This window comes from Octopus sinensis, unplaced genomic scaffold, assembly GCF_006345805.1.
Source record: "Octopus sinensis unplaced genomic scaffold, ASM634580v1 Contig10970, whole genome shotgun sequence".
NCBI classification, from domain to species: domain Eukaryota; kingdom Metazoa; phylum Mollusca; class Cephalopoda; order Octopoda; family Octopodidae; genus Octopus; species Octopus sinensis.
The window spans coordinates 243,136-348,093 of NW_021832232.1; the positions used below are offsets into that span (position 1 = coordinate 243,136).

A 104,958-nucleotide genomic window follows, 5' to 3' on the forward strand; every position below is an offset into this window, starting at 1 on the left:
TATATTTTCGTAAATTCATGATTAATAAAATCATATTTATCCACCGGGTCCATATTTTCAAGATATTTACCATTTGATCATAATTATCAATTTCAAACAGTTTGTCTTTCGAGTTGATTTTCACATTCGATCCATTTTGAATGTCCGAAACATTTGTAATGTTTGTCGTTACTTTTTTCCAGGCAAAATATGTAAAAAGAAGACCGTCTTTTAAGGTTATTTTTTATGAGCTTCTAGTGGATTTTCTCCATTTTCGATTTTTTCTAACATAAACTCAAATTTAGTTTATTAAAATGTCCTTTGAAGGATCTAATGATTCCCTGATCCATTGGTTGTAGAATTGTTGAGTCTCGAAGGTAGGTAACGACTCTAAATCAGCGTAAAGTTTATGGGATGGGCATCGATCCACAACTAAAGAATTTTTTCGTTTTTTTAAATTCCTATCCCATGTTAAAAGCCATTCTTTAAAACTTTTAAAGCAGCCAGGTTCTGGAACTTTCCAATCATAATTGGAATTTTTTTTGTCTGTCCCAGTCTATTTGAGCATAGTAACAAAGAAAATCTAAAAATAAATAAAAATTAAACCGTCTTTAAGGATTTTATGTCCATATCGAACCTTCTGACAACACTTTTTGAAGGGATAGATTTGTAAAAAATCCCAGTTTCATCAGCGTTTAAATGTTTTCAGCATTATATGTTGAATCTTTGCAGAGATCAGAAGTAAATGCATCAATTTCTTGTTTCTGATCACTTTTATATAAAAAATAGTTTAACCAAAAAAATATTTTTAAAAATTAATGGCGAGAAAATAAAATTTTCAAAATTTACTAGAAATTTATAATTTTTTTTGAAAATATTGGCGAGCCCCAGAGGTTTTACTGTATGAGTAATTTTTCTAATTAAATAAAAAATAAGTGGTTATATTGGAAAAAAACCTTACAATGAAACATATTTAAAATATTATATATTACTCCTGAACATTTCCTCACGACAACTGTCCATTTAACCCCTGAACACATGTATACTACCCTACCTTAAATGGGCTCACAGATTACACAGAAATATAAACTTTAAGTCGAAAAATTAAGCTCAATGGAGCAACGTAACAAATATGTCATTTATTTGTCTTCGATGCAGTTTCTCTATCTACATAAAGCTTGACCAATTTCTTCTGCAGATGATTTAAAGGGAAATCTTCATAAATTTTACTGCCAATCACACTGAACATATTGACCAAACAATATACAGTCGTCATCCTCATCATACTCTGCTCGTGTGAAAAAGTCTACAAATCTACTGAACAAACTCACTTGAGTCAGATTATCGACAAATGACGGCATTGAGTTGTACAATATGTCCACACTGCATTCTCTTACAAGCTATTAGTAATACAACAACAAACAGACAACCAAAGACAAGAACTTTAACGCCGAATAACAGAGAGGGTATGGACTGGTCTTTATCATATCAAAGAAAAATTCCAACAACACTAATTTCGGACCATCCTTCACGATTTTCGCAATGCAAGGACATTTTGGCATTGTCTTAAATTATACATATTATAATACTTTTGTCCGATTTTCAGGGGAATAGTAGCGAATGAGCACACCAACCACGTTCAACAAAATAACATCTTCAAAAAAACAAAAAAAGTTGTCCATAAAGTATAAAAGGGTGTCCAAAGCCGTGGAATTTAACAATTCCTTTAATTATAACCAAGTAAATTTAACCTCGTAGGTATCAGATAAAATTTTCAACAAAACAAACAAAATCGAGTCAAAGTCAGACGACCTGATCTCCGAAACGTGATATTCCTTAATAGCCTTCAACAGACGCACAAGCTGAGGACCGGCTGGACAATCTTCAATTTCATGCACCAAATCTCTAATACTCCCAACTAAATATCGATATTTAACAGTTAAACACAACCTTCGTGAATCATGTTCGTACTACCGTTACCACTTCGACTGAAAGCTGAAAAATTATCACTACCTATGAGAAAATTCAATAATATCATTCACATCCGTGTTGACCTCAATGATCGGAATTGATGCGGCACTAAAAGCAACATTGACAATTTTCTAAACACATGTTAATAAACTAGACAAACCAAATTGTCCGATGACATAGTTTCTACCAATTCGACAAACTCCTTTCTAAACTTGGAATATAATTCAGTTATTAGAGTGAATCCCGACTCCCTGACTTTCATCGAAGAGGAGGACGACACATTCTCGAAAACCGCATCCAGAATAGCGACAAACTGACTATTTTTCAGAAGCAGACTATCATAGTCGAATTCCAAAAGGACAGGCAGATAGTCAATGATGGGCAACAGAATCTCGAATTATAACAAGCTAAAATACAAGAGTGGAGTTCATTAAAAAACGATCCTGCATCAGTTGGTACACAGCTGTAATAAGATTTGAAATTGGAAATATTTTTCTAATTTTTAGTCATACAACGACTACAGTGTCAAGTCAATGAGAGATTTCACATTCTTTTGAACAGAAGACAATAATTTGGATCCTGATTTTAAAAAAAGCTGTTGGAGCAGTCCTGGTGCCAGTGTCGGGTCCAACCTATCCTTGAAAGTAGTCATTATTTGTCGACATGAGGTTAGGCATACGGAAATGTTCTGACATATATAACGACTTATCACCATTTCCGGATCCTGAATCATTTTGATGGCCTGCTTCATCATCAATTCAAGTTGAACATCCCTAAAAATGAATTTAAATAAGCTATTACGTAATATCGACTTCATTTTCAATTGCTTTTTCCAGAAGCGAGAGCCCGGTTCGACGGTCAGTGGAATTCTTGCTCATAATAAGGGAAATAATATGACTTATATCCTTTATATACACATAAACAGGCATCACCACGTTTATGCAGCTATTAGACCCTCCACCATCATATGATGAATCAATGTTCTCTTTCAAACTCTAAGATAAAAACCAGTCAATAAACTCGATCAAATCTGAAAGCCCTGGTCCTCGATGTACTCCTCCTTCCTAAAACGGTCGATTAATACAAATAACAGACTTTCGGACATTGGAGTCTTTAAAAAGTCGTTGGAAATTAATGAAATGTCGGAAATACTCGACGCACGACTGGCAGCCTTCTTTTGAGAGCCAATCGATCTTCCAAGAATTTGACTCTTCAATCCAACACGTGGAATGCGTCTGTCCACGCTTATGGAACGATTGAAGTCAGTTGTTCCCCCCACAACTTGTTCCAATAGTTTTTCCCGATCTACTTCAACTGGAAATGATGTGAAATTCTCAAAATCAGCTTTCAATGCCTTTTGTTTGCTGAAATCGAGTTTTGAATAAATAAACGACGCCTTTGCTGGGAAATACGCAGAGAAAACCCAAAAAGTACTAAAAATCGAATTTGCTTAGCAAACTTTCTACTAAATGTCCTCGACAAACTGTCGGAGTCTGCTATTCCCTTCTCGATGGATGTTTGTAATATAATCACGTTTTTTTCGAGTAACTGACTCGGCCATGTCTTCATAATATTGCAAATAAATTCATAGGAATGCCTATAATAAGATTTCAGAAAAACTTTCGAATCAAAATAGATTTGTCGTCATGTGCACTAATAATACTCGGGATTATCCTCGAGGACTTGACATTCTATGAAATGACAGAAAATAAGTATACATTGATTATATAACTCATACAGACTACACACGAAGTCATTACCACTTTGGCACTGTTCTGAATGTTGTGAAGAATGGTCGGGATTAGCATTTCTGCCATGTTTACAAATTTATTCGTCAATTTGGTCGACAGAAAACTACAATTCTCAGTAAAGTAAATACGATATTGTGATTGCAGACTCCCTCACAACTTGTGATCGCAAATCAGCCAGACCCGCCTTTAGTGATATTGCCCACGAACGGAATGAGGATGCCTCGAACAGAGAACTTGCTTCTTGGAAATGATTCTCCACCAAATAACGAATTTGCTTGAGCTTTAATAATTTTAAAAATGCACGAACAGCGACAGTCCTGTCATTCCAGTCGCGATTGCTGTTTCCAATCAATACACGAATTTTATTCAGTTTTTCAGCAAGATCTTTAGACCCGGAGAACTTTTCAATAAAAAACAAATAATTTAAACATTGAAAGACACTTGATCCTTGAATGCCTCAAAAAACATTTCTTCAGTGACAACTCCGGCTATTAAAATTAAAATAAGTCCAAACCTTCTGTATTCTGAGGCTGTCGAGATTTGACTGGTATATTAACCTGTCGAACACATTTCTGTACGTTTGATCTGACAGAACTAGACGGTTCTTTGGATTGTTCATTTCTGACTTTTGATTTATCAAAAAGTTTGTTCATTTGAGATATTCTGACACAATCAATCACAAATCGTACTTTTCAGAAGACAGACACGCCTGTTTGTTTATCAGACTACGAATTCGAGGACCGCCGAGCTCATAGCAGTTGATCAAAACCCCCTTGGCTTCTTCTTGTGTCTACAATTGTCGTTTCTCAACAAAATACATTGAGAGACGAATCAGAAAGCAAAGTACAAATAGATGGAATGCACTTTGTGGTAAGATAGTCTTCAAATCCATATCTAATTATAAAATAAAAAAATAAACCTGGAAATTATTTCTTTAATGATGATTAAAGACTGATGCCGTATACTCACAAGACGATGAGTAAGACCAACATCAAGCATGCCGACAACAAACTAATTTCACTTAACAAAAACCAATCGAATTATCGAATCAGCAGCTGTTACTACCTTTTGGCCAGAAATGACTGACATTTTCAAAATGAGATCTCTTAAACTATTCTGAACACACGTTCTCTGATCGCCCAGTTTTTCGATAGCAATGGTTACAACTGAACATACAAAAAGTAAATAAAAACCACTAAAGACGTATGGTTTAAAGTTGTTTTTCATTCTTTCTGAGAACAACATGAGAATTTCAATTCCTTTTAAAGCGATTTTGTAATTTCCAGACCGAAGCCACCCAATAACTCCGTCAATGAGCATTTTTAAGTTTTCACATGAAAGTGAGCATGTCTCGTTGTTAAGGTGATTTACAAGTCTGGTGCCGACAGCCACACGTGCGTTGATATCAGTGGAACAGACATCCGAGAGGAAGACATCAAGCGACATGGTAAACCTTAAAAATAGAATGTGTGATTGTATTTATATGACAATAAACATCACAAACCGACAAGGATAAAAAACAATATTTTATTGAAATATTATTTACATTATTGTTAAATCTATTTAATATATAATAAGTAATTAAGGAGTAAAATAATTTAATTAGAAGACAACAAACCAATATGATAATAAACCGACTAATAAACTATTTCTTCATATTAATAATTTGAATAAATTTAATATAATTTTTATTTATAAAAGAATGTAATCATTTCATCCGAAACCACAAAAAATATACAAAACAAGTTACATAGATCGGCAAAAAAGAGCATAAAATATACAATATTTAAAGCCAAGTTTATTAGTAGCCCTATATCCACAATTTTCTCTGATTACCCAAAAACAATGCAAAATGCAAACTTCCACGATGAAAAGGATCATTTTGGACGCATTTGCCCTACAAGTCTGAGATCACTTATTTAATTGTCCTTCTTGTTCTTTCTATTATATGATTAGTATGTTTAGTTTGTGTTATTTGAATAACCGTAATATAATCAAGTAAACTTAATCTTTTTGTTTTCAATAATATACTTACTTCATATACTTCACAGTATGTATAAACATATTGCAGTCACAGTTTAAAAACGTAATTCGGATTATTAAGTAGATTCCATAAAATAGATTTAAAATCACTAGTAAGAACCAAACAATCTTCAATGCCGATTTCTCCCCCCGACTCAAGAAATTGAAGAAATTTTGTGGTCCACGAAAAACAAACTTTGAGTTAACAAGAAAACATTAAAGAATGACATCACAACCTAATTTTTATTCACACTCAGTATGAATAACTACCAATAAACTATTCTTGCACAAACTAAGAAATTGTTAACTAAATTATATTCAATCAAAAGGCCTCCAGTCCAATTTATCGCGATGTTCAACAAAGTGATAACATTCAAGTTTGTCACCAACTTGGAAATTAAAATCCCCCGCCACCCTCAGACCGCACTCATCTCCCCTTTCAACAACACTCACGTCGACTCTTTGCTTTTTCAACGACGAGAACTCGCCGTCATGAACAACTGATCTTTTTCCAGATTCTCCTTCTCTCCAAACTCTCAATTTTGACTTACGTTCCAAAACTCCGTTGGAAACACGACATCCAGCAATTGGCACTCTTTTCCCCCCAATTCCATACATAAAAACTTGAATTACAACAGCCTCGCCTGTTTTTTATATATAAATGTAAACCTAAAGTCGTTGCCACCTGTTTTGGAGGCAGACTGTCCTCAATTTGTTTTACAAGTGAATCCACGAGATGATAAATCACGTGATGTTCTTCAATTGACACGTTCACATTTTCAAGATATCGCCGAGCAGAGGGCTCGACAAGAGAATTGAATACAAAAATACTTCCTGGAAACTTGGTTTGATAAAAACCTTTAAAAAATTCGCAGGTTTCAACATCTCGGACAGTTAAACTGCCGACTTGACAACTAATCACTTTCAACTCACATTTCTCGCTTTTATAACTCGACAAAATTTTTTCGACTGCTTCACAAGACCCCATCGTATCACCTTATGCACAATTTTAACAAATAATTCAACAAACATCGAATCAAAGCACAGAACTGTGTTTCTGAAGATTGTCCTTCTTTCATAGTTTTTTCAGGTTTTTGAACTTTTCTGGAAGACTGAAAATTCAGTGGAAAATATAAAACTTTTCTTTTGTCAGTGAAAGTCAATTTGTCGCCTGCTTGTGGGATTTGATCCCGAAATCCAGAAATTTGAACTGGCATGCTGACTGTGGCCATTTTTATTGAATTTCCATGTTCGTCAAAAATATTTCTGATCCTTCCATGAGCCCCGGAAGAACTCATTACCTGGTCTCCCAATTTCAAAGAGTCACTCATTACAATCACAGAGGCCACTTTACTTTCAATTAATCAGTTTAATAACCCATAAATTGGCAAAATTGTCGACTCCAAAACCGCCGCACAAACATCATTTTCAAACTTTTGTTTGCATGTCATCGAAGTAATTGCTTCTAGTAGTTTGTCGATATTCATATTCTATTTTCGGGGTACTAGAAATACTTTTTTAGCTGAAATTTCTACACATTTTACTTTCCCGCCAAAATCCTCGACTATGACATCATTTAAAAACAATTGTTCTTTTGTTTCCGATATATTGGCATTTCGGACATCAATTTTATTCAGTGCAACAATCATTGGGACTAAAATAAATCAACTTAAAACCTCCTGCCGATTTTATATGAGTTAATGATTCGAGTGTTTGTGGCATAACTCCGTCATTAACGGCCACTACAAGCACAACAAGGTCAGTCAGTGTGGCCCCCCGAGATCTCATCGAAGAGAATGCAGCATGTCCCGGAGTGTCGATAAACGTGATAAACCTACCGTCCCCTACATCAACTAAAAAATAAAATATTTAAATAAAAACCTCGAAATGCTCCAATTTTTTGTGTGATGCCCCCAAATTCTCCCTCAGCCAGATTGGATTTCCGTAAAGTGTCTAACAACGTGGTTTTTCCGTGGTCTACATGTCCCATAATGGTGACAATTGGGGGACGTGATGAGGGAGAACTGCTTAGTGATAAAAGAGCTTTATTCATTAAGAACGTGGGTATTCTGAAGCGAGTCAACATGAAATAAAGATAATTAATTTAATTTAATGTTAAAAAAGTAGTATTTTATTTATATAATTTTATTTAGAATAAAGGAAAAAAAGGAGCGAAATATATTCTAGTTCTTGTTCTGTACACATGCAAAATTCAACATCTTTACAATATAACGTTCAAGACCTGTTTCTTAGCAATCCATTGTACTTATAAGGAAATAAAATTTAAAGAAGAAAGTCTCTACGTAGTGAATACAGCCAACCCACTCAGTCAAGTTCACAAATGTTTGAATCCCAGTCTCAGCCAGCCCAAATAGCCCAGCCAAACATGATTCCAAAGTTATGTGAACTTCAGTACACAATCGAACACAAATTTGAGAATATCCAGAACCTGCTGGACAGTTTATTCGTTAAGAATTCACAGATAGGCCTAAAAAGAACAAATGAGGAGCTTATTCAGTCAAATCAAGCACTTTCTATGAGATTCGACAGTTTTCAGGAAGTAGTACTCGCTCTAAGAGAGAATATTGTGCCAAATAACTCTCCGACTAAGCCCTCTAAGTCCCCTTCTCCTACAGAGTCACTAGAAATGGAGGAACTTCGAAATAGAATTGACATACTACAAGAAAAAATGACTCAAATGACTAAAAAACGCGATAAAATTAAGTAGCCTGACCACCTTTCTTATTTCTAGGAAAAAACGTAAAAATAAAAACAAATTTACAGAATTATCGACTTTGTTTTCCCAAATGAACGATAATTTTACTAATTGTCTAAACATTTTAATTTCCAAGACAGCGATTCCTCCTAACAACGCAGATCGAGCAAATTCTGTGTCTCAAAATGTACAAAACATATCCGAGAACTCAGCATATAAAAATATGGAGGTTAAAAAAGAGACTCAAAATACAATTCAAGTCTCAAAGGATCCTTTTGACTATGAAATCGGCAATGAAGGGACTTCTCAGACATATTCCATGACTGTGGATGTTGAGAGTAGTGTCACTGAGAGGAGAAGTAATTGTCTAATGTGCAAAAAAAGGAGAGGACGGGGTACAGGGTTATTTTATACTTTTTTGATAGAAATAGTCTATTCGCAAAAAACTTGGGACATGACAAACCGAAAAGAAATATTGAGTTTAGTGACCAAGTTATAAAGTATCTCCACTCATAATACGTTTTGAATAAATTCTGAGTTTTTATGCCAATTTGTAGACAACATTCTGACTGATCTTTATTTTAGAGAATATGCCTATTAGATTAACGATCCCTGATTTATAATAATATCTAATTAATAGTTATTTCCAATATTTTAAGTCGATATTATGTCATTGATTATTATTCTATTTAAATAAAAAATAACCGCAAATATAATTCCTCATCATAAAAATGATAAATTATAATACATAATTAAAATATTAAATTATATAAAATAAAAATGGATTAACGTTTTAGTGAATTTAGTGTAACATTAGTGACGTGTCATGATGAGAGATGCTGATGAATTTAAACTGTGGATTGTCCAAAGACTGTCTGAAATAGAGTATATATATAAATATATATAACATTAAAGATGCAAAGGAGATCCCATAAGTATTGCTATATATACAGTCGCAATCCTCGGGAAATCTAAAGACGACCCAAACATCCGAAACAGCTGCATTTCCTACCTACAAGAATTCCTCGGATCAAGTGAAAATTCCTTAATTTATACCAATAAAAGACACAGAAAGATTCATAGACGACCTCCTACAAGTCTACAGCACTGCAGAATTCAATTCCAGCACAGAAGATGACCCTTCCCCTCGAATTCCCTCCTCCATCGAGGCAATCGACCACGTACTCTCCCCACTAACCCCTCTAGTCCTCTCGAAGAAGTCCAGAAAACACGTAAAACATTAAAAAACCTTTAAATTCAGTAGGAAGGGAAGAAGGTCATTTCACCCACCAAGAAGGGACCGGTCGAGTTCGATGGAATCAGGCAGTTCAGTGGAGGGTATAAATATGGGTGTTATTTCAGATCGGAGACAGTCTCGGGCACATTATTCGAGGGATGATTACAGAGACAGACAGAATAAGGGATCGATGCCCATTCAGTCTATCGACAGCTCTCGACATTCCAACCACTTTTACCGCAGAGATCGACACAATTTTAGACATGGAATGAGAAAACATGTCGTTGGGCCTCAAATTGGAATCGATCCTTCTGTGGTTACTGCTATGAAAAAAACTTTTGAGAGTTTTTTTGATTTTTAATAAATTTAGACAACACAACTGCACAGTCCTCTTCTGAAAATTTTATAAATTCTCAAAATTCGGGGCCTGTTTTGAGAGATCGGTCATTTGTGCAGAGACAACGTGCACCACAACGTTTCCACGTGTTGTTCTGTAATTTGTAAGCAGATTTTCCCGCCAATTCGTTATTGATTAATAATATTCCCGCACATATTAACACAATTGGGTTCCTTAACGAACATTATGCTGACTTTGGAAAAATAGAAAATATTCAAGTTTTTATTAATTTTGAATTTCAGTTGAATTATGGCGGGAAACCTGACAGTGCTTTGGTTTCGTTTGCAACTGCCGAGGACGCCCAGAACGCACTGCAGTCGTCCAATTCAGTGTTTAGTGATGGATCAGTCAATGTCTCACTGCTAAAGAATCAGTCCTCTGTTTATATATTTGTGTTATAACAAAGGGAATAAAACGAAAAAGAACAGTGGTGTCTTTTCCGCCACGGTCAAAGCTGTCATTGAACAACGAGGCTCGCAGAAAAACCGATCTGGTCAACTCAAGATTGGTTTTTAAATTACGTAATTTAAAGGCTGAAAAAAATACTGAGAAAGGGAGTGACAAGTTGGAACGATTGAATGAACTGTTTGTTCTCAAGACAAATCTGTTGAATCGGGTAGAGAGTCAGCTTAAGGTATCCCAGTGGCTAATTATGTTAGTCGTTGAATGACATTGAAAGCAGTGGAGTTGCCATTCCTGACACAGATCGTGCAGAAATAGAACAAGTCGTTCATTGGGTGCTTATTTGGTAGATGAAAGACACTTTTCTACGCCAGAAGGACAGTCTCAGTCAAGAACTGCTTACAATCGACAATAAGCGGAAGGAACTTCAAAAAATCCCCAATCCTTCTCAAGACTTGACTCCTGAGAAAGTGGAATGTTTGTTTGTTAGATTTGTAGTTGCGTGTGTTACTTTTATCCGTGGAATTGTCGTTGCTTAATCCTAAGTGTCCGTCCCGTGTACATTTAGTGAGGAAACGACAACAAATTCTTGGAAAGGTTGTGTTTATTTGTAATTTAATGAAGATGGGGACTCCGGATAATTCATTCGAAAGGACAGTTCCCCGATTGGTGACACGAGTCATCCATACGTCTACAAATGAACGTTACGAGGTCGACAAGAGGTGCAGAATATTGACGATCAGACTCAATATTTCGATCGATCTCAATCAGCTTTGTGATATCTTTAGAGTTATTGGTTTTGTGCAAGTTGTAGGAGAGACTGTTTGCGGAGAGTGTGCATGTAGTCGACGAGGAGTATATAAATGCGACTTACTCCTCGCATTCGAAGGCTGATAGGGTTGTCTGGGTGTTTTGATAATTAGGTGCTTTCTATCATTAACAGTTTTACAACCCAACCTTTGGTGGCGGACTGGGCAGATCAATGTAGTTTGTGTATTTCACTTAATTAGTAGCCAAGTGTGATGTCAACGCTGATGGGGATAATTGATTCGACTAGTTTTGGTTTATTAGTGTATTTTACTTTCAATCACTTTCTTATTTTGGCATATCTTTTTTGTATTTTATATTAATAAAGTTTTAATTTTATGTTTTTTATACAGATTGAATTTTATCGTGATTATAGTTTAGTCATTCTCACCGTATATCAGAGGTTTCCAAGCTTTTTTTTACGCGCCTCCCTTAGAGAAAAAGTACAATCTTGCGCCTCCCTTTATATTCCATAATATAATACAATTATTATTTTATCAAAAACAATTTTTAAAACAAAAAGTTAATGAGATAATTTTTTTTCCATCTTGGCGCAAAGTTTTTCAAATCTTGGTGTCATCGCAGAGAGTGCTACTCTTAGCTCATTAGTCACTACTAAACGAGTTCGATATTTAGATTTAATTGCAGCTAGTGCAGAAAATCCAGTTTCGCATAAATATGAAGTAGCAAATGGCAACAAAACTTTCATTGCTTTATTCGACAAAATTCATATTCCGTCTTACATTCAACCAAAAAGAAATTAGCGGTTCTCTCTCAAATTTTTGTTTCAATAATGTATCGCATGACAATTCTATCAATTTTTCTTTTTCAAAAGTTGTCAATGCAAATTGATTATCTTCTTCATCAATAAATGGATTCTGTATCCATTCGAACATTTTACAGTCGAGATCTTTAAAATAGGGAGCAAAATGCTTCAACAAACAATCCAAATGTTCAGCAAATATGTCTTTGTTTGCTTCAATGTTCACTATGGCGCTACGCATTGATTATATTCCAATCATTTTGATTTTTTGAACCATCGTCAAAATCTTTATTATTCGTGAATTTTCTTTTGCAACCACTCAAGAATTTATTCATGTGTTAAAATTATTTAATTGTCTAATAAATTAAATAAATTTTTGAAAAAATATAATTTTTAAATTAATAACTCTTATTATCGGAATATAGTCACGTTTTTTACATAGATATAATTTTCTAAAAAATGTTTCTGAAATACTTTTCGCGCCTCCCTTGACACGAGTCAACGCCTCCCTAGGGAGGCGCGCCTCCCCATTTGGAAACCTCTGCCGTATATGATTTACGTCTTGATAAATTTATGCAAAATGCAGCCCAGTAAAATCCTATAGTACAGACTATTTAGAGGACTACAATATGCAGATCGTTCTGAATGATATCAACGTATATACGTGCATCTCCAATTCGAATTAAATTATTTTTGATGCTTTATTTTTCAATACGTTCATATAATTTGGTTTGATTTTAATTTTTGCCTTAATTATTTCTGGCATCCCACAACCAAAGCATGCGTGCCCTCAAAACATTCGGTTTTCATCAAGAAATTCAAGCCGCTCAAAAACTCTTCAATTCTTGCCCTGCTTATAATAAGCGGTTGTCAAATTCGTTCCAAAAACGCTTTTAACGCCTCCTGGAGAGACTGAATTATTGAGAGCTCCATTCATGAGATAACTGAGATTGCACAATTTTTCTTTTGGTAGAAAGTGTGCTGATCTGACTTGGTCATCGAATAAACATTGCGCTAATCCCTGTCTCCACAGCTTCTGTTTCACTGCGAATGTCAACAAAACTGAGATCCTAAATGTTAATAAACTTTTAGTTTATCAATTACTAAACTGGCAAAGAATTTCTTCAAGTTGTTCTCTCAGCTCCGAAGCAACCCGAAGTAACCTTCAAAGACGCCCACTTTTCTTAACTCACGACAGACCTATTGGACTAAATTCACAATTTTGCTGAATAGTTGCCTACACATTCTAAAGTCCTTTATACTTATCGTTTCTTTATTCCGTGATTTTTTATAGTATTAAAGTGGAAAAAAAACTTTTATAAATACTGACAAGAAGTTCAATCTAAATATTGGATTTACTTTGATCTAATATTTGTTGACTTCAGTGTTGTAAGAAAGCAAATTTTCATAAGAATGACGGTTATGTTAGGTGCTAAAATAGAGAATCAAATCCCACTTGAAGAATAATCTTATGAGAAATTTCGCCGGGACCCTTTTTTGGCACAAATGAATTTAATTTCTTTTTCTATTCTAATGCTATAAATCTTTTTATTCTAAGACACTTTTTCTACTTTAGAAAATAATTATTTCGTTTTGTGATTCCAAATTAAACAATATTTTTCAAAGTTATTTTTATTAAGCAATTGTTAATCGCTGAATTGTGTTGGCATCTAGACGAATGCATATTTTTAAATTACTTTAAATTCCACCAATTAATTTCTTAGCATATTAACTGATGGATAACTCCGAATAGTGTGACCATTCAATTGTATGACCCTTTTTTTAAAAATATATTCATTTAATTTATTTTCGTAAATTCGAACTAATAATTTCTTTTATTTCAATGTTATAATTTTGAAATTTATTAATTCAGCAGGTTTCTCAAAATCAACTGAAAATTTCCACTTTTCTTAGCATGATGTATATGAAAGTTTGTCGTGTTATGTCAGTTTTGTTGAGAAAATAAATTGATTTTATTAATTGCCTATGTTTTGATATGATTGTACGACTAAATAGTGTGACCAATCATATAATATGTCACAGGCGCTACGGTTACCGAATTCTCGAATTTAATATTTTAAGATTTTTTTATACAAATTCAACCTAAATTTTCTTAGTTATTATATTTACAATTAACAAATATATAATTTTGATATTTTTAAGAGGCGCACCATTTGATAATTTTTAAATAGATAATTTAACGCGTCCCGACGAGCTACTCATCCCATTGTGACTACATATCACCTGTCAATCTATCATAATGCCTCTCATGGTGACTGTCAAAATTAATTGCATTGGTTTTTAATCAATAAAAAATTTATTAAAATTAAGCGTCTATTTTTTTCTACTCGATTCATATGAATTTTGTCTTGATCTGATATATATAAAATAAACCACTAGTCGATTGTATGACAAAATTTAAATATTTTCAGCTGGTTCTCCATATGGAGATTCAAATCTGTTTAGTTACGGTGAAGGATTTGTTCCATAATCCTTTAAAACCCGAACCTTTGAATTATTCACTAAACATACTTCATTCCCAGTTGAAAAATCGTATTTCGAATAATGAACATTCATTTTTTATTCATCCGTTTAAAATAAGATGAATTTAAATTTGGCAGAGAAAAATTTAATTCAAAATCATTATCATCCAAGTTTTCTAGCATACTTTGTACAAAATTTACCTAAAACATCTAAAATATTTTCTACATTCAAATCCTCAGAAAATAGGGAATAAAAATCATCCAAACTCTCACTTTCTTAAAATTTAAAAAAATTGAAAAACTTTTATAATCACGAATGACTATGTTTATGCCAGTAACTTCTATAAACTTTTCAAGTAGTGTTTTGTTTATTGAAGAATAAATAATTGTTTCGTAGACTACCAAGTTTTTTTAAAACAATAAGGACGTGAAAAGATAGCTAAGCTAATTACTGGCGTCACGAGACACCCGGCCAGCCTCGCGAATGGCGAAGCCGTTCCCTCGGATCACAGCAATCGACAGACGTTCCAGGAGCCAAGAATACTCTCTTGGATCGCGACTAGTCCTTGAAATCCGTCGGCCGAGCGAGCGAAGGAAGCGGAGTGTCTTGGGGCCGAAAATCCCGGAGGACTCCACGGCAATTGGAGTAAAGAACAGCGAGTTGGAAAGATGGCCGTACTTGAGAATCTTTCGGTCCTCGGCCTGCCTCGAAGCGTGCCCAGGATTGGCGGCGGACTGAGCGAGATTTCCAAGCGAGAACGTGTCCGAACAGGTAGAATCCCAAATAAGGGATTTCCCATGCTCGTATGGGAAGGTGGACATGCCGTCTGGGCGTTTGCCATCCCCTCTATCCAATCCAACAGGTTCAAGGATTGACGGGATGCCAGCTGAAGCGAGGGCTCTCTGTATGATCGAGTTGAGTTCACTGTGACGGGGGGCGCGACCAGCACTTCGCCGGCATGCGAGGGGGTGCAAACCGTACTCGTCAACAGTTCCCCCACAGCGGCATTTGTGCGACTGGCAGATTTTCAGCTCGACGCGGAGGGAAATTGCCATTCTCAGGCATTCCTTGTCCACCAGGTTCCCGATGGAAGGGAGAGCCTTCAACCAAACACCGCTGCCTTCGCAGCGACCTGCACGGAGGCAAGCGACGCGGTGTTGATTGGAGACAGCGATCAGGTCTTCGTATATTTTCCGACAGGAAATTTCATCCCATTGGCGCTGGATAGATGTGGAATCAGGTATACACGGGCCAAACCGAGCTTCCCACCGACCACAGGCAGCAGAGTAATCTTCAGACAATTTGCGTTCGGGAAGGTTTCTGAGAACGATGTCTGAGAGAATACGTGAAGCAGAGCGAGCGGAAAGGAAGGCTGGGAGGGCAAGATCGGAATAAGATCTCATGCCCAGGCCGCCCCAGCGCACCGGTAGAGATGCCTGAGACCAACCCGGATCGTCAAAGGCCAGATTACATAGCGAGCTCGTACCGAGCCTGAGGATATTATCCAGATTTGACAGAAGGTCGTCTCTTTTGAAACAGGGAGCACACCTTAATGTGTAAAGGACCTTAGGCATGGAAAAGTAATTCCGCAGTAGGAAGAAAGCTACATGAGGCTCGATGTCTTTGAGCTTCTCGATCATTTTGGAAATATTAGAGATTTTGCAAGACAACGTGTCTTCAAGGGCAGAAGGACCCATGGGAGCACCGAGAATCATCAAATTGGACTTGTCGGTGACTTGGACGTCAGAAAGGATATTTTGGCACGTGGAAGTTGCAACAGTGAATGTATTTGGGTTAAGATTGATGTTCACCACTTCGGATTTGTTGTCGTTTATAGAAAGGCCAATGGCCGAGAGGGAAGGAATAATGAAACGGAGGTCGTCAAAAACAACATCGGGAGGGCCACAAATGGTCGCATCATCAAGGTACCAAATGTTAATTGGGGAACGGACAGAGTGGGCAATATTATTAACGCCCAAGGCGAAAAGAACAGGGCCCAGGGGGTCACCCTGGTAAACATTATTTATTAAATAATTGTTTTATATATGAAAGTGCTTCGCCTAATAAATTGGATCCAGTTGTAGTTGATTCACTCATGAGCTTTGAAAGATTTCATGTCAAAGTTAAAGTCTGTTGGAATTCGTGTTAAAGTTTGCTTGGAATCTTTCAGTATCGGAAATCTAGGTTTAATTTTGTACTTCAAGTGGAATAGAAAACTTACAAATTATGCATTCTTTTGCAACTCGATCTATAATTTTCCATTTTAATGTAAAATAAGAGTGTAAACATTCATGTTGCAGTTTACGAATTCCAGAATAGCTATTTCGATAAATAGAATCTTCTATAGTTTGCATTTCACTTTCATTATCCATGCAGATAACTAGTTTGTGCTTTGAATAGATCGATATTCTGTGATATTTTCTACAAAACGTATTATTATATATAAAGAAAAGCATTTTATAGAAGGCATGTTGAAAATTCAGAAATAGCGTTAAAAAATATTAAATAGTCCCACACGTGTAACTCATGATAAAAACCACATTAATAATGACATCTGACCTTATGATTTGTTGATAAGTGAAATGTAGCCAGCACGGGAGGCGACATAATTGAACATGCGTATTCTATAAAGTTTTGTTGATGCCTCGCTGTTTTGTCAAAATTGTCAAAGAATATGATGATATAGTTAAAATATTGGAAGAGCAGGGGATCACTGGAATATCTAAACAAAAAATACAAATTAAGAGATATTTTTTTGTTAAACGCGAAATCATCAGGGAAGTAGTGTCGGAATGTGATATATGTCGATTTGCGACACCACAAAAAATAGTTGATTCTGAAAACCACATAATAGTTCAGGGATGGCAAAGATTTTCAGCCGATGTGCCAAAATTAGAAATTTACAATTTTAGGTGTACCCAATTACCTTAAAAAGCAAATTAAAAATTTACAAAGGGGACTAAAACGGATTGCATTTAAAGAATCATTGACTAAATAATTTTAATTATTTATCTTCTTCAAAAAAACCATTTATTTAGGTAAAAAGTGTAATCATTAATTTAATTAGTTAATCAATTTCTCAAGCTTCCTTTGACAAAATTCACTTCTGAAAATAGAGATTCACAGGCATACGTCGATGAAAAAATTATTATTATCGCGATCGTTAATTTTTTTAAACAGCAAAATTTATCAGGAATGGAATTCCATACTGTCAGTATTTCGTCTTGTGAGGTCTTTTCATGTGAAACTGATAATTGATCATTTTCAATTATTTCCAAAGTATTTCTCAAATCAACAAATTTTTGTTTCCAAATAGAACTGTAATGTAGATCTATTAGCTGCATTTCCAGATCTTAAAAATTTATCCATTCTAGAATCTTCAAATTAAGTTTATTAAATCTGAATATATTATAAATTTGGATGTTTGAGAAAATGGTTTGAATTCAACAAATCTCGAAGAAAATTCATGAATTATTGACTGAATTAACGATGAAAATTCAAAAATTTGTTTAGGTAGATCTATTTTTTATGGAAAGTTAATATAATTTTAGGAATTTTTTAGTATTTTAAAAATATTTAAAATTGTTGAAAAGTACGTCAAGGTTAAGAACAACGACTTTGGCCTCAAATGCCTGAATTGAATCAATCGCGTGATATATTAATTTATTACCACCTTGCAAATCTAGTTCAATTTATTTAAATGGCACGTAAAATCTGCAAAAAATGTTAGTTTAAGGATCCATCCAAGGTCCATTAATTGTGGATACTTATCACTTACTTTTTCACTATGTAAAAATATTTGCACTTCATCCAAACACTGGACAAATCGTTCAAGAACTTTTCCACAGCTCAACATATTTATAAAAAACCCATATGTACAGAATTTACTTCATTTAATAATGTCTGAATTTTTTTTATGTAAGGACCGAGCAGATATGAAGTTAATTATTTTTATGACAACGATTGTAATGTGCTCGAATCCAGATTTTGCACATAAAACCTGAAGGTTGTAAGAAAAAACAATGAATGATGTAATGAAATCCAAGAACTGGATGCCCGACGTGCCATGTAACTAAGCTGACAAAACCATTATTCTTTCAATCATACTGGGTGGAACCATCTGTGGTTATTGATACTATTTTTGAAATATCTATCCTTTTCTCTGTGATCGAATTTACAACTGTGTTAAAAATATCGACTCCTTTATTAGTTGTTGCTAATGCTGGCAAACACAATAATTGTTCCATAATAGTATTCACGGCGCAATATCTGACAAAATTGCTAGGCGTGACAATCCAGATATGTCAGTACTTTCGTCAACACAAAGGGAAATGAAATCACAAGACTTAATATCTTTACTTTGTTAAATAGAGATATTTTCACTCATCACCAAAATTTTTTCCTTTACCGTGTTTCGTGAGAGGGAAATATTTTTTATTTTTTCTATAATTTTTGGATTTTCTTTGAATAAGAATGGTGCACATTTTATTCACGCTTCTTTTATATATTCACCATCAGAAAAAAGCTTCCCATGCTTCGCAATAACATGAGAAATAACATAACTAGCACTGATTGAATCAGATTGACCGTTAACAAGTGTTCTGAGTGATTCTGATTGTTGAGAGTTCTTTTTAACTGAGATGCAAGTGTTTCTTTTTGTTCATCCTTAGTTTTCTCAGATTATGATTTGTGAATATTTTAAAAATGGCGTTTTATTTAAGATGTTCGGCAAGCAATTTAGCCGGAGCACAACACACATAAAGCTTTGTCGCCTAAAAATAAAAAATTAATATTAACCTCTGTTCAGCAACCTATATTTTTTAATCCATGAATTTTGAAATGCTCTATTTGGGAAAACCTCTATTTTTGGGGTAGTTTGAAAAAGATAATTTTGTTGTCAGACTGCAGAATTTTTGGTGGACCATAGGAAAGAAATATAGTTTTCAATGATTCCGAAACTGTAACTGCTTCTTTATTTTCTATTTATTTGGCAAAGAAAAATTTTGACATTCATAAGATGTTTATAGGAATCATTTATATCTGAATAAAACGAAAGATCGACTAAATCAACTTGATAGATAAAAATAAACTATGGAATGAACCGTTATCGAGGTTAGCACACCTATCATTAGATTTAATATTACCTCCAGAATTTACGAAATTTTTTAAGAAAACGAAATTTTTTTAGTCCTGAAAAATCTTCTGGTATTGTATTATTTATTAAAAAATTAAGAATATTCTTATTCTCCTGATCATCCTTTACAATGTTGGCAAATCTCATTCGGATAATACAGTCGGACCTCGGTTTGAGCCACATGGTGGCTCATAAACCGAGGTTGTATCATAAACCGAGGTTGTATCATAAACCGAGGTTCGCTAATAATCCTAATTAACAGTACTTTAAGTAAAAAATAGTTCACAAGAAACAGATAGAAACAGTTCATAAGTTATACTTTTTTGAAATAATGCGTAATCTTTTCTCCAAAACAATTTTTATCCCGTAAATTAATCATTATTTTTTTCCTTAGGGAGTAGAAATCATTTAATAATTCTGGAGAAAGTTTTCATATATTTTCCTCCATATTATTAATAAGAGTCAGTGGATCTATGATGTCTGTTGATTCAGGCCCATTATAAAAATTTATTTCGCTTTCAAGCAATTCTTCGACAGACTTCGTTCACCATCTCTGTCACGTCCGTATGAATCTTCGAATTGATATTTATTGTTTCCTCCCATCTACACTCAAAAATTTTTTTCCAACAATTTTGAATTTGATTTGAAGTTACATTGGCCCAGGCTTCAGAAATTAGTTGCATCACATTCCGTAAATTGAGACTTTTAATTGCTTCCAAAAAATTGCTTCTATTTTCACAAATGCATCCAAATTCGATAAGTAAATTACTGTAATCTGTCTTCAGTGCTTTAATTATGCCCATATCCAATGGCTGAACTAACGATGTAGTGTTTTTAGGTAAATATAAAAATTCATTAAAAACCCAGCTTTTAAAAATTTCAGTTGTCATCCACGAATTTTTGAAGCCAACCATTAGACGATTTGAAATTATTCAATGATAATTTTGAAGCGACCATCGACCCAATTTTCTTAATGGTCGGTCCAGATAAGGGAACTTTTTCAAGTCACAATTTGTGAAAAATTTCGAAAACTTTAAGATCGAGATTTTTAAGCTTTTCAGAATCACTAGTTTGCTCGGATAAATCAGAATAAATAGTTCCATTATCAAGAAAAGGGAAATCTTTTTTATACGTGAAATTGTAGCCCTGCTAGCGTTGAAAATTTCCGCAATTCTTCGCTCTGAAAGCTGGTTCCGTTTAATATATTGGGCTATTTCGAGTTTTTTTTCGTGATCAATTTTCATTTTAGGCATCTAGAAAACATAGAACAGTGGAAAATACTTCAACAAAGATAACAACGTGACAAAGAAAAAATTCTTTAAAATAAACGATAAAATATATAAAATAAAAATAACTATATTACAAAATATTTAGTTTATAGCAACTTTTAGATGGCTCATAACGAGGTCTATTTTTAATTGATTTTTACAAACCCCTTAGGAAAAAAGCAGTTTCAAAAAACGTGGCTCAAAAATAGAGTTTGTATCATAAAGCGAGTATGGATCATACCCGAGGTCTGGCTCATAACGAGGTCCGACTGTATTATCTTAAAGTGCGAAATCATCTTTAATATTGAGTTGATAATTGTCGAGAGCTTAATTCAACGTTAAATCCAAGGTCACAGCGTTTCACTTTAGGCACGCGTTTCATTTATGACGCGTGACAATTAATAACTTCGGTCGACGGATTTCAAGGACAAGCCACAATCCAAGAGAGTATTCTTGGCTCCTGGAACGTCTGTCTATTGCTGTGATCTGAGGGAACAGCTTCGCCATTCGCGAGGCTGGCCGGGTGTCTCGTGAGGCCATTAATTAGCTTAGCTATCTATTTTCTTTGATGGTTGATGTTATACCAAAAAAAATTAATAACTATCGGCAACAGATTTCTAGTTCAACTTTTTTAGTTGACAGTGAGAAAGAAAATTTTGACACGATAATTGCTGACGTAATTGCTGAAAATGAAGAAGAAAATGATGATGAGACAATATATGACCAAACTGAATGCAAATGTTCACACTTGCACACGATAACAGGAATGAATAACCTTGAAGAGAATATTCACCGTTAGTTTCCTGATGCGTTAAAAGACTATTACAATTTCAGAAAAATATTGGGCATATATATGAAGAAATCTGCAACAGGAAACAAAATAACAGATTATTTTCGTGTAATAGAATAAAAAAAATTTTTCTACTTAAAAATACTCTAATTATCAATAAAATTAGTGAAAACATGTTTAAATGTTCTTTAAAATACTTTACTTATTTATAAATTAATGAAAATATACTAAAACTATTAAAATGTTTATAAAAATGAAGAAAATTTCAGACCTCCATTTTTGGGAAAACTTCCATTTTTGGGGCAATTTTTCAAAATTGATGCCCCAAATGGAGGTTATACTGTACCATTTAATAAAACAAAATGTTAAAATTATTAAAAAGAATTAATCCATACTTCATATGGTGTGTGAAGAGATGGTGCGGTTGCTGGCACGGGTACGGCCATCTACTATATGAATCGGTTGAAGATCAAAAATTTGAAAATAGAAAACGAAACCACCTGTGAATTTGTGTCTCTCGAGTTATTATGTGGATAAGAGTGGATTCTGATCGGGGGAATGTACTCTAAGAAATTAGTTGAAAACAAAAACTCAATTGCTGATTTCTTCAAACGCAATTAATTTGTACTGATTGCTTAAGATCTAAACTCTAAATGCCTATCTTTTGGCTATCAAAAAAAAATCGAGATGGAAAAATCCTGCAGACTGTATCCGATCAAGTTTGTTTTGACGTTTGGACAACGGAAAAACCAAATCATTTTTCATGCCATGGAGATGATTTCTTAGCGCTGTTCTTAACTTCACCCTCATTAAAGCTCTTATGTCAACTCCCGAGGATAATCGAAGACATCGGCAGTGATCATGCCCCCAGATGATGACTATAATGCTGTATCTAACATTAATGGAGGATATCTTTTAGCACTATAGAACCGCAAAAACGGACTGGGCCTTCTATGAACTATTCATTTCTTCTAAACTTGGAAACTCCTGTTTGGCAGTTGAGGAGAATGAAGATGCAATAGAAAGAACAGATGACTACATTAGAAGCCTGTTGAGCAGCTTTTTGAAGAAGTACTCTGAAAAAATCTACTCAAAACAGAAAATCCCAAATACTTCCGGGGTCTACGAAAAAATATTGTGCTTAAAAAATAGACTTATGTCAAAGCTTAAAAGATGCTTGGATCTCCTAGACCAGTGGTTCTCAAACTGGGGTACGTGTACCCCTGGGAGTCAATAGTAGAATACGAGATCTATCCGAAAACATAAAAGAACAAGTTATTTTCTGGTTAATTATTATTTCATTACTGAAATAAAAAGTGCTGCCAAAATATCACAAAATCGGATTTTATATAATCGATTTTTTGTTTTTGTTTCCGACTAAATATCTCTGTAAACAAGGATTTTTATTGTTGTTTAGTTTAAAATCAGTTCATCTTGCAAGGCTGAGTGTTGTTCATGATATTCGGGTGTGTCTTTCGTCAAAGGATCCAGAAATCGATTGATTAGTGGTTGATAAACAAAACCATCCATCTCATTAATTAAATAAGTTTTTTCCTTAATTTGTTTAAAAATCGATAAGGGGTGCGCGAAAAATTATTTAGCTGGCAAGGGGTACGCAAGGCAAAAAAGTTTGAGAACCACCCAAAGCCTCCTTGAGTAAAATACACAAGCAGATTGAAACGTTACTTAATTAGTGAGTCTGAGACCCAAGAAGCAATAAGGGCAGCCAAAAATGCGGCCTCAAAATATGACAAGATTCCAATGGCCTGTTTTAAGCATGCACCGAATTGTCTGATGTCTCTGCTTACAAACCTCTTCAATTCCAGCCTTCAGAGAGGATATGTTCAAAAGTCATACAAAACCGAAGTTCGAATGGTTCGAAAACTTAAGAAACCTAAAGAAGAAGCCTCGAGCTATAGGCCTATAAGCCTAATTTGGTCTACATCAAAGATAATGAAAAATATCATCTATATGGCTAGTACTGCATATATAAAAAAATCGCTGACTCTCTCACGATCAGTGGAATTTTCGCCGGGCCGTTCATGTGCTGACTGCATCTATTGACTGAATTCAATAGTATCTAAGGCAAGAGATTCTGGCTTATCGACCAGTATTGTGTGTTTGGATGTGTCGAAGGCTTTTGACAGTGTTTGTCATTCCTTCTAACTGGAAAATCTTGAAAATTAATGCAGAAACTCTTGGATGGTTAGCGAGTTTTTTTTGAATGGGAGAATCTCCTTTGTCAAATATGTTGGTCAAGATTGAAAAGCCATTCTCCGAAAAAGAGGAGTATCTCAAGGCTCAGTTCTCAGCCCATTATTGTTTAACGTGTACATGGCAGACTTTCCAAAACGTGTGTGCATCTCGACAAATGTGCTTATTTATGCTAGTGACGTTATTATTACGGCGTGAAAATAAGACTAGTGAGGTGACCATAATTCCGGATTTTAAGATCTTCAGCGTGATTAGAAGCGAAGCCTGGGTTGACGGTCGACATGGCTAGGTTCCCGTTGGAGAATGTGTCACAGCAGGTAGAATCCCATATAAGGCATTTTCCCTGCTCAAAGGGGAATGTAGTTAAGCCGTCAGGGCGTTTGCGTCACCTCTGTCCAAACCGATAGGTTCGAGGACACACGGCACCCCGGAGGCTTCGAGGAATCTCTTCACAATGTCATTCAGTTCACTATGGCAAGGCGCACGGCCTGCACTACGGAAGCAGGAAAGGGGATGACGAGAGGATTATAATTTTATTTCCTAATTGGATCAACGGGAACTGTAGTTGACGACGACAAAAAAGATTCAAGATTGAATTCTATTTTTGTTAGTCTTTAAAGTCTTCAGAGATTTGAAAGATTTGATTTTTCAACCTAAAAAACAAAATTCATTCATTTCCCCGTAATATCGACATCTTAAAATGTCAGGCTTCAATTAGAACATCGGGAAATCGATTTTTATTTACAGGGCGATGCTGATTATTTGTAACTAAGATTATAAAAGGTCTTTGGCTTTTTTTCTAAATCCGGGAAATCAGATAAAATCATTGTTTTCATGTTAAGTGAGTGAAAGTGCAGACTACCTATATAAGCTTAACTCAACAAAATAAAATCTAATGAAAATGAAGACTTTTCTTTTCGTCCGAGCATAAGAATGTGCCTAAATAATACTATACCATTTCCTATACTAAATGGGATTAACGTCAAACAAAGTGGGATTAACGTCAAACAAAGTGGGATTAAGGTCAAACTATGTGGGATTAAGGTCAAACAAAGTGGGATTAACGTCAAACAAAGTGGGATTAAGGTCAAACTATGTGGGATTAAGGTCAAACAAAGTGGGATTAACGTCAAACAAAGTGGGATTAAGGTCAAACTATGTGGGATTAACGTCAAACTAAATGGGATTAAGGTCAAACTATGTGGGATTAACGTCAAACTAAGTGGATTACGTTTATTATAAATATACCATTTACAACTCTATTTTGCATGTACGAAATTTAATTTGCGGTCAGTAAACTCATTTCTGCAAGTAAGAAATGATTTTTGCGGTTAAGAAAGTCATTTTGCAATCAAGAAAATTAATTTGCGGTCATGAAAATCGGTTTTGCAAGTGGGAAATTATATTATATTTCGACGCAGCAAATAAAAATGCCACGTAAATCATTGGAAGAGAAAAATCAAATGCATAGAAATAAAATACATTTAATTTCAGCTGCAGAATCAGGTGGAGATTGGAAAAAAACAGCACTTGAACTCAATATCCCGAGAACAACGAGAACAATATAATTGGATGCATCTCAAATCTAGGACTCATTTACTGTAAAATCCGAAGGGGAGCTTTTAAAAAAGAGCAGATATGGTTAACATAAAATTTTAAAAAAAGAATTTTTGGTGTTAAATCCCACATAGTTTGACCTTAATCCCACTTTGTTTGACGTTAATCCCACATAGTTTGACCTTAATCCCACTTTGTTTGACGTTAATCCCACATAGTTTGACCTTAATCCCACTTTGTTTGATGTTAATCCCACATAGTTTGACCTTAATCCCACTTTGTTTGACCTTAATCCCACTTTGTTTGACGTTAATCCCACATAGTTTGACCTTAATTTCACTTTGTTTGACGTTAATCCCATTTAGTATAGGAAATGGTATAGTCACCTAGTATTTCTTAAAAATTATCTTATTTGTTCCAAATTAAAGGCTACAAAAGACTAATTAAGAATCTATTTCCAATTTCTATAAAAAAAGTTCTGCAATTGAGATATTATTTCTATACAAGACTCTAATTTCTTGGTTGTTACAAAATGTAATTTAAAACTCAAAGTTAATTTTATTTATAATCATTCTGGCAGTCTCGACTGGTCTTTTATTATCATTTTATCTACAAGAGTATCACTCAAGTAGAATATATTTCTCGTTAAGTCAGTGAATCTCAGATGTTAAATGTGTGATAAAAACATCACTCATTTCGGCGATATAAATATGTCTGAAAAAATTTTTCTATGATTTGTCAATAATTACCTTAAAAGCGTATTCTCAAATGAATCAAAAAAATCGAATTATCAGAAAAATTCTGATCAGAAAAAATGTCATTAGAATGTCATTTATACATTGAGTAATGCAGAAAAGATTTTTATTTCCTGTTGGACAAACCAGCTATCTCCCTTCCATTTAAAAATTAAGTCGAATAAATCCAGATATTAATTAGGTCTTCAAAATATCTATGGGTTTAAGAAAAGTTTTTATTATTTCTTGACCACAAAGTGAAATATCGCAGATTAAAAATGTTGGTAAATCTAGATATTAAAAAATCTTTAACAAATCTATGGATTTAGAATTTCTCACCAAAGCTTAGTCCTTTTTTATCAAATTTAAAATCTGGAAGAAGAACTTAGTACAGAATTTAGAAAAGCAAATAGAATTAGTCCTGAATTGAAAAAACCAAAAGTGATTTAAAAACTAATTAATCGACTTCCTGGATAGTTGGTCCGGAATTATCACCAGATGGCGCAGGACCTGAACCATTACCAGAGAATCCACCAGGGAAACCGCCAGGCATGCCACCAGGCATTCCTCCTGGAGCTCCACCTTGTTGATACATAGCTGTCATAATAGGAGTTGCCACATCTTGCAATTCTTTCATAATGCTTTCAAGTTCCTCAATATTAGAATTAGAATGATTGAGAGTGTCCAGTTTGGAGAGAGTGGACGTACATGAACTCTCAAGTTTTTCACGGTCAGAAGAAGGAATCTTGTCTTTGTTCTTATCATCGGCTATTGTCTGTTTATAGCTGAAACACAATCCTTCAATTTCGTTCTTCTTGGTTACGAAATTTCTAATCCTCTCGTCATCCTCTTTGAATTTTTCAGATTCGTTGACCATTCTCTCGATTTCTTCTTTACTCAGACGTCCCTGTTCATTTGCAATGGTAACTTTATTTTCTTTTCCAGTTCCTTTATCCATTGCGGATACGTTGAGAATTCCATTTGCGTCAATATCAAATGTGACTTCAATTTGAGGAACGCCTCGAGGCGCAGGGGGAATCCCACTGAGTTCGAATTTTCCAAGAGCATTATTATCCTTGGTCATTGACCGCTCTCCTTCAAACACTTGAATTAACACTCCTGGCTGATTGTCTGCATAGGTTGTGAATGTCTGAGTCTGCTTCGTTGGGATGGAAACATTTCTTTTTATCAACGGAGTCATTACTCCACCAGCAGTTTCAATTCCAAGAGAAAGTGGTGCAACATCCAAAAGCAAAAGCTTCTGAACATCTTCGTTCTGTTCGCCCCCCAAAACAGCGCCCTGGACAGCTACAACTATACCACATCTCTATTACCAGCTCCAAATGCAACAGCTTCATCAGGGTTAATTGATTTGTTCAGTGCCTTATTATTAAAGAACTGAGCAAGCATTGTCTGTATTTTGGGTATTCTGGTCGACCCTCCAACAAGGATAACTTCGTTGATTTTGGATTTGTCCAATTTGGCATCAGCAAGTGCCGACTCCACTGGCTTGAGAGTCATTTTAAACAAAGAATCGCAAAGACTTTCAAATCGAGCCTTGGTGATCGTTGTGTTATAATCCTTTCCATCAGCCAATGAATCAATCTCAATCGAGGCCTAAAATATGTATCCACAACACACACCGTCGTGCTATTCGACAATGTTCTCTTTGCTCGTTCACAGGCAGTCCTCAGTCTTCGGAGAGCCCTCTTATTTTTGGAAATATCGACAGATTGCCTCGTTTGGAACTCATTGACACAATATTCGACCATTTTATTGTCAAAATCTTCGCCACCCAAATGAGTATTTCCATTTGTGGACTTTACTTCGAAAATTCCATCTTCAATAGTCAAAATCGAAACATCAAATGTTCCACCGCCAAGGTCAAATATCAGCACATTTTCTTCTCCACTTATCTTCTTATCCAACCCATAGGCAATTGCAGCCGCAGTTGGCTCGTTGATAATTCTGAGCACATTCAACCCAGCAATCGATCCAGCATCCTTAGTGGCCGTTCTTTGTGCATCATTGAAGTAAGCCGGCACAGTAACAACTGCACTGGTCACTTTGTACCCCAGAAAAGACTCAGCGGTTTGTTTCATTAATCCCAAAACTGCGGAAGAAACTTCTTCAGGGGTTATAGACTGCTGTTGTCCTTTGTAAACGACATTTATTTTGCATCCTCCGCTGCTGCTGCGGACCACTTTGAAGGGGAAATTTTTTATGTCGGACTGCACGTAAGAATCATCAAAAGGTCGGCCAATAAGTCTTTTAGCATCATAAATTGTGTTTTCGGGATTTACAGCACACTGGCTTTTGGCTGGGTCACCAATCAGTCGTTCTGATTCGTTAAAGGCGACATATGAAGGGGTTGTTCTGTTTCCTTGATCATTGGCAATGATTTCCACTTTGCCATTGATAAAGGCACCAACACAGCTGTAGGTTGTACCGAGGTCAATTCCAATTACTTTTCCAGTAGAAGTCTATTATGGATTAAAATTAAAGAAAGTGACATACCATTAACAAGTATTGCGATATTAAATTGCCGTAACGCTTTTAAAGGAAACGTTGTAGAGAATGTGCTGGAAAAATCGAGTATGAATTTATTAGTTATCGATTTAAGGTTTTCCATTGTCAAACATTAAATATATATTTATAATATTTAATTAATATAAAAAATTTATAATTTTCTAATCTCTGTAAATAATTTAACCTAAAATTAAAAATACTTCCTATAATTTAGGCTTTTAAACCAATTTTAAATAAGAACCTAACATGGAGTATACCACTGGTAAAATCCCATGGAAAATTACGGAAAGTAAAAGTGCCTTCTGAATAAATTTTTGATATTTGTATCCTTTAGATTTAGTGTTCATAAAAAATTGATAAAGAATGTGGAAATTCTGAGAATTTTCTATGTGAAACGAGTCGAAAATATTTTATTCTTTGCAACCTTATTCATTCTGTGTATAATAATATAGAATAGACTGGTTACAAAACATAGCTATAGTTATTTAAGATAGCTGGGTGTAAATAATTCTCTATATACAGTCAACTATTCTTAAAAAGACTAGAAAATATGCTCGCCGTATATCTATTCAACAAGAAACGGCAAATTGCATCTTTTCTGAGTTCAGAGAATTAGTGTGGAGTGCCACCTCTTGGTTATCCCGAAGATTTAGGACTTAGTTACATAGTTAAATAGTTTAAAAGCCCAGATGAAGTTACGTTCTTCCCTTTCCGAAAGAGTAAATGTCTAGAATGGGACTGTCCATGTACCGACACTTTCTCCTGTCCAATCTTGATAACTTACCTCTCTGTGTGTACTAAAGACCTCATGAGATCAAATGGCTGTATCGGCGAGGGAACAGCTAAACAATTCTATTTCTTATTATTGATAGAGTTTTGTGAAAATATAAACTCAAATTTCCCTTTGGCTCGTTCGGATGGAAAGTAGGTCACAGGCGTGATGTGACTTTCTCAAGACAATTTGAGGACAAATATTTTTAAAATTCCTTAAAATTCGCCCATTTTATAGATTTAGATTACCATAGTAATTTTATCGGTTTTTTACGAAATTTAATTAACTAATTAAATTACAATGATGACACGTGGATAACCACGTGAGTGGTTTTATTGTTTATTTCGAGGGACTATTTAATGAATAGTATTCGACTGTTTTGCCAATAAAATTGTATGTCTGTTTTTTAGTTTATTATAATTTTTTTATTATTTAGAATTAATTTTTAATTTAAAAATTTCGGTTTGGTGTGTTATTTATACATTTTTTCATAACCTAAGTTTACCTTGATTCATAACATTCTCATTTAGCTCATAGTAATGTCAGATGAAATAATATATCTGGGAACAGAATATACACCAAAATCTAACGAAACAAAAGTTCAATCATCAATCGACACTCCCACTGTTATTACAAATAAGCCTGAAACCATTCCTGAGTCAAATATTGGCCCAATGCAACGACTATATGCGCGTATTGTATCCGCAATTGGGGATATAAACAACGACTTACTGCCATCATATGCAGGAAGCAGAACCGCGATGGATCGTTTGAGACGAAATATTGGCCAAGCACGTGCTCTTTGCAAAGAAGGAATTGGAAAAGTGGAAGTTTTAAAAAGAAAATGATTCCATTTTTGTCTATTTCGTAAATCTAAATATCCTTTCTTACTTTTTCATAATTTTCATGAATATTTAATTCATGGAAGATTTAATTAAATAAAAAATGAATGTAAATTTTTTTAAATAATTTAATTGTTTACACCAGCGGTTCTCAACCGGGAGTCGCTTCGGGGGTCAAATCAGCCCAGATCGATCGTAGGGGGTCGAAACCAAATTTTCATAAGAAATCTTTTTCTCATCCAAAAATAATTTGACTATAGTAAAAATAGAAAATCCAGTATTATCAGTTTCCAAATATTTGACGAAAAATAAATCTTCTGTAAGAATAGCATGATCGTCAAAATATCTTAAAAAGTAAGCATTTAACAAGATTAACCTGACATATCTTATTAGAATTGATTGGTCTATCTAAATGTTTTCTTCTAAGATGATCCAACAATTTGGACGGTTTCATTGCATCATTTGATAATGATTTATTACACAATAAGCAGTGTGGTCCATTATCAAAGGAATTTTTTATAAATTTAAATGCCAACGTCTTGTGGTTCACGCTGAGGTTATATTTTCCAATTTTATTTTATAGGTGCGATGGTTATCAAAGGGAAATGCATTAGAACGATTTTTAATATTATTTGACACAATGGTGAATTTTCTAACTTCTGAGGGTGACAAAAATTTAGCAGATTTAATTGTATTGAAAAGAAAGAAATTATTTATTTGACGTGGATTTTTGGAAAATTTAATGAAATTTCATTAGAACTTCAGGGAAAGTATGTGACGTTAATAGATTGTAAAAGAATTATTCAAATATTTTTCAAAAAATAAAGTTGTATAAATATAACTTGGAAAAAAAATTATTATAATATTCCCTAATTCCAATCAATTTATCAAACATTTGATGAAGATATTAACAACTTTTTGCAACATTTATTAAGTATAAAAAAGATTTGATTCTTCAATTCCAAGATATTCTTGAATTAGAAATACCATCTTGGATGATTAATCCTTTTTTATCGAAGCCAGAAGAAGAAAAAAATATATTAAAGAGGAATTACAGTACGACCCCGGTTTGGGGCAGACCCCATGGGTGGGGCACCCTCGGGTTTTGGGGCACCCCCGCTTTTAGGGGCAGTTTTTGAAAACAGTAAATTTTTCATTCTATTATTTATTTTTGATGACCCCGGTTTGGGGCACTTATTTAATTTATTTAATTACAAAATGTTAGTTTATTTATTAATTATTAATTAATACTATTATTTCACGTGTTTATTTTGACTTTAGTATGGTTCGTAAAAAGAATTCAAAGATTAATTATGAAACAAAAATTAAAATCGCTAAAGATATAAAACATGGTCAATTTTCAGAAAGAGATCTTGCTAAAAAGTATAAAACGAGCAAAGGTATCTTTTTTAACTAATTATTAATTACAGGTACTATTTCTCGCATTAAACAAAATTTTGTTTATTATTTTGACGCGGGATTAACTGAATCCGATAGAATCAAGGAATCACATGATCCAAATAATGAATTAGATAGATTAGTTTTTGAAACTTTTCTACGTCTGAGAGATGAATTTCTTCCAATTTCTGGAACTATCTTAAAACTGATTGCAAAAAAATTATCTAAAAAGATAAATTATGAATCATTTAAGGCAGGCATTCTCAACCTTTTTTTGTTCATCGCCCCCTTAGATATTTTGTCGCCCCCCTTTGAAATGTTATCGCCCCCTTGTCCACCTACAATTTAAAAATTTTTTGGCATTGTCCCTTAATTGGTTGTTTTTTGTACATAACTCAAAAATCAAAATATAAAATTATAAATCAAATGTAAAAAATTGAATTTTTATTAAAAATTATTAGTGAGACCCTTGATATTGATGTTTACTCGCTAAATATTCTATGTCGGGTTTAATTCTGCTCAACTTTAGGCGTATATCGCCTCTATAACACACTTCCAGTCTATTTTTTTCACATTGTGTATTATGATTGACAAAACTAAATCCACTTTTAACCAAATAAGTGGTAGGGAATGTCAATAGTACATTACTCATTTCCTTCCATAAATTTGGAAATTTCATTTGTAGATCTTTTGATTGCCAAAATTTAGAGATACCATCCTGTTGAAATCTGTGAATATATTCTTCATTATATTTAAATTCAATTATCTCTTCTTGGATTGTTTCGTTCATATCTTCTGGCACACATGAAAACGGATCAATCATCCATGCTTCAAATTCCAAATCAAACAAATCTTTGAATCTAAGAGATATATCCGCTTCTAGTTCCGTCAAATGTTGACAATATGTCAAAATATTGTTTTGACTAAAATATTTACTTATCTCAGATAGTTGTGAAATGTTTCCAAACTGATTTTAGAAAAATTATGTCGATAAAGCAATAATTTTTTTCAAATGTTTTCATTATTCTTTTGCAATCAATCATGTTGACAAAATTTCATTAAATTTTGAGTCTAAATTATTAGGCTTGCCATTAAAAATATTCTAATTAAATAATTTTTAATAAATATAAATTTTATTTTTTATTAAATATATTATCGCCCCCTGTACAAAATTATCGCCCCCTTGTACAAAATTTTCGCCCCTAGGGGGCGATTCGCCCCCGGTTGAGAACACCTGATTTAAGGCATCAAATGGATGGCTAGACCGGTTCAAGAAAAGACACGAGTTGCTATTTAAAACTATAAGTGGAGAAAAGAATTCATCTGACCTTTCTACGGTTTCCAATTTTTTTGCTGATTATGACAACTGTTTGGAAACTGTAGGAAGTGAAAATATTTTTAACTGTGATGAAACAGCTTTATACATAAAGCGAACGCCGTCGAAATCTTTTGTTCAATTTAATGACAAATGCAATGGAATTAAAATGAGCAAAGAGAAAGTTACCCTTCTCCTTTGTTGTAATGCACTTGGTGAAAAGTTAAAACCTCTATTAATTGGAAAATTCAAATCTCCTAGGTGTTTAAAAAATTTTAACGCTGAGGATCACGGAGTACTATATGCTGCATCAAAAAATTCGTGGATGACTAGTGATATTTTTGGGAAATGGTTATGGAAAGTAAATCAAGATATGATCAATGAAAAGAGAAAAATTGTCTTAATACTGGATAATGCGAGCTGTCACAGAAATACAGAATATTCCAATGTTTATTTACTTTTTCTTCCCAAAAATACGACCGCTTTAATTCAACCCCTAGATATGGGAATAATAAAATCCTTCAAGTCCCTCTATTTCAATAAACTGATTGATTTTACTCTTATATTTGAAAAAGAACAGCTTTCTGATTTGAATTTGAATAATGTCAATCTTAGACAAGTCATTACAGTTGTCGGGGAGGCATGGAAAATGATGTCAGAGACAACGATAATTAATTGCTGGCAGAAAATAAATGAAAACAGATCAAAAATTTCGGATAATGTACAGTTGGACGAAGAATTAATAGATGACGTGATTTCAGATGTTATTTCAATGGATTCGACAGATATTATTGAGGACAAAATTACTTATGATGGATATGAATCTAAAAAATCATCAATTAAAGAAATCATAAACATCGTGAATTCTCTAGAAGATAATATTTTCAGTACATGTCCACAATTTTTGAAAATCTACTACGAATTTAGAAAAAAACCTATCAGGAGAACTGAAAAAAAACCAATTCGGTGAGAAAATTACTGATTACTTTTAATAGTATTTTTGTTGGATTTATTAAAATTTTTAAATTTTATTAAGAAAGGACTATGTTAGAATTTTTATTAATATTAAATAATTTTAATTTATAGTCTAAAATGCAATAAAAATCTATTGAGGAGAAAATAAAAGCAAAAAATCTTTACCCTCGCATTTTGGGGCACCCCCGCTTTTTGGGGCACTATGATAAAAATGCTGCCCCAAACCGGGGTCGTACTGTAATTACTTTAAAATTCAATCCAGAATTAAAACTATTATAAAATTATTCCGTCGAATCTACACACCCGCTGCGCAATGCGTCCTGGAGATTCAAACACTTCTCCTGACATTACCTTATGGTCCCCAAACATTGCACTTGACACCAAATGGACAGTCGTGTACGACCTACCAACGACCCACAATCCTATTCTAATCAAAATAAATCATCTCCCTGCAAAGAAGAGAATTATAAAGACCTACATTAATTACAAACGTAGGAAATGGGACTCCTTCAGGAATGACACTGAGCGTATATTTAGTAATTTTTCTTGCTCCTTCTTTCGATCATTTGATGCTGCTGTTGCTTTCTTTACTAATACACTTCATTCTGCTGACAAAAGATTTATTCCCCGCGGTTTCATCCAAAATCACGGCCTCCCAAATCGACGACATACATAAATGGAAATGCGGAATATCTAGCAGAAATCAACAAACAAATCGACGAATTAATCAAAAAACATAAAAATGAAGAATGGAATGATTTTATCACATCTATATCCCCACATACTGGATCCCGTGTTTTCTGGAGAACCCTCAGAAAAATTCATAAAAGGCAAGCATGCCCTCTCTCACATGCCACCGGTATTTCGTCTAAAAAATCTGTCCTATTTTTTCGGGATCAAGCCAACATCTTAATTTGTCATTATGCAAAAATTAGTCACCTTCCTACCCCAAAGGATCTCCGTTTCATAAGAAAATTTCATTATAATTCCAATGTCGATTCTACACACTTTATTAACATCCCAGAATCACTTACCAAGCAGCTTGTTGTTAACTCGCAAAATTCTAACTCCAGAGGTCCGGATGGTCTTGACATCCACTATCTAAAAAATCTGGGTCCAAATGGCTTTCTGGCTCTGACTAATTTAATCGAATACTCGATCAACCATGGTTTGGTTCCAATGCTTTGAAAAAAATCTATCATCATCCCTATTCCAAAACCAAATCGAGATACCTCTGACCCTTCTTCTTTTCGACCTATCTCTTTGATTTCAGTGGTTTCAAAAATAACAGAACGGGTAGTACTGAGCATCACAAAACCTTTCCTCCCATTTGCTAAATCTCAACACGGCTTTCGTTCTTTGCATTCCACTTCCACCCATCTTTCAAGACTGACACAATTCATTGCGGATGGGTTTAACAATCATAATCCTCCTCAAAGAACAGTTATCGCATTCAGTTATCCCAGAAGAGAATTCACGACTTGGTAGATACGAAGGCAATCAGATGTCTTGGAATAAACAAGCTTCTGGGATGCATTCCGCCACCAATAAACAACAACGAATCCTCTCTCTCAAGAGAACCCCGAGTGAACTTGGCCCGTCTCCGCTGTGGCCATCATATTGGGCTACGCAATTATCGTCGAAGAATAGGCCTTGCTGAATCCACGCATTCCCACTCTCTCGATGACCTTTTCTCGTGTCGAGGCCCACCTTCTGCTTCCTCAAAACACCGGATCGCGATCGGGGATCTTTGGGAGCGTCCGACATTGACAAGTTCGTTCTTGTTAGCCACCGGTTTCCTTCAATTGAAGAGGCCGGGGTAAATAAATAAATATTCCGTCGAACAAAAAACCGAAAAAACAAGGAAAGATCGTTAAAATTGAGATTAAACATTTGACATATAGGACACACTTCTTGATTTTCTTCTTAATATTCGATCTTTTCCGACCAAGTTTTTCTTTGATGCGCTTGTCCTCCGTATTTAAATATTGTAGCCAAATAGATTTTTGTTTCTTCACAAGGAGCGATATCTCAGTTGTTCCATTTGGTGATGTGGTAACCATTTCTGTGTCCATGAACTGTTTCTCCGCTGCTCCTCGTATTGATTCTTGGATTTGTCCCCAGAGTTTGGGAAATGGTTGATTTGTTTCCACACTTCCTAAATTCGTATCAAGACATTTCCTATAGTTATCTCCCTTTTGTTGTATTGAGAGTCCATTTAAGTCGAGTTTTCTCTTCCTAAGGATATCCTGACTCCCTTTGATATTTGTTTTGTTTAGATGTTTATTCAGTGATATTCTTGCAGTGACCATTTTGTGGTCACTGTCAATGTTTGACCCACCATATGACCTTGCATCAGTGAAAAGAGCTTTGTCTTTAGATCGACAGATTATAAACAATTAATGGCTTCTTTATTTTTGTTTATTTTCAATGATTTAGTCAAATCTTGGTACTTTTTTGCTAATCGCAATACGAATGTCATGTTCAGGATTCGAGCGATTTCTGTATTTAGTTTTAATTGCCAAAAGAGAACTGAATCCTGACTCGCATAAGTATGTCGTTGCAAATGGAATACCTTTTGAGATAATTTTGGATACATTTTCACTACTGAACTCCAAAACTACTCCACTTTACAATTGTGAAACTCTATTTTAAGTGCTTTGTTTGTTCGAAGATCAATCAGATCTTCTTTTAGTTCATGATCATCTGACAGAATTTTCAGAAAATGGACTCAAAATCCATTCATCCGTATTATTTAGATCTGTTCCGTTCCGAAATATACCTCAAAAGACGTGAACAATACTTCTAAATGAGATATAAATTTCTTTACGAAAAATGGGATTCATTGAATTGTCGACCACCTTTTCTCAGGTTGGGAAATTCGTGAGATTGTATGTTTCTATTTGCCGACGCCAAAGAGATAATTTATTTTTGAATGCAACCATTTTTCGTGGCATTTGAGGATGGTAACATCTGTACATTGAAGAGATCATCTTAAATTATTCATGTGAGTAAAAATGTCGGTCAAATAAGCCAGCATCTGAATAAATTCGTGGGATTCCAAATATTGCAATAATTCATGATTATATTTATGAAGAAATAATTTTAATTCTTCGTTTGACTCAAAGATGCGGGGTAAGGCCTGACATTGGTAAAGTCAGCGAATTTCGGTATGAAATAATAAAATAGAATGATTGTTGCAAGATCACTGCAAATTGTTTTAAAAATTCAATGGTTCATAGCACGACCTCTTATCCAGTTAATAATTTTTACAGTGGTGTCAAGTACATTTTTCAACAATTGGGGAAGAATTTTAACAGCTAATACATAGCAATGAAGAAAACAATGCTTAATCCTTATGTTCGGGATTTCATTGTTTAGTAACCCAGCAAAACCGGACATATTTCCCAGCATTTCTGGAGCACCGTCTGTACAAATAGACCCTATTGTCTGGATATTAAAATCTTGTTTCATAAAAAAATCTTTAACAATGTTAAAGACATCTATTCCTTTCGTGGTTATTTTTAATTCTTCACAAACCAAAAAATCTTCTTTCAATGCACTATCATGAAAATACCTCACTAGTGCAATAAGTCCAAGTAGTTTTGTGTCTTGCAGGGTGCATGAATGCAGTGTTGCAAGTGAATAGACCGTTTGCCTGACAAAAATCGACAAGTAATGTTCCTGCCACGTTCCTTATTCCCCTCCCGTGTTTTCCCATGAAGGTTTCATCTGGGTTTCTTCGTAATCCCACTTTGGCGTTAAGGTCGCCAGCAATGATAGTTATTGACGAGTAAACAAGTTCAGAATAAGCTTCAGACAGGCAAGAGTAGAACAAGTCTATCTTAGTGGGGTCTTTTTTCAATCCATCCACTGTGGGGTGCGTATACGTTTATAATGGATAGTAAGTTTTTAGATGGGCAAAGCTTATTCGTGCTGATCTGATTGGAAAGAGCATGTGCTATGCTCAAAAACAATAAAAACCCAGGACCAGACGGACTAGGACCAGAGCTACTCAAGTATGGAAGTGAAAACCTAAATGTCTCATTGCGGACCTCTTCAACGGAATGTTTAAAACAAACAACCATTTACCCCATGGGCGAGGGATACTGGTCTCTGTCCAAAAACCGAACAAAGCTAAAGGAAAAGTGGAGAATCTGAGGCCAGTAATTCTTATGAATATCATACGGAAAGTTCTTGTAATCATTACGCTAGAAAGAATAAAACCTCGCACCGAACTATTTATATCCGCTTTTAAACAGCGGATTTCGGGAAGGAAGATCGACTTCTGACATCGTGTGGACCCATAGATGGTTCAAAAATGCGACATACATTCTTGGCATTGATATGTCAAGAGCTTTTGACTCGATTAATCGTCAGAAATTAATGAAAGTCCTCGCAGGATTCCTTAATGAATCTTCTATCCGGATGATCAGGGCACTTTTATCAGAAACCTATCTATCGGTCAGGGTACGAGACAAGTGCTCTAAACCATTTGAAACAACATCTGGAACACCTCAAGGGGACCCGTTATCTCCTATACTGTTTGTCATATATCTGGAAGCTGCATTGAAAGAACTAAAATCATACTATGAAGGAAAGATCAATTTGGTGGCATACGCGGATGACGTGGATTTTATTTCTTCCGACAGGGATGCTCTGGAAAACCTACTGGAGGTGATGCCAAATAGACTTGCTGAGTGGTTTCTTAATGTAAATGTGGAGAAAACAAAATTTACTGAACTAGCAAGACAGAAGTCTAAGCTGAACGAACATTGGAGAAAAGTAAAGAAACTCGGATCTCTATTGGGAGACGAACAAGACGTGATTATGCAAAAACACATGCAAACAGTGCACTACGCAGCTTAAAGGAAAATTGGTTAAAACGCAAAGAACTCAGCACAAAAAGACGGATACGACCATAAAATTCACTAGTGAAGCCTATACTCCTATATAACGCCGGAACTTGGGGACTTTCCGCTACAGACAATGACAACCTAGACTCTTTCCATAGAGATCACCTCCGACGTACTCTAGCCTTCAAGTGGCATTCAAGGCTGAGTAGCAAAACAGTTAATGCCAGAACATCAAGCAAACCAATCACGCTCGAAATTACCGAATGCAGATGAAGGCTGTTTGGACACATTCTAAAAATGGATTTAATTGCACCGACAAACGCCGCTATGGAGGACTATTTCGAAGCTGAGGGCCATCGTTTCCGTGGGCGACCAAGAAATACTCTCCCGGGTACGCTGAATAGAGACCTAAAGAGGGCTGGTAAAGAATTGAAGGACGGGGACGATCTCGATGCACTACGGGACGTGCCTGGCGAATCGCCAAACTGTTCCCTGGATAACGGCGATCGAAAACCGCTGAAAAAGCCAGTTCACCTCCCAAGGATCGTGAGTGCGTATTGAGATTTTGGCCCCGAGCTTGCGAAGGAACTTTTCAGTCTTTGGACCAAGAGCACCCGACGTCTCCACCACTATCGGCATCACGAAAAACTCGTCCGAAAGGGCAGAATATTTTAATAGCTTTAAATCTTAGCCTTCTTAGCAGCAGATTTAGCCTCCAGACCACACGGAATTAGATGTGAGACAGAAAAAGTATCCCACCAGGTTGCATCCCATACGAGGTCTTTTCCGCCCTCAAAAGGGAAAAGGTTCATCCCGTCAGGACGGTTCGAGGACCGAAGGAAATCCCGCCGAGTCGAGAGCCCTCTGTATGATATCATTCATAGCAGAGTGCCTCGGAAAACGTCCGGCACTCCTCCTGCACGATAAAGGATGCAGACCGAAAGAGTCAACAGTGCAGCCACAGCGACACACGTTCGGGACGCATTGCCTTAGTCCGAGGCGCAAAGAGATTCCGATCCTTACCGATTCATCGTAGAGGAGAGTGCCAGATTGGTCGTTCGGGAATGCACAAAGCCAAGCTCCACTAGCCGGGAATGCTGCCGAAAGAAGGCAAGCCCATTCAGTCTAATCTACTACCACCAACAAAATTGTGGAAATCCGAGTTGACAAAAACCTTCAATGCTATCCCGAATAATAAGTTTGACAAGGTGAGGATAAGTTCACAGAAGTGTCTCAAAAAGTCGAAATAGAAAAGTTCCACAAATATGACCTGCGGCAAATAAACTAGAGGCGATTCACCGAGCGAAAGTGAAAATCATAAATGTCGTTATGACCTGAGACGGAATAGTATCAAAATTTTTCAAAAAAATTGGAGGCGCTCTAAGTGGAAGACAAGGTGAATGCATATATCAAGACACTGTTGTTGCGAAAAATCATAGATAGAATGCAAGACAAGGCGAGACACTGGTTATCGATATGCGTTGAGAGAATGGTCACTGAATCTAGATAGCGCGTCGACATGGATCTGCCTATCCATGCTATGAATGTAGGACCTAAGAGAATGAGGTTAACGTAAAGAAATACATCAAATTACCAAATACCAAATTATTTTTATGTTTATTGTAATCGCATCCGATCGAATTCTTTTTTTTTTAAAACTATTTTTTCGTTACAAAATTAAATGTAAGATAAAAGTAAAAGAAAATTCCTAACCTCTCAATATTTAAAAAGAGACTTAAGGCGGAAAATAATTTTTGAAATAAAAAAGGCTCCATTGGGGATCGAACCCAAGACCTTCTGTTTACTAGACAGACGCTCTACCACTGAGCCATGGAGCCTACAAATGAGGTTAGTTCTATCGAAACTAATAACTGTGAGAAAAGAAATTATTGATTAAAATCTATTAAATCAACTGATTTAAACATTGAATATTAATGATGAGATGGATGTCAACGAATATGTTTCCGTGGACCGTTATGCTAAAACATACTGTCATATTGAAGAAGACCAGATATTGTCTACACTTCGAAGAATTAATGACAGTAATGAAGAAGACATAAAAGAAGACTTTACTAAAGAAACCTTCTGAAAATGAAATGGCTAATGCGTTCGAAGTTATACTGCGCGGGATCGAGTTTACTTTAGGGAGTTCAACAGGGCAATCCACTAGGTCCCCTTCTCTTTGCCTTGGAATTATAGCTCGGTTGGTTTCTTCCGAAATGAATATTTGGTATCTGGACGATGCCACTATTGGCGGCTCCCCAGAGACGATTTTCAAAGACGCTTTATCGTTAGCACCTGCGCTTCTGAGGATTGGAATGGAGATTAACCCCACCAAATCCGAATTAGTCAGTCTCAACCTTCCTGATAAACGCCTTGACGACCTATCATCGTCCCTCCGCACTGGTCTTGGCCAAGTGCGCACGACTGATGTAAATGATCTCCGGATCCTCGGATCCCCCATCTTGCCGACCGCTATTAAGAGTGATCTTCTTACTAAACATTCGACGCTAACTGGTTTGCTGGACCGCCTCACGTTTTTGGACAACCACGTCGGAGAAGGAGAACTCCTCACTTACGGAGAAGTTCCAATTCCTTCTATTCGCGGTTGAGACTTCCGGTTCCTTGGACAGTAAGCAATCAGCTTTGTTCAGGAGATCGGGTCCCGCATGTCTGCTCTCACAGGCGACGCCCGCGAATCAAGATGGTTTTTCGAGCGGATATCCCTTGCGATAGTACGCTCTAATTCAGCGGTTCTCAACCGTGGTCCCCGGGGACCACTAGTGGTCCCCAGAAAATTTTTAGTGGTCCCCAGGAATTTTCGAAAAATAAAAATATATTAAAGTTAAAACTAATTTTACAATTAAGTATAAATCAAAAACATTGAAATTAATCAAGCGGTTCTCAATCGTGGTCCCCAGAAAATTTTTAGTGGTCCCCAGGAATTTTCGAAAAATAACAATATAAAGAATTCCCCATTTTTAGTAAAACTGCATTGGAATCAATACTTGTATTCCCCACTACTTATCACTGTGAAATGGCGATGTCGTGTCTGACTTTTCTAAAAACAAAATATAGAAATAGACTACGGGTACAAGATGATATGCGAGTAGCTTTGTCGAACATAGAGCCTGATATAAGTAAAATTATTCTGAGCAAACAAGATCAGAAATCTCACTAAATTACTATTAAATTTTCTGTTATTTTCATAATGTTCATGTTATTTTTATAATAAATATTCGAACATGTCTAAACCTGGCCCTGACGAGGCCAAAAATTGTGCGCTAATACCAAAAAATGTTTATTTTATTTAAGGTGGTCCCCACAAAATTTTATAGTGCAAAAGTGGTCCCCAGTCTAAAAAAGGTTGAGAACCGCTGCTCTAATTTTTTCTCTATTGCGTCGGCTTCCCGTCCATGAAGCTTTCGAACACTTGACCGAATTCTTTTTTCTTAATAAACAAAAAAAACTATTATGGAGTTTTAATAAAATGTCACGCGCCATAAATGAAACGTGAAGTGAAACGTTGTGACCTTGAATTTAATCTCCAATTAAGCTCTTGACAATTATCAATCCTCTGGAGACGCGATGGCTCCTCCAGAACGTGTCACAAGCAATAGTGAGGGGAAACAGGACCGCCATCAGTTCTTCTTCTTTACATACAACTGTACAAAAATCTCTATAATCATTGATGAATGTCATGAATATGAATCATTGATGAATGTCATGATCTTATGAATGTCATAGATATTTATTCAAAATTTTGCTTTGCTAAAAATAGAAAATAAAGAAACAGTTACAGTTTCGATCAGACTCTTTCAAAGGATCTCATTGGCCATCATGCGCGGGAATTGCCAGTCGATCCGCTGCGCATTTTAACCCTTTTCACTTTCTCTATTTAAAAATTGTTCCGGAATCATTGAAAATGAATCATTGAAACTATATTTCTTTCCTATGGTCCACCAAAAATTTTTCAGTCTGACAACGGAACAGAATTTGTTAATTCAAAAATAACATGATTATGTGAAGAATTAAAAATAATTCATAAAAGGGGACGTCCAAGACATCCAAAATTACAGGGACAAGTGGAGCGTTGCAATCAAACAATTTGCAGATGGATTCAAAAAGAACTCACCGACAAACAGAAAAAATAAGTGGATATTTTAGAAAAAATTGTATATCAGTAAAATATTTCAATTCATTCTTATATAAATATGTCACCGTTTATGGCTTTTTTCCGAACAAGAGGATACAACATTTCTTATTTTAATGATGATGAATTAATTGAAGAACATGAAAATCAAAATATCATAAATGACAAATATCTTGAAAGAATGGAAAGAAATTCTTCAAAAACATTGAAAGAAATTGCAATTGGAAATAATGTTTTGCTGAAAAAAGATTTTGATACAAATCAATGGACGAAGAAGCAAAAATTAGAATATTTTTATCATCGACAAATCTTTACTGTTGTTAACTCTTGGTCCAGATTCAGAAAACTTTTTAATATATGATAGTCATAGAAGAAACGATAGAATTTTAATATTTAGTACCAATACTAATTTAACGTTATTGGCAAATTCCAAAACATGGTATATGGATGGAAATTTCTCTTTGACACCATGAATATTCAAGCAAATATATTTTATCAGAATTGAGTTCAATTCCAGTCCAATTACAGCTATTTATGGAATATTATCTTCTAAATCAAGAAAAATTTACGAAGAATTTTTTGAGACTATTCAAAATGCAATTCATAATTTGAATTTGGAATTTTGTCTTAAAACTATTATGGCAGACTTTGAAGATTCGGTATTTCGAGACTTGCAGTATTTGGGAGACGAATACTAGAGGATGTTATTATGTCGCGAGCGCTGCGAGCGACCCGCAGCGAGCGATCACTCAATTTCTAGATGCGATCAATCAACAAATTCATAAATTGACAAACCGGAGCTGGTATTTGGGTTTAAATATATTCGATTACAAATTAAAATCGATGCCAAAGCAGAATGTGCTTTAAAACCGATTTCATAAATAAAAATAATATTTAAGATTATATTGATATTTTAAATAATGAGAAAAAATCTAAATGCTTCATAATTTATTAAAATGTCAAAACAAGAATCTTCTAAGGAGCAAGCCTGTCTGCACAGTTCATTTGTGATTAGAAGACTAATTTTAGAGATTGAAACGAGAATAGCAATGAGATCTGTCAAATTATTACCCCCCTCACAACCTAAACCAAATTAGCGTTCAGTATTCATTGATTTTACTTTTATATTAGGTCTACTAATATATTATTTTATGGGATTCAATGGAAAACTTAAGTTATTTCAATTTTAATTTTAAATCATGTTAAAATTTTAAATAATTTAATAAATATATTGTTGATGACAGGCTTGTTAGGCGTCAAAATCGCTCTCAGCGCTCGATCGCTCGCAGCGCTCGCGACATATTATCATCTAAGGCAGTCAACTTGAGAAAAATTCAAGAATTGCATTTAGTAAAAGAATATAAAGAAAATATTAACTTCAACATTTTTTGCGCTATGATCGAGGCTCTTGCGTTTTTGCACATTCAAGATATGGAAGAAGGAATAGAATTCCTAATAAATATTATACCAAAAATGTTCCAGATTCAAAATATATAGTAGATTATTTTGATCGAACATATGTTCGTGGATATTATCGTTGCTTCAATAAACAAGAAAACCCTATAGCTGTTAGAATACAGCACATTTCTCCATTGTTCCCTCCAATTTTATGAAATGTGTATGAAGCCACGCTCAATAATGACCAAAGAACAAACAACTATTGTGAAGGATGAAACAATAAATTATACAATTTGACGGGCTATCGTCATCCATCGATATGGAATATTATATCGTCTTTTCAAAAAGAAGAAAAAATGACGAAAAATATTATTGACCAGAATTCCATAAGAAAAAAAATTACGAAAAGAAAAAACAAAAGTACTATCAATCGACAAAAAAGCTGTTAAATATATGTCTGGATAGCCAGGACAGAAAAAACAGTAGGAGAAACCTTAAAAGCAATTGCATGGAATATTAAATATTCTTTTGATTCAAATTAAATAATCCTTTCATTCACGTTTAATAAAAATCTTTTTTAAATATTTTTGTAAAATTTATGTGATTTATTTTCAGGAAGAAATGAAACAGAATAGATAAAATATTTGGTTTTTTTTCGCCGCAATATAGAGAGGTTTAAATGTATATTATGATGATTCACAAGCGTCAGTAATTTTTTGGCAAAATATCAAAGTGAAAGAGACTTATTCAAAATTGTGGAACCAAATAGCACAATTGCTACATAAAATTGTAAATTAAGAACGAAACAGATTGGATGTGTCTATTAAAGGAGATATTCGTTTAAAAAAACACAAATAGAGCCAGATATCGAATCTTTGGTCAAAAAACATCAGTCCCATTTGTATTTAATTGTTATTTATTATAGATTTATGCTAAAATACTAACTTAACATTGAGTTTCGCGTCGGCTTTCTGCCCATGAAGCTTTTATTAATTAACTTGTAGTTATTTACTTTGTTGTTTGATTAAAAAGTTTAATTTCAAAAAAAAACATTGAGTTTTCTCATTGAGTTTTGTTTGATTTGATTATTAATAATGAATTCATTTTAGATTGTTAGTTAACTAATTAAAAAATTTTTTAAGGGGGTCGACAAATAAAACAAAATGAGAACCCCTGGTTTACACGAAAAACGTATCCGAAAAACCGAAGTATTTTGTCAGTTTTGTATCTTCAGCCTTCTTTGCGGCGGATTTAGCCTTCTGAGCACACGAAGTTGGGTGTGAGGCGGAAAATGTATCCCAGTAGACTATAGTTCATTCCATTTGTCAAATTTGATAGTCCTCAAATTCCTGTTCATACTCCGAACATTAACTAAACTTTCGAAATATTAAATTTCCACTGCTTTCAGATTATCTTAGAACTTGATTGGCCGTTAGGAATCCGTAATCCAAAAGATCACGAGTCCTATTTGAGAATTCCAATCTATCGAGACACATTCATTCCGTGTTATTAGGTCTTCTAATACATCAAAATATCTGCCCCCCGGACATGCAAGTTATCATCATGGCTCATACTTGACTTTAAAACACAAACAAAGAACAAAATTGTGTCCAAATTAAAAACAACGAGAGTCACTTTTGCTAACCAATCATGTGGATCTGTAATTAACCCACATCAACCTAAGAAAAATAAACAAGAGAATAAAAGAAATGAGCAATAAGTTCAAGACAGTCTTCTATAATACATCCACATCTTTGTTGTGATTCGATGACTGTGTCTACCAATAAACACACAACTCGACCGTTTTCCCGACCTGCCTCCACTCGACGATCGACGCCTTCTACCAATCACAAACAAAATTAACTTTGAATGACTGGGTGAACGTTTCCTATGTTTACTGTGCTTGTGAATTGGACTGGAATTACTCGGGGAATTGGAATCTACAAATCATCACCACAATTCACGTTCAGAATTTGAATTTGCCAGAGAAAAATCAGACGGTTTCTTATAAATTGCGATTTTAGAATGAGTGACGCTATTTTGGTGACAAAGACAAGACAAACCTGATCGGGAGACCTTCGAATATTACTTTGTTGTAACTAAGAGCCAGCGGAACAGAAGATTGGTGGAGATATTCCACAAGAGCACTCACTTGAGGCTTCTCTTGGAATTTAACATAGAAAATGTCTCCAGCCCTTATAAAAAACTGCAAAAACAAATCCCGATCGACCTTTTCGATAAAAAACGGAATTTACAAACCGGGACTTTAAAATTGGACACACGGACAGTCCTCCGTATTTCCTCCACCACGGAAGTGTCGGTGAGGGCGGAGAGAGTTGGATATTCAGGGAGTCTAAGTTTGACAAGTTGTGGGTCATGGGTCTTCACCAAGGATATTGAATCACCTGTTTTTATCACCTGAAAATCAATGAGGTAAAAATACAGTGTTTTTGACAAAGTTGGGCCAACGGGCGGTTGGATCGACCAAAGTTGCGAGTTTGAAGGCATCTTGTTCGGTGGGGATCGAATCTTGGTTAGAGGGGGGATATACTGTCAGCCATGAGGTTAATCCGCATAGAGTGGTCGTAAAGAATTGTTTTGGTCAGTCGGAGAGCCATCACAGCCTCAGATTCGTCCATGAACTTTACATAGGCAACTTTGAAGGCTTGTTTTTTGGTTGGTCTAACAGAATATTTAAAGTAACAGAAAATACTTTTCTGGATATATTTTTATTCTGGATACTCTTCCTATGTAAGAAAAAAATGATCTTAGTTGGTCTTTATCGACCAGTGGTGATACATTTGATACCTGCACAAGCCTTGAGTTCCCCATAACCTTAATAATTATTCAAATAATTATATTTTTTTAATATTAAAATATTTTATTTTTAAAAACTTCAAAAATGACTAGAATTTTTGTTTCTAAAAATGAGGAAACTTTAACACTTTTTTAAAGTGTTAAAAGGAACTGATTTTTTATTGCTTTTAAATGCAGTAAAATTATTTTTTAAGCAGCTTAAACTGTTTAGTCGACAAAATAATTTAATCCTTGTTATTGGCCATAAACAGCGGACAACTCCGAACTTATTTTATAAAACAAATTTACTTTTTGTAGATTTTTAAGTTTTAATTGGTCCCAACATCAAAAATATGATTTATTCGATTCTTATATCAAATGATCGTGCCTAGACCGTTTGCAGACAGTGGAAGTGGAGAAAAGGAGGAAGTATGACCTCCTTGCAAACGAGCTAGGACTGGTCACTAAATACCACAGGTGGTACTTAAGACAGCTGGGTGTAGATAAGTCTCTACATGCTTATATTCAGTCAACTGTTCTTAAGAGGACTCTGGAGAGTGTCTTGTTTGATGCTCGCCGATCCAGCCTTTTCCTGACGTTTAGTCCGCAAGGGGCTAGACTGCATCTTCTCGAAGGTCTACATTGCCAAAGAGGAGGAGGAAGAAGAGGAGGAAGTGCGTGGAGTGCAATCCTCTGCTCACTTCGAAGGCTCAGATAATTTATTTATTTGAAAAGTCCAGATAAAATTGATTTTTAACTATTTCGTCTGCTTTCAGTCAATTCTCCTCCTCTTCGAGCCCAAACAAATGTCTTCGACGGGTACATTTATCCATTTTACAGGGCAGGCCACCTTTGTGGCTGTTTTCGAGTCCGATTTAATTGCATGCTTTCCAATGGAAGGAGTTTATACTCCGGGCGCATGCTTCTCTTGATCACGATCGATTGAATATATATAAGCTCGCGTAGATTCCTGGACTTGTAAGGAGTTCTGGTCGTGTTTGAGGATTTGGATGTTATTCTATCCCACGTAATAACCAAAGGTACGACATTCACCTTTGCATAATAAAGGCTAATATCAAATGATAGTAATGATCGAACAATTTCTTTATTTTTATTTATTTATTAGGACCAAAAACATCTTCATAACCATAATTAACTATTTCAGGTGATCCCAGCCTCTTTTAGAAATAATTTCTTTAATATTAAAAGATATTAAGGAACTAAATATTTATATTTGTAATATCAATCGTTCAAAAAATAGTAAATAGATTCAAATTTAAATTCTTAAAAAGTTTGATGAAAACGAACATGAAATTTTTCAAGTCGGTAATTTTTAAATTATCTTTACAAAGGCCGAAAATCATATATAGCGAATATTTCAAAGAATTTATTAGCTAATCATAAAAATTAATTTTAAAATGTTCATTTTTATAAATTCTGACGCAAATGCGAGCTGGAAAATTGCTTAAAAATAAATATGAAAAATAGTTACCAAAAAAAGATTTCTTTCTGAATAGGAAGGGTATAGGCTTTTTATATTATTTATTAAAATGAAAATAACGGTTTTTTGTTATTTTTTTCTCAAAAATCTCACCAATTGCTAAGTCAAAAAATTTCTTAATATAGAATTACATTCATTTCCTAAAATAGAAAATTGTATATAAACAATAAAACAAATGTCCTGCAATTAATTGGCAATGGGTATGTCTATTTTATGGTAACCAGCCATATAGATATTAACCACCAGTTTTCCGAATTAACAATCTCCGAAAAATCCAGTTGAGAAGATGCAGCTAATATTTAGATAGTTTCAAAAAACAGCAAATCGTACAAACTCTTTTTCCATATAATTCCACCATGAACGGAGATTTATCGTTTAATGTCGGCGAAAGATTTATAATTGAATTTGCCAGGTATGTCTTCCATTAAAAAATTGCTTCAGTGAAGATAAAAATTGGATATTCGTTACACGAGAAGGAACAGAAGAGTGGGGATATATTCCCTCAAACTACGTAGAATTAGTTAATGAATCCGAAATTAACGAGTTTTTTATTTCCAACTTATTAAATTTAGTTATTTTATTAATAGCAGCAGAATGGAAGTAGAAATGAGGCTCCTTTTTGCCAAAGAAGGCGTTCCGGGGACATTTGTCATAAGACCTTCTTCAGGTGGGGAGTTGAGCCTCTCCATGTTGGGACCTAACATGGCCGTCAAACATTTTAAAATTTATACTGCTTACAACAAAGAAGTCAATAATTATTACATTAAAGAAAATGAAATTTTTCCTTCAATAGAATCTCTGGTCAATAATTATAAAAGTTTTTTTTTAATTTTTAATACCAGTTTTTGGAAATCTTGGATGTCCGCTTAGTACACCATTGAAAAAATGTGCCCCTTCCATTTGCTCACAAGATTTAATAATTCCTTACAACCAATTATCCGAAAGAAGAGAAATTGGCGAGGGATACTTTGGGAAAGTTTATGTGGGTATTCAAAGTGAATATTATTTTAGCCAAATGGAAGAACGGACTTGTGGCACTCAAGATGATTAAACCCGAAAAAATAAACGATCGCGAGTTTATGGAAGAGGCTAAAATTCTTCACGGACTGAATCATAAAAACCTCATAAAAATGCTTGGTCTCAGCTTCAATAACAATAAAACTATATTGGTTATGGAGTTTATGAGAAGAGGACACGTTGGAAGGGTAATCCGGAGAGATAAAGGAAAAACCATCAAAGTCAATATGTTAGCACATATGGCTCTACAAGTTGATTTCTGTAGCCAAAATAATATCTTTGTTAGGTCGCAAGTGGAATGCACTACATTTCACAGCAGAATTTGGTTCATAGAGATTTAAGAGCTGACAACGTTCTGATAAACGACGAATGGATTTGTAAAATCGCCGATTTCGGATTGGCCATCAAAGCAAATTTTAACGTTTCTGATAGACAAGGTTCAATTTGATAAAATTTTTTCAGATTCAAAATTTCCTGTCAAATGGACTGCAATAGAAGCTATAAAGCGAAAGATTTTTTCTTCCAGTTCTGATGTTTGGTCTTATGGGGTCTTTTTATGGGAACTGTCTACTTTTGGAGAGGAACCCTATTCAGGTATTTAAGCAGTTTATACCCATGTTAGGAATGAAGGGAAATGAAGTTATTTCATTTGTGACGTCGGGGAAACGACTCGTCATGCCTAAAAAAACACCAATTCAAATCCCTTCGGAATGGTATGACGACGTCATGATCAAATGCTGGCATCCCGACCCTAAAAAAAGAATTTCTTTCAAAAATATTTATACATATTTTAGCAGATGGATAAGGAGATCTTATACTATTTATAGTCTATGATGAATATTTTCTTTAATAAATATACAATAATTTCTTTAATCACTATTTTACACGACAAAAGACCTATAAACCTACAAATGAGTTTTGTAAATTTCGTTTTTTAAATTTATCGCAAGTTGCAGGTTGGGCAAGTCGCAGTTTTTGAAGCTCAGGCAACTCCGAGTGGTTCGGATCTGAGAGATTAGTCTAAAAAATAGTGAAAAAGGATTAGCCGATATGTGTTATTAATGACCGAATCAATGGGGACTGGTTCAGATAAGCAAGCTCGCTAGCAAAAGAAGAGATCCACAACTGAGTGATTTCAGAGCCTATTTTAATGGAGGCCTCAATAATTCTGTCTTTCCTTACGGTAATAGAACCGTTTTACGGTCGAGTTTGACAGCGACATATGAAAAAGTATGACAAAAGTTGAAGAATTTTTCAACGGATTGAAGTGATGCCTCCCACCAATAGCCAAATTCTAAAACTATGTGATGAGAAGTGTGTTTTTCGAGAACACATATGGTTTGAGAACGCTCTGATTTGAAGACACTGGAAATATTTCCCGATAGCAAAAATTGAAATAAAGAAATAAATGGAGATGCTGGGAATCGAACCCAGGACCTTCAGCATGCAAAGCAGACGTCATACCATTAGACCACATCCCCGAATTTTTTAATAAAGGAATATCTGGATGTACAAAACTTTATAATAAAACGTAAATGGTTTAAAGCAGTGTGATTTTTTAAGGTAGCCCAATGTCTAACAATTCAATTAATAACACGCACAAATAAATTAACAAGATTTCCACTGTCTCTATCACTACTCTAGCAAAACTACAGACGAAGTAAAATCAACGTGGAAAACTCGGACTGTTGAGTTTCTATCCTATTGAGCTTAGACTAGGTTGGCATTTTAAAAGGACATTCGTGATATAGTAATAGGCGTTCAGATAGAATAGAAATGTATAATATCATGAAAGCCCAAAAACTCGCCATATTTGAAAAAATCAAAATAAAAAGATTTTTCTGTCTTGGCAGCAAAGACCGGGGACCTTTGTTTTGCAGGGGTATTCTTTAGTAAACTCTATTTAGCACATTTATAGCAGTGCAAAGGTGGTAGGAAATTTCAAGCAACTATACCTTTTCAAGTTCAATATGGGAATTTCCAAATTCAATATGGGATTTCCAAGTTCAAAGTGGAATTTTCCAAATTCAATATGGGATTTCCAAGTTCAAAATGGGATTTTCCAAATTCAATATGGGATTTCCAAGTTCAAAGTGGGATTTTCCAAATTCAATATGAGATTTCCAAGTTCAAAATGGGATTTTCCAAATTCAATATGGGATTTCCAAGTTAATTTTAAAATATTTGAAAAAAAATTATGACTCATTTATATCAAACGAAAAAATTAAATTCGATTGGATTTAACATTGGACTGTAAGGTGCAAGTCGAAGTATTTTGTTTTCTGTGAATTCAGTTTCTTCAAGTGGTAATATTTATTTGGAGTAAAAAGATAGAATTATGTTTATGGTGGATATGTAGCCTGGCGGATTGCCAAACTGTTTCCCCGGATAATAGCGATCGAGAGCCGTTGCATTAGCCAGTTCGCCTCCCGAGGATCATGTGTGCGCATTGAGATTTTGGCTCCGAGCTTGCGAAGGAACTTTTCAGTTTCTTCAAGTATTTTTTCAATGTCTGTATGACATGGAGCATTGTCAATTATTAAAACTACTGAACTTAGATAAACTTCATATGCTTTTTTAAAGCATGCTTTAATCCAATCATACACAGTTTGTTTATTAAAGGATCCTCTTCGTATTTCAAAGTGTATTACCCCTTTTGTACCGATGCAACCGATAACATGAATGTTAGCTCCTTTAGATGAAGCTGCACGTGTATTACATCGCTGCCCCTTTTTCGACCTCCCTTGTTTTCTTGATATGTGTAAATTAAAGTTGGATTCGTTCATAAAAAGAATCGGAATTTCCATTGCTTGATAACCAAGCAGCTTTTCACAAAATCTTTTGCGCTTCTCTTTGTTCTGCATTGAGTTGCTTTTTTCAGGTTCGAATCTTGTGTTTTTTATGGTATACATAAGCGAATCAAGATGCAGGCGAACGCACTCACCTGACACTTTTATTCCGTACTTATCTTGGATCTCTGCAGCCAATTGTTTGCAAGTAATTTTCGGATTTGACTCGACCATTTCTTGCATATAATCTCGTACGGTATTCCGAGAGAACATGCAACTTGATTCCAATCCCCATCATTTTCGTAAACGGTCAACAAATTTTTTCTTTTTTCAGCTAATTCTTTCTTTTTATTAACGTACATTTTGTAATGTAAGGCGATTTTAAATTAATAAATGAATTCAATAACCGACTTGAAAATCCTTGAACTTGGAAATCCCATATTGAATTTGGAAAATCCCACTTTGAACTTGGAAAGGTATAGATACAGTGAAGAAAAATAAAAACTGAACAAGCATTTTCTCACGAATTTACTATTTATTAAATCAGCAAAACCACGCTAAAAACAGAGCAAACGTCACGTGATCCCGATGCACTATGAAACAATATCTAAAAATAACTTCTACTGATTTAAAACATTAAATAAAGTATTGTTTATTTTTTTGTTTTTCTAAAAAATATTATATTTATACGGTTTTTCATTCATTGATAATTCAGAACCCACAAAAACTGAACAAATTTATTTACTGTCTAGTATGTCCTCCATTAGCTCTAATTACATCTAGTATTCGGCCTGGCATGCTATTAATAAGACTTTTTGCGTATTCTATTTTGAGTTCATTCTAAATGGATGATATTTCTGCAAATAAATGTTCCTTTTTCAAAAATTCTCTTCCTTTGATTTTTTCTTTAATAAAGACCCAAATATTCTCTATAGGGTTTAAATCTGGGATTTGTGCAGGTCATGGTAGCAATTCGATATTATTTACTTGAAAAAAGTGCCTTTCTATTGCCGAAATATGTTTCTGATCATTGTCTTTTTGGTAACTAGGATCTTTAAGTTCGATTTTGTTCAGATATGAGATAATATTATTTGTTAATATGTTAACATACAAACCTCCACCGATTAGAATAAAATTTACAAATTCAGCATAGTTCAATTATTTAAATTTTCGATCTAATATTCATAAAAATTTTCATTAATTCATTTAGAGGCTATTTTCGTGCAGGATGAAATGCAACAGTACCCTCTTTTTTCCTAATATTTTTTATTATTCAAAAATAATTTTTTAAATAGATAACCGAATGAGGAAAAACGAGGCTGAAGAAAAAACGGTCAGCTTAAGGTAATTAATTAAATCTTTTTTGTGTGTCGCTTTTTTGGCTGCTGCTACTCTGCCTGCCCCATCTCCGCCTGTCCCATTTCTGCCTGCCCCATTTCCGCCAGTGGTTTGTCTAATCAAGGTCACTAAGCTAAATCTCCGGACTATAAAGGTCTTAAGCATTATCTTAATTGGCTGTTAAAAAAATTAGACAGGTTGTTGCCGTGGCGGCAGAGATTTTTTTTTTTATACTATTTTACAAATTTTTAAAGTTTTTTTTGTTTTTTTTATTTTTTGTTTTTAAATTATTTATTTTATTTGTTTTTTTATTTTTTTTGTTATTTCTAAAAATTCAACAGGATTGAATTTTTAAACTCCTTAGATCTCTCTGGAATGCCGAATCATCTTTTAAGTTAAGATAGGCGTTCCAGTGGTTTTATTACGAAATCTTGCGCCACCTAAATTATGCAGCGGAACGAGGTTAGTTATCAAAAATTTGATGGCTACGTAATAGAGGCGACGATATTACAGGTAAGTATAGAGGTGAGGATGTTTATATTCCACGAATTCCGATAATTTCTGATGAATTACCATTTAGATTTAAAAGGCTGCAATTTCCTTTGAGGATGAGTTTTGCAATGACAATAAACAAGGCCCAGGGACAGTCATTAAAGGTAGTTGGGTTATTTTTAGAGAGTGAGTGCTTTTCACATGGACAGCTGTATGTGGGATGCTCGAGGGTAGGCAGAAGAGAAAATTTATTCATATATGCCAAGGAAGGACGGACGACAAACATCGTTTATCAACAGGCGATAGAATAGGGTTACATTAAACCAGGTAGTTTTATACATCTACATAAACTTATAGTTGTTTGATGAAACAGGCCCTCCGCAGGAGCTAGGTCGCGGTGAGCGAAGCGAGCTGCCGAGCTAGTTGTGCATAAATGAAGATGTATACTCTTCACTATTTTGGTGTGTCTTTGCCTACAGGAGATTTGTCGCTTAACGGTTTATCTTATTGTTTGTTGATCTCTGTTTAATGAAGCACCAAAAATCGTTGAGAAAAATTAGATATGACCATCAAAACACTCTTTTGGTTTTAAATTATTTTAATAAGAATCAGTTAAAAATGCTGAAATCGTCTGGAATCCATCCTTGTTTGGAATGACCAATCACATCAATAGCCTCTTTGACTTTATCAAATATTTCCAAATAACAAGATCCACTCACAACAGCTATAAATAATATTACAAAAAATTTAAAACTCGTAAAAAGCCTACAAGATTTCTCTTCTATTCCTTTCATTTTTTCATACAATTCAATATGCTTAGATCTTTTGCAATTTGTATATATTGCACTAATTTTGTAGAAATACTTCGTTATAACCTGGTATTTTCGATTGATGTCAGCTTTACGAAAATAACAATCGGATGAATTCCCAGAGAGATCAAACGATAGACTGAGCTCGGATTCAAATCAAGTAAACAATACGTTCCCTACAAAAAAATATATTATTTTAGAATAATAAACCGGTTTTGTAGTTCTCAAACTGATTTCATTGAAGGTGGTTCCATAAAGGTTGTCTTTGTATACTCCGATCTCTACGAATTCTCCTTCTCTAAACATTTCCAAAATTTTCTTTTTTGATAAAAAATAAAATGATTTTCCTTCTATTTCATTTGGTCTTGGATTACGACTTGTGGCTAAAGAATTATAAAATAAAAAATATTACATAAAACTGCTGTTGTGTACTTTTCTGGGTTTTCTTTGGTCAAATCATTTGTTATTTTTTCATATTCAACTCCCATTATGTAAACAGGTCGTGAGTAATTGACTATAAATATAAAATTGTTTCTTACATGTAGTGAGTACGGTAGCGTGGTATGAGGGTATGACGTAATCAAGAAAAGTGTCAAATGACGACTCTTTGTTTGTCTTTGATTCTTTTGATCTTAGAGAATAAAACATATTTGTACGAGTAGCGTTTCCTAAGCTCTAAAAATAAACAATAATAATTAACATTGTATCCTTTTAAAGTATTAAATTGAAAATCAACTTTTCTAAATCGATTTAAATATATTTTTTCGACTCTAAAAAGTAATAAAATTTAAAACCTCGATTTACTTGGAATTAATCCGGCATTGGATACTTGTTCCCTTGAAGAATGGGATATTTTTATTGCTTGCCACCAGTCGGCGTCACCCACGTTAATCACAAATAAAATATCTCCACAAATAAATGAAAGTCCAGCGCCTGGAATTCTTGGTTCTGATTCAGAGGAGAATGAAAATTCTGCCTTCATATATGTGGAGGATTTGTCTGTTGTCTTTATAGTTAAACATGGATTCTCATATTTTTTTAGTGTTTGAAAGACTTCAAATTCTAAAATTAACTTTAAGAATATACCTTCGGGCTCATGTCTCACATAAAAAATTGTTGGCTCAGACACATTTTTAAGGATTTTTGCGACTTGGGAATGCATTAAATTGGTAAGATTGTACTCATTGACCTAAAAATACATCTTTTACTATGTTCCATACTTTTACTATTTTATCACCACTCTGAATTTGTCCATTTGTATCAGCGGAACCCCCGGGAACAATATAGGAAACAAAAATTCCAGCGTGTTTGTCAGTTCCTCCGATAAAAGAAAAACCAAAAATTCCTGTGCTCGAACGTTCAAGCACTATTTCTCGTATATGAGATTGTCTAAATAATTTAAAATAATTAAAATTGTTGTCTTTGTTACTCTAAATACTAATTTAACAAATATTTATAATAAATTTAGAATTAAGTATACCCCAAATCAGTTATTTCAGTCATTTGTATATAACTAATAAGAAAGTCTTAAAAAAATATTTTCTCGCCAGTTTAATAAATAAAAAAGAATAATACCAAATTTGGATTTTAATCGCCAAGAAAATTTAGGAAATTAAATACAATTTCCAATGTAAGTTTATTTTTCTAAGATTTTATTTTTCTTTTGATCAAAATAAATAAGAGTGGTAAAAAATAATTTTAATGCAGGTTAAAAAAAGCTGGCAATAGCACTCAGCCTGGCAAGACTCTATTCAGTAGGTATCGAAAGCGGGACTTGTATCTCCCGACCTCTATTTGATTTAAGCGACCCAACAAAAAAGTTGTTAACCAACGTTTCAGAGTTGTTGGAATGTCATTCATGGGAATTTTATTACTTAAACATGTCTCATAGTGCGATCAAAGGCGAGAACTGAAAATCGGGCTTTGATACGATCCAGAATCAACTTTGATGGATTTGTGTTTATAGATGAGATACGACTTTCCCAAAAAAATTTGAGATTCAAGTTCAGTTCCATCGACCTTAAGCATGAATGTCGTGTGTGTCTACTGATGTGTTCATTTCCACATTTCCGGTTGTAGGCATGACATCGGGACTTTTTTGAACAGTTTTTTGATTTTTGTGCTGAGGATAATTTTTTCTACCAAATAAATACAAAGAAATTTAACTTTAAAAGTGTCGTTGATTGACTTTGCTTTTGCAAAAGTGAGTTTTTGCTCGAGTTGGTTGACAAGTCTACGAACCTCCGAGTACATAAAGTGGAGCAAATAGGTCATGGAACGGTTATCTTTTTTAATTTGACATTTTTTATAATGATTACTATTTTTGATTGCTTTTATAACTTTTATTATGAAATTGTGTATTCTTTTAACCTATTTTTATTAATTATTTCATGAATTTCCAATAAATATCATTAAAACTGCACTTTAATTGAAAAATGTCAAATTTTATGTAGAAAAAAGTGATGGGACCGTAATTTTTTTAATAGTAACATTTTCATAAATCCGTAATTTCAATAAAATTGATTAATAGATTCTGATTTGTATAAATAAACTTTCATTTTTCGCTCATTATTAAAATTATAATGCCGACAAGAAAAGTGCATTCTTTGGATCTAAAACAACGAGTTTTAACGGCCTACCAAAAAGGTACAGTTATGGAAAGATTTCCAAATTGCTGATATTACTAAAAGGAACTGTTTCAAAATATTATTATTCAATGGGAACAAAACGGAACTGTCATTAATCGACCAAGATCAGGTGCTCCGAAGAAAATAACTCGACGTTCTTGCACATTAATGAATAGAATAGTCGATACAAAACCAAGAATTACTTGAAAAGAATTGGCTAATGATTTAAAGAATACATGAACATTAATATCCCTTCCTACAATTACTTCTACACTACGCAATGAAAGTATTAATAAACAAAGGCCACGTCGTGTTCCGTTATTAAAGAAAATACACATTTCTGAAGAATTACATATGCCAAATATCTTTTAAATAAAGAAAATGAATTCATAAATAATATTTTATGGTCGAATGAATCAAAAATACAATTCTTCGGACTAAACCACACGCCTTCAATTTGGCCCAATTAGGCGTATAACCAAAAATGCAGTATACCCACCATTAAGCACAGGGGAAGAATTATCTGTGGGGCTGTTTTTCATCAACAGGGGTCGATGAATTATTTGTGATAAATGGAATAATGAAATCGCTCAAATATTGTGAAATCCTGGAAGAATGCATGTTTCGTTCGATCGCTAAATTAAATTTAACACAACAATGAACATCCAACATGACAACTACCCAAAACATAAGTCAAAAATGACTCTTGAATGGTTACTAAGGAAAAAATAAATGTTTTGGAATGGCCAAGTCAATCACCAAACCTCAATCTAATCGAACATTTATGGAAAATTTAAAAAATGAAAGTTGGTTTAAGGAAACCAAAAAAAATTCACGAATTGAAAACAATTTGCGATGGAGAATAGGAAAATATTACTCCATTTAAATGTCAGAAGGTTATTCATTCTTACAAAAAAGATTGGAATCAGTACTACTAGCAAAAGCGAATACAGCTGAATATTAATTTGATTTCGTTCCATGACTTTTTTATGTTATTTATGTTTCAAAAAGTGAATTTTATTATCATCTTTATTGTATAATTAATAAATTATTTTAAACTGAGGCGGCTTTGATTTGTTTTTGTTGTTGTGTGTATATTTCATAGTATATATAAAAAATAGGAAATTGACTCAACGAAAGGTCAAAATACATGGAATTTGAACAACTTTGTAAATCCTTATGCAACAAAATTGTCAAAAAACATGATGGTCTCTATTTTAGTTAACAACGCTTTTAGGATCAGAACAGAGCCTTATAAAATTCAGCCTTGGCCATCTCATGCAGTAAGCATACATTATATCAGTCACAATTCATTAAATTCCTTTATAAAAATAGAAATCGCAATTCTGATTTTGAAAGAGTCGACGAAATGAGAATTGTTGACCTTTTAAGGAAACAAAATGGACCAGGACGGCAAATCACTCGACTCTTTGAACTATTGAGACGAATTCGCCAATCGAGGAATGATTCGGGAAGATTTGTCGCCTTTATTTACCACTTACTCAAAAAATGTGGTTTCCCTTCCCACAAACACACACTTTCCCTCCAAAACTCTCAAAATTCTGTCTCGGGAAACAGGATTCTCCCGGTCGGACGACAGATTGTCCCAAAAACTAGCAGTTGTGTGGAAATGATCATTTAGTGGTCGAAAAGTACAGACAGGAACAAGATTTCGTAATCAGCGACGCCTTAAACCTAATCCAGGACATTGATTTGGGGTACAGCCCTGCAGAGAAGGAATTTGGGTTAAATTAGGTGTAGTTGTCCCAGCCATTGGCAGACCGGGCCTCCAGACTGAGGGAAATTGGCTGGCTGTTCGGCAAAGTGGAGGCAATGTCGGGCAATCGAGAGGAATCAGGCACTCCATACTTAGTTATGAAGGTTATTTGACTGGCTTAGTTGAGTAGGCATTCCAATACTCCCTCAAACAAGAGCTTGTGGATTATTATGGACTTGTATCGACAATGGCTTCACATATAAACCAACAAATATCACAAAAGAATGTCACACAAAGTCTGAGTTTGACTCGAATTGAGGTGTCCTTCTACGATATGAAAAAGACATTGAAAGCACTGGGAATGATCAGTGAGAGTTGTCTGGGTGGGGAGTGTGTCTGACTCCACTAGACAAGAAGGGGGGAGAACTGATATCCCACATCTACCAATATTGGTCGTGTAGTGGTGATCCCTTCATTCGGGAGTTGGTGGAGAGATTGCTTAGACTGACTTTGGAACCACTGATGCGCTTCATTCTTACTTTCGTGCAATCTGGTGTCATTCACGACCCTTATTTAGAGGTTTGTGCTCTCCTTTTGTTTTTATAGTTTTTTGTGTCGTTGAATCCCGGAGTCGGGGACCACGAGATTTGGACATACAAATATATAATTCGCAAGTCAATGATTCCGACCTTTCTGAGCATTAAACAAGCAGAAATGGTAAAGTGGACTGAACTAGCATAGATTTTGTCGATTGGTCGTTGTGTCGCATTTCTGGGCTATATCGAGGACCCCACGTTGGTCAAGTCCTCACAATTCATTCAACTCACCTCCAAATTATTCTCAGACGGTACAATCACAATATTATTTCAATCAGGCTATTTTATGTACTCAGACAACGAGGAATTTGAACTAAGACTGTTCAAAATACACAAAATGGCGAATAGCCACGTTTTGAAGGCCTTTTCGAGGATTCATCGCTTTGTGGAACACATAAGTGCGATCCGCCGATACCTGCTGCTCTCACAAGGGGACTTTGTTCGGCATTTGATGGATTTGCTGGAGTTGTTTTGTGATTGGTAGGGTTTAGACCTGAACTGAGCAAGTCTGCCAGTCTCCAGCAAAGACACACACTCAATTCAATTCTCGACTCAGCAATCAGGAGTACAAGTGCCCAATATGAGTCCGATTGTGTAATCGAGAGACTTTCTGTTCGACTTCTTCAGCTGGCCAATGATGAGGTCGGCTGGGATGTCTTTACCCTAAACTATGAGCTCCCTCTGGCTCTGAACACTGTTGATTGATGTGTGCTGAGGTGTAGGTGATAGGACATGACGCAATGCTGATGTATTTGCGTGCTTTTAACTTTCTGTGGAGGTCCAAACGACTGGAGTATACTCTGTCTGCAGCCTGGCTCAGTCTAATCCACAATTCCCGTCGTTTGAGGAAACTTGTGGGTTGATTTAGTGATGAGGGATGGGTTAGAGTTGAGACCTGTTCTGCACGTGTGTTTCACTCTCCTTTCCAGTATGATTCAATTTGTGGCACAGATTCAGTATTATCTTAACTTTGAGGTGGGTTGGATTCACTAATTCGCAGGTCTTGGAATGTGCTTGGGATGCCTTTCTTCAGAGTTTGGAGACTGTTGTTGACTTGAATGACTTGGCAGCTGCTCATAATGTGTTTCTGAAGACCATCCTGGTTGGATCCTTCATTGACGATTCTTCCCTGGTGTGCCTGGTTGTCCCGATTGTAGGAGTTGTTGGGAGAACTGAGAAGTATATTCGACATTGTAGTACAGTTTGAGCACCATTTAAACTTGCTTATTTCCGAGGCCTTTGGTGAGTATTCCCGATGTGAAAAGGTTGGGGATTTTATTATTCGGGCAGACGGGCGAATGTGGTTTTGACGCGAGAAGGTTTAGCATTCACGTGGCGGATTATAAGTCCAGATTTGACGTGTATTCCCTTACATTCAAGGTTGCGTTGCCTTCTGGTCATTGGTAGGAGAAAGTCAAGTTTTTTTTGTGCTCGCTTTTGACGAATGATACTGATGACCTCAAATTCCTTGGTTTTCGACTCGATTTTAACAATTTTTATTTCACAAAATGACATTTTTGTCTATCATACGCGCATTCCATCTACCTTTTACCTTACTTGCTTTTTAATAGAAAGCCTACTGACTGAATGTTCAAATAAGAGCCTCGCAATAAATATACTAATTTGATGTAATTTAACCAGACTCTTAACATGACATAATTAGACATTGAGTGTAGCAATTGAAAACAATCAAATAAGTTCAACACGGTTGGATAGGACAAGATCTCTGATGAGGTCATAACGAATAATGAACTGGTCGTCCTTACTAAGATTGACGATATTATTCCTGATAATAAGAGCACACACCACACCTCCCAGTTGTCTGATCTCCCAACACCACCTGCCCCATATTCTCCAAACACCGAATATACACAAATCTGTGCAAATACGGCTTAGGGAAATTGGACTCTGCACAGTCAGGACTACTCACCACCCTTCTCGCATTCCTTAAAGTGCCGCATGTTTATCGGCAAGTGGGCCAGTCCATGATACCGAATATACCCCTTTATCAAGTCGTTGAAACTGCCCTCCACACAAACACTACCCTTTTAGAAAGTCCAATTCGTAGGAAGACAGCACATGATAGTTGCCCAGTTGTTGGTAGTGTTCCATGCAGTCCTCGATCTGCACTCTCAGCCATATTAATACTTTTTTGAGGCGACAACGCAGATATGACGACACCAAATACTTGAGGCGCTCATTCTACGATATTATTGAGTGGGGATTGCCTCCAGTTGGTGAAGACTCACTCGTAGGTCACGTGTTCTTACAGATTTTATATTCTGGTCAATAAGGGTTATTTGGGAGATCAGGGCTGCGACAAGTTCCTCGTTGTGTGGCAACAATTCAGGCGCTAACTTCTCATTCTGGAAAGCCTTTTTACTTGTTGCTTATTGGTTATATAGTTTTACGATGTAAAGTCGTCTGACGAGTTCTTCTACGCTTATTTCAACTTCTTCACTGTTTTGTGTCACGTCGCAATCACCAGGCATCACGAAACAGGGATTGTTTATTATTTTATTACTAAATTGTAATATTGCTCATAAAAACTTTGAACTTTTTATAAAATTAAATAACTTATTGATTTTAAAATATGTTTCAGATTTTTGAATGTAAAGCTTCAAAACATTTAAAAATTATGCCAGTTGCCTTAAAGGTCGTCGTTAAAAATTTTTACTTTAAGTAATTCAAGATAAACCACATTTAGTAAATTTAAAATAATTTATTTTTCAATATTTGTTTGATTATTTTTAAAAATAAAACATAATATAAACCTTTTTGATGTTGGGTTTCGTTGTTGTGTGTCACCATTAATCACTGTTTATTCTTGGTTAGAATTTCTCTGGATATTATTTCACATAACAAAACTAAATATTTTCCTAGAATTACCAAATGTCATTTCCTACCCATAAAAAACCCATTTCCTTCCCCAAAAGACGTTCATCGAGTGCCACAGTGCAGTCCCTGGATCATTATCCCTCCAAGAATGCCACCTCCTGTCTACGTGAGTCAGAATCTGCCCCTTTAATAACACTGGCTAATCAAACAGCCCTTCCAGCAAAGGAATGTCCTCACGAAGAGACTTTTCTGAGCCTGAAAAGTTATATAACCCAAAATAAAACGAGGAAACGTCGTTCAAGGTAATAAAACCAAATAAATTCAGAACAAGGCAGAGGAAGACGGTCAACAAAGACATTCGACTGTTAAAAAAACTCTACAAGTCAAGTTATCCTCAAGTTGTCGTTTTTTGGCCATTTTTAGGCTTTATCTGAAATGAAGACAAATTTGGAATCATTTTTAGAAAATTCGAATTCCAATTCTCGCCAAGTCAATGTTCTGCACAATCAAATTGTTTCATTGGCCAGAGATTTGTTGAACAGAATAAAGAAGGGTGATTCCTTCAATTCCAACGACTTTTATGTCTTTGAAAGCAACATTCAAGTCCTCATCTCCCACGTAGACAACACGTAGTCCTAATTCCCAGATTGAGACCAAAATGACAGTCGACGTGTCACATTTGCTCGAGTCTTGTCATTCTTTGCGAGGGATTGTTCGTAGACCTACCAGGCTAATGGAATGCATAGTTGGCCTGTTTTTTAATTTTCAGGAAATTTTGTCTTCGGAAAAAACGCATTTAGTTGACTTTGAGTATAAATTTGAAACAAACACGGGAAAATATGTGAAGGAACATGTCTTGGGGATGGGACCTGTCCGGCAGTGTGGTCCCTCTGAGGAAACAGACTTGTCCTGTCAGAATCCACGTGAAAGTGACTTTGAGGAAATAAAGACGATAAGCAGAGGGGCTTACGGGTTTGTCTGAATAATATTTGTAAGGATTGTTATACTCGTGAAACACGTCAAAACTGGGCTTAACTTTGCGATGAAAAAGATTAGGAAAAGTCTGTTGATGTTACGTAATCAAGTCGACCAAGTCTACACTGAGAGAGACATTCTCACATTCAACGACAATCCGTTTGTGGTCAATTTGTTCTGCAGTTTTGAAACTGCGGTTAGTGAGTGGTGATATTGGTAGAGACATTTATGTATGGTAATGCAGTATGTGGAGGGTGGTGACTGTGCTGCACTCCTCCAAAAGGTTGGCTCGTTTCCCTTCGATTTGAGTCGGTTGGTCGTCTTTGTGACTGTTTTAGAATATATGTGGCGGAGACTACTCTCGCATTGGAATACCTCCACTCCTATGGAATCGTCCACAGAGATTTGAAGCCGGACAAGTTGTTGTTTGAGATTACCGTAGTCTGCTGATTACTGCAAAGGGACATATAAAACTGACTGATTTTGGACTGTCCAAGATTGGGCTGATTAACAGTGCCATTTGACGTTGCTATTGTAGTGGTGACGGGGTATTGCGAAAAGTCGATCGTCCAGAACTGTCAGGAGTTTAAGGACATGCAAGTGTTTGGGACACCGGAATATATTGCCCCCGAAGTGATACTTCAGACAGGATATGGTTGAGGACTTGCTGTCTGACCAATTTAGGAAAGCCGGTCGATTTGTGGTCACTGGGGATTATTCTTTTTGAATTTCTTGTGGGGACTGTTCCCTACTTTGGAGAAACTCCCGAAGAACTGTTTTCCCATGTCGTCAATGGTTGTTTATTCACGTGATGAATAGAAACATTTGAGTGGCCCTCCGAGGCTAATCTGCCCGTGGAAGCAGTGGATATTGTCAACAGACTGCTTCAGCATGACCCAGTAAAGAGGTTGGGCACTGCCGGACTCGACGAGATCAAAGAACACTGTTTCTTTGATTCGTTGGATTGGAGTGCACTTTTGTGTCAGAAGGTGAGTTATATTCCCAGTATCAGTGAGGACGATGACGTCAGTTGCTTTGATGGTGCCGACTATTACGTAATCCATAGATCGATCCGACCGTTTCTCCAACCACGGATCGAATGAGAGTGATGAAGTAACGTCAGACATGTTCAGTTCATTCTCATCTCTATCGCCACTGTATGTAAGTTTGAACACAAACAGAGACGACATAAACTCAAACGTGGATGATTTGTGTCATGTTTAGGAGTCGGGTTCGTTCTACAGATATTCCAGCAATCGAGTCCCCCGACGAGTATCTCTTGACCAGTCAAGTCACCCAGTTGACTCTCCTCTCAGTTTTTGCAATTCCTTCGACACCTCCGTCAGTTCTTGCTGTTAATAATAGTTGGGAGATGAGGACTCCGAGTGCCACAAGATCTCTGTCGACAATATATTGGGACACCGGAAAAAGTCACGTGTTTCCCCCATTCCATCTTTCAAAATATCGTCAATCATCAACCCAGAGAGGGAATGTAAAAACTGTACTTTGATTATTTTTATATTTTAGCATTGAGTCAGGTCTTCAGTTTCCGTAAAACAAGTCCTTCCACTGCCTCCAACACCTCAAGGACGAAAAACGTTTCCAGACTGCGTAGGAATGTGGTCATTCACCGTGGACTGTGGGGGTTTGGCTTTCGTGTTTTGGCCCTCCCTAAACGCTCGTCTGAATACCTTAAGCACGTGATTGATGTTGACTAATATGTATAATATGAGTAGTCTGTGAGTGGACCGGCTGTCGATGTTGGTCTTAAAGTTGGGACTGTCATAACGCATATCAACGGGACGGACATTACTCGGATGTCCCATGTTGATGTTGTACGCATTTTGATGAAGAGTGGTCCTGTGGTTGGTCTATATTGTGACTCTCAGTTGAGTCTGTCTATAATCGAGAAGCATAATTCGAGGAGGAATCATTTATATCTTTCCAACAGGTTTATCAGTTCATTTCGGAGATGTGAAATCAAGTCGTCGAATGTTTCTGCTCTTCGGAGGAGGGTTGGAACTATTGGGGTCACTCCTGTGGTATTCTGCTTTATGGAACTGACAGTTTGATTTCAAAGTTGGATCATCCGTCTCAGATTTGTCATATTCTGAACCAAAACTTACTGCTGAACCTAAGATTGATGAAACGTCGTACTGCTGTGATGATTCCAAGCACTCTTGCTAATAGTATTGTATATATGCTTGCTTCTACTTATTTCTCTGTGTGCTAGAGTTAGTTCTTATTACCAACCTCCACCAACTGCTTTTATTAATTTTAGAAAGAATGCTGTCTTAGGCATTGTTTATTTTAGTTCTCTATTGTTGGCATGAAATTAATTCCTGCAACGAAATATCTCTAATAATAAAATGGTATGGTGTTGTCTGTCTGTCTGTCTGTCTGTGTGTCTGTCTGTCTGTCTGTCTGTGTGTGCACACCAACTTCAAATTGGCAATACGATGTCCTCGACTTACATGATGAGGTCCTTAAAACCTTCCCCCCCAAAAAATTAAAAAAAAATTTTCTGCATTTTGTTAAAATGAACAACTACAATGTCCTCGACTTACATGATGAAGTCCTTAAAACCTTCCCCCCCAAAAAAATTAAAAAAAAATTTTCTGCATTTTGGTTAAAATGAACAACTACAATGTCCTCGACTTACATGATGAAGTCCTTAAACCTTCCCCCCAAAAAAATTAAAAAAAATTTTCTGCATTTTGGTTAGAATGAACAACTACAATGTCCTCGACTTACATGATGAAGTCCTTAAAACCTTCCCCCCAAAAAAATTAAAAAAAAATTTTCTGCATTTTGGTTAAAATGAACAACTACAATGTCCTCGACTTACATGATGAAGTCCTTAAAACCTTCCCCCCAAAAAAAAATAAAAAAAAATTTTCTGCATTTTGGTTAAAATGAACAACTACAATGTCCTCGACTTACATGATGAAGTCCTTAAAACCTTCCCCCCCAAAAAAATTAAAAAAAATTTTCTGCATTTTGGTTAAAATGAACAACTACAATGTCCTCGACTTACATGATGAAGTCCTTAAAACCTTCCCCCCAAAAAAAATTAAAAAAAAATTTTCTGCATTTTGGTTAAAATGAACAACTACAATGTCCTCACTTACATGATGAAGTCCTTAAAACCTTCCCCCCAAAAAAATTAAAAAAAAATTTTCTGCATTTTGGTTAAAATGAACAACTACAATGTCCTCGACTTACATGATGAAGTCCTTAAAACCTTTCCCCCAAAAATCAAAAAATTATTTTCTGCATTTTGATTAAAATGAACAACGCGAATGTCCTCGACATTCATGATGAGGTCCATTAAAACCTTCAAGGCAAAAATCTCACGTATTAAGAATATCCTTGATGAAAACGACAGCGAGAATATTAACAATGATGAACTCCCAATTATTCGCGATAAAGAAATTCAATTCATCCTATGTTTTTCTCTTTAAAATTAAATGCATATATCATTATCGACCATGAATCAAAATTAAAGCTATTATCATATTTGACTTTGACAGAATGTGCAATCACAGATTGCACGACTTTGAATAGAGTGTGCAAGTAACAGATTTAGAAAAACCACTTTGATAGTTGAAACCACATTAGCACAATCATTAACACAATTTACCACCAATTGACGCACGACCTTGAATAGAGTGTGCAATTAACAGATTTTGAAAAACACTTTGATAGTTGAAACCACATTAGCACAACCATTAACACAATTTACCACCAATTGACAGCGCAATCAGAAGAATTTGCGTAAAAATATTAACTATTTACTTGAGTTTTTCGTAAAGATAGAATTTATTTTCGGTATGCCTCTTTTCCTAAACTTTTTTATTATTCAAAAATAATTTTTTAAATAGATAACCGAAGGAGGAAAAACGAAGCTGAAGAAAAAACGGTCAGCTTATAAGGTAATTAATTAAATCTTTTTTGTGTGTCGCTTTCTTGCCTGCCGCATTTCCGCCTGCCGTATCTCCCCCTGCCCCATTTCCGCCAGTAAAAATAAAAAAAGAAAAAAAGGAAATTACAAAGGAAAAATGAAAAAATTAAATATAAAAAAAAAAACCACAAAAAATGAAAAAAAAGTTTGCAATGACAATAAACAAGGCCCAGGGACAGTCATTAAAGGTAGTTGGGTTATTTTTAGAGAGTGAGTGCTTTTCACATGGACAGCTGTATGTGGGATGCTCGAGGGTAGGCAGAAGAGAAAATTTATTCATATATGCCAAGGAAGGACGGACGACAAACATCGTTTATCAACAGGCGATAGAATAGGGTTACATTAAACCAGGTAGTTTTATACATCTACATAAACTTATAGTTGTTTGATGAAACAGGCCCTCCGCAGGAGCTAGGTCGCGGTGAGCGAAGCGAGCTGCCGAGCTAGTAAACTATAATTCCATTAGTGCCTCACATCTATCATTATCTTGAGGTCTTCGACATCTTTTAGTTTAGTCATTGTTTGAACTCCAGTGAGGGCAGTACGTGGGCGAACTATTTTCAACGTGTTTCGTAGAATTCTTTTATGGTAATATTTGCAGCCGTGTTCTGCTCTGTTCTTAAACTTTGATATTCGCATTTTAGAAGTGTTTATTGCTAAGGATCGTTTAGACCAGGGGTTCTCAGCCTTTTTAGTCGTCGACCCCTTAATTTTTTTCGACCCCCCTTTAGTATTTAATCGAACCCCTTAAAACTTTTATTTAAATAGAAAGACAATTCTAAGTAAAATTGGTTAACTAAGTATCTAAAATGAATTCATTGTTAATATTCAAATTAAGCGGCCTGCCGCCCGGTGCGATCTTGTGTGGGCTCGTGGAAAGATCACCGAGCGAAGATGAGGTCACTGGTCGAGTGCATCGGGATCACGTGACTTTTGTTTTGACTCTTACGGTTAAATAAATAATTCAAATTAAACAAAAAACTCGATGTTAAGTTAGTATCATAGCATAAATCTAATAAAAAACAATTAAATACCAATGGGACTTATGTCTATTTGTGTTACGTTTAAAAAATTATTAAATTTATTTTCGACCCTTTCACGATCAATCTGTTTTGATTTTCGACCCCAGGTTCAGAACCGCTGGTTTAGATAGGCATTTTGGTCCTAACGCCACTAGATGTCAAAGTACTTCTTTTTTACTTAAGACTAGGTCAACGTTAATTGTGTAGACAACTTGTATAATATTGTTACTGTAATGCTTTACGAGATTCAAGATCTTATGGAGAAATTACTATTGCCAGTGACCACAGAATTGAGTTTCCAAAGTTGAATCTAGAGTCTTATCTAATTGTTGAAACTGGCCATATTGTCCTACACACAAAATCTAACAGAATATTACGACTGAACACTTGAGATCTTTACCAAAACTGCAAGGAAAATACCAAGAAAGTGTATTAAAGTCAATTAAAGGCACAAAACGAACCTTCCACTTTGAAAGGCGTGGTTTGAAATGTAAGGGAGATAATTTGTCTAGGAAATTACTTACAGATATTTTGGGAAACCAAAACTTTATCCTCAATTGATCATGCTGAAGAATATTAATAGAAATACTAACTATCCGCAAATATGTCAGAACTGAAGCGTTGAAATAAAAATCAAACACTTAAATAACCAATATCATACGATTTAGTTTGCAAACAAGGCTAGAACGCCCCAAATAGTCGTACAACATTTCTGTCAATACAATTGTTAAAAAGAAAAAATTTATTTTGCATAACAAAAATTTTAGGACACGCGTCCTAGAAAAAAAATCAAACTTCATGAAACAAAATATGAAACTTAGCTGGCTCATTTTACCCGAAAGGGTTTTAAGCTCATATAATAATAACTCACAATTATTGAAATTTTCTCAAGTTTTCAACCAGTTATTTGCATCTGCTTAAAAATTTCTTTCAGAACTAAAGGAACAAAGGTCAGCAAATATGCCACTTTTGTAAAGTCTTTTTTGTCTCCCTTAAATTCGAAACCGGCGATGCTATCAATCTCACAGCATGCTCTTCTTTCTGAAATCAAAGCATGGATCTTTACAAACACCCATGGCCGTTGCAATAAAAATTTTTTCATTTAAAATCTCTCGGGACAATGCAAGTCGATTTATTGTCAGATGTTTATATTTAAAACACTTTCTTGCACTAACCGACTTTATTGAATTAGGACAAATAATTGCAATTTTAAATTAAATAAGCAATTCAATGTTGAATAATCAATATCGTTAAAGATGTATTTTAACCTCAAAATCTTGAAGGAGCTTTGTTTGAAATCGCGGAAAATCCAAAATTAGAAAAACGACGTGAATAATCCCACGGAATTAAAAAATATAGTCCAATTACAACCACTATTACAAAGTGTTCATTTAACATTAAGTTCGCCTAATTAAAGTATCCAAACAGTTTTCTCAAAAGATTTATCGGTTTTTATATTTAATTAAATACAAATAAATGTTAATAATATTTTAAATTAAGTAGCGTTTAAAAGTGTATTAAACGCGCTCTTGTGCATTGTGCTTTCTTGTGATGAATAGTGTAATAATTGACTTTAAAAGAAGCTTAAAAGATGAAAAATCATTTCATAAAAAACTTCAAATTTTAAAAGGTCTTATAATTGAAGGTAATCTCGTAACCTAATCTAAATGTCCAGATCTTAACATTTTAGTTGTAATCGATGTATTATACAGAATTCACCTCTTTTCAAAAAATGGAAGCAAATTTTTGGGAAGTCTCAATTTGCAGGGACTGACTTCCTTGCGAATAAAATCCGTCAACTCTTTATTTTCCCTCCGCCTGAATTCTATTCGAGTTCTTTTAGTCGGAGTCTCTTATTCGACCGATTCGGGAGCCATTTTAATAATTGATGCAAATGATTTGAATTCTATGATTACTATAAATACTGACACAGAAGTTCTCGTTTTTTGTAACCCATAGGTGTCTTGTTTATTTGTATTGGATAAGAATAAGAGGAGAGTTGGAATGTCACAAGTTCTTACTTACAATGACTTTATGCTGGTTGGATGTCCTCAGGCAAAGATTCTTGTTTTTGGTTTGTTTGATAGATTTGTAGTTAAGTATGATTTGGTATTTCACGCTGTTATTATTTTGAATAGAATTTACTAAGAATTTTTACGTTTGAAATCAATTCAGGCGTGAAATTGTTTATATATTTGAAATTAATAAGTATTTACTGAAACTATTTTAACATAGAATGATATTTTATTAATCAAAAATATATAATTGATAGATTTGAGTGTTGCTCTCACAAAGAGTGAGTGGAAACTTGCTGTGAATACACGGAAATTGACCAGCCTGACAAGATTTTCAGGCACTACGGCAGCAGTAAAGAATGGGAAATTGACCGCGTATACTATTAAAAGTAATAATTCATACTTATTTGTAGAATTTGTTCCTCTCGATACATCAACTGTGACTCATTTAGATTATTTTTATTTTATTAAATTGATGTTTGTGGGGTTAAACTCTGGGGATGTGAGGATATATCCGATTACCGAGTCAGTCAATAATATGTATTCCATTTTTGAATCAATAAAGGAATTCGTTGTCGATCAAAATTGGAAATGGAACCCCCATTTTGGATTGTTTAAAATTTCCAAGTGTTTGTGGGGATGATTGCAGTAAATTAAATACATGGATTAGCTACGGGTTGATTGTTCTGTTCAAAACGTGTAGAAATAATACTGGTAAAGGAGTTGTCCTTCTGCAACTCAATCTTGCCAATTTGTCGAAATCCGTTCAAGTTTTGACCATCGATTCGTCTTATTTTGGAGGAGTAGTAAAGAGTGTACAATTTACATCTTTCAACGTCATTTCTGGTTTCTTAGTACTGATTGATTTCAAGATACCTCTTTTATTTCCATGATTTGTTTTGCGGTAGAAAAAAAGACCGTTTTGTTTGAATCTGCTCTTGTGTTTGACTGTGAATCAATTCAGCACAATTCTACAAAGAATGACATCCTTGAGTAGTTTTGATGATTTGAAGAATAGACGGTGTCGACGTATTGAACTATTTCGCGGAGAGAATTTTGACGATTTTTCCCAAGTCGATTTTTTGGTTTTTTATGTTTAATATTTCAGTCTGCGGTGGCAAGTTTTCCGTTATCTTGTCGAAATTCTCAGTTTCTTTCCACAATATGTATTTATAACTAAACTATTTTAGCATTGACGTTGCTCAGTTGCCGAGGAATTACAAACATGCTAATTATAGGCCAAGAAGTTGTCTTTTTATATTTGTTTAAGGAATGTTCGAACATTGTGGAAAATGAATCAAGGCATCTTCAGATTCCTGCCGACTGGATTAAAAAAGAGATTGTGAAAAATTTGTCGACTTTGTTTGATTTAAGTAGAAGTATTCGGATTTATTCGCAGATGTCAGAAATAATGTTAAAAGTCATAAAAGACATTTGGCACAACTTGAATTGATTATACAATCATTGTCGACCTTTCAGAATATATTCGAGTCGTGGGGGAAGAATGGATTGGAAAATAGTATTTTATAATGTATTAATCATATAGCAACGACACAAATATATCAACTAAGTTCTCTCAAAAAGCTGTTGCACTTTGCATATTTGGTCCATTCAGAAGACTCAATAACGGGTTTACTATTTATTGTATATGACAGAGTTATTTGGACATTATACTTATGCTGAGATTGCTATTTTGTTGGACAAGAGAATAGAGCACAGGCACTCGACAGCCAGGAAACGTCCGCTGGTTGAAATTGTCATTGATAAATTTGGATTTTTGGGTGGTGTGTATACCTCGAAGGATATATTGGTACTATACAATTATATTATTCAGAAATTAATATATCTTCCCACGACATATTGTGTACTTGATTCGTATGCAGTCGTTCTTATTCTTTATACTTGTATCGATATGTATGCTATGATTGAGTGTGCTGGGTTTGCTCTCGCAAATCTCGATAGTTTGCTGACTTATTTGGATATGATAAGTTTGTCCTTGTACACTCACTCGCTTTCTCTAATCTCGCTTGTTTTATGGACTATTGACAACGTGACCCACGTTCAGATGGAGGAAAATCTCAAAGTCCTCATTGATTGTGTAATGCTAGATTATCCTCCGAAGACTAACTAATTCTAATTTTGATAAGGTGGATAAATGGCTGTGTGGAGTTGTTGCCGAAAGATTGGCGTTGTTGGATCTAAGCGGGGTTGCATACGAGTTACTGTCAGCCGTCAACTTTCTTCGAGATGATTTTGTAATTTTAAGATTGTTTGTTTATATTCGTTTGGGGTATTTTCCCAAACTTACTATATTTTAGAATTTGGCCAAAGGCAGCTAAACTGTTGTTGTCTCAGTGTCTAGAATTGCCAGAATTGTTTCATTATGGACTGAGGCTTGCTGAATGTTTATATTTATTTTGTTAAGTGTCATAGCTCGTCAGTTTTCCGAATTTTTGTCGAATTTTGATTTGCCTTTGCAAGTCAGAAATGAGATTTTTGTTGAAAAATATGGAAAGAGTGACCATTTTAGACATTATGTTTCCCGCTATTACACTCAGAGGTGTGCTTTCTCTGCTGGAGAGAGTTGGAAAATCCACGACTCGAGTTCGGTTTGTGATTAAATATCATTTCATCAAAACAGACGGCTACAAGCAAATACATCGGCATTTTAGCCCAAAAGATGGGAAACGTGATCAACGGGAATGAATATTCATCTTTGGGTGCCTATGCCTATCAAAAGGACATTACTATTGACACGGCTAGTTCCTTTTTCTTTAAATTAATTCGGTTTATTACTGCTATTTGCTCATTTGGTTAGAAATGAAGTGGATGGCTTATCTGCTGAACATGACACAAATATAGAACAGATAAGGACGAATATGGCATCTCTTCTCAGTTTTATGACTCCCTGGACTTTCATTCTTCGTCTGACAGATACATTAACTTTAAATCAGTTCCACTTGTCTATGAGATGTATAATAATTAATATTTATAGTAGTAGTGACTTGAAGGAAGATTTGAGCGATTCGGAATGGAAATCTGCAGAAAATGATTCAGAAGAGTCTGCAGTGGATATTGATGAAGAGACGACTGAGTGTAACTCTTCCTGGAATGTGACCTCAATACCTTCTGTTGAGGAGGTGACTCATTCTTCATGTAATTATTCTGATTTTCCTACTACTGAAAGTCGTCCAGTTCTACTGGCCGATTCTTTAAACATTGAAAATGTATCCAGAATACAGTCTCACCTGGATATTGTTGATGGAGGAGATAAAGATGATGAGTTGGAACTCAGTTCTGTTCCCGATAATATATTTGTACCTTCCTGTGACTTGTCTGTCGCAGTTAGTGAGTCTGCTAACAAATTGCAAGTAAATACTTTTCCTGAATTGCAAAACGCATCAAATTTGGGTATGGAAATCAACTCGGATTTGTCTACCTGTGGTGTTGTTTCTTCCCCAATTTCTGTAAAAAATATTGAAGTTAATTCAAATGAAACCAGTGATACAATTCACCCACAAAAAACATCGAAGTATTTTTTCTCTCCTCCAGACAAGCTTTGTTTAACCGGCGCAAATACATCCCTACTACAATTGTCACATCTTGAACCTTTAAATGGACAAAAATATGCTTTTTCTAAGCCCCAGAATATTTGTGAATTAACATCTGTGCCGATTATTGGCAGAAATAGAACTATAACTGAATTGGAAGGTCGGTTACAAAAATCAGATTCTGGGAAACCGAGTGTGCCAGATTTTTCTTTAACTAAGTCTTTGGATTCAACGGAAATTCACGAAGAACTAAAAAAATTGCCTTCCTCGGAATTTTTATTTAAAACGTCCACGTTGAAGAATGAATTGATTGTTGCTAATTATTCTGAAAAACAGAATAAATCGGGGAATAATAGTAAATTTAGTTTTGCCCGACCTGTTGTTTTCCTCACTCCGGCTGTGGATGTCGAATGTGATAGAGAAGGGAAATATACTTTCTGTCGTCCTGTTGATGTCACATCTCCAAAACGAGCTCGAATATTACCTTCAACGGATCTTCAAAAGCCCACAGAAGGTTTAACTATTCCGACTGGCGATGCCTCTCCTGTGTTTTGTGAATCTTCTGGTGAAGAGATGAGTAATATTGAAAAACAAGATTCAGATGAGGACATATCAGAGAATATTGAACATGTTGTGGACGATTCTATTTCTGAGATGAGTAATATTGAAAAACAAGATTCAGATGAGGACATATCAGAGAATATTGAACATGTTGTGGACGATTCTATTTCTGAGATGAGTAATATTGAAAAGGACCATCCCGTTGGTGATAATGAATCGTTTGTTGGTGTAATTCCTGAACAACTTATTATCATTTCCGACGAGTCCGTGGATTATAAAAATATTGCGGATGCTGCTATTCAAGTAAAACAAGTCGTTGAGTCTGTGTGTGAGCCAGAATCTGAGTATTTACTTTTAAGAGAGATTTTTAGGAGAACTAAACGTCGTCGAGTCAGATCTCTTATGAAGAGAAATCTCACCAGAAAGGAGAAACCAGTGACTGAATATCCCAAGGGCGGGACTGAAAGTTCTAAGGATGTGTCTGACAGTGAAATGGAACTGTATTTTAAAGAGAATCACATTGAATGTGGCCCAATCAATAAATGGACTCGAGCTCTATATGTCAAAAAGTATCAACTTTTGATGAAATCTAAAAAATCTGAAGGTTTGACCGATTTTGTTATTATTTTGATGTATTAGGAGATGAATTAATCAAAGAATTTTCACCTATAAAACGTCAAGTTATTGAAAGTCCACGAAAAAAGTCGGTTGATGGTATATCTAAATTTCTATTAAACTTTTTTAGATGAATCATTAAAGATAAATAGAGCAGAGAAAAGGAAAGGTGCGCTTCCTAAGAAAGAAATCAATAAGTTGGGAATTTTAGTCGAAATATTTTAGAAACCCTAAGCGATCTAAGGAGGATTCCTTGTCAGGTAATCTCACGTTACGTTCTGGAAAAAAAATAAGAAGAAATTGAATTTATATTCGTAGTTTTTGACAATTTCTTAACTATTAAAAAATTAGTCTTATTGTTTGTATTTGCTTGTGACGGTAAGCGTCCCGATGGAAAGTCCCTGTTTTTGGGATTCCACTTGTGGTGACTACTTGTTACTCAAGACTGTCAGGAACCCGGACTCCACTAGTGCTCAGGCTGAAAATTCTATGAGAAAGAAATACCTGTGTATTTTTGACGCTTTTAAGTTTGCCTCCCTTGCTTTCGAAACCTCCGAAATCGTCGGAAAGGTTGCGATTAAACTCCTTGCCGACATTGGTAGGAGAATCTCGTTAAAAACAAACGACCGAAGGGAAACGAACTAGCTTTTTAAACGAATCTTAGTGGCTTTGCTCAGCGGAAACTCTCATTCAATACTCAACTCGTCGTCGTTGAGCTGACCCTTAGGCTCTCGACTATTTTTTAGCTACTAACCTAACTAGCAGCTAATTTTGTTTCTTGAAATTCATTAAAAAAATTGATTTATATGAAAACCTAATTTATGAATTAGTTTATTCAAGAAATTATATTTTAAATCAAAGTTCGGATAACATCTAAAAATTTACAGCAAGTGTAAATTGAAAAAATTAAATAAATATTACCTGTTATCCAAAGATCTGAAATTAATTTTTAATGCAAGAGTAAAAATAGTAGCCATTGTATTAGCATGAAATGGACTTGTAACTTAAACATTCCTACAATATACACGCTCGCTTAACATAATTGAAAGAACACACAAGCAGACATACAATCACATTATATAAAGAAAATTTTCGAAAGCAATATTCTTTTTGAAAGGATAGAGTTAAACCCTGGAAAAAGACTCTTGAAGTAAATCAAAGAATAAAAAGAGATTTATCATCAAAGTAACAACAAAATTGCCAATTTCTGTCAGCATCTCGAAAAAAAAGAAGTCAAAATTAAAGTTATACACTTTCTACGTATTTTAAAAAATTTATAATTTTTTAATAATTCGTTTAAAAATAAAACAGAATCCAAATCTGCAGTGACTTTTTCGATAAAAAATAAAATGAAAAGTTTATTACTTAAAAGAAAATCGAACGTATTTGATCAAAAATATCAATGCCGATACAAAAACAGCCGAAAACAACGACACGATCAACACCAAATTATTTTCTGATGAATAAGCCATTTCCAGTGGGTACTCCTCAGACGGGCACTCTCTAACTCTAAATATATTTAAAAAGACGTCATAATCAAAACTAAATAAAATGTTAATGTTAGATTTGTAAATAATTAATATATAATAAATTACGTTTCACTGGGTTTAGAACAAGGAATACATTCCGAGAAAAATTGGCACAACTCTGCAGGACATTCGGAAACACAGCGTGACCGTCCTCTTTTTCTTTGAACAAAATGTGGACAATCAATCTAACAAGTCAACATTAAAAAAATACGTCATCCTTGTTCTCTAAACATTATCAAACAAATAATACTTTGAAGGAACGGGGGTTTCTCCACTGTCCCGTACATAACCAACGATATGGAATCAACGTGGGATGAATCCCCACACGTGTTTGACACAGTTACCAGCCAGTCCCCCGCTGATTTTTCTCCCCAGAATGTAACCGACAAAAATGCCCATTCTTCAAATTTAGTTCCAACGTCAGCTTTCCGCGGAAACAGAATTATGGACTCCGTTTGTGATGGGGATTTGACCACCACTTGGAGACATCCACGTCGTCTACTCTCCATTGTCATCACAAATTGCACATTCTCCAAATAAACAACGTGATTTTTACTCCCCACACACCCGTCTGTGTGTATTGTGAGTGTTAGCGTATCATTCAAACTAAAATAACTTTAAAAGGCAACTCAGAATTGGATTGAAGATGCTCTCTGCACTCATGCATGTCCCCAATTCGTGGCCATTTGAGTGCCAGTTGGACAAATCGGGAAGTACTGAGTTCCCCATACCCATATTTGTGACTGTCTACTCAAATGACTGCAAAAATGACATTTTCGACGAACAGCATTGACAACCCACTCTCCATCAAGAATTAAGTCAGTAAGTGTTGACCTAATTGCAATGTGTTGCACGTCCCTCCAGCTCAAATCAGGCCTCACTTGAAGCCCCAGAGCCAGAATCCCCGCAGTCATGGGGGCGGATGCAGAAGTGCCAGAAAATTTGTCAGTACATTTATTCTCCAAATCAGTAGTAGACTAGCAGAATAAACACTCTCATTACAATTCCCTCATACATGTCCCCGGAAAAGGTAGAAACCAAAATAGCTGAGCACATTTCGAGGTAGTACGGTTTTTTACCGTGGATGTTAACACTTCCCACGGCAATGGTGAATATCTGGTTGACATAGCCGTCACACGAACAGGAATCCCCAGCAGGACCCCCATTTCCTGATGCCCATACAAATATGGAGCCTTTCCCGTCTCGTCCATTCTTAATGGCAGAATGGAATGCTTTCATTGTGAGGTGACCAGGCCCGTCCAACGTCTGTCCGTCATCCGTGGGTCCCCAACTGCTGGAATATATCGAAATATAATCATTTGCGAAGGATATTCCACCTGCCTCCACTGAATCCTTCACAACAGAAGACAAAACTCGAATTCCTGAAAAATACACAGAAAATAACCTCCAATTCTACCACCAAATGCAATTCCCACTCCACAATGTTTCCCAGTCCCCACCACAACACCAGCACAGCGTGTCCCATGACTAAATAACTACAAAAATGCCCGACTTGTTATAAGTTATCATTGGAAATGGCTCAGGATCCGAATCGCCGTCCACAAAGTCGTAGCTTGCCTTTGAATCCTAATAAAATGACTTTAAATATAGAAAACGTAGTTTGGGAATAAATCGTCGTGTTTTTTATCCACTCCGTCGTCCAGAATGGCCACCACCACGTTTTTTCCGGTTATGTTTCGTTCCCAGACTGTTCGGATCTGCAGGTCGTATTGGTCAACTCCCCCTTGGTTCTGATATTTACTGTCAGGCAATACAAACCATATACCACAGTGACTCGGCACTGCTTGGGATTTCAAAATCTCGTTTACTTCGTTTTTTTCCGATTTGTTTTTCATGCCATAAAATTCTGGAATCTCTCTTCATTAGTCTTCCTCTCTGCTCTTGTTGGACAGCACATTCGGCTGGGTTTATGGAGGTGGCCAAATAATAATGTTCTAAACTTCCAATCTAAATAAAATGTATATTTTTAGTGGGGAATACTTGATTTTTGAGGGTAAAGCAGTGATCTTTGAGAATTTGTCGTGCGTCGTCGATATTACTTTCGATGTTAAACGCATACTCGTCAGCTTCGTTGAAATCAGGTTCGGATATTATCATAAATTTGATTAAAATCAGGATAAAACAATAATATTTCATTTATTTTCGAATAATCGTCAATAGACAAATTCGCCACAAAAAAGTTTATAAAATTAAATTATTTCCTATATTTATTAGTTTTAGTAATGTATATTTAAATTAATATTCATTAAGAATATTTAAATCATTTATTGTAAAAAACTATTTTCAACCTTGCGTAATTAAATGTTTTTCGGCGTACTGGATGCTTTTTAGTTTAAATATTGTATAAATATCGAATTTGCGCAGATTGCAAAGCGTCATGCTTAAAATTATAATTAATCAATTTTAAAACGCAATAATGAGATTTTTTTAGATATTTTAACTTTAGATATTTCATTTGGATTATTGCTAAAAGTGTGATGGTTTTTCTTCTAGAAATTTTATTTAGAAGAAATAATCATTTGTACAAATTAACAAAATTTAAGTTTTCATAATAGCAAAAAGTTTTAAACTGTATCTAATTAAAGACAAAACTAAATTTGAATTTTTTTTCCATAATTTCATAAGTTTCCTTTAATGTTGTTTACTTAATGTTTCCTTAAGAAGATCCATATATATACATTATGCTATGCGAGAAAATTTCTTAATTTTTCGTCGTTGAAAAGTCAGAGAATCAACACTGCTCTCCAATGGAGTTTCTCAAAGTCTCCCATTTATTCCCTTCCTTATTGAATTTATTTCTACACGATTTACCAACTTCTGGGAATAAGAGCACAATGTTTTATTCTGATTATTGCTCAAGTGACAAATTTCATTATCAATCGGATGTGTGACTGGTTATTAGCTAATTTTTGTCTGCGTCTCCATTAAAGTTCCAGGTCACTACTATAGACGAGAGATTCAAAAAAAGGCACAAGTTATTTATTGGGAATGTCCATATACGGATATCCGGAATATCATTTGAGTAATTTTGACTATTCTCGGTAAAATTTGAGTATATTTTAATCAACAAAATGCGAAATACACATTTCATATTAAAATAATCATTTAAAACACATTTAAATGTTCAATATATTATATAAATTCAATCTTATACTTTATTGTGGATATTTTTTAGCACCTTAGTCTAATCCTAATCTTCTTCATTACGTCTCACCCAACTGTTTTGTAGGCAAAAAATTGGATCTCTTTTCTTCCTGACGAACGACGTTTCTTAAGATTCAAAGAGGCTAATTAGTTTTCAAACTATCTCAACCTATTTAAACAAAATTTTATCAAAGCCATGTTTTCCTAGGATGCTTTCTGAGATCTTTTTAATGCTTTCTTAAAATGTTCATATATCTTGAATAATCTTAATAATTCCAGATAAAGACAATACGTACAATCTTCGTCTTAGTCTTGTGAATTAATCGTAATGGAATGCCATATTTGTAAGTTTTTCAATACCACAGATTTTAGATTATCTATTGAAGTGACGCGTTTTTAATAATTTCTTTTTTGTCGTAAAATTATTTCATGTTGTTTATATTGATTTATAGCTCAGTTGCGATTGCCGCATCGCTTAAACAGTTTGTATTCACTTAATCAAACACTCTTTTTTAGTTAAACTAATGACGTCTCTATTGCACAATTTTAAATACACGCCCCGGAGAACTCGTGCTAATGACATTCAATGTCGGAAGAACCACTTCCTTGCCTTAGAGAACACAATTGACGGTGAACTTGAGTCGTTATAGAGTATCTACAGCCTCCCTTTAAGAAACAAAAAACAACTGATGACTTAGAAAATGTTTCTAAAGATTATTTTATATTCAAAATATATATTTTCTAATCTCTAGAATTAAAAAACGATAAATTGAAATTGTTTCCATAACTTCAAAAAGAGCTTTCATGCCTCTTGTGTTAAAACGTCCAATATGTGAAGGTTTTTATCATTTTGTAAAAACAGATGAACTACTTTTTGCTTCAAATGAGCTACTCCGAATTATTAGTTTACCCGAAATTTACCAGATTTCCGAATTAAATTCCCAACTGTTAGTACAAATATTCGAAAATATATATGGCCGTACAGTAAAAAGTATATTCCTATAATTTAATTACTTAGAAAATGATCCTAAAAAGTTTGGTTGTAAGGAAAGCCAGATTGAAGATTGTCAAGCTGTTTTAAATACTCTGAGTGAAGAAATACTTTTTATGCCCCTTAATCATGTATCCGCCGAAAAAATTGTCGATGGTTCACTTGAAGACATTGGAAATCTTGTGGAAATATTAAGCACATTTTATGAATGTATTACTTCGTCTATTGTACATACCAAATTCATACCGCCAATTAAAAATATAAGAGATATTGAAATATCACCTGAAAAGAATAATTGGTAATGAAAATATATTAAATCATTATTGATTCTATCAATAAATAATATTTGAATAGGAATGTGTATGACGATTCATCGCAGTCGGGCAAAAGCAGTGACATAACAATAGCTGAAAGTCTGGGACCTCCTCGATTAAGCACAAATTCACTGGAAACGAATTTAAAGGAAACCGATGACACAAAATCGGAAACCATAGATATTGATAACCCTAATAATATTAGAAATCGGTCATTTCTATTTAGTTATGTATTATATATAGACAGTGGAGTGATCATAGTTCTGAGGATCTTTTTAAAAATGGAGAAAGGTTTTTAAAAGAAGACATCCCGTACGTAAAATTCGACGAAAAACCCGTTATAATTCCAAACCAATCCAAAGAAAAAAAATCAATTTCACAACTGGCCTCAAAACAAATTTCAAAAAATCCCCAAACAAGGAAATCTACCAAAAAAACAGGTTTATAACCAAAAATATAAAAGAACCAATCGTGGATGATTTGAACCTTTTTAATGTGCTGCTCGATAATTTTCCTCATATAGACTTGACGTCAGAAATGATGCATGTTTTGTGGAAGAGATTTTCCTCGCAGTCAGCCAGATTAAAGCGAGCTTTGAGAGAAGCAGAAAATTCAAAAGCTATTTCAAAGAAAAAAGTAATGAAATGGAAACAAAAATATAGATTGACGACATTTTGACAAGACAGGAACTTTTAATGGAATATATAAGGAAAGACACCGACCATCTAATGAAAATGGTATGAATGAGTATTTACACATTTCTTAGAAAGCATTGAAAGCAGAGCAGAAAAAAGAATACAAAATACGCTCAGCAATTCTGGACAAAAGAACAGAACATGCAAGAGCCTATCGTTACTACAACGATATGTCTGTGAGTAATAGAAGTCGAATGTTGAGCGCCCAGCGTCAAGAGGAAGCTGTAATTTTTAGAAATATAAAAATAGATATTTTTTCAAAACTTTAACGACTGTTTGCATATTCAGAAGGAGGCAGTTCGGGATATTATTGAGCATAAGAAAAATAAACTAAAACAAGTCTCCAATAAAAAGCAATCGAGACTGACTAATATGGAAAGGATGTATCAAGATAGAATCGAAAAGTTGAAGAAAGAGACCATTCAGAGTCACAATCAGGAGAATGAGATCGCTAAGGAGTTGAAACTGGTAAGACATTTATTTCATTGTCGCTAGGAACGGGAAAACATAAAACGAGAAATGAGGACAAAGATTGAAGAAAACATAAAAGAAATACAAGAATCCCTTTGCCGAGATTATTCCAATTTATTTTACCGTTCCTTAGACGCCCAGTCATTTAAATCAAAAATGGAAAAAGCTTCAAAAAAATATACTTTAAAATAACTCGGGACATAATTAAACATTTTTTAATTTGATCAAATCAAATTATCACAGACCAAACCAATCCGTGCCAAAACATAACCAGAGCAAACAAATACTGCTTAGGTGGTCAAAAATTTTAAATTTTAATTCTGCATTTGTTATTTCAAAACAGCACAGTTTCTAAAATCTAAGCGGCGAGTTGCCAAAAATTGACGGGGACTGCCCCATATAGACAAACATACTATTAACTCCAAACTAACAAAACTCAATTTAAAGTATATAAAAGAATAAGTAATAATACTTAATTCGAGAACTACCACTTGATTTTATGTCGTTTTCTTCCCGAGTATTTGGTGTCATTCCGCACTTGACTGGAGTATAAATAACAACCAAACATTCCACGTCGCCTCAAACGTTCTTTTCGTTTAAGAAGTCGTTGCCTGTGAGTTAACTTGTCTACTTTTTGAGTCGATTTACACTTTCTAGACTCAAACAAGGCATAATTCTCAGCATCCCCACATTCTTTATTCAACACTCCCGGATTAAACACCCCACCACAACACAAAACGAGATATTCCCTAAAATAACCATAAAAATCAAACTTTCTTGCTTTCTTACTTTCTGGAAAATCTACGACAAATCCACCATTAAACCCAGCCCTCAGAGCTTGCCGTGTAATCAACGACCTCTAAACATGTTTTGACAAACCACCAACTTGGTCATCCGACTCAGGATACAATTGAAACACAGCACGTGCTCCAGGCTGGAGTGAATCATATACAGTAGAGAATAGACTGTAGAGTCTTTTGATAGCATTTTGTGCCCTATACTCCACATAACACAACCACTGTAGAGCAGAGACACTACAATGGTGATTAATCATTCATATTGCCTGATACATCCATCAAAGCATGCCCCACGGAAGGGTACCCCTGTCCCCATGTCTGCTAGAACAAGGTCTCCTTCAACTTGTCTATTTTTGGCCACATCTAAGGGTTGGGATTGGGGTTAACTTAGCATGTTTGGACTTATATCTACTCCTATCCAATCGTGTCCTACTTCCTCCAGGCATTCCCCACTGAGACCTGAGCCACAACTGTTAAATATTAGTTTTGGGATTGCCCAATGTCGAGGACTAGTCCTCTGTATTCTTCTGGCAGTTCTAAAAGCTCGATTGCTCGTAGAGACATTTCTCTTTGGATTTGAATTATTCTCGTGCTATAGGGGTTGAAATTAGACATATACTTTTCAGTATATTTTCGAGCTTCTTGGTCATTGTAGTACTATTTTTTGTTATAAAAATGCAGGATTTTACTTGTTCTGGAGGGCCGGTATTCTCTGGCCTACGTGGATTGGGCATTCACGTGGATTATTTTTAATTTACTAAATATAATTTATTTAATAATTTTATTTAAAACTTAATTTAATTTTAAAATTTCAGTGACCAATTTAACAGAAGAACTTCTAGTTGGAAGTCACTTTGTAAAATGTGATTTTAAAATTTTTGGTAAAAAATAGATTTTAATATTAAATCAGATTTTTTAATATTAATCTTCAAATCGTCCTCTGAATCGTTTTCGTGTATCTATCGAAGCGTGCCGACATAGGTAATAGCTTCTCAAAATATTTCGACAGTGTTCGGGTATATCTTGACCTTTTAGGTGGTTGAAGCAATATTCAATGGTCTTGCCATGTTTTCTCATACAATCTGATTTTTCGATACAAGTTTTTAGTTCTTCAGCGAATCGGTGGCATGCATATTTTTTATAACCACTTTGGTCATCCATTACTAAAAAATTCAAAATAAATAACAATTTATTAAGTGTAAATTTATACATACAAATAGATTAATTATTTTTTACAGTTTGTTTATACAAAATGTAATATTCATAACTGTAATGACGAATGTGATTCAATAATACTGGAAAAAAGGCTATGCTAAATCTCACTAACAAGAAGGCAAACAAATACCTACTTCCAATAAAGGTTCGACTTCTATTAAGCTCAATATCCTTTTTTTAATATAAGATAATTATATTTGCAAAAATCTGACAAAGCTATAGTAAATTGGAGACATTCCTGGACTTTAAAAACTTGAAAATAAATCACAAGTTACAATTTATCATATTATTCTGTTTTTTGTGGTAGATTTTAAATAAATTGACAAAATCATTAAACTCTACTATATTTTTTCAGACGCGATAGTTCTCGAACCATAATCGCAATGAAAACTGCTTATAATGTTTACGGAATGTTTCAACTTGTGCAACTTGGTCGACACTGCTTTAATTTTTTTTTTTTTTACCTATTCAAACTAATTATTGAAATAAGTTAGTCAATGATTAAAAGGCACTTGCGGTTGCACGCATGATGGAGTGTGCATTGCCGCGAACGACAGCTATTCCAATTTGTTGGAATAACCATGACACTTCTCGAGGCTCCCCACGTCGCCTAGCAACTTTTCCTCCGACTTCTCTGATGAAAGAAGTCGTAAGAGGGCCGGTTACCCCAGAGGGCTGCTTTAATTGAACTGGAATAATTGGTTATTTTTGTTTCAGATTTTTTTTCTGATTGAATTTGGTCTTAAAATACCTTCAAAAGATTATAGTTATTTAATTTCATTGTTTCGTACATTTTCTCTAACAAATTTTCTCCAAATTCATTTCTTACATAATTCAAATAGTCTAAAATAGCTATATTACTTTTTTTGAAATTGTGAACTAGATTATTAATTTCCTCGACTGATATGTCATCGGCAGATCTGCTCATTCAACAACCATGACTTTTAAAAAATCTCAAATTGGCGATCAAATCTGGTTATTGTTTAAAGACGTCGATGAATTTATTAACCCAATAATTGACTACGTAATCAAAAAGAAAATCCTGGATCCAACTCTTTTTTGTATTTCAACTCCAAACTTACCTAGTACGGGTCAGGTGTTTTGAAGAAACTAAGCCTGATCACCGCCCCGGTCACTTTTTAAGTTTGGTGGCGTTCTACCGAAGAAACTTGTCAGTTTTTAGTCGAGTTCAAGTAACGGGATTTGAAGAAAATTCGTGAAACTTATTCAGGAAACAAAGCAATCTTCCGTATGATTTTATGAAATAAAAAACTACTCAAAGATTTGGAAGATTCGCTTTTACAAGAGTCAAAACTTTGAAAAAACGTGAAGGTCTCTGCTTCTTTTGACGTGTTCCAATTCTCGCAAAAAATAAGTGTACCCGACTCCAAAACCCTGGAAAATATAATCAATTGCCTAATCAGCACGGATGAACTGGCCCACTATTTTTGGTTTAATCTTATGGACAGGTGGCGACGGACTATTGTGGAAAAATGTGTTCACATAAATGTACACATGCTAGCATCGTCGCCAAAAAAATGTCGACGCAGGAGGTATCCAAAACCAGGGACTTGCCTTCCCTGAAATGAAAGGTCGTCATCCCGTCGGACGCTTGTCGTCGGTCCGGAAAAGCCCGACTGGCTCTAGAGTGGAAACCATTTGACTCTAAAGCCCTAGACTTTTCTATTATGTATTTAAAAAACAGAAAACAAGAAATATTTTAAGAGTTAAAACCATTTTAAACCAAAAAAATCAGCTATTTTCTTTTGCTAAAATTTTGGATACCTTTTAAGATAATCATTGCCAAATTTAAATTGGAGACATCGAATCTGTTTAAGTTGACACAATTCGTCATAAATAAATAATGAAATGATTTCATGAATGGAATTGTTGTCTTTAATGATCAATGACATGTTAAAAATTTGTAATTGGGGAATTTTAAATAGATGGAGACCGGAAAGAAAAACAGATACCATGATAATAGGCATTAGTAGAGAATAGTTACCAGAACTAGATATTCACATAGAAAAAATCCTGCTATGAATTTATATCGGTTTTGGGAAACAATATTTGTTAAAATTGCTGTTTACTCGAAATTTTATATAAAACAGCCAGTGAAAATACTTTTCGAAAACTCATTTTTTGATTTTGTTTCTTAGAGTAGACGACTGTCATTTCAATTCCGTTCGCAAATGGAGTTGTGCTGACTACCGACAAAAAGATTGGTGTTAAAGTCGTGATCATATTAGAGTTTGAACTAGGGTTGTTGTATGACTTAGATCTACAGCTAGGGTTAGAATCAGAGTTAAAATGAGAGTTTGTGTTATGATTTAGGTTCAGATTGATGTTAGGATTTAGGGTTGAAGTATGTTTAGGGTTTGGTTTTGCATTTAGATTAAAACCTAAGTTTCTGTTAGGGTCAAAGTTAGGGCTTTTCTCGTATAGAAATTAATTTAAGATTATTAAACATCAGAAACAATGGATAGCGCAGGTAAATATTTTTAAGGCAAAAAAGGCGGTGATCTGCTCACAATAATTAAAAACAATTTGAAATATATAGGAATCTTCTTGGAAGTAAGGTATCTTATCGGAGCCGTTGAAATTTCTGAAATAATCGGGATTTTGCTTGATGCAACAAAGTGAAGATTTCACTCTCTGGCTCCTATCCATATGTACATTCCCCCCTGCTTTTACCCGAAGAGCTATATCTTACCAAATTTTTTCAAACTATAGCATGCATCGGTATGCAAGGACCTAAATGCAAAGCCCCATTTATGCTTGTCAACTCAGTCGGCTGATATGAAAAGGAAAGTTTTACTTTCTCGAATAGATTTTTTTAACAATTCGGAATGCAGACTACGTCATAGGATCTAACACTTTGCTCTTCATTTCTATCATCTATTACTAATTGGTCAGTCTTCAAAATTTCCAAGAGAATTCCGTATTTTGATTTGTATTTTTCTATAATGCGTTTTTGTGAAAATTTACATTGAATAAAACAAAGTTTTATTTATTAGATTAATAATGTTTAGTATATCCTCACATTATCTGAACCAATTTGTTGATAACCTTTAACTCTCCACTCAGATGAGGATATTCCTTCATTAAGGAGTCGGACAGTGAAATTAACTTATCCCGCCGCTCAAGCTGACGTGAATTATATAAAACATACCTCTTGGTTGTATTCTTGGTCTAAATCATCTTCGGTTTTATTGCTTCTTTTATATGTTCCTGACAAAATACTTTCAAAATGCTTTCCGCGCTGTTGTAGACGAATCAGAGCATGACTTATCTTATCTAATAAAACAAATTTTGAAAAAACATAAGATTTTTCTTTTAATAGTTCGTTGCATTCATTGGACGCTATTTTGCTGGATTCGATTATATTATCCAATTCTTTTCTGTCAAGTTTGCCTCTAATTCTCTCAATGTTCTCATCGAGTTGAATTTCGTCGTTCTCAATATTTTTCAACTCCTATCCATATAAGAACAAATTCTACTTGTTTCACGTCCTTTATGTTTCTTTTTAGTTCATTAATTCTGTTCACTGTTGCTTTGGCACTTAATTTGTCTCGAAATGCAATTTCTCCCTTTAAACATATAGTTTCTCTCCTAAAAATGTTTAATTTTTTATTCAACCTTGAAACAGCTTTCTCAGTTTCTTGGATAAGAAGTTCCTGTTCCCTCTTCAACTTGGCTAGGCCGACTTCCATTCGATGAATCTCGCATTTCATGGCTTTGATTTCTCCGTGGTCGACATCTTCTTTGACGGTCTCCTTGCTTTCTTTTGTCAGTTTATTTTTCTTCTCCCACAACAATATTTCTTTTCTACTCTTATGAAAAAAACACAAATGAACTCGGATTCCACTAAATTTTGGAAAATTTGTTCTTTAGCGGTGTTTATTGACGATAATTTAGTTTCCATTTGGATAGCCTCACTTTGAGACTCCTGCATTTAACAGAATGACTAAACTACCTTTAATTTTTTGATAAAATCTTTTTCCTGAAGGATTGTGTCATTAAATAGTTCCTCTTCTTTTGCTTTCTTACTACACACAATCGCATTTAGTTTTTCTATGTTAGCTTGCATGTGAATCACATCCTGCTCCACCAAAAATATTTCTTTCAGTTCACTTTCAATGTTTCCTATATTTTGAATTGACAAATCTAACTCTCCACTCGGATTTTCTTTTTAGAGAGAACAATAAGTTGTTTCTGGAGATAGTCAATTTCATTATTTTCTTTTTCGACGATTTCACTAAAATTGACAAGTTGGCGCTGGTTTCTAAGCCAGTCGTTTTGCATTGACTTAATCTCCTCTTCTTTAGTTTTGATGTCTATTTTGTAATGGTGGATTTGACGTTCGATTGGACTAAGTTCGAGTCCCTTTGATATTATTGGGTTCAATATACCCCAGATTGTTCTATTAAAGCTTCTAGATTTTTGTTGAGTAGTTGAATCGACTGCTGCTTTCTTTCGATAATCCTTATCCTGCGGTTTACTTGCGTTTCGCTGAGATTAATGTCTGCGTTTCTAGAATCAATTGCTTTCTCGAGTTCTTCCAATTTTTTAGTGTTGACTAAAAGAGCCGCGTCCGTGTCAAATTTTTCAAGATTTCTTTCTGCTATTTTATTGTCAATTTTTTCAACTTGGGATTCCTAAAATCATTTAACATTTCTGACCAGTTCCCTTATTTGGTCGTTTAATTTTAAAGAGGTTTTTTTGCTGTATTTTGCAGCTTTTGTGGCAGACATGCGTTCTTGAACTTTGCTTTTTATTTCATTTTCAAGTCTTAGTTTAATTCCACATTGTTTTTCCGTTTCGGCTAAAAGAGACGCAAGATTTTTTTTGTCTCTTTGATAGGCCTAAAGTGTCAATATGAATGTTGTTTTACATGTTCGAATTTGTTCAGTCCATTTTCTGTTTCTTGTAACATGTTTGAATAGGTTGTGTATTCCACTTGGAGACAGTCATATCTGTTTTGTTCGAGGGAAATTTGCTTTTTAGTGTTGGCAATCGCGACTTGAATTCTATTAAGAACTTGAGTCAGTTTCTCGTTTGTAAATTGCTTAGCGTCAATCGATTTGTTACAATGTTGAATTTCTCCTTGGCACGTCAAGATATTTTGTTTTACATTACTAAATTAGATTACAAATAAAAACTTTATCGAATCTAACAATTCAGAGTACATTTCATTTCTATTTTTCAGTCCTGTCAACGCCAGATTCCACTGTTTGACAATTTTGTCTCTTTCTTCTTGTTTTTTCTGAAAAAATTCTCGAAATGAAAACAACTTGAATTTCTATACTTGCGTCGCGCAAAATGTCCTGAAGCGCTTCTTTTTCGTTTTTTTGAGCTATCAATTTGACGTTTAGGCTATCTAATTCCTTTTCGATTCTAGCAGCCTCCTCGCTCATACGATTTAGAAAAAAATCCTTTGATCAAAAAAACTCTCAAACTTGGGTTTGTTTATCGCTTTGATACTGATCTACTTCTTTTCGGGTCTTGTCGACTGTTCTCTGAATTACAGATGTGTCAGCGTTTTGAGATTCGTAGGCTCTCTGCACATAGAACAGTTTTAGATTCAAAATGTCTGCTTCCTTCACAAGTTTGGCGACTATACTAATATAAAGTGTCCCTCACCCTCCTTTGATTCCTCAGTGCTGGTATCTCTGAGTTTATTTGCTATCTTGCGATGCTCTTCAATTTCGTACAATGTTCTTTCATTCGTGAGAGATTTTTCGGACAACTGTTCCATAAGGTCTTCCAGCTGTGCTTGCAGAGATGCCAATTCTTGTTGTCGTTCATATAAACGCACTCCAATTTCTTCTCTTTTGTCTTTAGACTTATTCAATTGGTCTTTCTATGAGGAGTAATTAACTGATTTAATTAGTTCGATTCAAGTAATCATATATTAACCAATGTTGCCGATTCTAATTCGTATTTTTCTCGCTGTTTGGTCAGATGTTCGAACAGTTGTTTCTGGAAACGAATCATTAAAGGATGGTTAGGGTCCAGAATTGTAATTTCGTCAACTGATTGCATTTCGCCATTTGAATTTCTTTCCATCTCAGTAACGGTTTCTTCAATAATCTCACTCGGTGACATATCTTCAGTACAACCGTCATTTTCGTTTGATGATTTAATTTCAGAGTTATTTATAACCGAATTTTCTGCAACAAGACCTTCATTCTGATTCCTTTCTTCAAACGAGATATCTGATAAATTTTCTTGGCTCATTGAAGCTTTTTTAATAATCGATGCTTGGCAACAAAATTATATACATTTACCTTACAGGTATATACATTGATTTCATACATATTTTTTTGTTTAAATCAATTATTTTTTGTCGCATTCTCAATGAAAAATTAAATTAGCGCAATTTTTGATTAATTATATTTTCAATAATTAATTTTATTATTTGGGTCTGTAGTTTGAGTCTCTAGTCTTTAATTTATATTTGATAGGTTAATGTTTATATATCGCTTAAAATGCAAATATGGGGCTGCTTTGCTCACATCATCAAAATCAGAATTATTTTCACTAGTTGCTCCATATGGTTACGATCGATCAGCTAAGAAATTTAAAAACAATTTTTTGTCTTGGTATTTTTCTATTTTTTGTCTTGTTCGATTTCTTTGTACATTTAAGATTGTTTAGTATGTTTAATTTTCACTAGTACTTGTTTTTATGGTTTTTAATTATTGTATAGTTCCTAGAGTTTTATGCTTTCAAAATTAAGACTTTCTGTTAACGACATTTTAACAACGAAAACACGATGGAAAACAAATGTTGGGTAGTTAACGAAATACTTCTTTTTTGTATGGATTTGTATAGCACATTCCTTAGGGTCATAAAAGAGTTATATTCCTACACGTGCCACACACGAAACGACCTTCTTTACCAACGATTTCTAGCTTTCATGGTTTTGGGCCAGTATCCGAAGTTCAATGGATACGATAAGTTATTCTATAATAATTTCTTAAATAAAAAATAACTGATTTTCTATTTGAATTGAGTTTTAAAAATGTAGCAAATGAAAGCTAGCGGATAAAAATATTTGTGTTTTTAGTAGTGCCTACCAAAAAAGATTTTCTAGAACTCTGACCCCGGGACATCGTCGTCTCAGACCGATCACTGTGGACAGGATCGAACCCTTCAGAAGGATTTCCGTCGCTTTCGAAGTGAATCGAGGATCACAATTAACTGGCTTACTAAGGTCCTTTGATCAATAAATATCTTAAATGTTTACGGACTAAATATCACAAATAAAAGTTAAAATTGAGACTACACTATGCCGAGCCGCGGCTAGCACCTAATTAAGAAAGATGGAAAGGGCTTCTTAGCCATTCAACAAGACCAACTGACAAAAGACCATCATATGTCAATTAGCAACTAGAAGCACATCACCCCGATTCAATTCCTCTCGAAAACTGTTCCCCGCTCGTCCCGCACTTGCATTGGGTCCAGAGTCCAACATCGGGAAAAGCAGAGAAAGATCTTGAGGATTGTTACTCTAATTAATTACTCTAATTAACTGTTGGTGATTCTTAGGTTAAATAAAAAAACAATAAACTTTAATTCAGGCTTTTGTTTGTGGTGTGTTTGTAATCTGAATCAAATGAGCTATTTAATCGGTGGCCGATATGCTCTACGTCGAACTCGGAATTATCTCGAGTCGGGTAAAATCATAATTCCCGAAAACATAACAAATATGATTGTCAACGAAGTCGACAGAGTAAAAACTCCCGGCCTAAGGCACGTGAATATAAGTAATTTTGCAGAAATTTTATATATTGGCGAATACCTCAAATTCAGTATAAAAATCCAAATTTACAAATCATTATTCAACGAAATCGATGTCTCGTTCCAAATATACATTTTATTACTGGTTTTCTCGTTTTTATAAATTATAAAAGACGGAAACGAGGACTTGGTTATTGAGACGTATGGAAAGGATTCGACTGAAATTTACTCACATTTTTTAAATTTGTTTTCATTTGTCGAGTATAATTCAAAGTTTAAAGATTTTAGAAAGCCGAAAACACACGACGATCATTATGATTACCATTTTGGGCTCAATCATCCACGTCAGTGCATTTGTGAGTGCTACGGCCAAGTTCCGTGTCCTGGTTATGTTAAATTACCGGATCATATGCGGGGAAAAATTCTCAAGAACAAAAAATAATTTTTGATTGATATTTAAAATTATTTTTCCTAGTTTTCTTTAAGAATTCCAAATCGGTTTGATTATAAAAATTTTGATTATTTTTGATTGACTTTTTATTTCATAAATAAATATTTAAAATAATGTGGAATTTTGTGGACATTAGTTTATTTAAACAACGGAATTATTCATAGTCACCTGAACTGTATTACTAAGCCATTTTTCAGTAATTCGATTATCATCAGAATAAATAGCAGGGCATTGGTAATTATATGACATCAATATACAAAACTAATAAAAATAACGCAAAACAAACTTTCCTAGACTTTCCGGTCAGCACAGCACCCTCGGGGGTGAATTTTCCAACCACAACCGCCTTATTTCCTCCTTCCAGTATCAAAGGCGAGTCAACAGTCGCTTCTTCAAAACAAGAAGACTTAACCAAACTTAATTTACTTTCATCATAAGGCCCAAGATTCAGTTTAACACTGATAGTCTAAATTTATTAGACCAAAAACCGACCAAATCTATTCCAATTGGAGAAATGGTGATTTTTCGTGAGTAGGGACACATATTCTCAACAGTCAGGACAACATGAGACTAAACAGGAAATTAGTGTTAAATACACCACAAAGAACCTTGTTAGTAGTCGACACTAATTTGACCAGTGGTACAAAGTGACTAAACTAATAAACACAAATATTTACAATGCGACTAAATAAATGCTAAAACGACATGTTTGTGGCTTGAATTCTTGTTTCAGAATATTTTTCTCACATTTCTAGACATTCAGTGTTTTGACGGCCAACCGAGCATCGTAGAGATACTCTGGCAGTCAGTCTCTTTCTGATTGGATAGGCGTCCTTCCATTTGGCCGACTGAACCGACGGGTTTCCCGCCCGTTGTCTGACAGTAAGAAATGCGTTCATGTCACAGTCCCCTTGTAGGACATCACTCAAATCATCCTCTATTTTTGAGACAGGATTTGGAATTTCAATGGCGGGAATTTCAATTTGAGTTGTGGAGTGTGTCATTGAAGGTTTAAGCGAGTAAAAACGGCGGGAAATATTCAGGGCTTCGTTATTCTTCTCTCGGTTTTTGTCGAATATTTTCTTAGTGAAAATCATTATATTTTTTATCTAAATTGAAAAATATTTAAAACTCTATTTTCCAATCCGGTGTCGGTACAGTGCCATTCCTTCTCAACTTTAAAATATTTAATTTTATAAGAAATGTTAATAAATATTATGTTTAAAATATTTTTAATAATTTAAAATTACTAAAATAATTGGCAAACCTAACTAATTCTAATAAATACCATTTTCTTTGAGGATCTGATCTTGCAGTACGTTGGAGTCCCTTGAACTCCAACCACAGACAGAACAGGCCAAATAACACAATTTTTGGTTATTAATCAAAAAAGGACATCTGGAGCCATCAGCTTGTTTTTCAGTCGCATGAATGATTAATATTTTCCTACAAATTGGACATTCCAGGCAATTTGGACATTTGCTAAAAGTCACACAAAATACTGTTAACTTTGATTTTGACTTTAGGAGACCTTCCATGCCAATCACGTAAGAGCACTGAGGACAATATTGTGATTGGATCTGATTTATATCAATTTTATATACTTCGTGAAGAGTGCAGATCTGGCATTTTAATTCCAAGCAGTTTCTACAGAAATAAAGGTCGTAAATTGCAAGTTTTTTGCCACAAGAACATGTGTATTTTATTGTACAACATTGAGACATTTTTTTATTTATAAAGGAATGTTTAATTCATTAATATAAAAATATTTTTATTAATAATTTAAAAATAAATATATATTCACGTTTATCAAATGTCTTGTGATGTTGAATACATTAATCAAATATCAAATATTATTGACCAAATCGACGACCAAGAAGAGAAAAATGGTTATTTATAAATTCTATTCATTCTTAGTTTTAATTAACAATGCAGCAGCTGAAATTACAAAACAAATCACATTTATAAACGACCCTTCTGCCTCAAAAATCGGAATCATAATTGCAAAAAATTGTGATTCAAATAACGCTCATAAACTCTGCAAATCCGTTCTAAAACATTTTAAACAACTCATTTACGATAAAAATTCGTGCTATTTCATACAAAATTTATTTCAGAACATTTCTTTACTTATTAAATCACAAATAAATTATGAATTTGACAAATTTATATTGAAATTTCTCGAATTATTTTGTTCAAATATATTTGAATTATCCTCCAATGTCTACGCCTGCCATGCTCTGCGGGAATTCGTTTGTTTGCTGGCAAGAATAAAATATGAGAAAATATTAGTTTCAGAAAGATATCCAATTTATCAAAAATGTATTTATATATATTTATTTTATAGCCAAAATGACTACGATTAGTCAGCCTTCCCGCGTCCATCTTCGATCTCTCAAAATATTGGTCAAGCACTACTCGGTTGATGGAATTGTCGGTTTATTCTACTGTGATAAATACTGCAGATGTGTTGTGTAGTGATATTGGCTGTCCTACTCTGTTTTTGTTGGTTCGTGTGCTCCATTTGAGGACTCCGGCAAAGGCTGTTCAATTCAGTGAGTTTTTGTTTCAAAAAATGACTAATTTGGACGTTGAGTGGACTGCAGCATCTGGATGTAGTCAGCCGTATTTGTTTTGCTTGCTAAAATAGATTTTTGGCCACGATTGTGACTGATCGACGACTTTCCAGAATATTCGAGGCTGTTCTCGAAGCAAATTCCACTCAGATTGAATTTTATGAAAAAATATACAAAAAATGTCTTGAAAATAACTGTTCTTTGTATGCTCGACATTCGGTTGCTAACTATGTCTTGCAGTCATTTATTTCTTTGTGTCCCAAACTCGATTTTGTATAATTTATTGTATTATTTAGGTTAAATGTTTGGATTATGAGCTTTCACGTGATTGTGGTGAGTATAAACTGATTCTAACGTGGGGAAATGTCGGAATATTAGTGCAGCTGTCATTCCGTTATGCTGAGTGTGATTTAAATGAGGAAATTGAGTCTTTGCAACACGTTTTTTTGGAAAGACTTGTTCGACTGTTTTGCTGTGATGCTGAAGGTCCGAATTTTGTAAAGGCTTTGCTGGAAATGGGAAAATCTGATCAAAAAGTTGTATTTTTATTTAAAAATCAGTCTTTTTGCATTTCTTATTGCGGGTCTCAAATAGTTCAGAATGTTTTACGGTTCAAAAACACGAATGGGATTGTTCGTTCGATTTTGGCACTCGGAAATGAGGAACTCGGGGCGTTGTGTTGTCACCAATTTGGCTCGTTTGTGATCGAAGCTTGTTTTTCCTCAAAAACTGTTCTCAAAAAAGTTTCGCTTTTAAAGAGATTGAAGGTTTGATTTATTTTTGATTGATTTTTATTAGGAATTGTTTGGTTGTTTGGTGAATGATAAAATTGGGAGTCGAATAATGGACTTTTTGTGGAGTTGGGGTTCCCTTAAAAGGAAAAGATTGATAGCCGATGCACTTTTGAGTTCCACGTCATACGATTCTCTCAAAAGGGGATATTATTCTAAATACTTTTGCAAGAAGGCAGCTTTGGAACATTTTGCTAAGAGAAATGAACTGTGGGCTTCAATTGTTTCGTCCAAAAATGTCACTAAAAAATTGTTTTTAAAGGATATTGTTTTAAAATAAAATTATTATCAATTTCAAATTTTTGCTTGTTTTTTGGCAGTTTTTTATTCATTATCATAAAGATGATCTTTTATTAGCCCACATTTATCCGGATTATAAAGTATTTGATCTAAAAGGTTTTCCCTGCATTTTTGGTATTTATCAATAATTATTTTTTATAACAATATGTTTTAACTAAAAATAATTTTTAATCTAAATTAAATGTTAAATAAAAAAATAATAGTCTCTGAATTAATGAATGTAATACATGTCTTGTTAGTAATGCTTAGCTCAGCCTTGTGACCGGAGATATCTTCATTCCCCTCCGAACTCAGGAAATACCGACTGCCTTCAAAGACCTGATTGACGCCGGGGATATCAAACATGTGTTTTGCACCGGAAATGTATGCAACGACTCGACGTTCGATTATCTACGCTCTGTCAGCCACAACCTGCATGTTTGTCGTGGAGACTTTGACCAAGTTAATCATCTTAAATGCTTTCATGAAAGAATCAAAATTTCCCCGAAAATGTGGTCGTCTCAGTCTCCGCCTTCAAAATTGGAATTTGGCATGGCCATCAAGTTCCCGCGCTTTTTAACTCACTTTGATAGTTGCCGCCGTGGGGAGACAAGGAGAATTTGGTGTTGATGCAGAGAAAGCTGGACGTGGATATTCTCATTAGTGGGCACACTCACAAACCCGTCGTCGACCAAATTGACGGAAAGCTATTTATAAACCCCGGGACATTGACAGGGGCCTTCTCCCCTCTGAACATGTTTGTTATCTCATTGTATCCTCCAGAGATGCCATTCCCAGTTTCCTTCTGCTTGATATTGATGCCACTTGTGTCACTATTTATCAGTATACACTTGTCCAGGGCCAAGTTCGGGTCGAAAAATTTAATTATCGGAAAAATTAGCCTAGTTATTTATTAAATGGGAACATGTAATAAAATTTGGTGCATCGTTGTTTTTTGGCCTTATTATAAGATTTTTTGGCCTTATTATAAGTTTTTTGGGTCTTATTATAAGATTTTTTCCTTTGAAGTCCATTTGGCGGAAGGTTCTATGCATTTACTATGCTAAAAGGCATCTATCTTGGACGTAAGACACGAGAATAAAATAGTAAAGATCAATCCTCGGCCCTACGTGCGATTAATTACAAATTAACTTTTTTTCACTTAAAATTGCGGAGTTATAAAGTACTGTGGATTTGTGTGAAAGAGGATTTTTTTAGTTCAAGATATTGAATGTGGTTGTCTTTTTTAATTGAGTTAAAACAAAAGGTATTTCTGAGTTTTAATTATTTTTTGATGTTAAAAAACCACAAAAATCGTTTTATATTAAAGTTGAATTTATGGATTCAAATGTGCATGTTTTTGATACGTCTGTACTTTTAAACAAGTTAATAACTCTAATAATAAAAATTAAGAAAAATTGCTTTAATTTTGACTAATAAATTAAGCATTAATATTCACAGGCTACTCTTTTTTTGGTCACGAGGTGATTTTTGGTTTTCATATTTTTAGCGTTGATTACATGCTGTCTCGATGGTGCCATCAACTGGGTGGACAAAATCACGTGTTCCAGTACAAGTCTGATTCCTGACATTATTTGTGGGGATTTTGATTCCGCAAAGCCAGCCATGCTCCAAAAATATGCTCAACTCGTTTTTTGCAAATATTTAATCTTAGGGCTCACAAATAGTACATTTGCCATCTCAGGACGAGACAGATCTCAAAAAAGGACTTGATTTTCTCAAAAAGAATATTTTAGAAAATAAAATTGTAAATATTTATCACCAAATAAGCAAGTGGATGCCACTCTCGTTCTGAGTTCACTGAGAGGCAGATTTGATCAAGTCATGTCAATTGTCAATCAATTTTATATATTTTCCAATGATACTATCCTTGGGACAGTTTATGGACTTTTTGACGATTCCTGCTGTTTTGTCGTTCCTAAAGTAACTAACTGACTACACATTGTAGGGAAGTTCTGAAATTCACGTAGATAGACGTGTCGCTCGGAAGTACTGTTCTTTGCTTCCAATCGGTAATAATGTGGGCTCGATTTGGACTAGTGGACTGAAATGGGATTTAGGCATGAAAATTATTTTTGAATTTTTAGGTGGACGGGGAATGGGATTTGGCGGTTTGGTCAGCTCATCAAACGAGTTCCAAACGGATATGACAGACACTGTTACTGTACTTACAGATACATCTTTTTTATGGTCGATGGAGTTTGATGGAATTGATAATTATATGACTAAACTCATCTAATTCTTTATTTAATTCAATTTTAAATCAATTGGTGTATTTTTGAGACTTGGTGTGTGTCGGAACTGGAAAGCACGTAGATTTTCTCCAATCTTAAATTAGTCAGTCTCGACCTTTTGATTGAATTAGTTAATTAGTTACCCCTGACTTCACTACGGTTAATATTTTGAATTTTTACAAGTTTTTAATATTATTCTTGAAGTGATTTGATTTATTTTGTTAAAATGATTTTTAATAATTTAAATTAAATATTATCGTTAATAATTGTGTTGTTGATGTCATTTTGAATTTATTATCTTTAATGAGTTTTAAAAACAATTCCAATTGTCCCGAGTAATTTATTTCTAGACAATTTAGCTCTTTGAAAGATCATATTAACGACCTTGAGACCCAACTTGCCCAAAAAAATGATTTAATTGCTAAAATGGAAGAGACAATTGCACAAATTAAACAAGATTCATCACTCGAACTCAACGCTGCGTTGTGGAACTACAACCTATTGCATGAACGACATGAAAGGTCGTCTGTTCGTCCATATCTATAGACTAAAGGAGAGCTATTCTAATCTACAAGTATTAAGTTCTTCCCTGGAAACGCGTCTTTTAAGTATGGCAAAGGATATGAGGAACAATCAAGAATCGCCGGATGTTTCTTCTCTTGTTCAAATAAACAGCGAAAATGTACCAAAAAATGAATTTCATCGAAAACAAACTCAGAATAAAACACGACGGCCTGGTCTGATTCCTTCCTCGCCGTTAAGCTTTGGAGGAATGTTGGAAAGGTCCGTACAACTCTACAAAGTTTGATTATTGTCAGAATTTCATGTGTGTGGTTTAATAAATAAAATATGTCTTGTCAAAATATATTTTTCTAAATAGTCTTTGTAATGTGTCAATTTCGGTGTAATATAAAAGAAAACGATGATTTAGTTTGAGAGACGCTTTTGTTTACCTTTGACTATAAATTCCTGAAAAAATTGTGTTTAAGGGAACTAATTCTAGGCCACTATTCGAAGGAGATAATTTTCAAATAGAGATGTGATTACTTCTTTCTCTGTTGAATTTTTACATCAACTACAAGGAGAGACATAATAAATGAGTGTCCCAAACATGTTATGAGGATCTGGCCTTTAGTGGAGGGTTGTTTTGTTTTGGTCAATTAGTTTAAATAATTTTTGGCCTGCCAATCGGGCTCGTTATTTTCAAAATCGTAACTAATAGAAGCAGAATGCTTTACTCAAGCAATACTAGTGCAATTCAAAAAATACCTACCTCTATAAGCACATTTCAGTTGTCGTACATTAACCAGGCGTTGGTTTTAACCATCATTATTATAATTTATAAACTTGTTAGTCTAATTTTATATGTGCCTTCAATTAAGTGAGGGACGTATCTCACGTGTTTAAAGTTTAAGAATAGTATTTACTCATTCTGAGCATAAATATCCATCATCTTAACATATGAAACTTTTTGTATCCTGAGATAAATGCCTCGATTAGAGGCGTATGTTAAAGTTTTAACACCCTCAAATTTTGATAGAATAACTCTCTAAACTTGCTAATACGATAATCATTTTGGTCCTTGTTTCAAGACAGGTAAAACACCCATCCATGTAAATTGTCCAAATGTCAATCAGTACTTGCTAGAACAATTAAAACAAATATATCAATGCCTATCATTTGGTCAAATCGATTGGTGAACATATTTCTAAAAATAAATTATGTTTTGTCGTGTTTCTAATTTGAAAAACCTACATTTTGGAATATTACTCACTTTTATACTGAGACACTTGAAGACGGTGCTTTGTTCTGTCGGCATATACAAAGCCTTTGAATCGGCCTTGAGGAAGATTCTATCAAGATATTTCAAATAGAATTACCAGGGAAGCTCAAACTTTGGATCAACAACCTCCTAAGTGGACGAAGGAAAAGGGTGTGCTTCAGAGGCCTGAAGTCTACATCGAGTCCTGCCCAACGGAGTACCCCAAGGCCCTTTGTAACCTCTTCCTGGAAGATTATCTTATGTGTATAACATCGCATTGGCCTCAAGCGATTGGAATAGCTAGAAGGCCTCGGAAAAGCTCCAAACTAACTTGGATTGGTTCAACATGTGGCTAACTGATAACCGGCTCATTGTGAATGCTGCGAAATCCGCCAGGTCCCTTTTTACATTTGATAAAAGATTGGGAAAAAACAGTCGCTTTGAAGCTGAACAATATTTTGAACCGTCCATATCCCACACCTGCAGAACATGGGGACAGCTGCTACCTGGACCAACAAGAGGAGAATCGAAGAGGCCTAACTAAGAACGTACAGAAAACCGAACGTTGGTCTTACGATAACAAACATTCCGAACCGACTTCTCAGGACGATCTGAGTAAACAGAACTCCAGATTGCTGACCAATGTCTCAGAAAAACGGATCAGTCGCCCTTTGCGATCGTATTTGAGCTTGTGAAAGTTGACCGAGGTAGGATGACGTCCCTGGTGAAGTGAATTACGTATTGTTCGGTTTTTATTGTAGTCTTTGTGTTTAAATAAATAAAATAACTAGTCAAGCGGAGTATAATTGTGCTTTTTGCTAATAATCAAGTAATCGAAACAACTCCAAAGTCATTGGATAAGTCCATGGTCGCAGGAATCTATTTCGGTGCTAAAAACAAGCCTCAAGTCGTGTAAAGTTTTACCTGTCATATTTAAGTCTTTTTCAAGTTCGTAGATTGTGTCGATTGCTTTGTGTATTGGATACTAAGTGTCGATTATCCTTCAACAGAAATGTGGAATATGAAGTCTAAAAAAGTCAGGATTTAGACTGGGGACTTTTGGACACTTCGATTTCCGATATCAGAAACGTGTTACAAGTATCTTCTCTTATACATACATATTTTAGCCAAAAAGATATAAATATATTTTTGTTTAAATTTCGATAAAATTAATTTTTTGTTATTAATTTTATAACACGTGCTTGTTGTGTTATGTCTGTTCCGTTAGTTACTTTCTAATTATATTTCAACATTAATCTTTTCATAATGCAAAATACATTAAAATACTAAATTAACTTAAATATATTTCATTTTTAGAACTCAAGCCTGTACATTTTCTGGTTTTAAAATCTATCCTGGCCATGGGAGAACGAATATCCGCCGTGATGGAAAAACGCTTCATTTCATCACCGCAAAGACATTTGGAACTTACAAGCAGAATTCCAAGCCACATAACATCCGTTGGACCGTGTTCTACCGTAGGAAGCACAATAAGACAAAAATCAAATCTGAAAGTAGAAACAAGTCAAGAAAAACAACCAAATTTACACGTCCAATTTTGGGGATGGGCCTCGCTGAGATTTTAGCCAAAACACAGAAGAAAGCTCAAATCAAAGAAGCCGCCAACGCTAAGGCTGCAAAGTACTAATTTACTTCACTATTTAGAATTGCCACTGAACGTAAAAAACTTAGAGAAAGCACACGTCCGAAGGTTCAAGCTCATCAGGTTAAGGCTCAAAATATGCCAAAGACTGCCAAGGCTCCAACTAAGAAAAAATTTCATTAAATAAATTAGTCGTTTTTCTTCCTAATAAAATTTGTTTCTTTCTGCTGAGTTTTTTGAGTATTTCACTTTTTGAGATTGTATTTTAGGAGATTTTTAGTTTTTTAAGCAGTTTTTAGTATTCGGTTAATTTGCATGTTTTAATATTTTGAAAATAAATGTTTTTTGGACGATATTTGGCTACTTTGAATATCTACCTATCTTCGCTCTCGGAATTGTGAAATTTTGTCAATTCTGTTTTTTCCCTTTTCTGAAGATTTTTAACTGATTAGATTTTTTTCTGCCCACGAAGTTTGGACTGCATCCGGTCTTTTCATTTCTGAGCTGGATCATTTTCAATGGTGTAAAGAAATCGTGAAATCCCTAAAAATAAGCGCCGATCAAATTGAACTCTCCTCAATGAACGCAGCCGCCAAACACACTCAGGGGACTGGTTAAATGCCGTCCCAGTATTCTCAGCTCATTTACTTTTGGATGATGAGTCAGTTCGACTCAGTACTTCGACTAGGAATCCCTCTTTGCCACCCCACCCGTGCAAGTGTGGGCAGTTGATAGACTCTTTCCTACCGGTTAAGCGCTGGACGTACCCCGAGACACTGCAGTTTAAACAACGTCGTCAAACGGGGCCTTAATGCCGCACTGCGTCGTGTCGTGGCTTTGGGTAACCAGCTGGCTGTACCAGAAGGTATCGATAGCAATCTCGCGAGGTAACTCGTTTGCTATCCGCGATGCGGCCACTGGCGAATCCTGATTTGATTAATTATTCGAATTGATTTCAGAAATTTGCAAATTATTCCTTTATTATTTTAGCTACTTTTATCAAATAAAATCACGCGCATTTCAACAATTGAAGTTGTGGACTAATTTGAATTTTCATTTTCAAATGGAAGTAACAAATGCAGCAAAAATCTTTTTTAAATGGGTAATTCTGTATTAATCAGTCACCAAAGACGTCGGAAATCCTCAAGGACGATATTGCTTCCCACGACTCTCTAAAAGATTATACAATTTTTCTAAAATTAATCAGCCTGTGCCAGTAATTTGTTTTCTGACAAAATAGAGAGATTGAAGAATCATCCAGTCGGCAGAAACAAGTCCATGATTATCTTTTTGGTATTTTTCAAGGTTGCGACGACAGAACCTTCATCGAGGAAGTAATGGAAAGTGAGGACGAGTTTTGTCTTGAAGTGGTTGAAGAAATTTCAATTTATTTTCAGATTTTAATCATTTTGGTGTCTCTTTTACCTTTTTCCGATTCAATTTTGGACATTTTGGTAGAAAGTTGTGTTATTTTATCAAAAAACGAACAAATTTTGCTCAAAAATATGTTGCAGGTGATTTATCGAGATTCTACAACCTGGAAACCCTCAATCTTTTTGATCCCCGAAATTCTAATCAACCCCGAGTCCCTCGAATCGAATTTTTGTCCTTTGGACAATTCGGTCGATCAAAGTTTGGTCGAACAGTTTTTTGAATCAACGACAATCCGCAAAAAAGTGTTTTGAGACATTTCATAATTCCCAGAGAAAGTCCCTTCAACTCAAAATGGCGGTTGATAAAGTCGAGGATTCGACCCATCAACTCAAAGTTCTTGAAAATTCTTTGATTTCTCTGAAAGCACAAATCAAATCCGCGGAATGTGGAAATTGGAGGCTTTCAGAAGAGGCTGATTCGTTTCAATGTGACATAAAATCTTTACAACGGCAAATTGAAATGGCTAAACAAGAGTTTTGGGGATTTGATTAATTTTAGAGCGATTGAAGTGACGGTTTTAAGGAATGTGAAGAAAGAAGAGGTTTTACAACAACGGAATGCAGAAATTGAGAGTGAGATTAGAAATATGGAGATTTATTTGCGAAATATTTACGCAGATATTGCTTATTGTGAGAAAGAAAATAAAATCATGGAGAACAACTTGATGATTGACCTGAAAGAGGGCGATAAAGAATTTTGTAGAAGGAAATATGACAGTTCGGGTAGTATTCCTCCCTTTTTCCATCCTCAAAATCATTGCTGTCTGTGGTTTCTGTTTTTATTTAAATTTGAAGACAAAAAATGATGCTTTGAAACTTGGAATCTCGAAATCTCGAAAGAAAAGTTTGAAGAAATATTTTTCTTTTCTTCGTAAAAAATAATTGTAATAATATTCAGTTTTTATACTATAAATATTCAATTTTGTCTGATTAATAAGTTTTTTGATTCTTTTACTACAGATTCGATTATCAGACATATAAAATCTATTACGTGTTGTTGGAAATCGTCTCAGTTGGCTTCAACGAGCCCTCTAACTGAGTTGGACACATGACTACCCTAATTGGCAAATGATTTAAGAGGCACTTCACTTTACTCATAATTGTTGTCTAGAGCAGGGGTTCTCAACCTTTTTAGCTCAAGGGCCAAATCGATAATTAAGATTAGCTTCGCGGGCCGCACAAAAAAATTTTATATATA

The 104,958-nt window shown here is 34.8% G+C and overlaps 5 protein-coding genes, 1 long non-coding RNA gene and 2 other non-coding genes across 8 annotated transcripts; 3 read left to right on the forward strand and 5 right to left on the reverse strand.

The window, feature by feature from the left end:
* Nucleotides 1–3,813: 3,813 nt before the first annotated feature.
* On the reverse strand, nt 3,814–7,776 carry LOC115228795 (translation initiation factor IF-2-like). The gene is given in 8 exon segments (XM_029799282.1): nt 3,814–4,101; nt 5,073–5,154; nt 5,737–5,918; nt 6,114–6,367; nt 6,754–6,835; nt 7,238–7,378; nt 7,380–7,567; nt 7,605–7,776. Coding segments are annotated over 8 exon segments (1,389 nt in total).
* Nucleotides 7,777–9,244: 1,468 nt separating this feature from the next.
* Nucleotides 9,245–9,613, forward strand: LOC115228814. The gene is made up of 3 exons (XR_003883262.1): nt 9,245–9,324; nt 9,355–9,473; nt 9,505–9,613. It is a non-coding gene; the product is annotated as an uncharacterized LOC115228814 (long non-coding RNA).
* A 17,039-nt stretch (nt 9,614–26,652) lies between these two features.
* Nucleotides 26,653–28,811, reverse strand: LOC115228824 (heat shock cognate 71 kDa protein-like). The gene is given in 4 exon segments (XM_029799301.1): nt 26,653–27,535; nt 27,538–27,831; nt 27,864–28,709; nt 28,744–28,811. Coding segments are annotated over 4 exon segments (1,995 nt in total). The 5' UTR covers nt 28,747–28,811; the 3' UTR covers nt 26,653–26,683.
* Nucleotides 28,812–33,251: 4,440 nt separating this feature from the next.
* Nucleotides 33,252–34,052, forward strand: LOC115228796 (tigger transposable element-derived protein 6-like). Its single transcript, XM_029799283.1, has one exon. The coding sequence runs from the start codon at nt 33,252–33,254 to the stop codon at nt 34,050–34,052; it is 801 nt and encodes a 266-aa protein (XP_029655143.1).
* Nucleotides 34,053–40,679: 6,627 nt separating this feature from the next.
* On the reverse strand, nt 40,680–40,751 carry Trnat-agu. The gene has a single exon. It is a non-coding gene; the product is annotated as a tRNA-Thr (tRNA).
* A 10,436-nt stretch (nt 40,752–51,187) lies between these two features.
* Trnaa-ugc lies at nt 51,188–51,259 on the reverse strand. Its single transcript has one exon. It is a non-coding gene; the product is annotated as a tRNA-Ala (tRNA).
* Nucleotides 51,260–88,831: 37,572 nt separating this feature from the next.
* LOC115228797 (coiled-coil domain-containing protein 40-like) lies at nt 88,832–91,104 on the reverse strand. Its single transcript, XM_029799284.1, has 3 exons — nt 90,784–91,104; nt 90,508–90,727; nt 88,832–89,052 (listed from the first exon to the last, which is right to left on the reverse strand). The coding sequence occupies exons 1-3, from the start codon at nt 91,102–91,104 to the stop codon at nt 88,832–88,834; spliced, it is 762 nt and encodes a 253-aa protein (XP_029655144.1).
* A 10,831-nt stretch (nt 91,105–101,935) lies between these two features.
* On the forward strand, nt 101,936–102,511 carry LOC118761261 (60S ribosomal protein L24-like). The gene is made up of 2 exons (XM_036499026.1): nt 101,936–101,947; nt 102,042–102,511. Exons 1-2 carry the CDS (start codon nt 101,937–101,939, stop codon nt 102,370–102,372), a joined length of 342 nt encoding a protein of 113 aa, XP_036354919.1. The 5' UTR covers nt 101,936; the 3' UTR covers nt 102,373–102,511.
* The last annotated feature ends 2,447 nt before the right edge of the window (nt 102,512–104,958 follow it).

Bases quoted from the DNA above. Each gene is read 5' to 3' on its own strand.
- LOC115228796 (XM_029799283.1), top strand. From the start codon at position 33,252: ATGAGCAAAGAGAAAGTTACCCTTCTCCTTTGTTGTAATGCACTTGGT.
- LOC115228797 (XM_029799284.1), bottom strand. From the start codon at position 91,104: ATGAGCCAAGAAAATTTATCAGATATCTCGTTTGAAGAAAGGAATCAG. The intron at 90,728-90,783 runs GTTAATATATGA...TACTCCTCATAG, and splicing joins AATTAGAATCGGCAACATTG to AAAGACCAATTGAATAAGTC. The intron at 89,053-90,507 runs GTGAGGGACACT...CTCTCTAAAAAG, and splicing joins CACTGAGGAATCAAAGGAGG to AAAATCCGAGTGGAGAGTTA.